The 132,511-nt window shown below is 41.0% G+C and overlaps 2 protein-coding genes and 1 long non-coding RNA gene across 9 annotated transcripts; 2 read left to right on the top strand and 1 right to left on the bottom strand.

Moving 5' to 3' along the window:
• Positions 1-6,198: 6,198 nt before the first annotated feature.
• Positions 6,199-116,168, bottom strand: Hibch (3-hydroxyisobutyryl-CoA hydrolase). 7 transcript variants are annotated; one of them, XM_027396837.2, is made up of 15 exons: positions 115,972-116,154; positions 108,719-108,793; positions 105,014-105,056; positions 101,439-101,576; positions 94,656-94,740; positions 92,812-92,892; positions 89,922-89,974; positions 65,723-65,801; positions 56,140-56,285; positions 55,709-55,795; positions 53,288-53,346; positions 52,512-52,593; positions 46,482-46,601; positions 43,673-43,706; positions 38,470-40,719 (listed from the first exon to the last, which is right to left on the bottom strand). In XM_027396837.2, the coding sequence occupies exons 2-15, from the start codon at positions 108,733-108,735 to the stop codon at positions 40,604-40,606; spliced, it is 1,140 nt and encodes a 379-aa protein (XP_027252638.1). In that variant the 5' UTR covers positions 108,736-108,793; positions 115,972-116,154; the 3' UTR covers positions 38,470-40,603. The 7 variants fall into 7 exon arrangements, with proteins under 7 accessions (XP_035296831.1, XP_027252638.1, XP_027252639.1 ...); XM_027396838.2 differs by lacking the exon at positions 108,719-108,793 and adding an exon at positions 110,887-111,065 and having other exon boundaries at positions 115,972-116,151; XM_035440940.1 differs by lacking the exons at positions 38,470-40,719; positions 108,719-108,793 and adding an exon at positions 6,199-6,844 and having other exon boundaries at positions 115,972-116,168.
• On the top strand, positions 35,534-35,836 carry CUNH2orf88 (chromosome unknown C2orf88 homolog). Its single transcript, XM_035439892.1, has one exon. It carries the CDS (start codon positions 35,534-35,536, stop codon positions 35,834-35,836), a length of 303 nt encoding a protein of 100 aa, XP_035295783.1.
• A 175-nt stretch (positions 116,169-116,343) lies between the features above and the next one.
• Positions 116,344-119,571, top strand: LOC118238419. The gene is made up of 3 exons (XR_004768658.1): positions 116,344-116,503; positions 117,141-117,303; positions 119,459-119,571. It is a non-coding gene; the product is annotated as an uncharacterized LOC118238419 (long non-coding RNA).
• The last annotated feature ends 12,940 nt before the right edge of the window (positions 119,572-132,511 follow it).

A 132,511-nucleotide genomic window follows, 5' to 3' on the forward strand; every position in this document is an offset into this window, starting at 1 on the left:
TAATCTGTCTCCATTCCATCATTCCATCCTAGTCCTTGGGCACCATTTACATTCAGCCTGAAAACAGTGAAGAGTGGAGGGAACATGGAGCTTCCAGGCTTTGACGAAGTACTTCAGGACCTAGATGGCAGAGATTTTCACCTTCCCATCCAGGAAAACAGCCTAGCACAATCCATCTTCCAGGGAACTCTTAGTCACTCTAGGCAATGGTTTACCAGTAACTTTTAATGAAATGGGAGCAGAAAAAAATGATTGAGAAGTGGTCTGTGTGTTATCATAATACTGCTCATTGGGTGAAAATTGCATTTGTGAGCAAATCTGGCACTGCCTAGCAACTGTCTCCAGGCAGAAGGGGCTGGGACCCAGCTGCCACTGCCTTTCCAGGAGCCAGCAGCCTGTTTGCTTGCGAACACTGACAGGGTATCTGTTTTGGGAAGCTGGAATTCCAGTGTTAAGGTACAGTCCTCAGCAACTCTTAATTCTAAATATTTTTGTTTGTTGAACAGTATTAACTACATTCTATCCGTCTCTGTATAAATATAAGATTTTGAAATAGAGCACAATGTCTGAAGGTAAGGTTGTAGTATTTTTTAAACATGGCAATTCCTTTTCAGCCTAAACTGTCACTTTCTTAAGAGGTCTAGGACTCTATTTCATTCACACATACTTTTGCTAGCACGGGGTGTGATATTAAATATGCCACCAGACTCCTCACAAAACTCCAAATAACCAGTCCCCAGCCTTCCTGAGTAACCACTACTTCCACTCTGGTGGTGACCTTCACTTCAGCTTTACCCTTGCTTCAGGACCTAGCTAAGTTGACAGCAGTGATTCAGAAGTTAGAAAGAAGACTGTGGGAGGAGTAGAATTCTCTCTATGGAGAATAGTACTTAGAAATTTAGAGGCATTTAGTCAATACTGTAGCCTCCAACTGGTTGGGTACTTTTGAGCAGTCAGCCTCTCTGGTGCTTTAAAAATGTTTTATTCTTTGAGAATTTCATACACATCTTCAATGTGTTTCTGGCATGTCATGTCAAATTCCCATTTCCCTGCCACCTCTCAGAATCTCCTCTACCGTATCTCCTTCCCAGCTTCAAGTCTCTCTCTCTCTCTCTCTCTCTCTCTCTCTCTCTATCTCTCTCTATCTCTCTCCTCTCCTCTCCTCTCCTCTCCTTCTCCTCTCCTCTCCTCTCCTCTCCTCTCCTCTCCTCTCCTCTCCTCTCCTCTCCTCTCTTCCTCTTTCTCTCCAAACCACTTTAAATAACTCCAGTATGCCTGTATGCACATGGGTGTAGGACATGGACAACCTACCAGGGGTCACTCCCCTGAAGAACACTACTCTACATCCCCAGCTGTCATCAACCACCAAGAGCTACTCAGCTAGGGGTGGAGCCAGGCGAGCCCCTACTCTACTCACATTGAAGTTTTGCTGACTCCAACTTGTACCACATTTATTTACTTAGTTAATTAAGTGATAGTCCATGTGACCTTGCTCCTCAATATTTGAATATCTGACACCTAAATCACACTCCTCTACCTCATACTCTTGCCACTACCCTTTGATCATCTCAGCCAACATTTCCGTGCCAGATTTCTGTTGTAATGTCCATAACTTCAGAGCCCATCTTTCTAGCTCCTCTTGACTGGCTCCTAAATTTTATCTCTTAATACTTTTAAAAATCTTTACTAAACTGTGTTGTTTCAGCTTGTACACAGAAGACAGGTTTGTTTTATGACAAAAGCATACATTGTGTCGTGTACATAAACACTAAAATCCTTTATGCTCTACTGGCCAAAACAGAGTTACATGGCTGAGTCTGGATACAAAGAGAGGAGAAGCATAATTCTTAGGGAGAAATTTTAAACTGCTCTGTCCATTGGGTGGGTGTCCTGCCAGCTCCCAAACAATGACACAGAGATTTCTTATTAATTATGAAAGCTCAGCCTATAGCTTATGCTTTTTTTCTAACTAGCTCTTATAACTTAAATTCCCCCATTTATATTAATCTGTGTTCTGCCATGTGACTAGTGTCTGTTACCTCTCCTCCTGCACATCCTGCTTGCTTTTCATCTCCCTGGAGTCTTTGCCTTTCTCCTCCAACTCTTTGTCCCCACAAGTCCTGCCTAACCTCTTCCTGCCTAGCTGTTGGCCACTCAGCGTTTTATTAAACCAATCAGAAGGCACCTTGGCAAAGACACATCTTCACAGAGTGCACAAATATCCCACAGCAGGTGAGACAGAATCTACTCCAAACACGGGGATCCCTGCCTGTGTAAGATCTAAAGAAACATGTCTGCAGGTATATCTTCCACTTAAGAGAAATACACTAAAGGGAGACTCTTCTCACCATTTCCAGGCTCACTTAAGAAGCACACATGAACTGAAAGAGAAATCCCTCATTGTGACGTATATTTCTGAGAACATGCATGGCTTTTCAGTGTTAACTACCACAGGGACAGCCAACACAAAGGGCAATACAAGGAAGCAGGCATTTTTCTACCCCAGTTTCTTATGATTTGCTCCCAATAAAGAAGAAGTAGAGAGTCAGAAAGTTCCTGGAAACTACTATGGCCATTCTTTCTCATTCTAAGCCACAGAGTTTTTCTTTTTTTTTATTTGAATTGGAAACAAGACTATTTTACATGCCAATCCCAGTTCCCTCTCCCTTCCCTCCTCCCTTACCACCCCTCCCACAACTAAAACCCTACCTAGCACATATCCTTAGAGCTCCCCAGGGAGGGTGAGGCCTTCCATAAAGGGTCATCAGACTCTATCATATCCTTTGGGATAGGGCCTAGGCCCACCCCTATGTGTCTTGGCTCAGGGAGTATCCCTCTATGTGGAATGGGCTCCCAAAGTACATACCTATGCTAGGGATAATACTGATCTACTACAAGAGGCCCCATAGTTTTCTGAGATCTCCTCACTGAAACCCATGTTCCTGGGGTCTGGATCAGTCCCATTGTGGTTTCCCAACTATCAGTCTGGGGACCAAGACCTCCCTGTTGTTCAGGTCAGCTGTTTCTATGGGTTTCACGAGCCTGGTCTGGACCCCTTTGCTCATCACTCATCCTTCTCTGCAACTGGATTCCAGTTCAGTGATTAGTTGTGGGTGTCTGCTTCTACTTCCACTAGCTTCTGGATGAAGGCTATAGGACGACATATAAGTTAGTCATCAATCTCATTATCAGGGGAGGGCATTCAAGGTAGCTTCTCCTCTGTTGCTTAGATTGTTAGTTGGTGTCATCTTTGTAGATCTCCAGACATTTCCCTAGTGCCTGATTTCTCTTTAAACCTAAAATGTCTCCCTCTATTATGGTATCTCCATTCTTGTTTTCTTCTATTCTTCTCTCGACTCAACCTTTCTGTTCCCTCATGTCCTCCTCACCCCTCCAGAGTTTTTCTTAAGGAAGAAAAAGTGAGGAACTAGTGGTTGGAATAACTGAATGGCTGTGAACTCTCTCCATGTTGTTAAAGAAGAATCTACAACACAAAGATTTAAGAGCAAGATGGAAGAAAGAAATAGAGGTGGGGAAGTCCAGCAGGGAGGGGGAAAGGTGACAATAGTGTATATCAAGTAGATTGGAATAAAGGGAGCATCCCTAGTATTAGTTGAAAGAGCTTGAGATGTCAGTAGAACCCGAATGCCAGAAGGGAAGGTTATCTAGAATAAGTATGGAAAGAGGTTGTATAGACAGGAACCTAGAAAGCTGATAATGGTGGGGCTTTTTTGGGGGAGGTATTTGTTATTTTCTTGTGGCTGTGACAAAGTATCTGACAAAAGCCACTTTTAAGGAAGGGTTTAATTGGTTTACAGTTTGAACATTCAGTCCATCATGGCAGGAAAGGCATGGCCAGGAGCATGAGGCAGCTGTTCACATTACATCTACACTCCGGAAGGAGACAGCCACCAATGCTAGTGCTTGGCTCACTTCCTCCTTTCTGTTCAATCCGGGACCCCAGCTCATAGAATGGTGCTGTCCACATTTCATGTGAATCTTCCTACTTCTGTTAACTCAGTTTGGAGATTCTTTCAGAGATATGCCTAGAGGTTTGTCTTATATATGATTTTATATCCTATCAAGCTGACAGAATTAGCCATCACAAGTCTACCCTTTTTTAATGTGCATCCACATGTATGCACCGCTGACCATCAAAAGTAAATAAGTAAACACAAGTTCCGTGCATCCAGCATGAAATGACACAGAATAAATACCGCCACGACAAAAGGAAGGATAGGGACACAGCAAGGAATGATGGGACCAACCAAGGAAAAATCAGAACCCAACAGGGTAGATACCAAGTCCTGTAGTTTCACAGCTAGCATCTGGGGCTCATTATAGGAATCATCCTGGCTCCAACAGTCTTGGGCTGTCCCACCCAGAAGGGAATAAATTACTGGGTTTGTACAAAAAAAAAAGATAATAAAAAAGATAGAAAAAAATTAAGGATTATCAGAAAAAATACTAAATGTTACAAAAGAAAATTAAGTAATAGGTTTTTAGATAAATGTAATGGAACAAAAATATGAATCATTTCTCAAGTGAGTAAATATAGAACAACTCAGTTTTAATTTGCAGTTTGAGAGAGGTTGGATAAAGTGATTTTTAAAGTTATGCAGAATGGCTCCCATGAGAGGAGACTGAGGAGTGGCCTCCTCCTTAGACTGCAGCATACCATGACCTCCTTATTGGCTTTGATTTGGGCTTAAATCAAAGAACAGAGAACTAGATTCTATTTCTGAGTTGCATGTAGGTATTTGATCTATAACAAAATGGTATTTTAGTAAAAAGGACATGATGGGCTATTTTTAAAATGCTACTGGTTCAATGTTCCAATAATTTGGAGAGAATATACTTTAAAATAATTTACACACTGATTAAAGAAAAGGAAAACAAAGAATTTGTTTATGTATAAACAATATTTTTCAACTGGACTAAGCTAGATAGCCCATGAATGCTATTAACTGAAGAAATAAATATTTTTAAACCCTGTATAACCAAGAATTAAGTATAAAAAATAAAAGGAAATGAATGTATTGACAGAAACTTAGCCTTAAAAGGGAGATGACAAATAGCAGGAATTTTCTGAACACATGATAGAGAAGAGCCCAAGGACACAGAAGTCCTTACAGGGGATGAGCCAGACATAACAACACAAGAAGGGGCAGTAAGGTTTGAAGAAAAGGCATATCCCAGTGGCTGGTAAGTATGAGAGCACACTCAACTTAGCTAGGAGTTAAGGACAGGCAAGAATCCAGAAGCAACCATCACTTCACTGACTTTCCATTGGGAAAAGCTCAATAGGAAACTCCGTGCTGCTGAAGAGCTTGGGGAGAAGGGTCCTTTCACACATGCGGACGTGTTTCAGCCTTTTGGAATTCACAGTTCTCCCTCGTGTATTAACAATTTCTTTCAGTGTGTGCACGTGTATGTGTGCCTATGTGTGAACAGGAGAGCACCAACCTTGTGTGTCATCCTCAGAAACTGTATGCACCACTTTTGACACAGGGTCTCTCCCTCACCTGGCATGCATCACCCAGGATAGATTGGCTGGCCAGTAATGAACCCCAAGATTCCACTGAATTTTGCCTCCCAGCAGTGGGGTTGCTGGTGTGCACACTATGCCTGGCATTTTTATGTGGGTTCTGGGGGGTCTATCTCCAGTCCTCATGCTTGCAAGGCAAGTGCCTTGCCTGCTATGTTACTCCCTCAGGCCTTTGCTTTCTCTACTAACTTATGTATGTTGAGTTCCTACTGAGTATCATACAATTATCTAGGAGTTAAGAATGCCTAATGACATCATCCTTCCATTTGCATGAGGACACATAAATACAAAATATTCATTACAATATAGTATTTATTACAGGCACATTTGTGAAATGTAAAGGAAGAATGAGAACAAATCTAAACCCGTTAGAGCATCAGGTTTTGGGCAATAACTGAATGACTCATTTTTGTATGTTTTTCCAGAAAGAATTTTCAAGATTAAAATAACTACATGAATTCAGTAATAACATTATATTCCACATATTCTTGCATTTTGTGATTATATAACTTTTTATGCTGCTACTTTTTAGGATTAGCATTGCAGCTATTTAAATCTTTTGCCAAATATTTTAATATATGTTAACGAAAAAACAGTCATATCATTTCCCCCTTCCCTTTCTTACCTTCAACTTCCCCCTGCCTCACTCAAATCCTCTGAAACTGGTGGCCTCTTTTCATATAGATGCAACCTGCTGAGTCTGCTTTTGTTGTTCACGTGTATATTGTCTCAGGGCTGAACACTTTGTGTTGGATAATTTTAAGGGGCTCATCCCGAGTAGAGGCTAATTTTTCTTCCTTCAGCAGTCATTAGTTGTCCATAGATTTTTGTCTAGAGGTGGACCCTATAAGATTTTCTCCAATCCACATTAGCACGACTATTGATATTGGAATTGTCCAGGTCTTGTTTAGGCAGCTATTTCTAGGAGACAATCTCACAGCAGACTTTCTGGTCCTCTGGCTCTTCCCATCTTCATGTTCCCTCTTCCATGATTTCCTGGAAGCTTACATGCAGGAGGTGTGTTATAGATGTATTTGGTGAGGCTGGGCTCCCCTGACCTATTGATCTCTGCATTGTATCCAGTTGTGGTGCAGCTGTTAGGTCCTTAAGGAGAAAGCATGGTTGGTATTGACGTGGACACAGAACCTTGGGTCTACTCTGTCTTCCCCTGGGAGGCTGGTGATGATGTGTTAAGTTGTTTTCTGTTGTAGTATGGAATATGTTACTTGCTGACTTGTAGGGCATTCACACTGAATTCATTTGTTTTAAAGACATATCCATTTGAGACACTTAGTTCTACAATACAATAGGAAAATAGACTTATCTAGAGGCAATAAGCATATACACATTTACACTAAAAGTTCTAATTTATGTCATCTTAAAATATTGATAGTTAAGTAAAATAACTTTTTAGTCATAAGCTCTAGCATGAATTTTTAACAACAGTTGAAGTAAGAGTCAATATTATTAATTATTTTAAGACAGGGTCTCATTATATACCCAACCTGGCCTGGCACTCATAGAGCCTCTGAAATCAAAATCACCCATGTTCCTATGGATTTCATCCATACTAAATCTGTACACCTAGGGACAGCCAATCATACCATATATTTATATTTAGCACTGTTTAGTTTAATAACAAACATTGACCAAAGTAAAGCTTTGGCATTTCCAAGGTTTCCTCACATGATAGTGCCAGTGTCTCTTCATTCTGATGTTTAGTCCTATTATAACTTGGTGATATAGGGGGATTTGATCTTAATTTGCACTTCTGGTGTGAGCACCTTTTCTCTTATTTATTGGACATTTATATGTACTATTTTGTAAAGCATTTATTAGAGTTTTATACATTCAGGAAGGCCTTTTCCAAGGTGATGTTTGAGTCAGGACATGAAAGATATGAAGAGGACAGCCAAGTGCAACAGTAGGAAATGGGGAGGAAATAAAGGTGTGAAGGCTTTTGGGGTAGAGCTAGTGTGAGGAGTTGGCTGTATGAAATGAGACTTGAGAGGTAGCCCTGGTGACAATTAGTGAGCCATACAGTGGGAAGAACTTGTGTAAGTAGGGAAATCCAAAAGTGACTCTTGAGTTTCTCACTTTTGCCACCAGTTACCATTTGAACTGGAGAAATCAGAAACAGAAGAATGCCTATAAATGATCACCAAAAGCTCTAGCTTTTTGTGAGTGTGGTGGGATTTGCCTGTATCCCCAAATCCTTAGAAGACTAAGGTGGAAATGTGAGCCTATGATGCAAGGCCAGTCATAGTGAGAATTTTTCTAAAAAAAAAAATAATAAAGCATGAGTTTGGTAGTTGTTAACACAAAGGTGATCAGAAAGCAATGCAAACAGATAAGCTTGCCTGAGAATCTGAAAAAAAAATTATAAATTTAAAAAGGCATGACCTTGGACCTGGTGGAATTAGCACAAGAGAGGGCACATCAAGGTGTAAGAAGTAGGCCAGAAGCTTCCATGTTCGTGTGAGCTAAGTGGGGAGCAGATGAAGAAAAAACAAGAAATAAACACAGACTGGGAGTGACAGCCTAAGACGTGCCAGGTGACACAGAAAGCACTGGTGGCTTCAGTGAGGATAAGCAAGCTAGAGTAGTAGGTGTGGAACCCAGAGGGGGTGCCAGAAAATAAGAAGGCAGCCTTTGTTTTTGCAAAATGTGGAGTGAACTAATACACACTTCGGTACTCTATAAATACTCAAGGAAGATGAATTTGAAGGATATTTTTTATAGTAGCCTCACAAGGAACAAACAAACATGGTTCTCTGCCTGCTTTCCAGACACATTTCTGCTTTGGAGATGAGGCTGAACCCAGACCAGAGGGAGAAATATGCAAACTGTTGCAGCTTTGGGGTCATCTTTCAGTGTCCTCTAAGGGACGTTTGCTGTCTGTTCATCCATGTCAGAGACATACAGTGGCTAGTTAGCTTCATCTTGTAAGAATCAGACCACTGATTATATTTTCTTAAATAAAACATATAAGACCACATATAATCTAACTCATTTCATAAAACTTATCAGAGCAGTAATCAAATACAGGAGAAGTGATTTAAAATTATAGGCCAATAGATAGCATTCATAAATGTAACTGAAAGGTACCATGAAAATAGATGCACAAACCAAATCAACCAGTGTTAACCAAGTTTTTTATTCTAAAAATGAACATAAAGTAATTTAATGTTTGAAAATCACAAAATAGATCAAAATGATGAAACTGATTATCTTAACAGATAGGAGGAAAGCATTTTTAAAAATGAATTGCTCATTTATATATAAAAATTCTTTAAAATGATGAATAAGAAGTTTCCTTAATTTAATTTAAAAATAAAAACTGGAGGGATATTTCAGTGGGTAAGTGTGCTTATGGTGTAATCATGAGGACCCGAGTTCAAATCCTGGAATAGCCCAGCATGGTTGCCAAATGTCTGGAATCCCAGTGCTGTGGACAACAGAGACAGGGTTGCTGAATATCTGGAACCCCAGTGCTGTGGAGAACAGAGACAGGGTTGTTGAGCTTGCTGACCTTCAGCCCAGCTTCAGCTGTCCTGACTTACCCTGTTTCAAGGGACTAAGGCAGAGCATGATAGAGCAGAACACGTGATGTTCCTCTGTGCTATGCACACACCTGTGCACTTGAAACATATACCACAGGTGGGGGGGGAGTGGTGGTGATACTGTAGTCTGGGGTGTGGCTCAGCTGGTAGCATGCTTGCCTAGCATGCCCAAGGCCCTGGGCTCTATTCCCTGAACGGCATAGTGCACATAGTAGTGCCTGTCTATAATCCAAGCACTCTGGAGGTGGGGGAAGGATGATCAGAACTTCAAGGCCAGCCTCAGCTACACAGAGAGTCTGAGGCCAGCCTGGGATATGTGACACTGTCAAAAAAAGGAAGGAAGGAAGGAAGGAAGGAAGGAAGGAAGGAAGGAAGGAAGGAAGGAAGGAAGGAAGGAAGGGAAAAAGAAAAAATACTATGCTAAAGCAAAACCAATCCTTTTCATATCAGGAAGAATGCCCCTATTGCTATTTCTGTTTAGTTACAGTGGACAAGAAAAAACAACATACCAAGTCATGGATAAGTTGTACTCTCTCTCAAACCTTTACAACATATGTGAGGTGGTTTGAATGTGAGGGGCTATCTCACCAGGAACAGGAAATGTTCTAATAACGGTGAGAAGATTAGGGCCTGACCTCACTTTCACTGGGAGCAGAGTGACTAATCAACACTTGCTGGGATTTACAGCTCAGGGAGAGGTCTGAGGTCTAAACATTGGAGACACGGAAAGCTAGCCTCCAATGAGCAGATACAGTACAAAATCTGAGTGGGATAACTTTCATTATCTGTCCTTGCCCATTGAGAGCACAAACGTACGGAATGTGGCCTGCTACTTGCTCTGTGAGGTCATACACATTTTCTTCTTGGGGCTGCTATTAACATGACTCCACCTGGCAACACTACTGAGACCTAGCTTGTTTGAGCCAAGATACAACATATTAGCTGGATGCTCTCAAAAGAGGGCAGATTTTTCCCTCCTCTATGGTAGGCTGCTATCACATGAGGCTCTATGGAAGAAATTTGGACAACCTTAAAATTGTATGGCTCGTTTTGAACTAAGCCAAGGCTCTCATGATATATTTTGTCTTTGAAGATGAGAAGACAAGACAGGAACTATTATAAGGTATTCACAAAAGTCTTTGTCTTGGTTAAGTTTACTATAACAACAGCAAAAACAGGATACCATAGACTCATGAATTAAATAACTAAGTGATTTCTCTCTCTTCTGGAGGGGTCTGATATAAGGTGGCGGCATGGTCAGGTTCTGGTGGGGACACTTTTTGAGTTGTGGGTTGCTGTCTTCTGTCCTCCAAAAGTGGGGAAAGAAAAGGCTGAACAAGCTTCCTAGTGCTTTTATAAGGACACTGTCTTAGTTTTGTTTCCTATGCTATGGTAAAATACCATGACAAAACTCAACTCAAGGGAGAAAGGGTACATTCAGCTCATAGTTCAAGATTACGGCCCATCACAACATGGAAGCCATGGTAGCAGGAGCTTGAAGCAACTGGTCACAGTCCTTTCACAGTTGGAAAAGAGTGATGAGTGTATACATTTATACCCAGCTTGCTTCCAGTTATACAGTCCAGGATCTCCTAAGGGATGATCCCACCCACAGTGGGCAGTTCTTCCTGCCTCAATTAAGGTAATTAAGGCAATCCCTATTGGGTACTTTCAGAGGCTAACCTTATCTAAACAATTCCCCACAGGTGTGTCTAGAGGCCTGCCTCCTAGGTATCTAACCCCCACAACTTTATCCCTTTTTATTCATTTGTTTGTTCTGAGAGTCAGGGTTTCTCTGTGTAGCCATGGCTGTCCTGGAACTTGCTCTGCAGACCAGGCTAGCCTCTAACTCAGGCTGCCTGTCTTCCAAGTGCTGGGGTTAAAGGTGTGAACCACCACCACCCAGCCGAACACATCACTTTTAACCCACAACCTTCTACCACTTGGCCCCATACGCTTATAACAGATTTATACCTTAAAAACATACGTATTACAACTTTAAAGTCCCCATAGCCCATCTTTAAATACTCCCATAGTCATTAGTAGTTCCAAAACTTTAAAAGTCCAAAGCCTCTTAACTATGAATGAACTCCTATACAATAAAAAAAAGTTACATATTTCCAACATATAATGTCACACAGTAAACATTCTTATTCCAAAACAGAAGACTAGGAGCATAGACAGAATTAAAAAAAACTCCAAAGCAAAACTAAACTCCAACAGGGCAAACATGAAAACCTACAGCTCTTTGCCCACCATCTGCAGCTTGTGACATAATCAGCTGAGTCCCAAGAGGATCTGGCAGCCTTCCTCTTCCATCCTTGCCACCCAGGGCACAGGCAGCTTTTGTCTTAGGTTTAGGTCCTCTCTGTTTCGTACTTGCAGCTCTCCTTGGCAGACATTCAGTGAACCTTGCATCTCCAATATTCTGGGGTCTCCACTGCCACTTAGACATCATTTTCACACAGTGTCAGGGCCTCTCCTTGGGGTTTACAGCTCTCTCACACAGTGCCTGGTCTCAGCTGGTCTCCATGACCCCCTTAATTTTGGATCTTTCATGCCCTCAAAACCAACACCTCATGATGACATTGCCAGTTTCTGCTGCCAGCTTGAAATCAGCCCGGCCCTTAGGTGGCAGCTGCATTAGCTCCCATGTTCTACCCAGGAAAACACCTTGCTGTTGTTCCAAGGACCAGCACCAGGCTCCTCCTGAATTTCTTAGTTATTGATGTTTGTAAATTCTTTGGTTTTTGCACCCTCCTTGTCTATAACTTTAACCTTTACCATCTGCCTTTCCTCCACCCAACAAATTAGTTCATCATCTTTAAATTTAACTTCTTTTACATTATTAGGACATGAACAGAATAAAGATAGATTCCTGGCCACAGTGTCACACAAACAGGCCGCTAGCCAAGTTCATCATGGAGTCCTGGTTACCCCTTTGAAACCTCGTGAGCCAGACCGCCACTGTCCACATTTCTCTGTGAGATGTTGTCTTCTGAGATGCTACAAGAGCATTCCGTTGAACCCTGTTTACAATATCCAGTGGCTTTCTATCCCAGACTCCTCTACATTCCTCCACAAAACAGTCACAAAGGCCCAAAAGCCACATGGTCTGGTGTGTCACACAGCAGCAACCACTCTCACTGCCAGTTTCTTTCTGTCTCGGCTTCTTTTCCTGTGCCTTGGATAAAAGACCCTGTCAAAGCCAACTTAGGGTAGAAAGGCTTTATTTATCTCATGGTTGCAGGTTACATTCCCCCATGGCATGGAAGTCATGTGTGGCAGGAGCTTGAAATAGCTGGTTACATCACATAAACAGTCATAAGAGAGTAACAAATGCATCTATGCATGCTAACTTGCTTTCACCATTCATACAGTCGAGGATCCCATGCCTAGGGAATGGCCCCATCCATAGTGGGAAGTCTTCCCACCTCAACATAATAAAGACAACCATTTATAGACCCTCAGAAACTAGCCTTAGTCTAGATAATCTCTTACAGGTATGCCCAGAGGTGTGGTGGTATCTTGCTTGTACAAATAAAACCTGTCTGAAGGTCAAGAGAATGGAGTTTGCCACTAGCTAATTAACTAGCTAATCATAGAGGTCTGGAGGTCTGTACAGACAGACAGGAAGTGACGTAGCTGGGCAAAAACAGGATATAAGCAGGGTAACGGGAACTCGCTCTCTTGTGTGCTGTGACTTGTTCCTTGCCCCTGATCTCTCAGCATTTCCCTCAATATCTGACTCAGGGTTTTTAATTGAGTAGACCAATTAGGAACTCTATTTACACACAGGTCTGTCAGGTTAACAATGTAACTATCATAACTATTAATTCTATCATGGAAGTTTTATTCTCACGACCTACTTTACCCTGCAAAGTCCTCATGTCCCAATGCCATACACTAATTTCAACACCCGAGCTTACAGGGTGAGTACAATCATTCAGGCCATGCAGTCCTACAAAGCTGAATCCTGGCTGGGGAATTTATTGGAATCACATTTCATGACTTTCTCTTCACAATTGTGCACTGCCAAGAGCTTTAGAACTGGACAAAGACATATTTAGGCCCTGTTTTCGAGAGTGCTTACATGTGTGCATGTGTGCACATATGTGTGTGTCTTATGCTAGTATTATTTCCACTCATTCTTGTGCCTTTTCACTCCCTTCTCTGTCTGCTCTCAGCCACAATGCCTAAATATTTGGGAAGACTGGTGGGGTTCATTTTTTTTCTTCGGAAATGTAATTAATAACGACTGAGACAGATCCATGTGTATTTTATAAAAAGAGCAATCTGGTTCCTCTGTCCATCGTGTCAGGAGGATGGTGAGATCGTAGTGGAGATGTTCCGGTGAACTCATTAGAGTCATTGCTTCCTGATTGCTTTACTTCAATTAGATGTCTGGTGGCCAGTCTCAAATCAGAGGTCAGGCTGGTTGGGAACCTAATATGTTGATAAGAAACTAAATTGAATTTCTTGTTCACAAAAGCACAGTGGTTCCACATCAGATAAAGCCGAAATTTGCTGGTAACTGAACTCTCTTTGGAATTCAGCCATTTTTTAGGGACGGAATTTTAGTCTAAATATCCATGCTCATCAGTGGCTGTCCTTAATTTTGAGACTGGTCCCTAAATTGAGATGGTGATTTAGTTCAGAACCAGAAAGGTTTTAGGAAGTTCTTAGGAATCGGGTCCTTAAGGAACTTCTGGGGGGCCAGGCCACAGAAGTGAAGCACTGTGTCCCCTTAATAGAGGTGAAGCAATGTGTCACCTTGTTAAGCACAAGATCACACATATGTCACCTCATACAGCAACTGTTCCAATAAGAATGCTGCAGAACCTTATACTACCTAAAATATTGTACAGAAGGTCAGATGAGAAAACCAGATGAGGAGACCAAAAGAGGGGAAAAGCAATGGCAGGGGCTTGCTCCCTCCCAAACCCTTCTTAATACAGCCCTGGCCTTTCAGAGGCAGTCCAAGGAAACACATTTAATTTATTCTGATTTAAAATATAATTAATGTTCACTGTAGCATGGTTTTTGTTTTAATTAGTGTGTGTGTGTGGTGTATATGTGTGTGTGAAAATGTGTGGGTGCACACATGTCCTCATGCATATGGAGGCTAGAGTTCACATTAGGTATCTTTTTGTTTCTAACATTCTCCACCTTATTTTTTGGGACAGGGTCTCACTGAATGTGGAGCTCACAATTTTGCAAGATGGGCTGGCCAGAGATCCCCATCACTGGTATTACGGGTGTGAGCTACCACCTGAGTCTTTTTTTTTTTTTTTTAAAGACAGCTGCTTGGCAGAAACAGGATATAAGCAGGGAGAAATAGGAACTCACTCTCTGGTCTGCTGAGACTCTAAGGAGGTGAGGTGTGGTGGTGGCTTGCTTCTCTCTGATCTCTCAGCATTTTCCTCTATATCTGATTCCAGGTTTTTATTATCTTGACCAATTAAGAACTCCATTTACAAGGAAAAGCATCACCATGCATTTTCTCCCAGGCCACAGTGCTTTGGGTGGGATTTCCATGGTATGATTGGTTTGGGCCACTAACCATATAATCATGCCCAGCACTGCCCTATTAACTATAAATCCATCTAGTCAAGAACAACTTTTTATTACACTGTTTTTGTAATGTAGGGTCTTTCTGGGAATGTCTGTTATCATCTTAACAAGTCACCTACCATGGTGCTCATGGCTTTGTAACTTAGATTCGCTTTCTTCTGATGAAGATGTGGTTCATACCTTGCCCGTCCCCAGCTCTTTAGCACAGGCTATATACACTTCTTCCCTTCTTCAACAACTGAGATATTTGTTCCATGGTCTGATCAGAGCTTTCTCACTTCTCACTGACCATGCATCATTATTTTTATTCCTGTTAGACATCTGACCATTAATTTCCTTAACTTGGCCAGGAGTTATTGCCCATGTGAGCGGAGGGACTAGTAGCTAGATGGGAGTGACTGTTGCTTAGACCCAAGGCCTGATTTAACAGGTCACTAAGAGGATAGCTGAGGCCTTGGAAAGCAACATAAAGCAAAAAAGAAGCATTGGCTTTGGTAATCCCAAAGATGGGAGGAGAAAGACCACCAACCAAAATCATCATGGCCAAATTAATTAAAGCATTTTGTTTTCATTCTTGTATATGGGCTTTCTCTCCCTAAGGCAGGGTTTGAGAGTTCCGCATTGAATGTGAGGAAGACAAGGTTTTTAAAGCTCAGGGGTAGGGGATTTTCAAATGGGAGATTTGATGGGCAAAATGGGCAGGGTTACAGGAGCAGGACATAAGCATGACAAGTTAGTCTCTCCTAAAACAATGGCATATTTATAGCAAGGTAGTCATAACAACAGGTAGTCATAACAAGGTAGTCATAGGTAGTCATAAAAACAAAGGTAGGGTTACAAGGTGGTTGTAAACATCTTTTTGAAACAAAGATACAATTGCCATTCCTGGAAGAGGCAGTACAGAACCATTTGTAGTTAGGCTTACAGGTGGGACATAGCCTAATCCTTGAGAAATAGAGGTTTAATCATAAACAGGGGTGAAACTAGTTTACCTTTACCCATGGCTTTTAAGCCCAAGATGGAAGCAAACTGGTTCTTCAGTTTTGGACTCACGCCAGGATTGAAATTTAAGTTCAACCACACATCAGAAGTTTCCTTGTGTTTCCCATTCTCTCCTATTTGAAACAAAACGATACACACTTCACAGGGCTATTATAAAGGTTAGATGAGATAGCTTATAGAAGGCTATTGTGGCTCCTGACTTATAGCTGCTCAGTGACTAGTAACTGTCATTAGTAAGGAACTACAAAAATGATCCCTGAAAGTATAGTCTTGACTAGTAACTATTCTCTCTGTTAAAGTAACTCATTTTCCATCAGAGGTTAGCAACTAAGTGACAAATCCTAAACCATAAGGTGTTTCTAAATATGCAAAGTTTCTTATGCTGAATTACCTGAAATTAACATACCAATTTATTAAATATTTGGCAGTTTATTTGATTTCTGAGGAGAAATCTTTAATAGAATGGAAATAGTTTTCTTAACCAATGGCCACAGTGAGACTCACCCTGTCTTCGCACAGGGCACAGACAAGAACAAAATTCCAAGGAGAGACTCAATTATTTTGATAACATCAGACAAATTGTTTTTTTGGTTTTTTTTTGTTTTTTTTTTTTTACCACTGCAGGCAGTGAGATAATGGAAATTGAATCATATTAAAAAACACATATGCCACAAGAAAAGCACAAAACATGTAACACAATGAGACATCTGGGTAATGTTTGGCAACAATGATCATTTTAATACTTGTTTGGTGTTAGTAATGTCTCATATCCATAGCACGAGCACGCACGCACACACACACACACACACAAACACACACACACACACACACACACACACACACACACACCCTTATTAAATATCGGGTAAAGTGATGTTTTGGTTTTTGATTCTGTGAACATGTTAGACAAGTCTCTCACAGCCATGTGATTAAGGCTGATGTTGAGATTTGAAGCCTCTCTGGGCACAGCGTCAATTGGGAGGACTGGGATGAATGTTAAAGTTTTCAGGAAGAAAGAATAGATGGCATCTTTACCCCCACAGCTAGTTCCTCATGGAGAAGCATTATTAGATGTCTTGGAGTGGAGAGAAAGCTCAGCAGCTGAGCGCACAGGCTGCTGTTGCAGAGACGAGTTCTATAGCCGCTCACAACTGTCTGCAACCCCAGTCTCAGGGGATCTGGTCTCCTCTTCTAGACACCAGGTATACTTGTGGTGCACAGGCATATATGCAGGCAAAACATCCATGTCATTAAAAATAAATATATTTAAAGGATCAGCACCATTTCTCCTTCTGAGCTGTAAAGTTTTGCATCACAAAACCCTGGTCTAGTACTAAACACAGTAGTGTTTAGTGTCTGTCACCTACTCACAGAAGGTATCTGGGTCTCTCCTCCAAATCTGAATAAAATCTTGGTGCAAATAAGAAGGGGAGAGGGGAGGAGAACAAGAGGACTGAGACAGGGGAGGAATAGAGGAGTGCAAGAAAGGAGATGCCTTGAGAGAGGGAGACAGTACCGGTATGCAGAGAGGTCTGGCACAGGGGAAATGTTAGGGGATTCACCGGGATGACCCCAACTAAGAATCCAGGCAGTGGTATAGAGGATGCCACTGATGCCCTTCCCCTATAATGAGATTGGTGTATACCTTGGTTACCATTCCTAGAACCTTCATCCAGTAGCTGTTCCAAGCAGAGACAGGTACCCACCGCTAAGCACTTGAACCATACTCCTGGAATCCAGTTGTGGAGATGGAGGAGGGATGAACAAAGGAGCCAAGACAGTGCTAGAGAAACCCACAGAAACAGTTGACCTGATCTACTGAGAGCATGGAGATCCTAGTCATAAAGCTGGGAAAATAGCATTGGACTGAACCAGGCCCTCTGATTGTGGGTGCCAGCTAGGAGGCCAAGGCAGTCTATGGGACTCTAACAGTGGAGCCAGCATTTATCCATAGAGTACAAATGGACTTTGGGAGCCCATTCCCTATGGAGGGATACTATTGCAGGCCAGATACAGGAAGGAGGGCCTAGGCCCTCCCCCAAATTATATGATGGTCTTTGAAGGTCCCCTGTGGAGGGCCTCACTATCCCTCCACAGGGTGGGGTTGGGGAGGTTAGGGGGAACATGGGAGGATGAGAGGGTGAGGGAATGGGGGGGATGGATATATAAATATGAGTAGTAATCAAAGAATTTAAATTAAAAAGAAAAGTTCACAGCTAGAGACCACTTTATCCTGACTATCCTCCAGTCTCAGCAGCAGAGGGCGCCATATTCTCCTCTGTTATCTGGGTCTTTTCCATTCATCATATTGACCAAAGACAATCAACAGGAGTTAGGTTCTTTCAGTCAAGACTGCCTTGGAATTGGGTTTCTGGATGTGAGGAAGGCAGAAAAAGAACAGGGTTGTGCCAAGAAGACTGGCTGTGTTAAACCCTGGGGAGCCTTGGGACTGTCTCCCAGGCACTGGCACAAGCCCTAAGACAAACTCTTTCTTGGTTGTCCCTACCTCATCTAACCTGGGCCGGTTCTTGCCAGATTGAATAGGCTCTGGATAGGGGAGGAAGATTTCTGAATCTCACACAGTGTGGTGACAGATCTTGCTCCTCCAGTTGTCAGCTTCATTCTTAGACCAGAGGTTAAGTGTGGATGACTCTTAATAAAGATGGGACTGGTAACATAGTGATGGGGAAAGTGCTTACTATGCAAGCATGAAACCTGAGTTGGGATCCTGAGCACCATGTAAAAATTCAGGTGTGGCAGTGTGCCTGCAACCTCAGTGCTGGGGGCTGAAGATAGAAGCAAGCCTAGGGCTTGCTGACAAGTCAGTCTAGCCAATTCCTCCAGCTCCAGATTCAGTGAAAGACCCTGTGTCAAAACAGATGATGGAGACAGCAGCGGTGACATGTGACACAGACCTTTGTTACTTATACGAAGTCATGGGTACACACACACACACACACACACACACACACACACACACACCAACTTGGTACACTCACACACATAAAAAGAAATCATTGTGAGTGTGTGTGTCTGGAGTTCCTTTGTAATGGAGGCTAGAGACCATCCTTATCCAGAACAAAAACAAACAAAAACAAACAAACAAACAAACAACAACAACAACAACAACAACAAAAACACCCCTGATTCACTTAAAGCTGAGCTAGACCTGGCAGGGTTTCCCAAACCCTCTGCTCTTAAGAGTTGATTCTTTATTGAACTGGACCTTCAAAGAGCCTGGCTAGTGTTAGCCTATAGGCTTCAGGCTTGTGTGTGTGTGTGTGTGTGTGGTAGGGAGGGGAGTGCTGGGGGGTTGGTGTGGGGTGCAGGAGTGTGCACATGCTGAGGCCAGAATAAGCCCTTGGGCGGTGTCTTCAACTGCTCTTGACCTTATTCCCTTGAGACAGGGTCTCTGAAGTACCCTTTGGATGGCTTGTGGACTCCTAGGAACCCACCTATTTCTGTATGCTCCCCGCTTCCTAAGGCAGGACTCAGCCTCACCATCTTCTGTCCCATCAAGGAGTCAGAGTTATCACTGAGGTTCTTTGGGGCATGAGTTTTGCATTGACAATCCATTGTAGAACTGGATGAAATAATGGTTCTTTTGTTATTCTCTTGGGGCTGTTAACATTCTCTCGGGAATCATGCAGACAGATGCAGGCATCACATGGAACGAGTGACAGCAAGGTCTAACTGAATAATGGCCCTGTTTGGAGGCCCCTGCTTCTTTAAAGAGTAAGAAAAAAATCCTTCGGGATGTTTTGTTTTGAGAAACAAGCGTCTCGATTGTTCTGTATGGGAGGGTAAAAAAGTGCAAGATGGGATGCATTATCAAATCCGTAAGTACTTCGGGGCACTTTTGCTCTGCATGCTCACAGTGCCAAGTACTTGGTCGGGCGGAGTCTGCCCGGTGGAGCTGCGAGGTGTGGCGCTTGGGGTCAAATCAGGTTTGTCTGCTAAGCCAGCACCAGAACAGCGGAGCCTTCTCCCGGAGAGCCAGGGCCAGGCTGCAGGAGGTCACCTGCGGAGTCCGGCGCCACGCTGCAGCACCGGCAGAGACGCGCCTGCTCCCACGCGCCCGGAGATCAGGTGATGTCGCAGCCCAGGTGGCTCCGGGGAGGTGGGGCAGGAGAATGGGGCGGCTAGCTCACTTAGCTTTCACACCCGGTGGTCTACATCTCTCTAGGGAGGTTGCGCCTGGTGGATAGCGTGCAGGGGATGGGTGTGCAAGCGGTGGCTCTATTCTTTAGATCTCTCTGGCTGTGCCTGGGATTCAACTGGGTGGAGAGCCCCTGGCGGTGCCAACGCTGAGGGCGTGCTCGGTAGCCGCGCCAAATCTTGCCTCCACCTTCCGGGGACCATTGACCCGGGCGCGAGCCACGAACCCGCGAGCAGGGTAGGGCGGGCGGGCTGCAGGAGGAGGAGCCGAGAGCACGGCCAAAGGACGCCGGCCCTCCGGGAGCCGCCACTAACTTGACCCAGCTGGTGTTCGCAAGACAGCGGAGACGCTGCCCCTGCAGCCCGGCCACGCTGCGCTCGCTCGTTCAGGCTGTGGCTCCCGCCCTGCCAGCGCCCTCCCCTAGCTGCGCCCTCCGGGAACAGCTCCCGCCCCGGGAGCTCCGGCTGCGGCTGTGGCCAGGGCCATGAGGCCCGCTCAGCACCCACACCGAGGCCATGCAGACTTGTGATGGCTGCGCAGCTGCCCCGCCACTGTGTAGGGTAAGTGAACATCTGGGAGGTGGGGGTCCTGCTCAGTTGCTGTAACCTTTTGACTTTCCAACCCAGAAAAGCTGGAGTTGCAGGAGTTAATTGTATCTAACATTTCACAGCCAGCTGTCCTGGATACAGTCTCATGTGCTAGGTCCCTTAATTGAACCATTACCTCCACCCTCCCGATCTTATTCCGAGCCCTCAAAGTATTCCATTGTGAGCCTTCCCACCTGAAGAGTGAATGAAGGCTTTCAGGTAAAGGACACTACATGCGCATGCCAACCTGTCAGGCTTGTGCTGAGTGGCACACGATGAGCAGAGTGTTGGTGTCTGTACTCTTGGAAGCCATGGGAGGCTGAATCTTGAAGGGAAATGATGCAAATGAGAAAGAAATGAAAGAGTAGACGGGTGGGATTCTCAGCCGCTAGAGAAGGCTCTGAGAAGCAGGTAGTTTCTCTCTGTCTCCGGTCTGACCCCTCCCCATCCTTTACTGGAGGTAATAAAACACTGTAAACTAGTGAATAGCCACACAAACTGCTGCCTGTATGTATCAGATGCAGATTTTTAGGTAAAACTTCAGGGGATTAAAGACTCTACTTCTATTATGGCAAATTGTCCAGCATCGAGTGGACAATCTGTTTATAGTTCCTGATATAGCTATCCCGTATGCATAGATGGAGAACGATGTTATTTAAGTATAGCAGAATGGTTCTGGAAAAAATAGTGACTTCAGATTTTACCTTCTTCTGTCTTTCTTAATAACTTTAAGAGCATAATTGGATAACAGAAGGGTACTTTAATTCCGTGGTCTGCCCTCCAGTCAATTTCAATGTACTGTCCTCATCCCACTTCTGGCAGAAGCCAGGTTTGATTGGTCACTTGAGTGTCAGGAAGTTCCCTGTGTTTGGAGGTAACATCCTGTGTCTGTCAGCAAGACCATGTTTACACTGAGCTGACAATGGCTTCTTGAGACCTGTGCCTCATTAGTCCTGCCCTAGCCAACAACCCTTCCAACTTCTGAGATCACATGCAAGAATTCTTTTTTGCAAAGGAAATCTAAAACTTTCATCTGGAGCCCATCCCACTCACTCGTCCTCCCCTAAATAAAGAAAAGAAAGAGAGAAAGAAAGAAGACAGTAAATAAATGAAAGGTTTGAAGGGAGTTTTCGTCTGTTTCCTGGCTGCTGGGAGGATGAAATCGTTAATCCCCGAAGAGCACATACAAGAACACATAGATGCTCAGAAGACACCGCATACTTTTCCTTAGTGAGTAACCAAAACCGAGACAAACACATCACTTGACTGAAAAGGTCACAGACACCCTTTATTTGTTGTCAGGCAGACTTTATTAATCTTTATTGTGCAGCTTCGTGCTTCGTGAGTGGAACTCTTTCTCTTTTGGTTTATATTACTTTAAACCTCTAATTTCCACTTCAATAGATATACTTCAACTTTGATTCTGACATTCATTGTGTTAATTCTTCACATTTGAGAATGCCCAGCACAGGTCCTTTTGTGCTGAAGGCTGCACTGTTGGTTAGGAGTCTGTGGCATGGCAGAAATGATGCATAGTTAGGAGCCCATGGCATGGTAGAAGTGGCTCTGGGAGGTTGAAGTTTGAAGCCTGGTACGTACTCCGTTATGGATCAGTAAAATAAGGTCAATGCCAGCCACTTTCAGGGTGACTGTTGAGCTTCAAAGTACTGAAAAAGCCAAGCACAATAGTGGCTGGAAATCTAGTTGGTCCCTCGTAGATATTAGTGAACCAGATGAATTTGGCCCTTGAATTGTAATTTGTTGGTCTTTTCTGTAAGATTTTAGGAAAGTTTACTCAAGTGCCTTGCTGGAAACAGACTGGTTCAATTCCTGAAGTGACCAGTCAGCTTCCAGCTCCTAGAAATATAGACCACGGCCCCTGCCAAGCCTTGCCCACTCACATGTTTAATTTTACCTGAGAATTACGTCAAACTGGTCTATAGGAGTTGGGATTCTAATTCACTTTCTCCCATATTTAGTATTAGAAATTAACACTGGGATAAAGTTGTGTGGGTGACTGTAGCTTTGAGACCTTCCCATAGGTTTTCGGGAGATTCTCGGGATATTCCAATGTTCACAACTGCAGGTTCTCTTGGATGCTCAAGTCTGAGTGATTGGAATGGGAAGGCATAGGCAGTTTACCCCTTCAGCTTCTCCTTTAGTTCTCTCTCATCTTTCCATCCTTTTCAACTTGATGCTCCTAAGGCAGGAAGACAGTTGCTTTCCTTCTCTAATTAATAACACACCATCTGCCTTTGGATTCTAGGAGTCTGTTAACTTGTGCCCCAGGTCCGTAGCAAATACACAATGAAGAATATGCACCAAATTGGTGTATCATACATAATGTTGATAAGTTCAAAGTTTTGGCAATAGTAAATAACGCTAGCTAGCATGTGGTATGGAAACACTATATTTTAAGAGTTCATTTCTTAAAATGAAGAGTGGAGAAATCACACATTTTCCACAAGGGGCTGAAAGTAAACAGATCTATGAAGCTAGATGGCAAAGACACAGGGATGCCATGGAGTCCTTTGAAGTAGAGGCATATGTCCTCTCTGGGGGTATCTTCATCAGAACATTGTAAATATTAATCTGGCCCAACTCTCCAACTCTCCAGCAGCCTTTGTATGCAAACAGACTGAACAAAGAGAATAATGTTAAACCTACTGCTTATGCCAGCATCTAACACACTGAAGACACACAGGTTTCTGGAGGGTGGTCACACTTTAATAAACATTTGTGACATGCTTTGACACAGGGAAATGTCCTGCGCCAAAGAAAAGAAAAATGACTGCTCCACGTGAGGAATGTTCTCAGCGGTCCTCACTTCATTAACAACATAGACAGATTCAATAGTCTAAACACCAGCACATGAGGATTCTAGAGAAGAGTCAGAGGAATTCTGGGAAGTCTGTAGAAAGGAGATGGGGCTTCCCCATCCTTGAAGATAGCCTTTGGTGTAAGTAGGGGAGAGGGTTGGGATGCAGATTAAGGAGTAGATATGGGGTGTTTCAAGTTAAGGAAGGACTAGAAGAAGGAGATGGACATGGCTGTTTAAAGCAGTCCAGCACTAAAGAGGAGATGCCCTGGCATGAGTGAGAAATCCAGAGCTTTTATGTAAGTCTCAGTGAACCTCCACCCCCACCCCGCCACCATGCAGCACTGTCCCACCAGCCACAGGCAGCAGATGTAATAACTCCTTAGGAAAGATGTAGAGAGTATGGCATCATGAAAGCATTCTTAAGCTTTAAATAGCAAAATTTTCTGAGTTCTTGGTCTCTGACCTAGAGTCCAAATGCATTTGAATTCTGAGTTCTCGGTGTCTCTGCATGAGAGTGGCGCTGTGCTCAGTGTTCAGATCTAGATATACTGCTGCTGGAAGTTCATTTAATGCTCAGCACTTAATCCCCTCCTATTATTTGCACCTCCTACTTGTTCTAAAGTATCTGAATTGGCTTCACTGTGTAACATAATGCCTAAATTGAATTTAGAGGAAAGAAAAGCAGTTCTTTGCCTGCCCTATGTCAGTGACTACAGAATCACTTGAGAATTCAACTGCTAAAAAGCATTGGGATTGAAAATGAACTTAATCACATGTATAAGCCACACATGGGATACAATGAGCCCTTAGAATTGGATCTGAGGTTCTAGATCATTCTTTCTTAACTAATTGATGTCTCACTTTGCTCCAGAACGTATTTATAATGCTGGAGGAACTAAGGCAGGCTGAAGTTCAGTATTTGTCCCCATCAGTAAGTGGCCAGGTAAAGCCTGCAAGGGCTAAGGCAGACAATGCTGCTTGAATGGCATGACACGTGAGAGAGGTTTCCAGCCAATGAAAGACACATCACAATTCTAACTTGCAACTCCAGAATTACAGCCTTGTATTATAAGTCTTTTCATAACTATAATCTTAATATGTAAATCACTTAAAATAACAAATAATTGGGTGTTTCTTGGTTTAGGAGACACTCCAGACAAAAAGGGAAAGAGAGTTACATAGAACAGCTCTGTTCCAAGAGTTCTAGATCCTTCACACAAAGGAAGTCACTTGATTTTCATCATGTCTGTGGTAGATCCTTGTTGGTTTACACATAAAACCAAACCACCTGGTTCCCAAGGATCAGGCTTCCAAGAATCTCAAGCGTCATCCTTGCACTTAGCGATGCCATCTTCTCTACCATGCATTGAGAAACTGGCGTCAAGTGTGAGTGTATAGGAGCTGGTTGGTGGATAGCCACATGCTGCATGCATCCCTGGAGCCAGATGAGGAAACTATGGAGTGTTCTGTTGGTGACCTTTAGATAGATCAAGATTGGATATGCACGTTATAGTTTTTGCTTTTTGGTGAGAAGGAACATTAAGTGGAGTCGGCTTGTTTAACCATGCCATTTGATTCTCTTGTAAATTCATAGTCCAAGTGAGTGATTCTCAATGTATTTCCAGAACGAAGACACCATTTAATACTCAGTTTTCATGGGTCCTTACCAAAAAAAGACAATGGAATTTTGGGGTACATTTTTAGAGGACAAATAATGACAAATACGCTATTACAAACTCAGTGACATATTTTTTTTTAAAAAAATAAAAGGTATTTTGCATTCCTCTGTCTTGGGGGGAAGAGTAGTGTGTGTGTGTGTGTGTGTGTGTGTGTGTGTGTGCGCGCGCGCGCGCGCGCGCATGCGTTCGTGTGCTAGAGATAGAAACTGTATCTCTTCTCCAGTCATTTCCCATCTTATTTTTTGAGACAGTTTCTCACTGAGCCAGGAGCTCACTGGTTCAACTAGACTGACTGCCCAGCAAGCCCCAGAAACTTTCCTGTCCCTGCCACCCCAGTGCCAGGGTTCTAGATGCACCTTTATCTTTCCCTCCTTTGTTAAGTATGTGGTACTGGGAGTTGAACTCAGATCCTTGGGCTTGCATGGCAAGCACTTTTCTGAGCTATCTCCATAAGTATGCTTTTTAATGAATTAGCATTTTATTAAGTATATCTACATTGAAACTGATACTGCATAAATACAGGTGTACAAGACCTGTGTGTGAGAGAGAGTGTGTGTAGATTTGCACTAATTCAAGGCAGAGCCCATTTTATAGTTTTGGTTGTGAGACTAGCCTTTAACGGCTGAGCCATCTCTCCAGCCTGGCAGAGCCCATTTTAAAGCCAGAATGTGAAGCAGATAACTTCATAGAAACCTGTGACTGTGTTGTGAAACAAGCCACTTAATAAACCCAAACTTGAGTTTAAGGTGGGCTTTCAGCTACTCTAGGCCTGTTTATCTACCTGACGCATTTGAGTTGTGGTTTCTTTTTTATTGTTTTTCAAGACAGAGTTTCTCTGTGTAACTGCCCTGACTGTTCTGGAACTTGCTTTGTAGACCAGGCTGGCCTTGAACTCACAGAGATTCGACTACCTCTGCCTCCCAAGTGCTGCAATTAAAGGCATGCACCACCACGCATGGCTGAGTTCTGTGTTGTTGTTTTTTTATAATTATTGTTTTTAAGATAACTTTTCCTTGAGTGTAGCCCATAACAGCTTCCAACTTCTGGATCCTGCTTTGTTTCCTGAGCCATGAATTTTAGGCACCTGTCACTGTGCTCGGTTTTATTATGTCACTTTAAACAAACAGCACGGTTGCTTTGGCTATTGATTTCTGCCCTTTTCTCTATCATTCTGTCCTTCTTGGAATTAATTTTTATTTTTTAATTTAAGGTGAAAATTGGATGACTAATTTAAACTTTGTTGTTACAGGATTCAAATCTACATAATTTCTTTTACATTTAAAGATTCATTTCAGAAAAAGCTGAAAATATATTTAATTCCTTTACAGTCTTAACTTGACTTAACAATGATTACATTCCAAATATTTGGGACTTTTCTGGATATTTTATTATTTTTAAAATGTTAATAGCAGGGCAACTGGCAAATATATTCTGTGGAATTTCAAGCCCTGAAATCTGTTAGACTCTCCCATACTCAGTCCTCTATGGTGAGTTTCCCTTCAGCTCATGACAGGAATGTCCTCATTGTTAAGTCTCAGTTCAGTGATGACTGACTCAGTCTGGACTGTGTTTAAAATGTAGATTCTTCATTTTGTCTCTTGATAATCCATTCCTTCTTAAGCAATATAAATCTCCCCACTGTAGCTTATTTCTCCTTCTAGTTCTTCCAAGTTTCCTGTATTTTCAAACTATCAGTCACATATGAATTTATGTTTAAACTGCACCTCTTATAGACAGGTTATAGTTAGTATTTTTTCTGAAAGACACTTCAGGATGAGTTTTAGGTTCACGGAATAATTAAGCAGGAGGTACAGAGTCCTCAGACATCATGACTACATTCATTTACTTCCCAAACTATGGGTGACATGGAGTGACACATGTGTTTCACAAGATGCAACTGTTTTGCTACATCAGGACCACCTAAAGTCCACACTTTATATTAGGGTTCACTCTTGCCTTTATATAATTCATGGTTTTTGACACGTGTATAATAATCACGTATACCAATCATTATAGCAACATATAAAATGCTTTCACTGCCTTGAATATCATGTGTTCACCTGTCCATCCTACTACCCACCTCCATAATTCCTGTAAGCCTGCCTTTTTATTTTCTCCATAGCTTTGCCTTTTCTAAGATGTCATAGAGTTGGAGTCATATAGTACATAGTCCTTTCAGGCTGACTTGATAACTCATTTCTTTTTAACGCTGAATACTATCCCATTACCTAGATGTGTATTCATTCATCAACTGGAAGCTGTCCTGGTTGTTTCCAAGTTGTAGAAGTTATGAAAAGGACACTGGACTGTAGAATTTTACATGGGCCTACATTTCCATTTGGGTGAATGCCAACCAGTGGGATTGCTGGATCGTGTTGAAAGAGTATGTTCAGTATGTGAGGAGGTGAGGGACTGTTGTCCAAAGGGACCACATCACTTTGTTTTATCACCTGCAAAGCACAGGATTCTGTTCCACAATGCTCTGCATTTGGTGCTGTTTGGACTGTTTACTATTCTATCGGGTTATGCTGTATCTCCATGCAGTTGTAACATGCAATTTCCTCGTGCCATACATTGATGGTGATTTCTTTAAATGCTTAGCTGCTTTCTGTGTCTTCCTCATTGAGGTGATATTCTGCACATTTTTAATCAGATTCTTCAGTTTTATTATTGAGTTTTTAGAGTTCTTTGTATATTTGGATTATAGTTTTTTTTAAAAAATTGTATTTTATGCATGAGTGTTCTGCATGTATACTTGCATCCCAGAAGACGTTAAAAGATCCTATTATAGATGATTGAGCCACCGTGTGGTTGCTGGGAATTGAACTCCGGACTACTGGAAGAGCAGTCAGTGCTCTTAACCTCTGAGCCATCTCTCCAGCCCCGGGCTTATAGTTTTTATCAAAGCTTTTATGGTGTTTTCTCCAAGTCAGTACTTGGTCTTCTCATTAAGAGCAGAGCTTTTAATTCTGTTGAGACCAAACCATCTTTTTATGGGTGATGCTTTTGGTGTTATACCTAAAATGGTCACCACCAAACCTGAAGTTATATATTGGTCTTTTTGTTGTTTGTTTAGTGTGTCTCTCTGTGTGTTGTGCTATAGAAGTGTTAGGTTGTGAGTCTATAAACTATGTGAGTTCGTCTTATTGTGTTTCTTTGCATGTGTACATTCACTTCTCAGACCAAAAGTGGGAGACTGCTTCCTCCACTTTCTGCCTTGACTTCAAATCAGTTGACTATATTTGCTTAATTTGTCATCCATTTATTTGGAGAATACTAGTTTTTCATTTGTGAGTGGTTATCAATTGGAGCTTCTGGGTCTGGGATGGGGTTTGTGTCCTCTTCTTTCAGTGCTGGGATCCCATGTGGTACAGATCTGTGTGGGCCTGTGCATGCTGCCTCAGTCTCTGAGAGTTCATATGTGTGTCACTCAGTCATGCAGTGTTCAGAAGGCCTTGTTTCCTTGAATTTTATTTTTGACTAACTCTCTAATTTGTAATTGTCTATTTTCTTCTTAGTGGTGTTTTTATATGGAAGGTTATCATCTCTCCTCTCTGTGTTCTAACTGTCCTTTTGAATTTGTGGTGCTGGAGGTTGAACTGCTCATATATTAGTCAAAACTACCACAGAGCTGTACCTCCAGCCCTTTTCATTTTATATGACCTTTTAAAGACAAGGTGTAAGCTTCCTAGGCAGGGGGAAAACCTAGCATCATCTTTGCACTGCCTCCTGAGTAGCTGAAAGTGCAAGGCCTGGCTCACTTTCATTTATAGTATTCTTTTTTTGTCTTCTATGCTCCCCCTTGCCTGCCTTCTGAGTCTAAGGCATGTCATTCTTCACAGCCTGGATATTGAATGATTTTTGATTTTTAAATTTTTCCCTCTTATTTTTTTAGATTTAAGTAACTCAATGAATAACTTATTTTAGATGTTAAACCACTTTGTTCCTGCATTTATATTTTCTTTTAACTGTACAATGTCAATTTTGCTGATGAGATTGTTTAATCGTCATAATCATTTTTCCTTTACATCCTTGAATATAATTATTTGTAAGTTTGAATAAGTTCTATTAAATTCTGTTAATTATCAAATACTGGGTAATTTGGGGGTCTAGCAGTGTGCTGGATAGTTGTATGTCAACTTGACACAACCTAAAGTCATTTTCAAGGAGGGGAACTTCAACAGAGAAAATCCTTCCATACGATCTGACTGTAGGTAATCCCATAGGGCATTTTCTAAATTAGTGATTGGTGGGGGAGGGGACAGGCTACTGTGGAAGGTGCCATCCCTGGGCTGGTGGCCATGGCTTCTGCATCAGCTCCTGCCTCCAGGTTCCTGCCCTGTTTGAGTTCCTGTCCAGACCTCAATGATGAACTACAATGTGGAAGTGTAAGCCCAATAAACCCTTTCCTCCCCAACTTAACTTTTGATCATGGTGTTTCATCATAGCAATAATGACCCTTACTAGGACAAATAGCTATCTTTTTGCTTGACTTAGGTCATTCTCATTTCTCTGCATGACTTGTAATCTTTTTTGTTTGTTTAAACAGGATGTTGCATATTGTGAATACTTTGGATTATATCATCTGTTTTTTTTTTTTGTTGTTGTTGTTGTTTTGTTTTGTTTTTTGGTTTGTCGAGACAGGGTTTCTCTGTGTAGCTTTGGAGCCTATCCTGGCACTCGCCCTGGAGACCAGGCTGGTCATGAACTCACAGAGATCCACCTGCCTCTGCCTCCCGAGTGCTGGGATTAAAGGCGTGCACCACCAACGCCCGGCTGTCATTTTTGTTTTAATGGCAAATTTTATTCTGTAAGTGAGAATACTTCTGTTTTGCCCATGCCCATGCTTGACTGCCTTTTTTTTTAGAATTGAATGTCTTCCTGGAATGTGACTTTCTCACTTATTTATGTGTTGTCTGCGGCTGTTTCTGTGCTATGATCACAGAAGTGAGTACTTGCAACATATGTTGTATGTGTGTTTCAGTCTGTTCAGACTGCTTCAATGAAATACCATGGGCTGGTTACAAACAACAGGAACACACTTCTTATGGTCATGTGCTGGAAAGTCCAGTTCAGCCCAGACACCAGCAGATTCAAAGTCTGGAATCAAAGAGCCCTGATCCATAGGTGATGCATCCTGACACTGAAGCGCAGGGATTTGGAGTTGTTTTTTTTTTTTTTTATAACGTCAGTATTACGCTAATACTATTTCCCAGAGTTCCCACTTTAAATACTGTCATGTGAGGATTAAATATCAATATGGTATTGGGGGAATGGGCAAAATTATTTAGAGTGATGGCTCAGAAGTCTAAGCCACATACCATCTAGTTCTTTAAGACCTTGGCCAAACCTCGTTCTTGTTATTTTTATTTTCTCTCTAGTTTCCTTTCCTTTCCCTTTCTTTCTTTCTTTCTTTCTTTCTTTCTTTCTTTCTTTCTTTCTTTCTTTCTTTCTTTCTTTCTTTCCAAGTCCCAGGCCCATTCTTTAAAATGGGTCACTTGTTCTTTCCTCTTCTATCTCTTCCTTCCTTCCTTCCTTCCTTCCTTCCTTCCTTCCTTCCTTCCTTCCTTCCTTCCTTCCTTTTACTTCTGTGTTCTGCTATTAACCCTGTCAGATGTGTAGCTGACAAAGATTTGCTCCTACTCTATGGCCTTCCTCTTCACTCGTCTGTTTCCTTAGCTGTGCAGAGCTCTTTAGTTTTATGAGGTCCTGCTTGTCAACTGATTACCTTAATTCCTGGGCAAATGGAGCCCTACTCAGAAAGTCCTTTTCTACACTTATATCTTGCATGATAATGCCTAGGTTTTCTTCTAACAGATTTTAGCATTTCAGGTTTCAAACTGGGATACTTGATCCACTTGAAGCTAATTTTTATGCGAGTGATAGATACTGGTCTTGTTTATTGATGCTTCTGCCTTTTCTCCAGTGTATGTTTTTGGCCTCTTTGTCAATGATCAGATGGCTATAGGTATATATACCCATATTTGGGTCTTCTATTTTCTACACTGATCTAAATGTATGTTTTTGTGCTAGTACCATGCTGGTTTTTGTTTTGTTTTATTGCTTTTTGAGACAGGGCTTCCCTGTGTAACTTTGGGGCCTGTCCTGGAACTAGCTCTTGTAGACTAGGCTGGTCTCAAACTCAGAGATCTGCCTACCTCTGCCTCCCAAGTGCAGGGATAAAAGGCATGTGCCACCACTGCCATGCTGTTTTTATTACTATAGCTCTATAATATATCTTGAAATCTGGAATGGTAAATCCCTCTAGCACTATTAGTTTTGGTCAGGATCGCTTTGGCTATCTGGGGTCTTCCCTGATTCTGTATAAATTTTTGGATGCTTTTTATTTCTGTGAAGACTGTTACATGTATTTTGACTGGGATTGCATTGAATCTATAGATGGTCATTTTCACATTAATCCTAATAATCCATGAATATGAGATCCTTCCATTTTCTAATGTCTTCAGTGATTTGAAGTTTTCATTGTAGAGGTACTTTACCTCCTTGGTTAGTTTTAACCAAAATACTTGTCTTTGAGGCTATTATAAATCAGAGTGTTCCCATGATCTCTTTCTTGGCGTATTTGTTGGAGGAGTAGATAAAGGTGTTACAGTTTTTTCTAAGTTGATTTTGTATCCTATCACTTCCATGAATTGTTGTTTCTAGAAAGTTTCTTTTTAAAATTTAAATAATGGCTGTAGATCTTTGAAAGTCAAAGTTGGAGAGATAGCTGTTTTTAATTCTTTTGGCCTATGCTTGTTTTTTGTTTTTGGTCAGAGGCTTATTATTACTGTCTCAGTCTACTCATTTGTTGTGTTTGGGTTATTAATCTCTTCTTGGTTTAACTTTGGTATTTCAATGCTTCTAGAATTCCAACTTGATGGAGTGCAGGTTTTAAAAGTATTCCCTTATAATATTCTGAATTTTTTAGTGTCTGTTGTCAATGTTTAATTGTTCATTTGTTAGTTTGGAGCCTCTCCTTCTTTCTTTTGGTAAGCTGGGCCAAGAATATGTCAATCTTGTTTATCATTTCAAAGAACCAGCTCTTAGACTCATCAATTCTTTATATTGTTATCTCATTAATTTTTGCTTTTTTATTTCCTGCTGTCTACTGGATTTGGGTTTGTCTTTTATTTTTCTAAATTCTTGAGTTGTATCATTGTCATTTATTTGTGCTCCTTCTGGTTTTGTCTTGTTTAGAATGTAGGTACATAGAGCTATGACGGTACCTTCAAGAACTGATGTTTTGATGCATCCCAAAGGTATTGTTGTGTTTTCATTTAATTATATAAACTTTGAAAAAATTATCTTGATTTCTTTTTTGGAAAGTTCATTGTCCACTAATGAGTTGTTTGATCTTCATGAATTTTGCACATAATAGAAATTTGCTTGCTCTCAGTTTTAAGTTTCATTGCATAACAGCCAAATAGAACACATCAAATTATCTCAATTTTTTTCTGAATTTAAGATTTGTTTTGCATCCTAGGATGTGGTCTATTTTAGAGAAGCTTCCATGGGCTGTTCAATAGAACATATATTCTTTGGTGTTTGGGTGGAATATTCTGTAGATATCTATTAGGTCCTTTTGATGTAAAATGTCCAAGGTTTCCTCATTTTTGTCCAGACATCTATTGGAGAAAGTGAATTATTGAAATTATCTACTGTTATTGTGTTGGTGGTATTAATCTATCTTTAATTTCAGTGGTATATTTTTTTATGAAATTGGGTGCACCAGAGTTTGGTACATGTATGTTAAGTATTGTAATATTATCTTGGTTAATTATTGCCTTGATTAGGAATGAAGTGCCCTTCTTTGTCTCTTCTATTTAACTTTAGTTTGAAGTTTAATTTTGTCAGATATTTAGTTGGCAACTCATGCTTCCTTTCAGTCCTATTTTCTTGGAATACTTTTTTCATCCTTTCAATTTAAAGTGGTGCCTAAAAGCAAGTTTCCTGTAGATAACAAAAAGAAGAATTTTGTTTCTCAATCCACTCACCTTGCCTATGTCTTTTGATTGGAGAATTTAGTCCATTAGTTTTTGAAGTTATTATTCAAAGGTGTGTATGCTGCAGTAATTTTGTCGGCTTTTTTGCTGTTTCTTAGTCATGCTTTGTGTTTAATTATAGCTTCATTTGTTCTCTTCTTAGAGGCTCTTGGCCATGTGTATTCCTCTCTTCAATCTGAAGTACTGCTTCCAGTATTCTATAGGATCATTTTGGTAGACATGAAAGTATTTTGACTGTTTATATCACGAAAAGTTATTTTTTTTCTCCTACCATTATGTTAAATAGCTTTCCTAGGTACAATGTTGAAGGTTGGCCATCATCGTCTTTTAGAACTTAGAATACATTGCTTCAGGCTCCCCTAGCTTACAAAGTTTCCAATGAGAAATTAGCTGTTATTCTGGGTGGTTTGTCTTTCTGTGACATGTGCTTTTTCTCTTGTAGCTTTCAGCACTTCTCCTTATGTATATTTTAGTGTTTTAAGTGTGATATCTCATGAGTAGTTTCTTTTCTGGTCTTGTCTCATTGATGTTCTGTATGCTTCTTGTATCTGCATATCTTTTCTTGGTTTGAGGAAGTCTGTTTTTATATTCTTGCTTAAGATTTGGTCTATGCCATGACTTAGGATTTTTTCTTTCTCATCTATGCCTTTAATTAGAAGATGCTGTCTTATCATGGTATCCCACAGTTCCTGCATGTTCTTTTCCTGTGTTTAATTTTTTTCATGTTCTTTGCTTCTGTGGTCTAATTCCTTTGCCTTCAAGACCTGATACTCTACCTTCTACTTAAACCATTCTGTCTTCATTTTAGTTTGGGTCTCTTCAATGCTTCTGTCTCTTTATTGAATGTCCTTTTCAAATCCTACAAACTATTAAGAGTGAGTAGACATACAGTAGCTTTTACTTCCAGGGATCAGTTGTCTCAGAAACAATATCCTTCATTTATGACATTTTAGGGTTCCTTCTAAGATCAAATCGGGTACTGTGGACAGGAATTGTTGACTTCATCTGTGCTGCCATGTGGCTGCATCTCCCTAATGTAGTCACTTATATAAACCCTAAAGTCCCATCTTAAGACAATGCATTCAACAACACTCATTTAAGATGCAAATGCATGCCACAGAGCACAGCCTACTTCACGTTTAAACACCAGTAAGAGTAGGATGGGGAAAATTTGATATAAGAAACATTTACTTTAAAATAATTTCATAGGGAGTATTTCATTCAGAAGAAAAAAACAAACCAGGTGGCTTCTGGATGTCTGTGCTATCCAGAGCACACACAGATATGAAGGGCATCATTCTCTTCCCACCCTAAGTTGTAAATATCTGGCCAGGGTACAAAGTCTTATTTGAACATCGGCCTCAGATGTGTGGACTCATGGGTTGGTGGCAGGAGCACACTTTGCTTCATCTTTCCTAATAGTGAGTATCAGAAATCAGCAAACACTTCCTGCCAAGGACCAAAAAGCATTCATTTTAGACTTTGTGGGCACCATCTGTCCTAACTATCCAGTCTCACTATTGTTAGCAAAAACCATCCCCACACTATACATAAACAAATGAGTCCTGTGCTGGAAAACTTTCATTATAGAAACACATTTTTCTTTTGTTTTGTTCTGTTTTTGTTTTTTGACCTTTTGGAAGCAGTAGTGATGGCCAAAGCCGGCACAGCTTTGGGCATGTGGCAGTGGGGGATGAAGAAATGGCAGACACGTGTACAGAAAAGCTGGGATTATGTGGGATATTTTCTGTGCACACTGCTAACATCCATACTCCAACCGGAGGAAGACCTTGCCATTTTCAAGTGTTTGAAGCACTGGGTTCCTAGACAGCAAGGCTCATGGCGGGAATGCTCATTTATACAGGGGTGCATTTGCTGCCCAAAGATGGCACTGCCAAGTAAAATGCTGATGAATAAAAGTGCCCAAATTTCAATTTTTTTAAAGGATTGACTTTAAAACTGCCAAATTAAATGCTATGGGACACCCACCCACCATGGAGGGAAACAGCAGAGGGAGAGAGGGAAGAATAGATAAACAGCAGCAGAAAACACAGAAAGAGGGTGACTTGGGGGGATCTTGTGGTTTGATGGTATGAGTGAGGAGTAAGCGGATAATAGGGAGACTATGAGCAAAGTATGCTATATATCTGTGTATGGAATTGTGAAGGAATAAAGAAAAACATGGTTGGAATTCAGTTCAAGAATGATCACTTGTTAGTATAAAGTTTTACTCCATTTACTTTTATAAAATTTTCAAGAGCTCAAAGCAGTGTTTGATGAATGTCCTGTCATCCCCACTGGGTGATTTCTCCAGCTTTGGCTGATATGGTTGTTTGTTGGGAACCCCACTTTTCTTTCAAGGAACCTAGGGCTTCCACATCACCACATCATCAAAATTTCACAGTGAAAACTCCCTTCTCTTGGCAGGTAAACATAAGACGTGAAGAATACTAAAAGGGACCAGTGGCTACCACAGTGGCCTGAGAGGAAGCCCGGTCAACATCGTGTGAACAATCCTGCATTGTTTTCCAAAGATGCTGTTGAAACCGTCTTAATTAACACAGCTTGCCTCCACTCTACCAAAGCTCTTCATCATGGGCTGCATGAAATCAAAGCAAACATTCCCTTTTCCTAACACATTAGACAAGCTACATGAGAGTGAAGAAACCTTTATGCCAGATGATAGCTGTCAACATAGGACCCCTTCTCCAGGTAAACCTGGAGACCAAGAGGAAGCGAAGAAACTCCCAGAGGCCAGTCCTGTGGTCCTTGAATTTGCAGAGCGTCTGGCCAAGGAAATCGTGCAGGATGCCTTGCAGCAGTGGGCATGCGAAAACATCAAGTACTACAACATCCCATACATCGAGAGTGAGGGCTCTGACACCACTATTGGATGATGCCACTTTGCTGTGCTCTGAATGTAGTTGGTGCTAGCTTAAATACATGAAATAAGTTTGAAAACTCCAACTGGATGTAAAACCATGTCTATGATAATATTAGTGTAGGACACTTATGATGGAATATAATTTTAAGCAGTCCTATGTTAACATCCATGCATATCTGCTTGATCTCAAATTTGGGTCACAGAATGGATAGGCAGAGGTCTTGTGGCACCCAGCAACCAGCTGTCTGTCATAGCATGCTCTTCCTCAAACAGTAATGGCATCACCAAAGAAAATGTTGAATCAAAAGTGCCCAAGTTCCAAATGGTTATTTTAAGGGACTGACTTTAAAATAACTATTTCTGTTATTCTACACCAAAAATAAGCCCAGAACATGAGTTTCCTTAAAATGCTTTGAAAAGGAATGGATCTCCAGCCATAGTGACCCACAGCCTGTCAGATTGTCAACACCATTTGAATCAGGGACTGCCCACTCACTTCCTGCTGCCTCTAACCTACAATTAGAAAACCATCAGGGAAGAGGGTCTCCTTGAAGGTTGTTGCTCTTTGGAGGAAGCTGAATTTGTAATTGAAAAGGATAACTATCACACTGAGCCTCAGGGTCATGTCACAGCTGTTACTGGATGATTTAAACTTTGCACATTACAGCCATCTGTAAAGGATAATTTATAGAAGTCATGACATTACTTTATGACATTGAAATAAGTTCTTCAGTACCTTTTATCCAGTAAGTCTTAAAAATGACAGAAGTCTAGTCTGCAGGGTGAAAATCTGAGCCTAGTGTCATGGCTAACCATGGGTAAAGCCTCCCTGCAGTGCTGGTACAGGGATGTAGGAACAGACATTCAGGGAGCTGTAATTTTCCTGCATTACAGAGCGCAATAGAACACTCCTCCCAAGGGGACAACCTATGTGGGATTTAGATGTCACTCGTGCTTATAGGGCACTTTTAGCCATTAGTCTCCTCCTGAATGGAGCACCTGTGTGAGATTTAGCAGTCCCAAGGTACTCTTAACCATATATTATAGAGAGTTTTCTATCGTAAGTACACACTTTTTTTTTTTTTATTTTTAAAGAACTCAACCATATAAAGCTCAACAGTAAGATAAGGCTTAGTACAAAGTCAGTAGCAGAATGGAGCTGAGTGTCTAGAACTGTCACCAAGCTGTGCTAAACACTGAGTTTAACTAGACAGGAAAACAGGCCCATCTGCACCAGCCCTTCAGTGACACTGTTTATCAACATACTTGAAATCCAAAACCATTGGAGAAAGGCTTTTGGTATTGCTAATGAGATAAACAGGTACTTGACTGTCAATAGTGAGAAACGCTGCCTCTAGTTTTAACATTAATATGTTGAAATACAAGCCAAATAGTGTGAATCCTCCAAGTTTCAGCATTAAAGGGGTCATTATAGTGAGTGACAGGCCATCTTTCAATTTGCTTTCAGACACCTGATCTACCATTCTGCTAATTTCACTAAGCCCTGGGAATCACAGCACTCCACTGCACTTGTAGTCCAACAGCTCACAGAGCTACAAGCAACCACTCTGATTCTACAGCACACTGCACATAAGTCCCAATGTAGAGCACTTTCCATAAGTACAACCTCTAGTTCATGAAGCAGCATAGTTTCCAATGTCTGTACTGATGATTCAGGCAAAAGTCTAGGTCATGAGTTTTTCACTCATTTGTTTTTCATATGAGGACAGCTATTGCAAGAATTTTTGTTATTTAAAATATATAATTAAATATATAAAATAGTATGTATGTTGTTCAGAACATGGCACAATCTACACAGGGATAATGGCAAGAGGGTTTGGTTATATGTGAGTATTTCAACTTCAGGTTTCTTCTTTGTCCCATGTTGATTCCCCAAGGGTAGAACAGGGGTGTCTGCCAGGTCCACATCTAGGTAGAGGTCTGCTGCCTGCTGATACACCCTTTCAGGAACTATAATGAAAGGGTTAACATGGAGCAAGCTCTGTGCTCTTACCCTGAGTCAGGCTTTGTATGTCAGCCCATGAACAAGGAACAAGAAAGAGTTGAACAAACGTAATACCACACTGGATAGTTATCAGGATATAGTTTGGACTTCATGAGACATCTCTGATAAAGAATCTGCCTTATTCATGCCTTTATACGAAAACATCTAATCCTCTTTGAGGTCTTTCATTGAGGAGGAGATGACTGAGGAGGATGAGGGACTCAGAAAGATGGATGACTCATTAGCTACTGGACAGGGACATGTGGGACATCAGTGCAAGGGCAGAGGGACTGCCACCAGCATGCGGCCTCCCAGTGGCAACTGCAGAAACACATCAGTGAGGGAAACAAATGTGCCAATTCTTTCCTTACTAAAACTCTCAAAATGCCACAGTATTTTTCACTACCCCCCTGTTGTCTCTTTGGTACTGTTGCCTTTGATCCTACAATTCTCCCATCTTAGTTGCCTTATCAGTTGTTTATTATCACTTAAAGCACAATTTTCAAGGGGAAAAACATGATTATCTTAAGCCCAAAGGAATTTGTACTAAACTGTCTCATAAGCACCAAAAATAAATGCACAGAAATAACATGATATGCACATACTATTAATTACCATTGGCATTTGGTGAGATGGGACAGTACGTTCTACATTTTATTATTTTAGAAATCAGAAGCTAGACATGTATAAATGATGTCAAGAAACAGTAATGCATATGTAATGTCTATACAAATATAGTATCTATGTGAAATGACCCAGCAAGCCATGTGTTTTTTCCTAGGAGCCACAAAAGCTAGCTCTAAAGAATTAGCTGCTACTTTACTCACAAACCCAAGTTTTGTTAGCAAATTCCCCTCACTGTAGGAGTTAACTCTGAAGTGATATATATTTCCCCAAATATTTTTGTGAAAATGTTTTCTTTGTAACTATAATAAAAGTCCAATTGCAATTAGCTGTCAGTACTTACTTAATTGAAGCAAATACTTGTTGATGTGGTCCACTGATGTTGCACATAAAGACTTCTATTCTATTCTGTATTGCTAACACGCACCAAGTGAATGAAAGTACATTACACAGGCAAGCTCTTGGGTTACTAAGGTCTAATTTAGGAGCTTTAAGAACATAAATGTAAAACATGGTCAATACCATGGTACTAGTTCAGACATGTTCTGTGTTCTGAACTGTCAGGATGGAAAGTCCTGCATGTTAAATAGATTAAGAGCTGAGAAAATGTAAAGCAATACCCTGTGGCTGGAGCCTCCTCCTCCGTGGGAACATGGCAGACATTGGGCCCAATGTGAGCCCAATGCAAGTCCAACTTGAGCCCAATGCTCTTGTCAGTTGTGTTGGTTTTGTTCTTACCTCACATTCTCCTAGTTTTTTCAGGAGCCTCGGATGGAGGAGAAATTATAACAAGATACAAAATAAATGATTAGCTGATTCTAATATAAAATTATTCTGACTTAAACCTGTCAGGGGTTAGAGAGCTGGCTCAGTAGTTTAGAGCACTGGCTGCTCTTCCAGAGGACCAGGGTTCAGTTCCCAGCACCCACATGGTAGCTCATAATTGTCTTTAACTCCAGATCCAGGGATCCAGCCATTTCTTATGGCTCTGCAGGCAAAATATGCATACACAAAAAATATTTGAAAAATTCTGCTGACTTCCAATTACTAAAGATGTTTCTATTTTAAATTGCTTCTAACTTTTCATATAAAGGTTTGATGTATCTTATAAAAAGCAAGGCCGTGTCTTTCTTAGAGATGAGTTTAATTCCTTATTTTTCCCAGGTTAGCAAATACTGCACATAACAAGAAAAATGCTTTCATTTCTGCTGGGGAGGTATGTTCTGATGACCCAGGGAAGGCTGAGTTAGTAGTGTTCTGGAGTTGGAACTTTATGCAATCTTTTTCTTTTCGAATAAAGTTTTTCCTGTTTACAAAGTAACTCTTCTGCTACAGTGTTCTTTTAAATTCACTCACATTTTTTAAAGAAATGTTTATAAAAAATTAACATACCCCCTCCAAATTTCAGTGTCTTTATTTTTGATAAACTATACATAATTTGATTAACATATAAACTGCCACTGGAAGCTAAAGTCACTATTTTAATGAGAGATAATAACTCAAGACTCTCTGGAGCTCTTGAGAATTTCCCATCTTTTGAACCAGGACCCAGCAAACCATTTCTGAAGATCACAGTAGACACTTAAGGCTTTGAAGGCCATACAGTATTCATCATGGTGTCTTAATGTTTCTATTCCTGTGAAGAGACACTTGGACTATAGCAACTCTTATAAAGGAAAACATTTAATTGGAGCTGGTTTACAGTTCAGAGGTTTAGTCCATTATCATAATGGTGGGAAGCAAGGCAGACATGGTGCTGGAGAAGGAGCTTAGAGTTCCACATCTTGATCCCAGGTAGCAGATGCAAATGTGTTTCACTGAGCTTAGCATGAGCCTAGGAGACCTCAAAGCCCACCCACACTTCCTCCAACAAGGCCACACCTCCTAATAGTGCCACTCCCTATGGGGGCCATTTTCTTTTAAACTATCCATGGCCACTTCCAATAGCCATAGATGACAACAAGTACGGCTATGGAGTAAAGTTCTATAAACATTAGTGTTTGAGCTAACTGTTGTCTCATGAAACACAAACACTGGTGTTTAAACTTCAGGTGACCATCGTATCATAAAATGTTAGTCTTTTCATTTCATTTTCAATAATTTAGAAGTCAGAAAACTATTTCCTGTTTGCAGGCTGGATGAATATGGGCCTCAGAATTTCAAATCACTGCTTCCCAGAGATTTAAAATAACTATTCAAATCTTCATCAGTAACTTCATTTAAATTGGCTGGTTTCCACTTTGGACTCTGGTCTTTGTCAACAAGAACTGTCAAAAGAAGGCAAAGACGTTAGCACATCTTTTTCTGTTAGTATCAGATTTAACTACTGAACTGGTAACTGTGTCTTACTAGGCACGGTTTTCTATAGCGCATTTTTCTGCAAGGTTTATGCATTTAGTAAAACCTAGTGAAATAATCTGACAGCTTAATCATATTAGAGACCGCTAAATCCAATATTGGTACAGATGGGAGGGGAGGCAATGGAGGGCAGAGGGCCCAGGCTTTGAGAGGAAAATTAGTACTTGAGGTAAAGGAAAGGAAACTATAAACATAATTAAATGTAGATGTCATTTTACCAAATCCTGTAGTATAGATAGCTTTGCATTAAAAAAAAAAAAGAATCAGACCACTATCAGATAATCACAACACCTTCTACTCCTATTTCATTACAGACATCACTCAAGGTAGCCACATAGGATTCTAAACACTTCAGAAAATAAATAGAGAATGCTTATTTTCTGGCGTTGGTGCACTCAGTTACACATATGCTATTCAGGGTCCTGGATGGAGGGAGCTCCATATTGTTTGTGACAAGCACATGACAATCTATAATTGCAAACAGTTAAAAAAGCATGGTTATGGTAGCAAATCTCAGCCATGCCTAACGTATATAACTTTAACAAAGAATGGAAGTGGGGGGGTGGGGGAAGATCCATGTTTGCTCTGTTGCGGCTGTTTGGTGGTGACAGTACAAGAAGTGAACCTTAGGCAAGCATTCTGTCATTAGCCTACATTCCTAGTCTTAAATATATAAGCTCTATAGAAAAACCCAAATTAAGTACAGTTGGAGCAACAGTCTGGGGACCAAGGAAGAAGGATGCCTTTTATTGCACGGATAAAGTTTTATGTACAATTAAATGTAGACACTGGAGATGTGTCTGTTTTTAATTTTGTTCTGAGATGGGAGTTTCAGGTAGCTGGGGACTATAGGCATGCAGTCAGCTTTGTACTGGAGGCATGCATCTGTCTACTGTGGGAAGCAGGTCAGAAATGTCTGTGATCCCTCCTGTCTGAAAGCTTCCATTTCCTAGTCAGTGAAAGACTAGTCCTGGGGCATCCTTTCCTCCCACAAGGCTCCCTCCATTAAGAGGCTGGCTGGTACTATCCACCTCCTTGGGTAGAAGGGCACAGGAATAAGCACTAATCAGATCTGGCTTCGTTCCTGCAAGACAGAAAGTCCTGCCCATTCAGGAGGCTAGGCTCGTGGGAAGGGGAGCTTCTAGCCCTTAGCTTTGCTGGCAGGGTTCACTTTTATCTTCTGTAACCAAAAGGGACTTCATCCTAGATGTTAAGATTAAGGATGTTTAACAATCATCTCCCTAATTTGCTGACACAGTGTTATAGTTGTAAATCGCAGCAAGAATACAAAACAGTCTTACTCCAGCAGATGCTACTAAGAGTCTAGGCTGAAACAGGAGGCAACTGTGCTGTCTCACTATGCAGCTAGGCCTGGTCATACCAACACTCAGGAAGCTGAGGCAGCAAGATGACAGGTTTCAGACTAGCCTGAACTACACAGTAGAAGGCCCTTTTTCAATTTTAGATACAAAAGTAGTTTGATAAGCAACTGCTTTGGTTTTGTTGTTATTGTTGATGGGTTTTATATTGTTTTGGAGACAGGGTCTCTCTATGGTTATGGCTGGTCTGGTAGATCAGGCTGGTCTGGAACTCACAGAGATCCGCCTGCCTCTGCCTCTGCCTCTGCCTCTGCCTCTGCCTCTGCCTCTGCCTCTGCCCTGGGATTAAAGGCGGCACCACCACACCTGCCAAGCACTTGCTTTGTGATTCAACATTCTGATGTTGACTAACTTCAACTCCATTTTCATAAAGTAACTGAAAATATTTATCTAAAACATCTAAAAATGTCTTGCATTTGCAAAGGGACCATGATAATATTTAACAAATACTTTGGTAACAACTCTAAAGCAGTATGCCCCAGAGTGGATTCTGATCTGTGTGCACGAAGAACTGCAATTAATAGGAAAGATGCACACTTGTTTTAATTACACAGCCACCCATGCAGACCCAAGCCCACGTGTCTCCCAAAATGGCCTACACCTTATGCTTAGTTATGATACGTCATACTACAAATGAGAATTCTACAACAACAGAAATTTACCAAGTCTCAGGGTGTAGAAAACATCACCTTGTACTCAGAGAAGTATTTCTGGGGTTGAAGAATATAGGTAAGTGGTAGAGCAGTAACACTACCACACACACACACACACACACACACACACACACACACACACACACACACACCCCACACACACACAGTGTTCGTGCTCTACTAAAATAATTAATAAAAACAAGAAAATTGGCTGGGTATGGTATGTTTGAGAGACAGAGGCAGGAAAAGACATGAAAAATTTATGCAGAAGGAAACAACTCATTTTATATATGGAACAACAGCTCTTTATGAACACAAGAACTACACATAAAAGGAATGGCTACAAGTTTGCTAGAGGAAAACAACATAAGCTTTTTCTAAATGTGCTGCCTTGAGATGAGTGAAAACATAACATACATGCTCTCCAGTGATGCTACCTGCTGAGACACCAGGAGGTGGGCAGTGGGTGCAGACACTACCCGTTCATAAGGGGACAGTACAGGGAAGGAGGAACAGCTGAGGGCTTCTAGTCAAGAATTGATACCCCTTTCAAAAGCAGCGGGGCATGTTGACAAGTTCATAGGGTAGGCCCTGTGAACAGAGGGGGCCTGGTCTGACACATGCATCAGAGAACAGTTCCCATGAGCACAGAGATGGGGTCTGACATACACATCAGAGAACAGTGCCAAGATGTGAATTCGAAACATTGGTTTTGGAGACACATTCCCATATGAGATACACACACACTAAAACAGCCACTGAAGGTAACTGAGAATCCACAAATCCTCTTCCTGAAAGTCAAGAAGGGAGTACAGATACCTGTCACTTACCTGCTCTAACGCCTTCATGAAAGTCATGACCTTCCTGAAAGAAAGTCAAGAATGAGTGGAGTAACTCTGGCACCCTTTTCCTATGTCCCTTGCTCTTCCACCTACCTCAGCCCTTCATTCCTATGGCTACAACCTTGACCATGGTACTCAGAGACTGCACCCCTCCAGGTAGCCCCCCTCAGACCACCTCCCAAATCCATTGGCTCAGGCAAGCCCACTGAGGCACATCTTAGCTCCTCCTCAGGTCAGTGCAGCCTATAGCTCACCCCACCTGTGCTGCCTTTCTGGTGCTCTTTCTCCAGACCAGTCTCATGAAGCCACTGATATGGCCACTTGGTCTGGAAAATGTTCTCAGCCCTCAAACCTTTATACTATTGCAACAAATTCCCTACACTAGCTGCATCCTCAGCTACCTACTGAAAAATCATAGGAATGTGAGGAATTTCATAATTCACGATTTATAATCATAAGTCTCACAGGCACAGAAAACAGCCCATGATCCATGACCTCTCCTCATTGTCAAGGTAATGTTCAAAACTATTTTTGCCTTCTCAACTTCTTCTAACTCACTCACTTTATCTCCTCCACTGACATGAGACCCCGCAACACACACACACACACACACACACACACACACACACACACACACACACACACACACACACACAGGTTCTCTGAGGCTGATACAGACTCCAGGCTTTTCTCTCCCTTTCAAACCAGGAGGGGGAGGGGATATCTCCCTTTGGAGGGCCAGTCATGCCTGCATTCCATTCCACATCTCTCCCCTGGCATCACTGCTGGAGGCCACAGGACTAAGTGGCTGAGGACATGCGGTTTAAGTGCCTGTGGCGACCAAACAGTGACTGTGTTGCCTTGAATGTAGTTCCCTTCATAAAGGTGGCTACATCAGTAGTTCACCATGGGACTATTTTAACCTGTCCTAACACAGGGGCACACTGAGTGTGCAGTGCTTGCAATGTGCTGCAATCTTGTGCCATTAGTACACCTGCAATCCCCTTTCTCTTTGGATAATTCCCAGTCCTTTATGATATCTAATATCATAAAGATATTATCTAATGATATCTAATATCTTCCATCTTACAAATAAACCTCATCATCCTAGATTCCATTGCAAGAAGAGAAGGCTGTATACATACATACTTCTCATTTCTTCACAGTCCATCTGTTGCATTTCCCCTCCAGTTTATGGCACTCTAACTCTCAAGTGGCTTACCAACTCACTGATTATAAATTTTCCTCTTACTATTGTCCTGTTTCACACAGATTTGGGTGTGTTATGTTTTTATTCTCAATTTTAGTAATTTATTTTATCTCCTCAGTGATCCATTTATTATTCAATAGTGTCTACCTTAACTTCTAAGACCTTGTATATTTTCTATCATTGTTGATATTTAGCTTTATTCCACTGTAGTCAGAAAAAAATACAAGGAGTTACTCCAATTTTCCTTTATTTGTTGAGACTTGTTTTGTATCATAATATGTAGCCTATTTTTGAGAAAATCCCATATGGAATTTGGGAAAGCTATGGAAAAGGAAGTATGTGGGTTCAGTGCTCTGCAGGTAACAGCCCCATCTGGTGTTTAGTCCCACTATTTTTAGATTATTTTTAGATGTTGTGTCCTTTAATGACAGTGGGATATTGAAGTCATTACTAATGTATTGGGGGTAATCATTGGCTTTATGTCTAGTAACATTTTCTTTATGAAATTAGATGTGCCAAGTTTGTTATATATGTTTAGAGCTATAATGACCTCTCAATGGATTGTTTCTGATAAGTATGATGTGACCTTCTTTGTGGCTTCAGATTAGTTTTAATTTGAAGTCTCTTTCGTCAGCTATTAGGACAATAATTCCTGTCTCCTCACTGTTGGCTTGGAATGGACACCTGTGGCCATTCTCTCACCCTGACCTTGTCTCTCTCTTTGGTAGTGACCTATGTTTCTTGGAAGAAGCAGAATGTGGGGTCCTGTTGTAAGTCCCACCAGCTAACCCATGTCTTTGACTAGGGAGCTGAAATCACTGACAGTTACTTCTGACAGGTGTGTCCTGATTGTCACATGTGTCAGACTGTTGGCTTTGTGGTGTTTGTTTTCTTAGTCCCCCTTGTGTAACCACCGACATAACATGAAATTTCCCCCACCACCTCTTATTATGCTTATCTTTCTCTTGGGTCTGAAGTGGCTTGGTGGTCACAGATTACTTTCACATGCTTTTGTTGCGGGGCATTTTCTTTTGTCTTCAATTATGAAAGACAGATTTGCTGGGTCAAGAGCCTGTGTTGGGATCTGTGGTCTTTCACTGGTCCAAGCCTGTCTGACTTTAAAGGTCTGCACTGCAAATTCTGCTGCTATTCTGATAACCCACCTTTCTTTGTGACTTGGTCTGTCTCTCTTGAAACATTCACTGTCCTTTCCACACTCTGTACCTTTAGTGTTTTGGTGGTATATGATGTGGGGATCTGTTCTGGCCACATTTGTATTCTGTATGTGTTGTTCACCTAAATGGCATCTCCCTAGATTTGAAAAAAATTTTTCCATGATTTTATTGAAAATATTTTCTATGCCTTTAAACTGCTTTCTTCTTCAATGCCTATAATACTGAGTTTGGCCCATAGAAACTGAATGTTCTCCATGATATTTTTAAAGACTCATCATTTTCTTGGACTTTGACCCAACTCCTTTAGGCCTTGATTATCTGTCTGCCACTTGTTTATTCTAGTCTGAATTTTACATGTTCTACAATGAATTTCCTAACAAGAAAATAATAATACTCAGTATAAAATTCTTACCATGCATGCTTGAGTTAGCCGGTATTCCATGGTCAGTACCTCTTGCAAGGTCTTTGAGGAGCCTTCCAGGAGCTGCCTCAGGGTGATTTTCAGAGATGTCGGAGACATTTTACTAATTACCTTTGGGGAAAAATATTCCTCATTACCCAACTGCTCCTTTGCTGTATGTAATATCCTGGTTAAATTCTATATAAGCCAGAGTGACACTGTGCTTTAGAACTTCTTCACATTCCAAAGACTCATTAAAAACTGTGCCTCAGCTTAGCCCTGCCAAAAACGTGAAATAACAACATTCTAGCCCACCACAACAATGACACAGACCACTCCACAAATGCAGTAAACTTAGAGTCTAATCAAATAAACCTTATTTAAGTTTGCCTGGCATAAGCTGAGATTACACAGAAGCAGAATACACATTATAGCAGGGACATCCCTCACAAATGTCAAAGCAGGAAAAGAGAGCTGAGCAACCAAGAAGGGAAGGAAGGAGTTACTGACCGCTCTGACCCCAGCTAGTGGGGAAAGTGCTAAAAGAAAATAGGAAAGGGAGGGAGTAGGGAGGTAGCAGCTGTGATCTGGATGTGTCTTAACTGAAGTGGGCTCTTCACTGAAAAACCTGGACATGGAAAACAGCTCATGACTAACCTTTAATATGAATTAAAAAATAAGAATGCCATACCTAATCCTCCAGCTACAATGCCATGCGACTTGTTCTAAATTTAAAGATCCTATTACTAGTGTTCCAAGTCACACATATGACTTCGACCACCTGGCTGATCCAAGAGGCCATCACATACCCAAAATCTCCTTTATAACTGCACATACATTTTTCTGGTTGATTATTGATTGAATGGCTCAAAGGTTTAAACTGGGTTCAAAGAATTCTCATCTCAAATTCTGTATTTTTTAAATTTGATTTTTTTAGTTTTGCATATGTGTATTACTTGATTATAGTCTACTTGGTTTCTTTTTATCCCCATTCCCCACTGAGCACTCTTCTTCCAACAAGCCACATGTCCCCTCTTCTTTATCTGAATGGACAAAGGCATTTAGTCAGGGCTGCCTGCATGCAGAGCATAACGGGTAGGGGTGGGGTGGGGGGAGGACTTGAGCACAGTAATTTACCAGTGGCTACAGTACTGAGGAATACTACTCCCCTTCCCTGGCAACTATTAACTACTGATAACTCCTCAAGGAGTGGTGGGGCCTCAGAAGCTCCTCCCCAACTGATGACAGAATGGTGATAGGTCCAGTCTTGTACAGGTCTTGTTCACGTAGAAGGTTCTGTGTCCTCTGTAACATCCTCAAGTCTGTCCATGCACACTCGAGGAACAGAGTGGAGAGGACAGGATCTCACTTAGCCCTTGCTGAAGCTTAGTGCTTGACTACTACACAGGAAAAAGTGTCAGCAGCCTACTCACAACCGCAGTGCTGGTGAAGAGAGGACATGATAGAACGCCTTTATGAGCTGCACCCTTGAGAGGGTAATACTTCTGAGTGAGGGCCTTCAGGACACTGGTCCACATTCTGGTGCCTATTAATAGGAGTTCTGTTCCATGGTCTTGTTTGATGGCTGCAAGCAATGAGGCTGAGGACAGCAGCACAGCAACATGTATGTACCATGTGCCACACTTGGCAGGCATACAAAGGGACCAGTTTGCTGGCATACATACCCCTTCTTTCCTCTAGTGAGAATGGACCTACATTATCTCAGGGAAGCACTTGAGAGCACGTCACTATGCTAAAAGGCATGTTTAAACACAGCCCCCTTCTGCTTTTCTAGTCTCCAGAGACAGTCACCTTCCTAACAGCCCCTGTGGTGGTCAAGCCAGCACTCGTTCCCCAGCACTTCACTACAGTTCACTGCTCAGTTTTATTTAAAAAAAAGGGGGGGGTGCTTCCCCTTTATGTATGCCCTCTGCTGGCTACCAGTTAATAAAAAAGGCCACTTAAAGTCCTATTTACTCCTGCTTGTTACATGCCTGGAAACAATGGAAGACACTTGCTGAACCTGCTGTTTCATGGCCTATGAACTACTGAATGGTACTTGCACACTTAGAGGAGGAGTATCAGTGTTGGGTATTGAACCTGGATCCTCTAAAAAAGCAAGGGTGCCCTTAACTGCTGCCATCCCTCCAGGCTATGAAGGGGAAATTTATGAAGCACATTTCCCTTAGAAGTTAGAGAAGTACTTTAACATGTTTAATCCCACTTTGTAAAGGGGGTAGTAAGATCATTTCATGGATGAGGAAGCTGGGCCTAATGCAAACTGGTCCAAGTGAAACCTGGAATCCAAATTCAAGGTTAAAAGCTCCAAAGCCCACTTCCTTCTTCTGTACAAAGTAACAGCCTTGACACCAAAGAGAAGTCCAAGGAAGATGACGGTGAGAGGGATACCATATTTTGGATTAAATAGATGTGACTAAAACCTGTCTGTAATTTTGATGGTAAAGAGAAACACAAAGGACTGTAGCTTAAGAAAGCCCAAGGAGAAAGCTTTAGATTTCTTCTTATTGTTTCCTAGCCTAATTCTATTTTTCTCCTTGCCCTGTAATGATGTTACTGGATGAGGATGCATAGAATCCATGAACTGAGCCAAGCAATGACTTCCCATTGTGGGGAAGAGCATCCACTCCATCAAGAATGGGTCTCTCTGCCTGAGTGCTTGGGCTCAGACACCAATACCCTCAGGCCTTCAAACCTGTCTTGGAATCTAATGACTCCATTTCTCTACAAGCAAGCATTTAATTTGTGATTCACAGTTACAAAGGATTAGCATCCATGAGCATTATGGTGGGGAGCATGGCAGTAGGCAGGCAGGCATTGTGCCAGAGCAGTGGCTGAGAGCTTACCCTTGATCCACAAGTATGACACAGAGAAAGTTAACTGGGAATGGCATGGACTTTTAAAACTTCAAAAGCCACTCCAAGGCTATCCTTTGTAATTCTTTCCAAACAGTTCTATAACTGGGGACCAAGCCTTCAGACACATGAGTCTATGTTCTCATTCAAACACAGAAAACAACTAAAATGCTTTTAGAAGAAAGAACAGGTAGGTATTTTTGCATATTGGGAGTAAATTAACATTTCTCAGAACACAGAGGAGAAACAGTTACAATATGCTTTGGTTCACTGGTAGAACCCCTGGCTAGTACACACAGGTCTAGGATTTAATCCCAAACACTAGGGTGGACAAAACTATTATAATCAAACATACTAACAGAGAAAATGTTAAAATCATATGATCATCCTAACAGATACAGAAAAATGATAAATTCTCATTTTATCTTAGAACAATAATTATAAAAAATCCTTGTAGGCAGCCGGGCGTTGGTGGCACACACCTTTAATCCCAGTACTCGGGAGGCAGAGGCAGGCGGATCTTTGTGAGTTCGAGGCCAGCCTGGTCTCCAGAGCGAGTGCCAGGATAGGCTCCAAAGCTACCCAGAGAAGCCCTGTCTCGAAAAACAAAAAAAAAAAAAAAAAAAAAAAAAAAAAAAAAAAAAAATCCTTGTAGGCAACAAGGCAAGACTGATAAAGAATGTCCTTAAGATATATAACAGCGGGCTGGAGAGATGGCTCAGAGGTTAAGAGCACTGACTGCTCTTCCAGAGGTCCTGAGTTCAATTCCCAGCAACCACATGGTGGCTCACAACCATCCATTATGAGATCTGGTGCCCTCTTCTGGTGTGTAGATATACATGGAAGCAGAATGTTGTATACATATTAAATAAATAAAATCTTAAAAAAAAAGATATATAACAGCAATAGCAACTTTGGTGTTCTTAAAAGCTTTCCCCAGGATAGGAAGACGATATAAGTAGCTCTTATCATTTCCATCAAATGATGCTGGTGGTATAAGCCAATGTAAGAAGATGGGCAGCAGGGTATGGTAGGATGGGGTTAATAGGAAAATGGAAAGGAGGCAGATGAAGAAGATAGAAGAAAAAGAGAAGGGAAGATAAAATTAAATCCACAAGAAATTCAAAGTAATCTATAAACTATAAATATTTCCATAATGAATTTAGCCAAGTTCTGGATATAAGGTACAAGGTATATATACAGCTTTCTGGTTCAATTTGACTTCTATATCTCAACAAACAAAAAATTAACTTTTAAATGATACCATTTTCAAAGGCATCAAAAACATCACAATCTAGTAATAAAGCCAATGAAAAATATACAAATGTAAGTCTCTATAAAGAAAACTGCAACATTACTGAAATGAATTTAGGACTAAATAAAGGAAAAAGCACATCATATGTGCAGAAGAATCACTGTGAGCTTTCCTTAAGGAGACTGGAATTCTGCTGTGCTAGGGGAGTGACTAGTCCCCACTGACAGTCTTGTTGCTGAGTCATGTCAGTGAATCATGTTTCACTGACGCGCTGAGGGAATAGGTAGACATTGTGAAATTCCACCTGGAAGTCTGGTTTTCTCCAGACCTCCATGTGCCTTCCCTTTGGTTTTTCTTTGCGTGTTTTCACTACATGCTGAGTCTTGAGTCCTGCTAGGGGTCATCAAACTCACAGGAGCTAGAACACTCTAGATGTAAAATGTAACATTGACTTTTCTCTTTGAAAGATATCAAGGGTCCTGATGCCTTCATATACAACATATTTTATTATCTGAAAGTTTTCAAGGGTAGCCAATAAGTCTATTAAAAGGGCCTAAGGAAGAAACAATAAAGGGGGAAAGGCAACTGGGATTACTATTAACTTTTTTGTTCTTCATGTAGAATCCAGAAAAGAAAGAGAAGGCAAATGATAAAGGAGAAAGATGTATTCAAAACATATGCCAACTGAAGGACTTATATCCAAAACAGATAAATTTTACAAATCAATAATATGATGAATATTTAAAAGATACTTCACATGAAAAGTTATCCATATGGTCCATAAATATATCAAATGACATTTGATGTCATTAGTTATCATGGAAATGCAAATTAAAACCACAATGCAATGTTATTTTATGTGCTCTTAAATGACCAAAATAAAAAAAGAAATGATATCATATATTGTTAAGATTGTGGATCCAACCAGTGCTCAAATACAATCAGAAACAACCTTATTGAAAGAGTATTTAGAATAATGAATATGTGTGTACACAAAGCAGGTAGGTTTTATAATACTACTTGTGGGTATATACCCAACAGATATATGAATCTGTATTATTATCATAAGACATATATACAAATGTTCAGGGCCACATCATCAATTCTTACAGTAAAAACCTGCAAGTAATCCCAGATGCATAACAGCAGAAAAAGTCAATGTGATATGTCATGCAACAGAATGTCATGCCAAAATGAAAATGAACATCCAACCTACTTCTGTGCAGCACAATGTGGATTAATCTACACAGATAAAAACAAGCTCAAACACATTTCAAGTATGAAGAAGCATACCTTTTCTTTCCTCTGCCTAGAATTCTGAAATACTTCAAGTTTCACAGTCAATCCCATGATAGGCCCAAGGGTATCAAGTCCCAGTGTATACAACACTACCCCGCAAATGGTTTTCCTTCCACTTTTACCAGTTATGTGTAGAGAGTCCAAAGTGCTGCTAACTCTGAGGAACACTACTACTTGAAACTAGCAGTGACAGAAAATGAAGGCATGCCAGCTTAAACAGTATCACTTCTTTATAAATTGCTTAAAGAAGACCATCTTACATATTAAACATTATTTATTGGCTAAATCACCACTGTCATATATTATCACCAGGTGACTATTCTTCAGTGACTCAACCCTTCTAATAAAAACATTTCTATGTGTGTCTCCCACAAGACAAAGGGACATTTAGAAATGCAATACTGCCACTAAAGTCCTTCTCTGTTATACTCAAAGGACATAAAACCAGCTTCGCTTGGTTCTCAAAAGCCAGCAGGTAGACATGAAATTTGGGTATAGCCAACGTTTAGAAGAACTGCTTTCAGAGTTTTCTTAGGACACTATCATAGAACACTGACAACCCTCAGACAGGCTCGCTCCCCTTCCCAAGATGTCCACAAAGGATTTGTGCATTACCTTCAGTTGTTCTATGGCAAATGGTGAACCATCCTGCCGTAAGTTTTCAATAATTTGTTCCACAGTATTGGCTGAAAAACATCTATATATATATAAAAGAAACACAATTTCACCACTGCACAAGTAATTTCCATTTCCAATACACCAATAAACCTGGGCACTGGCTTTCCCTAAGCCCCATGTCAACATGATTACTTTCAATGTGCTTTGCAAGGGAGGAAGTGCACTTCCCTGGGTAGGAGCATTTATAATCTATCATTGCTAGTGAGAAATAAAGCCTAATCTTGGCTTCTCATTTGCATTCATGCATTGCTGGTAATTACATTTGAATACGTGTCTAAACTACAAAAACCTGATGCTTCAAAACAGAGACAGCAGTACTATCTCCCAGTCGTCTTCCTCCTGTTCTTTCCTTGGGCCAATTAGCTAGGTTCTCAGATCACACACAAAGCCTTTTGCTGAGTAGTTTAATAATCCCTTCTGGGAAGATGACATTGTGAAAACAAAAAGTAAGGTAATTCCATTATCCTCTGACCTTTCTAACTTTTAAAAGAGGTATTTTGTATCAATGAGTGAGCATGGGAGAGGACAGCAATGAGTATTTCCTCTTGGAAGAGTAGGTGAGACCTTACTTTCAAAGGTAAATGAAAATGAAAGCAGGGAACTACCCACCTCAAACTATGGAGCACTATCAAACAATATAATGACAAGGGGAGCAGATCTGACTTAATAGAGCCTTCCAAAAGACAGTATGATCGGTATCTTGTGTTAAGTACCTGTTTATTTTGTCCACGTGTTCCTCAAATATGACAGATTTGTCTTGATCCATCTTGGACTGTTTGAAAAGAAGTACTCTGAAGTGACTCAAATCTTTTTAAAAAATTCTTTAAAAGTTCATCACATTTAATGATACACTTTATGACAGATTATCACTTTCATTCAAATTACATTTAACACTCTCATAAATAACTGCCACCATATGTTCAAAATTCAGACAATCTGCAGAACTCCAGATAAGCTCTTGAAATTGCCAAAGGCAAAAGAAAATCTTTATTTATTTCTTACCATCTAAATATTTCTATGAATCTAAGGATGAGAGTCTAGGACATAAGACCTGAGAACACCATGTCAATCTCCATCAGAGCTAGAAATGCCCAGTGCATGGCTCTACCTTCAGAGGGCAAAAGGGACCTCAGGAAGTCAACCACAAGTGCAAGCCAACTACAGTATTCAGTCCTCAGCCTTTATGGCTGTTCCCAATGGGAGCTCACCTGTGTATATTTCTAGTTAGTCTCTCTTTTATTAACCCATATCTCACATGACATAATTCAGGTACCTTCTTATAAAGAAATGCCAATTTACCAAAGTCATTCTTACAGTAGAGAACACATACTTTATTGGAAGGTAAGGCTGGATCACAGGAATGAGCAATTGAGCCTGCATTTTGGATGAGCTACTCTTACTGACACCACTGTACAGGCAGTCCTATTATACAGCTGTTCAACACTGAACCCCAATCAACCTATCGCTTTAAAGCCTGTATACCGTGTTTCTCCATTCCGATACTTAAGAAGGTCTGATACCCTGGAAGGTCCTGTTGACTTCAGTGAGTTGTATGACATGTCTACCACAGCTGGCAACTGAATGGTGCATTCCGAGGATCAGGCAGGGACCTGTATCAGGAGCTCCCTGAGTGCCAGTGCTTGGGAGAAGGATAGCAGACACTGGTTCTGCAATCCTGTCCCTCAAAGGTACTACAGGTCTTCCCACTTAGCATACTCCCTTTCCCTCCGCTATAGCACCCCACCCAGTCCTGCCCCTTGGCTAAACGTTCTGGACTTTTGGGGGTCTAACTGCACTTATTAAAACTTGCAAGACATTTTTTGATATTTTTCCTTCTCCACACCAGGATCCCTGCCTCTGTCCCACCTCTAGGTCTCTCTAACTGACTATACCACCTTGTCTTTTTCTCAGTTCTTCTTCTCTCCTACTCTAGTCCTTCTTTTTTTGCAGTGCTGAAGAAACAGCCTTGCCCATGCTGAGCAAGCACTCCACCACTGTGCTATGCCCCTGCCCACTGTGCAGGTCTTCAGAGGTTCATGGTTCCTTAAAGGACTCTCCACAGGATTCAGCTTGCTCCAGCTGCTTCCCACACTGGAGGATGATCTCATAATCTAACCTCTAAGTTAGTGCCTTCCTCTTTGAAGCGCCATTGTATTGCTATCTCACTTCTACTTTGTTTCCTTTCATTTTATTTGACTTCACCAATCTATGCTCTTTTTCTTCCTTTACTACAACAGCAGTTAAAATATTAGGAGATGCATGTATTCAATCATGATTATTAAGGATTCTTGGCTTTCTGTATTTGTGCATTCCTGCATGCATGACATTCCTCTTTTTTTTTTTTTTTTTGTTTTTTTGAGACAGTTTCTCTGTGTAGTCTTGGCTGAGACCAGGCTGGCCTCAGAGATCCGCCTGTGTCAGCCTCCCCAGTGCTGGGATTAAAGGCCTGTGCCACCACCACCTGGCAATGTCATTCCTCTTTAAATGCGATCTCATTAGCACTTAGAGCTCACCATTTAACCTAGGCCAGGCTGGCTGGTCAACAAACCTCAGGGGACATGCCTGTCTCCACCTTCCCAGAGTTGGGTTTACAAATGTGCCACATCTAGCTTTATAAAAAGCTCCCATTAGTGGGTGCTAAGGATCAAATTCAAGTCCTGATGTGCTTGTGCAGCACGCACTTTACTGACTGGGTAACTATCTCCCCACTTTCTATTCTTGGCCTTTATAAGAAAACCCAGGTGACACAAGTAAGAAATTGAACATTGCAGCATATTTTATTATTAGCATTTCACTTTAGCAGCTCCACAAATAGTCTGAACATTGAACCTCTGTCATAGAAATGCCACAGAGCATTGAAAAGCTTTTGTAAAAGCTCCCTCCAAGGCTGAGCATGTAAGTTAATAGATAAGCTGTGAAGTTGCACAGGAGGAGAGCAGGTATCAGATGGCTAGCCCAACACTGAGGCTCTGGTCCTCCCACCAAGCCTTAAAGTAAATGATCCTCAGTGCACTTTCTACAACCGTGACCCAACACTCACCATCCACTCACTGTATGAGTAGCATTGTCTACAGCCTTCAACCAGCACTCACTGTGTGAGTACTTTACCTTCCTGTGATGGAAAACCTACTTACCTCTGCATGGTAGCTTTCTAAGACACCTGCAATATCTTCTGCTGCTGGGGACTTCAAGGCCAACAACTCTTCCTCTAACTTGTGCAACTAAAAGGAAACAAGACATGAAACTTTACAGAGGCAGAAAGCTTTTAACCTCTTAGGATCCTTATCTTAAAATCTATGCTCCCTTCACATAACCCCTGAAAGAGACAGACTGCAGCTACATGCATATACACAGCAAATGCTGCCCCTCAAGGATGGATAAGACAGCAAACAAAGGAGCCTGAGCCCTTGTGATGTGGGACAGAATGGAGGAGGGAAGGGAAGGTGAAGGAGGAGGGGGGGCGCTTTAGTATTTCCTCCAAGGTCACACAGCTCTATGTAATAAATTCTCATACTCACCAAAGACGTGTTATCTCAACCACTCCAGCAAACACCCAAATAGTTACCTTCTCCGAATCTACAAAGTGTGTGGCGATCCCTGCTCTGTGCACATCTCTTCCTTTCAATCTGAACCCTGTCAGTGCAAGGAAGTAACCCAGCTTTCCTTGAAGTCTTGGCAAGAAATAACCTCCGCCCACATCAGGAAATAGCCCTGTAATTAATTAAGCACAACAAAAAGAGTAATTCAAACAGAAGGTGGAGTTAGGCTCTTATATCATACAGCCATTTTTATAGACTGCCAATCTGTACTACAATTATTGTGTGCTATACAGTCAACTCAAATCACAAGAAATGTTATAAACCATTAACTTATTTTGGACATTTTTCAAATTCTTTGTATCTCATTGCTACAGGAGTAAGTACAATATTTGACTGTACAATATCTTGTATATTAGGAGTATGCAGTATTGGGTGATAGATGGCTCAGTGAGGACTGGAGTTTGACACCTAGAACTCGTGTTTAAAATGCAATCCCAAAGCTGGACAAGGAAGACAGAGAGGTACCAGGGTCACATGACTAGCTTGAGCAAGGTCAGGTCAGTAAGGAGAACCTGTCTCAAAGACAAAAGGTGACAGTACCTAAAGAATGACAGCCAGGTGTGGGGGAAAAAAAAAAAAAAGAATGACAGCCAGTACAACTATCAAAATAGCTTCTTTCCAAGCAGAAAGCACAGTACATTTTTTCCTATTGTTAACTTGAGAGAGAGAGCCTTGAAGAGTAGCCCAAGTGGCATTGAACTCGTGGTCTCTTTCCTCAGCCTGCAGCCTCCCCAGCACTGGGATTACAGGTATGGATTACCATGTCCAGAAATTGTGATTTTTTTTAAACATAAATTCTGATCAGACTCTTGATTCACATTTCTTAAAAAAATTTTCAGTGGCTGTTTTCTATTAGATTAGAACACCACCCTAACCCATTCAAAAATGTCCACCCACATTTTTAGGTGAATCTCTTGAAATCATGCTCTGCCCTAGCCACTCCAGTGTCTTCTCATCTCACCTCCTGATCAGAGCCTCGATGGTGGCATTCTGAACACAGGAGACCCTCTTGTCCTGAAACATGCCCTTATCCCACATGGCATGGTCCAGCCTCTGACACACAATGAGTGCTTCTTTCCATCAGGTCTCTGTGTAGCTTGATCTCTGAGTGCTGCAGAAACTACACTTGCTGTCAGGATGCCCACCTGTGCTCTGTTCCCTTGACTCCTGTGGCTTTAAGTAACATCTGTATGCGATTACTTTGGCTATTAACATAATTGTATCCCAAAATATATATGTTGAAGCCTCAGCCCACAATGTAACTATTATTTAGAGATGGAGCTTTGGGTGTTGTGGAATAATCCTTTTGTAAACGGTAAAGATGTATCTTTGCCAAGGCACCTTCTTACTTAGGCTTACTCAGCCTGCTTTCTTATATAATTCAGAACGACCAGCCCAGGGATGGCACCACCCATAATGGGCTCAGCCCTCTCCCATCAATCACTAATTAGGAAAACGTCCTCCTACAGGCTTGCCTAAGGTCTTATTTTATGGAAGCATTTTCTTAATTGAGGTTCCCTCTTCTTGGATGACTTTAGCTTGTATCATGTTGACATAAACTATCCAACACACTAGTCATCTAGTAGTACATGCCTTCAGTCCTAGCACTTGGGAGGCAGAAGTAGGTGGATCTCTGAGTTCAAGGCCAGTCTAGCTTACATAGACCCTATCTCAAAGAGAAAAAATAAACTAGTAGACATCTAATATGGCAGGATACATAAATATAATGCACAGTGAGACTCAATCAATTGGAACTAACATAAATGTAAGAATTTGAGGACATAAGGAGCAGGAAGTTCATGTAGGGGGAAGAATAGAGGAGAGCAAAATAAGAGATACCATCAGAGAGGAAGCCAGTATAGGTTTAAAGAGAAATCAGGCGGTAGGGAAATGTCCAGAGATAAACAAGGATGACACCAACTAACCATCTAAGTGACAGTGGAGAGGCTACCTTAAATGCCCTCCCCTGATAATGAGATTGATGACTAACTTATATGCTATCCTAGAGCCTTCACCCAGCAGCTGATGGAAGTAGAAGCAGACACCCACAGCTAAACACTGAACTGAACTGGAATCCAGTTGCAGAGAAAGAGGAGTGATGAGCAAAGGGGTCAAGACCAGGCCAGAGAAACCCACAGAAACAGCTGACCTGAATGAGGGGGAGCTCTTGGCCCCCAGACTGATCACTGGGAAACCAGCATGGAACTGATCCAGACCCATGAATGTGGGTGTCAATGAGGAGGCCTCGGAAATCTATGGGGCCTCTTGTAGTAGATCAGTACTTATCCCTAGCATAGGAATGGACTTTGGAAGCCCATTTCACACAGAGGGATACTCCCTCAGCCTAGAAACACAGGGGAGGGCCTAGGCCCTATTCCAAAGGATATGACAGACTCTGAAGATGCCCCATGAAAGGCCTCACTCTCCCTGGGGAGCAGAAAAGGTATGGGACAGGTAGGGTGTTAGTGGGGGGCAGGGGAGGAGAAGGGGGAGAGGGAACTGGGATTGACATGTAAAACAATTTTGTTTCTAATTTAAATAAAAAAATGGAGAAAGTAAAGGTAATGGATCTATCAGTTACCCTGATCTGATCATTAAAAAAAATTGTTCATATGTTCAAAAAAATTAGACACAGAGAAGTTATATTTTACAACTCAAATCATATTTCCATAGATGAAAACTGAGATGAATGCACAGACTGAAAAATATTTACAAATGCTAAGGGCAGATTAGACTGCAGAAGAAGAAATTTAAATACAGAAATAGAAACTAAATGAAAATATAGAAGAGACAATAACTGAAAATGAACAAAGAACAGGGTTTAGCATATAGGTGTGTAATTATGGCTACAGATGCACAAGCAGAAACAGGCAGGTGTAGAAGGATCACAGGTTTAAGGCCTGTGTGGGCTACAGAATGAGCTACTGTCTTCCCTGAGTAACTTACAACATGTCTCAGTTTATGAAATAAAGGGCTGGACCTATTTCCTCAGTGGTAGAGCACTTGCCTAGCAATGTGAGGCCTTAAGTTTCAATCCCCAACACACACACACACACACACACACACACACACACACACACACACACACACTCAAATACACATGCTACAAACATAAACACACATACCACAAACATACACACAGCCACATGTACACACACACACACACACAAATACACATACCACAAACATACACACAGCCACATGTGCACACACACACACACACACACACACACACACACACACACACAGAGGACACACACACTCAGGCACTCATACACACACACATACACACACACACACACATACACACAAACAAAACATCTAACATTAAGTACAAAAGTTGTATCTGTTGGTGGTGTACGCCTTTAATCCCAGCACTCGGGAGGCAGAGGCAGGTGGATCTCTGTGAGTTCAAGACCAGCCTGGTCTACAAGAGCTCGTTCCAGGACAGGCTCCAAAGCCACAGGGAAACCCTGTCTTGAAAAACCAAAAAAAAAAAAAAAAAAAAAGTTTTATCTGAAATAGGAATGAGTGAGAAAAATATTTGAAGAAACAATTGTAAAAAAAAAAATTCAAATTTGAAAGAATCTAAGTAGCCAGATACACACATACACATGAAAGACGAAGAGAACTGTACCAATAAATATTGTGACCAAATAGCCTACGACAATTGGTCAAGAGAAAGTCTTAATGCCAAGAGAAGTACACATATTTATTAAGATTATTGAAACAAAAATAGGATGAAATGATTTTTTTCATAGGAAACATGTAACCTAGAAGATGGTGTAACAGCACATTTAAAGTGTAGGTGCCCCTTGGCTCACAGTGGAGCTGTAGACCAAATCTGCTGGAAAACATTGAAGTCAGTGCCACCATGTGAGTTGAAGTGCACGTCACACACAACCCACTGAGCAGCACAACACTCTGGAACTAGAGCATCAACTGTGCATTCTTATGATCATGGGGCCAACCAGGAGCAGCTGCCCAGGAATAGAGGAGAGTATCTCACCATACAGGACTAGCCTGGCAAGAGATCAGAGTGAAATATTTGAGGTACACTTTCTACTAAATGTGTACATAAAAGTGGTTTTTAAAAAAGCCAATTAACCTGCTTTTATCTGACAAGACTAGAAAAATAAAGCAGTGAATGAAAACTAAAGTAGTTGAAAATAATAAACATCTTAGCCAAAACCAATTAAGTAAAAGCCAAATTCTGATTTATGACCAATATAACTGATAAACTTCAAATTAGAATGATATGGGGAAAAACAGAATAGACAAAATTAATCAAGAATGAGAGGGACAGAAAACACTACAGAGTCTATACATATTATAATATCATGAGCAGCATTATACTAATAGATTGCAAAAATTCCTTTAAAGATTCAACCTACCGGGTTCTGGAGAGATGGCTCAGAGGTTAAGAGCATTGACTGCTCTTCCAAAGGTCCTGAGTTCAATTCCCAGCAACCACATGGTGGCTCACAACCATCCATTATGAGAGTTGGTGCCTTCTTCTGGTGTGAAGATATACATGGAAGCAGAATGTTGTGTACATAAATAAATAAATAAAATCTTTAAAAAAAAAAAAGATTCAACCTACCAATGCTTGTACAAGAAGATAGGCTGACTAGCCAAACATGTACCAGAGGCTTTGAATCTATGATTACAAACTTTCTCAAAAAAGAGAAAACTACCAGCCTAGGTGGCTTTACTGGTGTATTCTACATGAGATGATACCAATTCTACACAAGCTCTTCCAGAAAGAAAAAAAAAATTACCATACTCACACAAAGAAAAGTCATTGCAAATCACACTGCAAATGCCTCATAATCAGAGCTACAAAAGTTACAAATAAAGTTTCAGCAAATCAAAACAAATAACATATTAAAAGGTTTACAAATATCAGAGGAAGATGTATCATAGGGAAATTTGTACATAAAAAACAAACAAAATAATTTACTACTAACAAACTAAAAGAAAAAGAAAGAGCTAATGATCATCTCAATAGACACAGAAACAAATATCTGACAAAACCCAAAGTCCATTCTTCAGCATGTTCCTCACATTGACAAAAGAGTGGAGGATTCTCATATTAGTAACTTAACAACACACCTAAAAGCTCGAGAGAAACAAGAAGAAATAATATCCCAAAAGTAGATGGGAGGAAATAAACTCAGGGATGAAATAAAAACAACAATAACAACAAAATCAATACAAAGAATCAATGAAACAGAGTTGGTTCTTTGAGAATAACCAACAAGACTGACAAACCCATACCCAAATCAACTAAAAGAAGATCCAATAGAATAAAATTAGAGATGAAAAGGAAGACATAATAACAGACACCAAGGAAATTCATAGAACCACAAGAATAATTTTAAAAATTTGTATTCCACCCAACTGGAGAATATAAAAGAAATAGATGAATTTCTTGATATAAATGACCTACCAAAACTAAGTCAACATAAAATAAGTAATCTGTAATGACCCCATAACCCTAGTGAAATAAAAGCAATTAATTAAATTGCCCAACAACAGCAAAACCCAGGGAGCCAGATGGATTCAGCACAGAATTATACTCATCCCTCAAAGAAGAATCAATACAAATATTCTTCAAATTATTCCACAAAATAGAAACTGAAGGTTCATTTTCTAGTTCTTTTTATTAAGTCACTAATACCCCAATACCTAAATGACACAAAGATCTAACTAAAATGGACCAATACCCTTATGAATATAAATACAAAAATTCTCAGTAAAATACTCCCAAACCAAATCCAAGCAAATATCTATCATGATCAACTTGTCTTTATCCCAGAGATGCAGGATTGAGAGACTCGCAACACATGGACCATACCTACCAATAAAGGCAATTTACTGCAAGCCCACAGCCAACATCAACTTACCTAGGGAACATACCATTAAAATAAGGAAAAAGACAAGGTTGTCCACTCTCTCCATACCTACTCAATATAGAACTGGAATTCTTGACTAGAGTAACAAAACAACTCAAGGATCAAAGGGATACAAGTTGAAAAAGAAGTTAAAGTATCTTTATTTGCAGGTATTAAGATTGGCTACATAATGATGCTAAAAATTCCACCAGGATAACTTTCATAGCTGATTAAACACTTTAGCAAAGTAGCAGGATACAAAATTAACACACACAAATGAGTAGACTTCCTAGATACAAATGTCAAACATACTGAAAAAGAAAAAAATAAAGGAAACAGGACCTTTCACAATAGCCTCAAAACAAAAATATCTTGAGATAACTCTAACCAAAGAAGTGAAAAACTTATATAATAAAAACTTTAAGACACTGAAGAAAGAAGACATCAAAAGATAGAAAGATCTCCTAATACTCATGGATCAGTAGGCTTAATATAGTAAATATGGCCATCCTGCCAAAAACAATCTACAGATTCAATGCAATCCCCATGAAAATTCCATCAATTCTTTATAAAAATTAATAAAAAATTGTAACTTCATACAAACACACACACACACACACACACACACACACACACACAGGATTAGCTAAAACAATCCTGAATAATAAAAGAACTGTGAAGGTATTGCCACCCCAGATTTCAAGTTGTATCACAGAAAAGGCAGCATCTTCAACAAACAATTCTGGTCAAGCGTGGATGGCTGCATGTAAAAAAAAAAAATGTGAATTGATCCCTATCACTCTGCACAAAACTCAAATTCAAATAGATCCAGGACATCAACCTGATACCATATACCCAGAATCTGATACAAGAAAAAGTGGAGAATAGCATTGGCAAAGGAATTTCTGAACAGGACACCGAGAGCAGAGGCACTAAGATCAACAATAAATGGGAACCTCAGGAAATTGAAAAGCTTCTGTGTGGCAAAGGATACCATTACTCAGGCAAAGTATCAGCCTATAGAATGGGAAAAAACTTCATCAACTATATATTTGATAGAGGGTTAGTATCTAGAATATATAAAGAACTAAAAACAAAACACCAAAAGCAAAAAACAAACAAACAAAAAACTAAACATCGATAAAACAAACAACCCAGCTAAAAAAATAAGGTGCAAAACTAATAAGTATAGAGTTCTCAAAAGGTGAAACACAAAAGGCTGAGACACATTTAAGAGAAATGTTCAACATCCTTAGCCATTAGGAAAATGCAAATTAAAACTACTTTGAGATTCTATCTTTTACCAGTCAGAATGGCCAAGATCAATAAAACAAATGACAGTTCATGCTGGCGAGGGTGTTGGGTAAGGGAAACACTCATTGATGGTGGGAGTGCAACCTTGTACAGTCACTGTGAAAATCAGTGTGGTGATTCCTCAGGAAGGTGGGAATCGATCTACCTCAGGTTCTAAGGATATCACTCTTCAGCATATACCTAAAGGACTCTCCATCCTACCACAAGGACATTTGCTCAACCATGTTCATTGCTGCCAAGTTCATAATAGTCAGAAACTGGAATACCTAAATGCCCATCAACTGATGAACAGATCATGAAAATGTGGTACATTTACACACTAGAGCTAGAAAAAAAATCATTCTGAGCCAAAAAGACAAATACTATTTTCTCTTATATGTGGATGCTAGCTTTTAAGCTTTTGATATCTGGATTACAATCTGAATAATCACAGAGGTTAGGTACCTACTAAAGGACTAGGGAGGAGGAAAGGACTCCCAAGGAAGAAGACAAAAGTACAGAGTGAGAGAGACTTTGGAGCATTCAGTCCTAAATGGGATGTCTTTATCAAACCCTTCTCCCTCAATGCTCAGGGATCTGTAAGGAAGAAAGATCTGTAAGGTACAAAGACTGTTAAGGAGCAGAGGTGTGGATGACTCCAAGGAAAGACAGGCTTCCAGCCACAGCAGGACTGATGACACAGGCACACATCAACACGGAGAGACTATAGCAAGATGCAAAAGACTGGCGTAGGATCAGGACATACATGAACTCAGGGAGACTACAGCAACATGCACAAGACTGGCATAGGATTAAGCTGCATAGGGTCTCAGCACTGAGAGGGGCAAGTGAACACAACCAAAAGCCATCCACAACTGAGACCTGCTAGGAAAGCGAACAGCAGCTTTCTCCACAGGAGTGTCACTAGGAACATCATCCTCACTCCAGGGCAGACCGATGTGCAGGAGTGGCTGCCCATCACAGAATGAACTCTGGCATTTTTGTGAACTTTTGCTTCATTTTCCTTTGGTTTAGCTTTTTTTTTTTTTTCTTATTGGTCTTTAGTTGTTTGTTTTGCTTTTGGGTTTGGGGTTTTTGTATGGAGGGATGTTTTTTGTTTCGTTTTCAGTTTTGTCTCTTGTTTTTTTTGAATGGAAGAGAGAGACAGAGAGAGAGAGAGAGAGAGAGAGAGAGAGAGAGAGAGAGAGAGAGAGAGAGAACATAAAGTGAGGTGATAAGGATGCAGGGAGGGTTTGGGAGAGGAAAAACATGATCAAAATATATTGTCTGAAAATATTTTCAATTAAAAAATGAAAAACACTATCTACCATAGCAAGCAATAGGAAATGGACACAATTCTGGTAAAATATGTGTAAGACACTGAAAACTATCAACTTTGGATAATTAAAACTGTAACACTGACTTGTTCCAAAGACACCATTTTATTGCCTTTAGGGCTGAGGAGATGATTTACAAAGTAAAGTGTTTGCCATGGAAGCATGAGTACTAGAGTTTAGACACTGTATAGGGTTGGTTGTGGTGGCACATGCCTGCAATCCCAGAGCCAGCAAGGCAGACACAAGAGGAGCCATGAAGCTTGCTGGACCAACAATGTAGTTACATGGGCCAGCTTCAGAGTCAATGAATGACCATGACTCAAAAACTAAGGAGGAGAACAACAGAGAAAGACACCTACCATGCACAGGCACTTAGTACACGTGCCCACACACAAACACATACAACACAACCATGAAACAAGTTAACTTTGCCTAAATTGATCAGACTGCAAACTTGCCAAATACAACAACAGAAGGCATTTTTTGTTGGAACTTACAAACTAATTTTTTTTTTTTTTTACAGAAATACAAATGATCTTTATAACCCAAACCACTTGGAGGTGGGGGTAAAGTGGTTTGGCTATCAATACCTGGTTTCAAGAGCACCATGAGGCAACAGCAAACAAGATGGTATTATACTAACAGGAGAGCAGCATGGGCAACACCGACATGGGCCAGAGACAATGGTGAAGAAACAAGAGTCTTTTCAAGAAAAACCCTGCGGGAGTAGCTCTCTTTAACACAAACCAGGAATGCTGACCTATGAAACTCATAAAGTTTCGCAGATGGAAATGTGGGCATATTTTTCCTTACCAAGATTAACTACTGGTACTAATATCTTCAGATAAATATTCTTATATGTGATTAATTACTGAGCTAATATAAAGTTGTTTTTTTTTTTTTTTTGAGTTCTTTCATTGTATCTCACATGGAATCTTTTGGCTCCATATGTATAAAATATCTGAAATGTAGTAAAGGAATGTGATTCAAAAGTAATTACAAAAAGCTTTCGGCGTTTTTACCTATTCCTGTTTCTGGCATTGCAAAGAGGGACCTTTCAGTAGCCACTCGGAATCGTCCATGAACTGAAAGACCAACTCCCTAGAAAAGTAAGGGGAAAATGCCTTAGCATGTGGTTAAAAATTCAAAGTGCAACACACAAATATTACAAAGCAATTAAGTGTTACATTATCTTATATTCCACAACAATTTGTTTCAGCATGTGAGCTGGAAGGAAGCCCCAAGCCTCACAGTTTCAGACGAATTTGGTAGACAGAACTACACAGGCATCTCTGACAGGTGAGCTTGGCCTGCTATAGGCGGGCAGTTTCCATCAGCAATCCGTATTGTGCTTGGGCCTTCCCAGCATTACAGGACACCTACTCTCCCTGGAGGCTCAGCACTGCTTTATTGGCACTAATAATCATAAAATCATGATCAAGTTATTAGAACATTTCAGTAATTTTGAAACGAATATTTGACACATTTCTTAGCCTATTTCATTAAATAAAACTAGTTACATCATTATTTTCACGTGCAGCATTTAATGAGACCAATGAAACTCCAAAGTTGCTACCTAAAGATGTAGCTGAGGTCTTTCTCAGATTTGGTGAATGACACTGAAAAGAGCAAGCACTAAATACAGCAAATGCTAGAAATAGAGCATATGTGAAGACCCCCATTTCTGTTTATGCTGACTGCTCACTGTACCTCTGCTCTGTATGCTCCACATTGTCCACGTTATTCACAACTTTACATTGTTCCCATTCTCATTTTAACCAGTGAGATACAGAACTTAGAACAATGCCAGACTCTTTGTGCTGTGTGTTAGCTAAACAGGGTTCTGTATAGGATGCTCTTAATTTTCATTACAATTTTCTAAGTTTCTTCATAGGCTTTGCCACTTACTTCAGTCATTTGTAAATTATTAACCGTTTAAGGATTTCATTAAGAAAACACTTCAACATCCATGTATTTTCTTATGCTGTGCATTAAGCTTAAAATTTAATAATTATGGCCATAAACATGTCAACCAACAACGTCCTTTAATCAGTACCTATGTCCTTTGTGGTCAACACCTGTAAGTTACATTATATTTGCCCCGTGTAGGCAAATGTGCTTGTTCTGGGCACTGTGCTAGGACATGGTCAACTGACAACATTGCCCAAATCAGAACATCAATACACTTCAAGACTACAAGGAAATTTTACAATTCTGATAAAGATAAAACATGCTATATTGATAATTTCCTTTGTGGTTTTAAGAGTCTTTCACTTATATTCTATTCTCTACTTCTAGCTTGTCACATTGTAACTGAGAACTTGGAACTGCTCAGGAATGTGTTGCTATGAATTTAAAAGAAAATGTCAGGCAGAATTAGTAACTAATTAACACAGGGATTGTTGAGCCCAGGCCACAGATGTCTCCAGTTCTCAACTCGTAGACTCTACCTCAGCTCTCATCTATCTAATTATTGCCCTTCCTCTTTTAACTATGGAAATTCCTCAAACAGCACATAAGTATAACCATTATTATTTATATATCAAGCTAAAACCTGACTACAATTATCAATCTAAGTCCTATCATTTTCTTCCTAAAGACACAGTGATTGTCAAAACCTTCAAGTTTCCCCATGTATCACATATATGAAATATATAAACACATATATGACATATAGGAGTATATATTTTTAAAACTCCATTCCATGGTCTGCAAAGAGCTAGGTACTCCAGCCAAGCCTACCCAGTGGCCTTTAGCTTCTTCTATTCTTCCTGTACTCATCCACCAGCCACAGCTTCAGGCCATTCCTCTAAAGGTGTAACCTTTTACGTCTTCAACTGACAGTGTAATTTTTAAAAATTAGTTTACATTACTAAATAATGGGTTTCGTTATGACATTTCATACAAAGATCATTATTTTAATCATATTTACTTCATTCTACCTCTGTACTGGCTAGTCTTAAAACCTGACACACAAACTAGAGTTATCTGAAAGGGCAGAACCTCAATGAGAAAATGCCTCCATAAGATCCAACTATAAGACATTTTCTTAATTAGTGATTGATGGGGAAGGCCCAGCCCCAATGCATGTGGTTCCATCCCTAGGTTGGCAGCCCTGGGTTCCATAAGAAAGCAGATGGAGGAAGCCATGGGAGCAAGCCAGTAAGCAGCACCCCTCCATGGCCTCTTATTAGCTCCTAACTCCAGGTTCCTGTCCTGTTAAGGTTCCTGCCCTGACTTCCTTCAATGATGAACAGCAATGTGGAGTATAAGCCAAATATACCCTTTCCTCCCCAACTTGCTTTTTGGTCATGGTGTTTCATCATAGCAACAGAAACCCCAAACAAGACAACCTCTATCCACCACCCTATTTGTCGGTCCCTTTTCTTCTCCCTAAATAATCCCCCTTCCACTTTCATGTCATACAGTGAAGTGTGTGTAAGTATGCATACGCAACACACACACACACACACACACACACACACACACACACACACACACACACACACACTCAAGTAAACATGTAATTTTAATATGAAGAGCTAAAAGAAAAGGCTTCTGCCTTCTATACTGCATCTGCTTTACCCAGGGAATTTCCTCCCCTGCCAGCAGTGGCTGAATAGTGGACCCAGGAACAACCAACTGAGACTGATCTGAGGAGGAAAGGGAGTGATGGATTAGACAAAGTTAGTATTGAGGTATTTAAACTAAAACACAGTAGTCAGCTGTGGAGTGATGGCAGGCAAGGAAGTTTAAAGGTCATCTGAAATTTGAGTTGAAGATCACATGGCAGCTAAGTAAAGGCTGAAGTTAGGGGTAGGGAGCAGAACCTGAGAAGGTCGCAGTCAGTACATCCCAGAGAACAAAGCAAACACTTGGAAAGAAGCAGATGATGGAAGGGATAAAAAGTAGGTAGGAGTCAGAGGACCAGGGAGTTTTCGGTGAGATTGTCTCCTAGTAACATCAGAAGCTACACCCATAAAGCCTAACCCACATGACTGTCCAAACAAGGACAACACCAATGGACATGCCAAAGTGGATATGGAAAAGCCCATGAGATCTTAACCCTACACAAATAACTACAGTCAACTAAGGAACACTAAGAGTGGGAGAAATAGTCTTCCACAGAGAAGAGCACACCAACTGGTTATCCAATACTAAATGGTCAGCCTTGAAAACATGCATAAAAATAACATACAGAGTGGACAGATTATATTTAGGGGTGTGTGTGTGTGTGTGTGTGTGTGTGTGTGTGTGTGTGTATGCACACACACGCGCATGCATGTGCAGGCATGCAATAAGAAAAGACCATTTGAAGGAGAGCAGGGAGGTGTCTATGGGAGAAACTTGTAATGTTAGCACTTGGGAGGCAAAGGCGGGAGGCTCAGAAACGCAAGGTCATCCACAGCTCCACAGAGCTGGAGGCTTGCCAGACTCTGTCTCATAAACAAAAAAATTATAAAGCTTACATTTTATTTAACCATTAATTTGGGGGGTGCTTCTCTGCTATACAAGAAAGGTAGCTGTGGAGCCTGTCCTGGAACTCGCTCTGTAGACCAGGCTGGACTCGAACTCACAGAGATCTATCTGCCTTTGCCTCCCAAGTGCTGAGATTAAAGGCATGTGCCACCACTGCCCGGCAAAGCTTTCCTTTTTTACTGCATTAACCAATCAATTTTTAACCCCCTGTATCTACCCTGCACCCTGCCAAAGTAGTTGCTGACCTCTTCATCTGAGAGGTCAGCTCTGTGGGAGTGGCCTTGGGATACCTCTATCTTCTGAACTTTCTCCCCCTCTCCTGGTTGTTTACATTAAAGTGTTGATCTAAGACCATCCCTCTATTCCACTTATCCACACTCATCCCCTAGTCAATCTACAGCCTCATGGCATCCAGAGCTCTGTAACATCAATGACTTGTTATTTTCCCATTCATAATCTCTCTGGACTCCACCACCATTTGAACATCTTTTTTTTTTTTTTTTTTTTTTGGATGCCTAGTAAGTAGCTGAGCCTTCACACAGCTCTTAAACTGGGGAGCAGGTCAGTAGTAGGGGCCCTGGGTTCAGTATCCATTGTACTACACCTTCTCTCCATTATACCCATAGCAATAAGCAGTATTGCACTCACCATCTACTCAGGCAAACACCTAGTGCTACATACTTTCTGACCCAGAAATCCATCTTTACAGCTCTAATTCCTAAATGTATCTAACATTGGCCCCTTTCATTCTGCCATGAGCCTACTTGAATATTCCATCATATTTGTGTGGGCTCCTGTCTCTGGCCTCTGTTCCTGCCACAGTTCATTCTTTACACAGCAAAAGCGGCTTATCAAGATATAAAACAGTATGTCATTCTCTTCCCCTAAATTTTCCAGGGATTTCCCACCCTATGATAGTCTCAAAACTCTCCACCATGGCAGATCTGAACCTATGTGGCCTGGTCCTTATCTAGTTTCTTAATCTTCTGATGTATTTTTCTCAATTTTCACTCTAATCAGACATCTTTATTGTTTCAACACAACATAAATATGGAGATACTAAAACTATAACAGCAGTTAGTAGGCTTATAGTTTCAGCAAATCTCAAAATGGGTATTTTCATATGATTAAAATGTAGTGAAAATGGTCATAAATTCTTCTTTCAGTACTGTCAGTTTCCAGTCCCTCTATCCACACAACTATTACTCTAACATCCACCTAACACACGTGAAGGTCAAGGGACAACTTGTGGCAGTTGGTTCCTTCCAACCCCTATGTGTGGGCTCTGTGGATTGAACTCAGGCCATCAGATGAGAGGTAAAAATCTTTGTTTACTCAATTTTCTTATTGGCCCTGTCTTGGGTTATTTCCTGTTGCTATAACAACATGCTTGAGGCCAAGTAACTTACAAAGAACAGAAGTGTCCTTGGCTCTGATTCTGGATGCAGGGAAGTCCAGAGATGTGGTGTGATACCTGTTAACATCTGGTGAGCAAGCACACTAGCTCAGTCCTACATGGCAAGCCTGCAAGCACACCAACTAGCTCAATCCTCCTACAAGGAAAGACCACAAGCACACTAGCTCAGTCCTTCTTAGAGAGCCACTGATGTCACCATGGGGATCTCATCCTCATGATCTTATCTAAAACTAATTATTTTCCCAAAGGACCAAATCCCCAAAGAACTAACACATATGGATTTGGATATGAAATGTGTAACATAAATTTTAGAAACACAAACCATAGCTCCTGCGTATGTGTCACCAGACGAAGGTATTTAGACAGCTTGTATTTAATGGTTTAAGGGTTGTCAGGATAGAAGGCCTGGTCTGTGGTTTACCAAGGATCTCCACTGACTCACTGATATGGGTTACTCAGCATCCACAGCATGCAGAAGCCAGACTCTGCACACTTCTCTGACCTACCACCAAATGTTAGTCATTTATTTTTAATCTGTTTATGACAGTTGTTACTGGAATATTATACATATCAAATATATATCAATGGATATGATTATAAAAATAAGGTCTTTTGTGAAAACCAGATTAAATATTTTGGAAATATATGTAAAAACTGTCAATATAACTTAAGATAGGGCAAATACAGCCACTATTTCAAATGATTTCAGTTTTAGTAATAATACTGACTCGTGTCATTGCTCTGAAAGTAAAAGGACAAAGAGGGTTTGCCACAGTGTCAAATCAGGGTTAGGTAGCTCTGTAATTCCATCTCCAAGGGATCTGATGTTTTCTGGCCTCTACAAGCACATGCGTGCGTGTGTGCACACACACACACACACACACACACACACACACACTTAAAAATAATTTTTTATAAATGTCAATTAATTTTTATTTTTAATTATTTTTGTTATTTTATTTTTTTCTGCAGTGTTTGTTTGATACACCCGGTGTTCTCTATTAGAGAAAACTGATTTTTTTTCCCTCTCCTAGCAGGTATAACTGACAGTCCAGTTGTTAACCTTTACCCTAGTAACTAGATTTGCACCCATTCATTCCATTCATTTCCTTAAAATAGCAAAATTAAATATAATAAAACAAAAACTATCATAATGAAGTTGGACAAAGCAACAGAAGGAAAAGAGTCCAAGAGAAGGCAGAGATCAGAAACCTACTCATTCACACACTCAGGAATCTCATAAAAACACTAAACTGGAAGTCATAATATATCCACAGAGGACCTGCTGAGACCCCTGCAGGCCCTGTGCATGTTGCTTCAGTTTCTGAGTTCAGATGAACTTTGCTCATGTTGATTTAGAAGGACTTATTCTCTTGGTGTCCTCCATTCCCTCTGGATCTAACACCCTTTCTGCCTCCTCTTGCACAGAGTCCCCTGAGCTTGGAGGGGAGGGATTTGATGGAGACATTGAATTTACGGCTGACTATTCTGAGGTCTCTCACTCTCTGTATTTGTTCTGATCTGCTACAAGAGGAAACTTCTCTGATGGTGGCTGAACAAAGCGCTGATCTATGAGTATAGAAGAATGTCATTAGGAGACATTTTATCTCTACAATAGAGCAGAAGTGTTTGGTTTTACCCTAGGTCCCTGGGTTATCAAGTCTCAGGTTCAGGGTCATCCAAGCAGTGTTGGGTACGGATTTCATGTCGGAGCTTAAAGAAAATCCCAAGCTTTGTGTCAACACTGCCCTAGCATATCTTGCAGGCAGTACACCATTGTAGATAAAAGGATTTGAGGCTGGCTTGGTGTTTACATTTCCATTTTGAGAACATGCAGAGTTCATCCCTTTACTAAAGACACTGCAATGTAGGGGTGAAGGCTCTGTGTGGGTATTGTCTTCAACAATTGGGTCTTGCTGTCAGTCTGTGGAGAGTAACCTATAGCATTGGCAACAGCCTGGGTTGTTTGGAGATTTCCTTTGGCATACAACTCAATTAGATATAACCCAATTCCAGTACTGGAAGCTTCACTTTATGACAAGAGATGTTCAGTTGGGACTCTGGCAATTTCATCTAGATCACCTTCATACACATATATATTTTAGGAAGTTTCTACTGTGTTAGGTTTCCATACTACCCCGCAAATGCTCCTTAATTTTAGCTGTTTCTCCCTGTATTCCTTCCCACAACCTCCTCTCCACTCCCCCTTCCCACTTTATCCTCCTAATCAAACCCCCAAACCCATTCATAACTATCTATTCTATTTCCCTTTCCTAAAAAGATCTATCTGATCCCTCTAGTCCCTTACTGTATACTTACCCTCTCTCATTCTATGGATTATAGTTTGGTTACTATTGACTTCACAGCTAATACTCATATATAAGTGAATACATACCATATTCATCTTCAAGTCTGAGACACTTCACTCAGAATAATTTTTTCTACTTCCATCCAGTTGCCTACCATTTCATGTTGTCTTTTTTAAAATAGCTGAATAATACTCAATTGTTGAAATGTACCACAGTTTCATCATATATTCTTCTGTTGAGAGACATCCAGATTGCTTCCAATTTCTGGCTATTATGAATATAGCAGCAATGAACATGATTGAGCAAGTGTCTCTGAGTAGTATAAAATATCCTTTGGGTATATGCCCAAGCATGACATATAGCTGGGTCTTGAGGTACATTGACTCCCAATTTTGTGAGGAACCATCATACTGATTTCCATAGTGGCTGTACAAGTTTGCACTCCCACCAGCAATGGAAGAGTGTTCCTCTTGCTCTACACCTTTGCCAGCTTGAGCTGTCTGTCACTTAAGGTATTGGTCTTAGCCATTCTGACAGATATAAGATGGGATCTCAAAGTAGTTTGATTTGCATTTCCCTGGTGGCTAAGAAGTTGAATATTTCTTTAGGTATTTTTCAGACAGTTGAGATTCCTTTACTGGGAATTCTGTTTAGATCTGTACACGATTTTTAAATTTTTTGTCTTATTGATGAATCTAGCTTCCAAAGTTCTTTACATATTTTGGACATTAGCCTCTATCTGATATCTACTTTGCAAAAAAAAAAAGTTCCCATTCTGTAGGTACCTACTTTGTTCGAATGATAATGTCCTTTGCTTCTCAGAAGTGTCTCAACTTCATGAGATTACATTTACTGTCAAATAAGGCATGTCATGAAGGGGTGCTGTATTTTGCCAAAGGCCTGCCTGCCTGCTTGCCTCCTTCCTTCCTTCCTTCCTTCCTTCCTTCCTTCCTTCCTTCCTTCCTTCCTCCCTCCCTCCCTCCCTTTCTTTTCTTCCTTCCTTTCGCCCTTCTTGTTTTTGTTTTTTGAGACAGGGTTTCTATGTCGCCCTGGTTGTCCTGGAACTCTCTTTGCAGAGCCCCCGTTGAGGGCCCTACCCTGCCTGGGGAGTGGAGGGTGGATGGAGTGGGGGGTAGGTTGGGAGTGGGGGAGGAGGGATAGGGGTGAGGGGAGGGAGAGGGAGAGGGAGAGGGAGAGGGAGAAGGGACTTACATGTGAAACAAGCTTGTGCCCTAACTTGAACTAATAAAAAGAATAAAAAAAACAAAAAAACAACAACAACAAAAAAAAACACAAGAACCATCTGTAGGCCACATACTTATATTTTTCCCCTCTAAAACTTGAAATTTCACTTAGCACCACTGTCTTTCATGTTCCTACTAGGATGGCCCATTAAGTCCCACTTAAAGTGTCCAATTCCCTTCTAGTCCAAATTCCCAAAGTGTTCCATATTCCTCCAAACAAAAGCATGAGTCCCAGAACAGTAATACCCAGTCCCTAGTACCAACTTGTCTTAGTCAAAGTTCTATTCCTGTAAAGAGACACCATGACCACTGGACTTTTATAAATAAAAGCATTTAATTGGGGCTGGCTTACAGATTCAGAGGTTTATGGTGGTATGCAGGCAGACATGGTGCTGGAGAGAAGCTGAAAATTCTACATCTGGATTTACAAGCAGTAGTAAAAGAGAGGGCAATTGGGCTTGGCTTGACCCTTGAAACCTCAATGCTCACCTCCAGTGATACTTCTTCCAACAAGGCCATACCTCCTAATCCCTGTCAAGTAGTGCCATTCCCTAATGATCAAGCTTTCAAATACACGAGTCTATGTGAGCATTCCTCCTCAAACCACCAAAGTGGATTACATCTATCAATTTATGTATGTTGAATCATCTCTGCACCTCTGGGATGAAGCCTACTTGGTCACAGTGGATGACCTTTTAGACATGCTCTTGGATTTGTTTGCAAGTATTTCAAGTATTTTGCTGATATTTTTGCACCTATGTTCATAATGGAAATTGGTCTGTAAATAATTCTTTCTTTGTTGGGCAATGTCCCTTCTGTTTCTATTATGTGAAATAATTTGAGGAATATTGGCATTAACTCTTCTTTGAACACATGGTAGAATTCTGTACTAAAACCATCTAGTCCTGAGCTTTTTTGTTTGCAAGACTTTTAATGACTGCTTCTATTTCATTAGGAGCTATGAATCTTTTAAATTACTTGCCTGATCTTGGTTTAACTTTTGTAAGTGGTATGTATAAAGAAAATTATCAATTTCTTTTGATTTTTCCATTTTAGTGGTGTAAAGGTTTTAAAAGTATGTCCTTATGATTCCCTGGGTTTCCTTGCTATCTCATTATGTCCCCTTTTCCATTTTTAATTTTGTTAATTTGAATATTCCCTCCCAGCTTTTAGATAATTTGGATACAGATTAGTCAATTTATTGATTTCTTCTAAAAACAAACTCTTTTTTTCATTGATTCTTTGTACTGTATTATGTTTGTTTGTTTCTACATTAATGATTTCAGTCCTGAGTTTATTTCTTGCTGTCTACACCTTTTCCTCTTTTTGCTATAGAGCTTTCAAGTGTGCTGTTAAGTTGCTAGTATAATATCTCTCAATTTTTTTTTATGTAGACATATAGTGCTATGAGCTCCTCTCTACGAACAGCCTTGGTTATGTCCCATACGTTTGGGTATGTTGTGTATTCATTTTTGTTCAATTCTAGAAAGTCTTTATTTCCTAATTTCTGTCTTGACCCATTTTTCATTGAGAGCTGTTCAGTTTCATGAGTTTGTAAGCTTTCTGTTATTTCTGTTGTTGACCTTCCAGCTTTAATCTATGGTGGTCAGATAGAATGCAGATTGTTGTGATTTTCTTACATCTGTTGATACTTGCTGTGTTTCTGAATATGTGATCAATTGTAAAGAAAGTTCAATGAGATGCTAAGAAGGTATAGTCTTTTGTGTCCTGGTGAAATGTGTAAATATGTATCTGTTACATCCATTTGGTTGATAACTTCAGTTAGCTTCAACATTTGTTTAGTTGTTGTCTGGATGACCTATTGGCAAGAGTAGGATACTGAAGTTTTCCACTACTATTGTGTGAGGGTAAATATGTGATTTAAGCTGTAGTAGTATTTCTTTGTCTATCCTGGATGTTGAGATGTGTTTCTTCAATCAAGCCGAAGAATGGATCCTGTTTTTGAATCCATTCTGTTAGTCTTTATAAGAGCATCGATGTTGAGAGCTATCAATGACAATGATTATTGATTCTTGTTATTATTATGTTATTGTTGTTATTGGGGTATTTGTGAGAGAGATTCCCTTCTTTTGACTTTGCTGGTCTGTGATTATTCTCTGTGTTTTCTTGGTTGTAGATAACCTCTTTAGGTTGGAGTTTACTTTCTAGAACCTTCTGTAGGGTTGGGTTTGCAGACAGATACTGCTTAAATTGAATTTTTATCATGGAATACCTTATTTTCTCCACCTATGGTAATTGAAAGTTTGCTGAGTGTATTAGTGTGGGCTGATATCCATGGTCTCTTATAGTCTACTGCACATTTTTCCAGGCACTTCTGCCTTTTAGAGTCTCCATTGAGATGTCAGGTGTAATTCAAATAGGTCTACCTTTATATGTTACTTGGTTTTTATCCCTCATAGATTTTAATATTCTTTCTTTTTTCTGTATGTTTAGTGTTTTGATTATTATGTGCTGAGGGGACTTTCTTTTCTGGTCCAGTCTATTTGATGTTCTGTATGCTTCTTGTACTTTGATAGGCATCTCCTTTAGGTTAGTTAAATTTACTTGTGTGATTTAGTTGAAAATATTTTCTGTGCCTTTGATCTGTATTTCTTCTCCTTCTTCTATTCCTATTATTCTTAGGTCTGGTCTTTTCATAGTGTCCCAGATATCCTGGATGTTTTGGGCCAGGAATTTTTTCAATGAAAAAAAATTTTTTTTCTTTGACAGAAGTATCCATTCCTTTAATGCCTCACATTCTCTCTTCCATCTCTTATATTCTGGTGGTAAAGCTTGCTTCTCTAGATCCTGTCAAGTTGATAATTTTTTTATTTCTATATTTCCCACAGTTTGGGTTTTCTTTATTGATTCTATTTCCACTTTCAAGTCTTAAACAGTTTTATTCATTTCCTTTCATTATTTGCTTGTGTTCCCACAGATATCTTTAAGGGATTTATTCATTTCCTCTTTAAGGACCTCTCTTATATGCATAAAGGCTGTTTTAAGGTCTTTTACTAGAGTTTCAGCTATATTCAAGCACTCAGTGCCTGCTGTGGTAGCACTGTTTGACTCTAGGGGAGACATACTTTCTTTACTGTTATTGACTGTGGTTTAACGCTGTCAGAGAAGCATCTGTGTTTGCAAAGAGTGTAACTTTAAGTGCTAATATCTGGTCTTGTCTTTGTTGTGTGTGTGTGTGGGGGGGGTGTTGCTCCTGGGTTTCTGTTTCTTCTCTGGTTCTTAGGAGACTGTGGAAGTTGTATGCTGCCCTTAGGAAAATCATCTGGGGTCCTGATAGGTGTAGGTACTGGGGATTCCAGGTAAAATGTGTTTATGGGTACTGGGACCTGAGACTTATGGAGCGACTTCACAAGTGGGGGGAAGGCAGAGTGTTCCACCAGGATTAGCTAAGTTAATACCCTGGGAATGAGGGCAGAGAGTAAGGAGAGATCACAGAAGGTTGGCTACAGAGCTGGGGATGAGACTGGGAGACTAGACTTGAAAGAGTGGAGGGAAAAGTGAAGATTTACAATTAGCCTACTTGCTTTCCTGGTCAGAGAGGTCTGTGGCTTCCCAGGGAGTGCCTGCTGCAATTGGAGGGTGGGACTAAGCAGTGAGCTTGCAGAAGAGGATCTGTGTGATCCTCTTGGAGGGGGAGGTGCTGCAGCAGGTGATTGGTTACAGAGGTGAAGATAAGACTTGGGGGTGGTAGATTTGGAGGAGGTGAGGGAGAGGTGAAGATCTGCAGTTAGCCTACCTGCTTTCCTGGCAGGGGTGGCTTGTTCATATCATTTTTAATCAGACTTCCAAGATAAAAAAGATTTCAAGCATTAAATAAGTATAAGCACTGAGCCAAACTCCTGGAATCCAGTTGTAGAGAGAGAGGAGTGATGAGCAAAGAGATCAAGACCATGCTTGGAAACCCACAGAAACAGTTGACTTGAGCTCAAGGACCCCAGTCTGACAGCTGGGGAACCAGCATAGGACTGAACCAAGCCACCTGAATGTGGGTGTCAGTTGGGAGGCTTGAGCAGCCTATGGGGCCTCTGGCAGTGGAGCCACTATTTATACCTAGTACACGAATGGGCTGTGGGAGCCCATTCCCTATGGAGGGAAACTCTCTCATCCTAGATACACTGGGGAGGGACTAGGCCCTGCCCCAAATGATGCGACAGACTTTGATGATCCCTCGTAGGAGGCCCCACTCTCCCTGGGGAGTAGATGGGGGGTGGGATGGGAGTTTGGTGGGGGGCATGGGAAGACACAAGGGAGAGGGAACTGGGATTAGTATGTAAAATAAGATTGTTTTAACTTAAATAAAAATTTATTTTAAAAAGCCTCAATTTTGATAGGAAACATTGAACTGATGGCCTATTTTATCTTAAACAAAATATATTCATAGTTTTACTGAAAGTCCCAGAAACAATTAGCAACGTACCCAGTATATGTAACCACTCACCACCATTCTCTAATCAAAGTAGCCAGCACTGCCTTAGAGAGCAAGGGGATTTGAAGTCTGGGAACAAAGTGTATAGGAGGTGCCTGGAAAACATTCCTCATGGCAATGTAAAGAACTGTCAAAGATGTCTGGAGCACAAAAGCCAACAAGAATGTTTCAAGACAAGTCCACTCTCCTGGCTTATTTCTGTCTTCCAGTCACCACCCACTCTTTCCCCAGTGTCTTCTGTAGGTTTCTTGTTCTGCCTCTGGTTAATGACACTGGTGGGCTTAAGCACACCATCCTGGACTTATCTTTGTCTTCACCACACTGTACATTTCTATACGAAATCCTTTCTATTTACAGTTTTCAATACAAGGTTTCTCAACTGTAAAACAATGAATCCCTAAAATAAACCAAGTTTTTCAAAAGGCCCTCATACTTTATTAAACTGTATAGAGTGTACAGGAAAAAGGGTTGGAGCAATCTGCTCAGAACCTAAGCAATGTTGAAATCTTAGTGCCAATGAAAACTATAAACGATCCTGTGGTCACAGTTTAGAGCCCCCAGTCAGGTTGCCCCACACAAACATGGTCACTGCAGGTCATTAATGTGCACAGAAGTAAAGCACAAAGGGCACTGCTTTAATCTGGGCAGAAGCATAACCCATGGAGCCAAGATATCAGAGGGTCTGGCTATGAGCCAAGATGCAAAGATAGAACAGTGGGAGTTCTCATTATAAGCCAGGGAGGCACCATGAAACACCCCAGCTGTGGGGACTGGGGACTGGCCAGCAGGGGAAGATGCCCCTAGAAAAAAACCATTTGCTTTCAATTTTCTTAAAAACAGACAAAGCAATTCCTGTTGATAGTACAAACAAAACAACAATTCCTGTTAGCTGACAGTCTCAATGCTCTACCTTCCCTTTGTATGGCAAAATCAGCAAGAGCAAAAGCCTGCATAGAAGCCAAGTGGGTTTCTGCATTCTCCTAATACCATCTCTCCATTTACCAGCCACTTGTGAGCTAATTCACACTACACAAGCATACACTATACCTGTCAAAATTACACTACCTGTCTATGCAGCAACCCAAATTTCAGACCTGGATATTCAATAAGACACTTTAGTTCAGGCTAAGTAGCCCCCAGTGGATAGTTCGCAGGCATCTCTCAATGAAACTCCAGATTCAAATGGGTTCCCTTTACCCTCCCTGCCACTCCACACCCACTCTTCCTCCCACCTGAGCAGACAGTGCTATCATCCCACCATGGCCCTGACTAGAAACCTAGATGCCATCCTTGCCCCATTCCCTTTCACATACATCTCATGTCAAATTTCATCACATCTCCTCCTAAACTATTCTCTTAAATCTACCCCATTGTCTGCTCTCTATTAATTACCTGTACCTTCCCTCATATCATTTCACCTGGATCCCTAAAATAGCTTCCTAAGTAATCTCTTTGCCTTCAACCCCACTCCCCTCCAATCTGTTCTTCTCCTGAGAGCTCTCTCTAAAATGTAAATATGTTCCAGTCAAGCCCCTGCAGAGCACTTAAGTGGCTCTCCAGATTGACACCAGGATAAATTATTCAGCACATCTTCATGCAAGAGGATGATCTGGCTTCTTACCTCTCTGGCTTCAGAATTTAACCCCTACCTGCTTCACATTCCAAATGTAGGCCCACTGAAGTTTCCTCTGGTATTCTCCCTCTCTCACCCTTTTCATATATATTACTTTCTTTTTACTCACACACTGTCCTTCAACATTGCAGCAAAGATCAATACAGTTGCACCAAACATTGCATTCTTCTCTCCCAACTAGGTCTTTTCAGGCAAATCTATCCATCTTTGAATCTCGGTTCAAAAATGACTTCCTCCATATGCATCCCCACTGTATCCCATCATTACACTACCTGCCCATGAGTACTGTAGAGGTGGTACTCTCAGTACCCCTGCACTCGCCTGATTCAACAGAAAACTCTGTATGGAAAAAACCGTGTCTGCCTTGTCCATGATTTTATCCTCAGTATCTAACCAGTCTCTAGCACTAATAGACATCAATATATTTTGCTGCTTGGGAAATAGTTGAGAGCAATCTTGAATATGGCTAAGGCCATATTGGGGGTCTCATTAGTTTCAAAGCTCCTATGATCACATAACTTTAGAAGAAGTTTATTTTGTAGACAAAGGGAACTACCTCCCCCAGTTTGGTCTGCAAAAGTTCTATGATTCTAAAACAAAAGAACTATTTAGATCACAAGTCATAAAGCCAACATGGTGGGGTGGGAATATAGCAAGGAAAGCATAGCCTAGGAGGACAGGTGGCTCCCACTTGGCCTTGAATCCAGTGTGCTTTCACAAAATTACAAACAGAATGAGCCAAAAATCTAACCAGTGCAACCATAGGAGCCAGCCAAAGGAAAAAGAAAGTAACTCATGGAGCTGAGACTCTGCAAGTGTCTGACAGCTTCCAGAAATGCTCATACTCAAAGCCAAAACTCTATCTCCCACTGCCTTAAACTAAAGTGGGGGAGGTGGGAAAAGGGAAAGCCAAGTTCTTGGTAAGGAAATAGAAACTTAAACTTTGGACTTAGATATCCTTGGGGTATGTTAGAGAAAGGCAAAGACAAAGGGCTCTAACAAGACAGACAGGCAAGCATGAGCAGACTACCTATGGTGAGATGTGTGTGTGTGTGTGTGTGTGTGTGTGTGTGTGTGTGTGTGTGTGTGTGTGTGTGTGTGTGTGTAAGAATATGCATTACATCCTGAAAATTAACATGGATATATGTAATGTGTGTGAAAGAATTTGCACTACATCCTAAAAATTAACTCATGCTTACTTATGAATAATGAGGCTGAGGGCACAGTTTAGAAGACTACTCCAACAGCACACATGAGATTCTGGGTTTGATCAGCACAAATGCATGGGGGCAGGGGTGAGGACAGAAAGTTAATGACCTGAAAACTTTCTAAGAGAACTTATGCAACTAAGGACAACCCTAACTCTAAGACAGAGAATCTTAAAATAGACAGAGTCCCCAAGTGGGGGACTTTATCAAGGAAAAGAAGTTATTCATCCACACGGGGATAAACAATCCAGTAGTGAGCATGAATAAAAATTAGTGCAAAATTAGAAATCCAAGTTTTCCTGTTCCTGCTGCTACTATTCCAGTACACACACACACACACACACACACACACACACACACACACACACACACACTTCCATATAGAATTATATATAAATATATAATTTTCAATGCATAAAAAAAAGACATCATTGCTCACAGAGTGGCATTTCCAAGACTGAGGAGCCTCATCTGGTCCTTCTTGCTGGGTCATCACATGGCAGAGAACACCACAGTGAGCTAGTGCACACAAGACTAAGATTTTAGTCTTAAAGGGGACTTGATTCTTTTCTTAAAGTTTTAAAATGATTTTAAAAAAACTGGTGACTTAAAAATTCAGAGTGGGAAGAATTGTAGCAAATAAGGGGCAGAATTCAAAAGTTTCTCAAAAAAATCTTCAATTTAGTTAATAAAATCATTTCACTTTTTGTTTTCCAGGTTCCATTAAGCCCTCAGTTTCTACTAAATGATGTTAAGAAAAACTTAGTTTTTTATTATAATAAAAAAGGGATTCTTAACATGTCACTTCTCAATTGTCAGTAACAGTAGCAAAAAGAGAATACCTTTTTGAACTGAAAAAGGCTTGCTATTACAGCTAGCAGACCTTTATAACCTATTAATGTAATTTCAGACTGTTTGTTCTCTTCATATCACAGGACAAGTCTCAGGTGACCTCAATAGCTTACCCCTAACTGAGCAGAATCAAGAGTCCCCATCCTGGGTCCTATCCTAACACAATGTCCTAAGGTCACAGAGACACTCACTGCTCACGCTCAGTGTTTCTACTGCAGTTCCCACTGCTCGGTTAATCAGAACACACGGACAACTCTGTCACTGGCCTAGCAAAAACATTCTGCACACTCCAGCTCTATTCTACTTTTTTCCTCCAAGAAAGGGTTTCTCTATGTTCCACTGGTTATCCTAGAACTCGCTCTACAGACCAGGCTGGTCTCAAACCTATTCACAGAAAACAACTGCATCTGCCACCCCAGTGCTAGAATTACAGGCGTGTGCCACCACCACCCAGCACTTCTTCCTCCTGAGTTAGTCTCTCCTAGTTGCCTAGATTCCAAAGACAGGACAGAATGATACAGGGACCAGAACTCTGACAAATGCAGCACCGGGCCTGGCAGATCAAATATCCTACAATGTGGTAAACTCCAAGTGGCAGCAGTTACACCATGTTGGAAACAAAGACTGGACCCAAGAACAAAACCACTGATCTTGTGGGATCCAGAGCACCCCTCAGGGAATGACAGTCATAGTAACTTACCCAGAACACCCTGGAGAATCAGAACTGAGTTCATAATCAACCAGACTTCTGGCCCCACCAAGATACCTGCTCTGTCAGCTGTGCAAAACCCAACCATACAACCTCCAGCTTCTGCCTTTCATGCCCTCTCCTGGCTAGTGTCAACATTCCTGTCAGCCCCTGGAGACTGTTCTGGGGTCACTGACCATCTTTGATGTTCCTGATGGGTCACATGACTAAATCTCCCTTTCCTGCCCATCTCCCTCTCCCCCCGCCCTCTCTCTCTCTCTCTCTCTCTTTCTTTCTCTCTCTCTCTCTCTCTCTCTCTCTCTCTCTCTCTCTCTCTCTCTCTCTCTCTCTCACACACACACACACACACATACACACACTGGGGCCCATTCTTTTGTCCTAAAACTCAGTAATTAAACCTTCCTGAAATAGGTTTGGAAACTTGATTTTCTATTTTTGATCATATAGTAACCCTTCTAAGTTCTAAGCTGGGATTTCTATAACAAAAGACGAACAGACACAAGAAAAGAGAAAATGTGTGCAATGAGAGCTACCCCAGGTAAAGTAAGAAATCTCCACGATGTGGCTCACCTAGCCTCTTTGATTAAAAGATGTAGTGGAGGCAACCATGGACAGCTAACCAGAACATGGCAACAAGAGTGAAGTTTGCTTTACAGGTTAAAGTTGGCATCTTCTCCTTAGTCAGATTCTGGTAACTGACTCATCCTCTCCTTCATCCTGGTATTCAATGGACATCTTGCTTTTCTTAGAAGGGATTTTTCAGGTTTCTGCTGTTTCTAACAATAAACCCTATGATAGAGTGGCCCTCATGAGCAAGCACATCTGGTCTTCTCCAACCACAGAGCCTCCAATCTTAAAGACACCTAAACATATACAGAATAATGCCATATTGCACCAGTAATTTAAACTTGCTTGAAGGAGTCAATATTCCTATCATAAATACAAGAAGGTTGGAAAGTCAAGTTCAGTTGAAAAGGGAAATAGGGGTGGTACCTCATACATGGAACTCATATTTTTTTTTTTTTGAGACAGTGTTTCCCTGTATAACAGTCCTGACTGTCCTGGAACTCACTTTGTAGACCAGTCTGGCCTTGAACTCACAGAGATATCTGTCTGCCTCTGCCTCCTGAGTGCTGGGATTAAAGGCATGTGCCACCACCACCTGGACTTTTAAGGATTTCCCTCTTTTCATATCTGCTTGAATTTTAATTCCTAAGCAAATCTCCTTCCTGTTAATACTACTTGAGAAAAATGTGATGTCAGAAGTTGAAATAGCAAAACAAAGATTTTAAATGTTCTCAGAAAAAGTATGAACTTTTATTTCATAAATGTTTCTTTTCATGAATACCAGAAGAAAACAATACTTTTACATTATTTGGTCAATTGTATGAAGAACTTTTTAGTAATATTAATTTTTACTTTATTTTATACTAAAATATTAAATGATAGAATTTCAGAAATGTAAAACATAATGGAATTTAGCCATTTCTTCTACAATAGGCCATGTTACTCTTTGTGGTACATAACAAGACAGTGAAATTGTCATTTTTCATACTGGGAAAAAATACTTCCTACAGCAAAGAGTGAAAGAGAGAAAGAGGAGAGAGGGAGAGAGGGAGACAGAGAGGAAGAGGAAGGAGAGAGAGAGAGAGAGAGAGAGAGAGAGAGAGAGAGAGAGAGAGAGAGAGAGAGAGAGAGCACGCACACGCTTAGATCAAGCTCTACAGCACCACCCTGTGGACTGTCCAAATTCTTAACAAACTGAAGTTCATTAGAGCTGTGCAGGATTCCCAGGATTTCCCTATAAGTATTTCCCATGAAATGTTGCAGCAAAGCAAAAATTTGAAAGCTTTCAAAAACAATTTGGTCAAGAAATTCTTAGAACTATTGGATGAACTGGAAGAAGATAAAGAGAACTACAAAAAGTTTTATAAGCAGTTCTCAAAAAATATGAAGCTTGGAGTTCATGAAGACTCTCAAAACAGGAAGCAGCTATAAGAGCTGCTGAGATGCTACACATCTTCTGGGAATGAGGTGGTGTCACTCAAGGACTACTGCACCAGAATGACAGAAACTAGATGCACATCTATGTCATGACAGCTGAGACCAAGGACCAAGTTGCTAACTCAGCCTTAGTGGGGCGTCTCTGACAGCAAGGCTTGGAAGTGATCTATATGATAGAACCTACTGATGAGGATAGTTTGCCACAGTTAGGGAATCGGACACCAGTGTCAGTTACCAAAGTCAGACTGAGATGTCAGAAGGTGTCAAACTAATTGGGGACATGGTCATGCTGTATCGTTACAAGAATATATGGGTGGACAGCAAACATGGTGAGAATCAAGAGAGCGCAAGTCCTCAGAGACAATTCAACGATGGTTACATGGCAGCAAAGAAACAGCTTCTCAAATTTGACCTTCACAACTTCAGTAGCCTTTGTATGCATGTTTTCATACATCAGTATAGACACGTTCATGCTGTGGCCTCCATGTAACATCAGAGGACAACCGTGGGTATTGGTCCTATCTTTCACCTTGTGTTAAGCAGTCTCTTTGCTATTTACCACTGCAGAGGTCAGGCTACTTAGCCTGGAACTGTTGTCTTACTCTCTCAGATTACAGGTGGCAACTATTTGTTGGTTTTACCTGGGTTTTGAACTCAGGTCCCCAGGCTTGTACAGCAAGCACCTTTAACCAATGAGTCACCCACCCCCACTCTCAATTCGTATTGCCTTCAGAACAGAATATCATTTCTACTGCAGTATATTTTGAGTTCCTAATCATCCTTCCTTAAAGTTGTCAGCCCTTTTCAACCTTCCATCTGAACCTGCTGCCTGCCTGCCTGCATCCTGATGGGTTTCCCTCCTGTATGCTTTGGGCATGCCTGATGCTTTTGTTTTCTGGTTTTCCCCAGTTCCTTTTACATCACAGGGCAGTTCTTGACATAATTGTTAAATTTTTGTTTGTTTGTTTGTTTTTAAATAACAGGACCACACTATATAGCCCAGTTCAGTCTGGCCTCCTATTCATGATTCCCCTATCTCAGTCTTTTGAGTGCTGGAATTACAAGCCTGTGCTTTTAAGTTTCCAAGTTGTTACTGCCTTGGCAGAGTACAGCCAAACATGATAAGATACTGATATCTGCCAGAAAAAAGTAGAATATAGACTGCCTTTTAAAAATTATTTTATGCATGTGTTTGGCCTGCATGCATGCATGCATATGTACCACATGTGTGCCTGGTGCCTATGGAAGTCAGAAGGGATTGGATCCCCTGGAGCTGGAGTTATAGATGCTTATGATCCACCATATGGGTTTGGGGAACTGAACCTGGGTCCTCTGGAAGAGCAACAAGTGCTCTTAATGCTGCGCCATCTCTCCAGCCAGTCAGTTGTTTTTGATGCTGCTTGTAACTACAAAAAGCTACTGGTGGACTACCTTCCCAAGTGATGTGAGAACTAAGCAATTACTGGTACACAAAATTCTACATTATAGAGATTCTACAAGAATAAGAGTGAATGGCTCCTTGTTTTCCAAATTACTAAATCTTTCAAGTACTGAACACATGCAGTTTTTTAAATGTTGGAGTTTATTGTTGGGAATTACAGCATGCCAGGTTTCTGCTGGGTCATATTTGGAGGTCATTCTCTAACTTTCCCTCACCCTCCTGAAGGAGAGCTAATGTGGTGGTTTGAATGAAAATGGCCCCCACAGGCCCATAGGGAGTGGCATTATTAGCAGGGGTGGCCTTGTTGGAGTAGGTGTGGCCTTGTTGGAGAAAGTTTGTCACTGAGGGCTCAGTGTCTCTCTCTTCCTACTGCCTGCCAATCCAGATGCAGAACTCTCAGCTACCTCTCCAGCACCCGTGTCTGTCTGCATGCCACCATGCTTTCTGCCATGATGATAATGGCCTAACTCTCTTAATCTCTGTTCCTTATAAGAGTTGCTGTGCTTATATTTAAATTTAGAAGTGAAAGCATTTTTAAAATATGTAAGTTGGATTAATGTAGCAGCACCTACAATCAAATGTATTGTAGCAGCTGTAGCTCTTTCATCAGTAATCAAACAATTTAAAGACAACAATATAGCATATAGTATCCACACTCTGTGTGCATTTTCCATCTTTACGTGGCTTTTTCATTACTCTATTTCTTTTACTTTTATGTTTTCTTTTTATGAGACAGGATTTCTCTGTGTAACTTTGGCTGCCCTTGAATTCACTCTGTAGACCAGGCTGGCCTTGAACTCACAGAGATCTGCCTACCTCTGCCTCCCAAGTGCTGGGATTAAAGGTGTGTGCCACCAAACCTAGCTACTTTTTTTTAAAAAAACACTTTATCTTGTTTCCTTTTCTTTCACAAGACTATGTATATTTTTTTTATTAGTTCAAATTAGGAACAAGCTTGCTTCACATGTCAATCCCTTCTCCCTTTCTCTCCCCCCGCAGTGCCCCACCAGTGCTCTTCCCCTCCCCCCTCTGCTGCCCAAGGAGGGTAAGGCCCTCCATGGGTGCTCCCCAAGGTGCACCACATCATCCTGGGCAGGGCCTAGGCTCTGCCCAATGTGTCCAAGCAAAGAGAGCAAACTTGGGAAAGGAGTTTTGGCTTGCGTTTCCACAGAAAATGGAAAGCTATGGATTCCTTCCAGACTAATATGGTTTGATGAAGCAAGACCCTCTGAAGGAGTGGCCCAACTGATCCTACATCCAAAAGAGCCAAGATGATGCAGTTATAGACCACTACAGCCAGGATTTCTGTATTTTATCATGATTCCCATGGTATGGACATCGCTCCCGACCAACAGGAAGCAGTTAGGAATGAAAGATGCCCAAATTCCTAAATATTGTTTATAAATGTTTATTTTCATTTAAATGGGATTGGTTATAAATGGTAATGATCACAGTCAATCTCCTTTTAAAGGAAAAAAGGGGAATAGGATATAGAAATAAATACTTTGCATTGGTATGAATTTTCATTTATTGATACAACTTTAAGGTCAATTTTGTGATATGTATATGTCTCCTTTTGTTTAGGTATTGTGTTTATACAGATTTTTTAAATGTAATACATAATTAAATACAGATTATATAGTCACCTATAATAGTCAGAACTTACAATTAGGTTAGTTATGTTTTCTAGATATACAGAGATGTATTTGAGATGGATAGTTATTCTTCAAACCTTTCAAAGACCTCAGAATACATGGCGTTTAAATGGTTTAGGGTTTTTCATGACAATGAGACACAACTGCTTCTGGCACATCAATTACGTCAGAAAGGAGGATGGGCATCGAAGAAACTCAATATGGAGTTTGCCTTCAATATGGCAAGATTATCCATTTGGGCAAGAAACTTCTCTTGCCTGGAATGTTTGATAAACTGGACATGCAGGACCCACAAGAAAGTGACTGCTGAACTTGCAAAACAGGATAGTCCTGAAGGGTTCCTGCTTCATGGAGAAGTCTGCCAGACACACTGTGGCCTATAGGCTGAAGATGGATGCCCCAATGTTACAGAGGAACTTTGGGTGACTGTCCAGGTAGGGAGATGTCTCTGTTAGTTCTAGAGTTATATATTATCCTTCTGTGGTCTTCTCTGCCCTGCAGGTCCTTTCTGATCCCTCATTCTGTGAAGACTAAAATTTGTTACAGTCAGCACCAGACCATGTGTCTCTTGTTCTGTAATTACCTCCTGTTTCCTCCAGTTTCATAGCAAGTTGTTCAAAGCACATCTTAGTGTTCTTCTAATAGCACAGACACAAAGTAACACATTTGTCAGCTGAAAGGAACACAGTTTTAAGGAAACACTAAACTGGGTCTGGCAGCATAAACCTGCAATGTCAGCAGAAGCAATTGGACTGAGAAACCAAGATGACCTAAGCTACAGAGCAAGACTCTGTCTCAAAGGAGAAAAAAAAACTACAGCATTTCCATGAATGTGAAATGTTGTAGGGAAGAAACAATTCAGTCACCTGCCTCCCCACTACTGAAGGACTAATGTTAGGTTTTTCTCCCAACACTACTGGAAGCACTTGGTTAATGTATAAGTAGGAAAGGGGGCTATAGAAGGAATAACGGTGTACACCTGTAAACCCAGCCAGCACCTGGGATGCAGAGGCAGGAAGGAACATTTTGAGCTTCAGGCTATCCTAGGCCACATGACAAGTTCAGAGCTGGCCTGGGCTATATACAAAAGTCCTACCTCAAAATACAAGGGCTAAGGATGAAGTTCAGTGGTAGAACATTTGCTTGGTATGCGTACAACCCTGAGTTCACTGCACAAGACGGGGACACTTTTCACATGTAAATAAAACAGTGCAACCAGAGCTAGGAAGAAAGCTCACTTAATGTAAGGCATGAGAATCTGTGTATGAATCCCCAGAACCTACACAAAGCTGATGTCTACAAGCCGTGCTCCTAATAGGAGATGGGAGCAAAACCAGGAAATCGCTGAAGCTTGCAGGCCAAGCAGCCTGACATACACAGCAGAAAAGTAACAAGAGGCCTGACTCGAAGACGAGAAGGTGAAGGCTGACAGACAAGGCTGTCCTCTGACCTCTACCCCTGCACCATGACACATGAATGCCTGCATATTCTCATATTTTACTGCCCTACACCTCCCACACACACACACACATGCATGGAAATAAGATTTTTAAAGCACAATCAGTTTCTGTGGCCTAAGAGAGCTTAATAACAACAAAGGTTAAAATAGATTATGGCATATTATGGCATAATTAAGAACATAAAATATTCTTGTAGCACCAATATATTTTATATCCCAAATCTTCCAGGATCTGAAACTGAAATAAACATATGTTCCAATGAGCTGTATTGTATTACATTCACTTTCTCATTTTAATGAAATATCATTACCTTATTTTAATACAACTCATTCATACAATGAAAATAACAAAAAGTCCACTTACCCCACCCATTGTGATCCCATCAATAAGGGCAACATATGGTTTCTGACAGGAAGCTAAAAGAGAAAGAGCTAGTTAGAGTATCTAAAATACATCCACTTTCCAAAAAGTCCCATATGTGTACTCTAGTCTCCTAGGAAATGTTTAAAGAAATACCAAGGAAGACTATTACATGGTTTGCAATGTATATTTAAATGTCAATTCTCTCACAATCATGATAAAATAATCATTACTGCTTAACAACTCAGTCTTAAGTCACAAACAAATAAAACTTTTGTAATATTTGTCAAGTAAGAAAAATAATTAACATCTGCATTATAAGCCACATACCCAGCTGTGCATTAAGAGCATAATTGCTTTCTATACAATGACAGCATCAGGACACATGCAGAGAAGTACACTGTACAGGAACAGTCACAGAGTGGGGGGGTGACAAGACCCAGATTCCAGTCTCAGCTTTATTATTAAATGAACAGCCACTGAGTAACAAAAAACGTGAGTTATATATGACATATACACATATCAGATAAGGGTGTTTCATGTACATCATCCATAAATAAGTGTCTTTATCTATAAAATAACACCTAACACATGTCCTCAAATATCCCTCCCTGTTTGTAAATTCCATTAATCACATAAACTTTTACTGTTTCTATTTCCCCTTTTAGGTTTTCTTCTCAGAGAGTTTGCAGAACATAATGACATAACTTATGGGTCTTTTGTCACATCTTACTATCAACACTACCCCTGATAAAGGCCAAGGTAAAACTGCATTCTGATACATTCTGGAAATTTCCAATGTATTCACAAACAAAACACAACTCAGACGTCACACTCAAGAAGTTCCTTACAAACTATACAAGTTATTGATTGTGTTAGAAATACATACACAGACCCCACACCAACTACTATAGAAGTGCATATTTCAAATATAAACTATTAGGTAAAACTAATGCAGGACATAAAACCAGAATCTGCCAAATCTCTTTACTGACTATAATATCACTACATACAGAAATTTTACCTTATGACTTTCTCTGTATATTATTACCAGACATTATCTTTACACTGCCTAAACACTTTCTATTTCCTTTTTATTTCATGAAAAAAAAATGAGTAGTCATTGTCCACATGGAACCATTCATATTAAAATATAAACAACATTTAAAATTCAGTTTCTTGATTGCAGCACATTTGTAGCCACATACCTTGTTAATTTTCTAACACCAGAGGATGTTTATGGTATTACACTGTGAACTATAACTCCACAAAGATTCATGGGAAGAGGACTCCTACAAAGAGCTCATTTCTGGATGTGTCAGGGCGGAACAAGTCACTGTTTTTCCAGCCCAAGCTTCTGCAGGTGCCAAATGGCTGTACTCCTGTGCTAACTTGCATTCCCAGTCACTCATTCGCCTATATTCTCTCTCTCTCTCTTTCTCTCTCTCTCTTTCTCTATCTCTGTCTGTCTCTCTCTCTCTCCTTTCCTACATGTGTCTGTCTGTCTGCCTGTTGTCTCAAGGCTAGGGAATAAACCTCAGGCTTCTGAGTTACATATTTCCAGGCTTCTACAGAAATGTTTTATAAGGAGACAAAACTATTATTAAGTTAAAAGAGAAGATCCAAACATCCAAGTCAAAACAAAGATGTGCACAAAAGTTTTCTATTTCTGGGAAATTTTGGAGACAATGTGAAGCTGTATAGCATATTCATTCCATATATTATTTCTAAATAAACTTTAGCAATTGGTCAATAGAGCAGCATATAGGGCATCTCTATCAGTAAAAACTAGAAATTACCTCCTATGCATAAATGTAGTCTAGATAGTGTTAGGTGCACTGACAACACTGAGGAGAACAAAAGTACCAGGGTTAGTGGCCAGCACTCAACAGTGAACTGTGCCTTTTACAGGTCGGATGCATTGAATGTCTTGCTGTGTTTTCAATTTAATTACAGCTTATTTGGACACACTCCCATCATTAGTCAGGGCACGTCTGTATACTGCTCTGTAAATTGGTTTTAACCACAAAGTGTTGTTAATCTTCTAAAGTCCACTGAACATTCATGGTATTACAATATAAATTCTAACTCCACAGATTCATGGAGGAAAGACTCATATCGAAGAGGACAGTTCTCCCCAAGTTAGTGCAGAACAAGCCCTGTGCTGTTAAAATCAATTTAAAATATGTATAAAAGAATACGCTACAGATTAATGTGAAAAGGGCTAGGGTTCCTTCTGGTTAGAGAAAGGAATGGCAGTAAGGAAAAGCACAAAAGAGGTTGAATTGTAAACTTAAAATGTATTTTTTTTTCTTTCTTTTTTTTTTTTTTTTTTTTTTTTTTTGGTTTTTCGAGACAGGGTTTCTCTGTGTAGCTTTGGAGTCTATCCTGGCACTCACTCTGAAGACCAGGCTGGCCTCGAACTCACAGAGATCCGCCTGCCTCTGCCTCTGGAGTGCTGGGATTAAAGGCGTGCACCACCAATTCTTATAACATCATGTAAAATCAGAATACTGCTATGTGTAGACTTATGGATATAAATGCTGTATTAATTGATCTTTTCAAAACACGCTTGACTTCCACAGAAACCTATAACTCTGATTTTAAAGAAATTTCTACTCCAGAGTTCCTAGAGAAACAGATAATGGTACTTTATTTAGAAACCTAGAATGCAGGTTTTCTTGTCTTCTGAGAAAGCTAGCTAAATTATCAACAGCCCATATTTTCACATTGATTTTAGACAAACACAGAATAAATAGTTTTACCAGTTTGACCAAAAAGTAATAATGAATGTTTCCATAAAGAGTACTTATTAGTTGCATTCTAACAAATTACAGTGCCAGCCCAGGTCTCAAATTTCATGTTCAAAGTGCAGAGTGGACCACACACATACCAATGGCATTGTTCAGTATATATTCTTCTCTGAAAAAATCTCGTGTCAAATTCTGCCTTGTGTTTTTAGCTTCTGAGATTGCTAAAGAAGGAAAGAGAAAAAAAAAAAGGAAGGAAGGAACAATTACAAATTATAAAGATGGCTTCCAGTCAATACAGTCAAAATATTCAAAGTCCTGTAATTATTAAGTGACGTAGGGAGGGGAACTTACCCACAGTCTGACATCAATGCTTCAAAGCAAAAATACTTCTTTTACTTATTGTACTGTGAATATGTGAATATACACACATGAACACAAGCATCCATGCACATGCACATGGACAAATGCACACACACACACACACACACACACACACACACAGAGACAGATTTTCATTCACAGTTCCTGGCACCTTAAGTCCCTCTGCAAGGTAGGCCACAGACAAAAGAACTTCTCTACCTAAAGCAGGTGACAGTCCCTATTCTTTTCCCTCCCACTACTTGGAGCTGGCCAGAGACATTCTGATCTGGATCACCAGAACCCCATTTGAAGAGTCCTGTTCCAGACCTCAGAGGAAGGAATGGGTAGAGAAAGCAACAAGGATTTGGACACACAGGGCTTGCTGGGATTCCCATTGGTCTATCTGCATTAAATCACACTTCTGCATGCTCCTCCATGCTTCTACAATGAAACCCTCAGGGAAGTCCAAAGGCTGAAGAACAATTACAGATACTATATTGAGAAGAATATATCCTCTACAACGCCATTGGTGTAAGTGTGTTCACTGCTCTGAGCTTTGAAATTGAACAAGATTCCTGATAGATCAACAGGAGGAGGTTCCACACCAGCAAAAAGGACATGGAAACTCCTTACCCATTTTCCACACCTTGTCCCATCCCTGTACCCTTTATGAGAAAACAGGACATGTAAGATGACTGAGGCACACCATCCTAAGCAATGTAAGTCACCTACCTCTAGGTGACCTAAAACATCCAATGTAAATTGTTGCCACAGGGTGTTGAGAGAATAATAAGAAGGAAAAAGTACCTTTTTTGGTACAAATATAATATTTTCCAAACTATTTCCTATTTACAGTGAGTTGAACCCTTAAGGCAGAAACATCAGTCACCAGGGGCCAACAATACTTTCCCAAGAAAGATCTGCTGGGACTATGCCATTACAATGTAGTTACCTGAAGAAAAATAAAGCCCTTATCTGTTGTCCTTTGTTGAGCTAAAGCCCCAATTACCAACTCCAAGAGTAACTTTCCCCCAAGCCATCTCAGAGTTCCTTCTAATTTTATTTTAAGCTAATTTTATTCAAATCAACTAGTTATATATTGTGGTGGTTTGAATGAAAATGGCCCCCATAGGCTCAGAGAAGGAATGGCACCATTAAGAGGAGGTGTGGCCTTCTTGGAGTAGGTGTGGTCTTATTGGAGGAGCTATGTCATTGCGGGCAGGCTTTGAGGTTTTAGAAGCTCAAGCCAGGCCCAGCATCACACTCTCTCTGCTGTCTGTGGATCCAGATGTAGAAGTCTCAGCTACTTCTCCAGCCCATATCTGGCTGCATGCCACCATGCTTCCTGCCATTATGAATATGCACTAAATCTCTGAACTGTAAGCCAGTCTCAGTTAAATGTTTTCCTTTAAAAGAATTGCTATGCACACCAAAAGAAACCCTAAGATAGATACAGATAAAGATATAAATGACATACACCTTTAAATATTTTCTGAGTGTCTACTTGTAGAATTTTCTAGAATTTACATTTACTGTTTTTCAGTCATTCAAATAAAATTTATATCACACAATTTCCAATACTTACTAGTTCCAGTGGGGTACTGGCTTACAGTGGGCACTTTACCTTTGATGTCACCTCCAGCACAGAAGGCCTTTCCTCCAGCTCCCTTTATGATAATCAGGAATGTCTCAGGGTCCTGTTCCCACTTCTACACAAACATAAAAGATGATGGTGACTTTTGAGGGCACAGTAAATACAATCTCATTTAAGATACACTCACATACATATGTGTGCACATGTGTGACCTTTCCTAAAACACATCTAGAGGAATGGATCCAATCCATTTCACTTCTTTTTCTTTCTAAGTGCAATCTGTGTTCCAGGAATATCTGTCAAAGCTTTAAGATTAAGATGAATAAGTATGTGCCTAACAGCACTGTGTTATTTACATTTATGAGTCTAGTGAAAAAATCCACCCAAAGATTGCTGGCATGTAGTGCAGCAATAACCTTTCCCCCATGGCAAGATAGGACTGTTATACCAAAACAATTATTACACAGTCAACCTACTTACAAAGTTCTTTAAATATGTGGGTGGGTGATGAGGGTTTGTTGAGGTCAGAAAATAAAATGAGCAGGAGTGTGGGGTGCAGATCGATGGCAGAATGCTCACTTTATAGCCATACTACGAAAGATCATCATTCTCATTTCCTCATAGCCGAGGAAAGCAGGGTACAGAGATTAATATGACTAGCCTACAGAGGCGAGTATTCAGAAATCTAAGCTTCAAGTACATGCCTGACTTTCAGCCTTATACTTTCTAATGTCTCATCCATACCACTTTAAAACCTATGACCTTCTTAAGGATGGCTAAGAAATATAAAGGTTGTGAGGGCTGGGGTATAGCTCAGTAGAATACTTGATTAGCAGGCACTGGGAGGAGGGAAGAGGGGAAGAATGGGGGTCAAGCAGCAAGATGAAGGAGGAGCTACCCAAGCAATTTAAAAGAGCTGCCTCACAGGGCACAGAGGTGCAAACCTTCAACTCCAGCAAGAGGATAGGCAGGAAGACTAAGTCTGAGGCCAGCCTGGGCTACCTAGCTAGACTCTGGCTCAAAAACTGAATGACAAAGTGTCTTCAATGTAAAAGGTCAGGTAGAAGCATATTAGACTGGTACAGGTTAGGTCTCAGAGTTGGACAAATGGCTAACTAAGGTGTCTGTTTTGCATAGCAGAGTGGACCTGGCTACCCCACCCCCTTAAACTTCTCCAGCCCAGAAGCTGAGCTGCCCTTCATCCAGCTACCCTTCCCTATATAATCCAGCCATTTTGGTTACCAACTCCCCTTCTTTTTTTTCCTACTCTTCTCTCCTGGTCTCCTGGCTTTTCACCTATGTGGAGGGGCCCCAGAGGGCTTAACAGGGAGATGCCCACATGGTGATCAGACCAGAGGGCACAGCAGGAAAATGCCCATATGGTGTAGCATGCTTCAGGAGCCAGGAAGGTATCCTTCCATGTCTCCTCACATGGCCTGATGCAAGGTCATGTTCACTCTGGACTCTCCCAGATGTCCCTGTCTCTGCCTATGCTCTCCCTTCTATCCACAACAAACCTTCTCCACCAAGCTGAGGAGCAGTCATGTCCTTCCTTTTTATTTCTTTTTTTCATTTATTTGGTACCAAAGCCTGGGGCTGACATATATGAGTTCCTTTCTAAGGGATGCAGCCTCTCCAGCCAAGCTGATTTGACTCTCCTAAGGTGTGTCTGGATCATTTGTTTCTGCTGGCTTCTGCCACCTGCCATATTAGCCTCCAAATGCTAGAGTCCAAATTTTCAGCTGCTTCTTCCCTCCACGACCCTAACCATCCATCTCTTGCCTACTCAGTAAGTGTCCCCTCTCTAACTCCTAGAGCCTGCAACACCCTCTGGAATGCCCACCATATGGCCATTTTCCTGCTAGTCCCTCTGGGATGCCCACCACACAGACATTTTCCTGCAACACCCTCTGGAATGCCCACACATGGGCATTTTTCTGCTATGTCCTCTGGGACCCCACTTCCTCCTCTCTCTCTATTGGAACCCTCTCTTTCCCCAAGAGCCTCTCAGTCCACCTCTTCAGCTGTGCTCTCTACCTGCTCCACTCATCTCTCCTCCTCTTCTAGGCATGTGTCACCATGAGCTACCTGCTTTGTCTACTTTGATTACAGAAGCTACACAGGCCCCTATTCATGTCGAAAGGGACACCTCTCCTCTATGATTTATGACATTTCTCAGATATGTCTCTCAGTCTGTTTGGGGCAACCCCAGGTTAAAATTCTTGTCACCATGACACTTGAGGCCCCTGCTGTCTTATGGCCTCTCGCAGCTCCTTCCTGGAACTTCCTCACCTCCCCTGAGAACTGCATTCTAAGTTCCACAGCTTCTCTACTCTCCTCCGACTACAGCCCTTTCCTTGCTTCCCGCACAAAGCTATCTTCTTTGTCTCTCCGGGTGCCTTCCTGGCCTGTACACTGCAAGTTCCTTGCTTCCCCCTAGGAAATGCCTGCTAAGTCCCACAACTTTCCTGGGCCCTTCTGGGTCTCTGCCAACTGTGGTGGTTTGAAAGACAATGGCCCCACAGACTCATAGGGAACGGCATGATTAGGAAGTGTGGCCTTGTTGGAGTAGGTGTGGCTTTGTTGGAGATTATGCACTAGGGGGCAGGCTTTGAGGTCTCAAATGCTCAAGCCAGGTCTAATGTGACAGCCACTTCCTGCTGCCCGAGGATCCAGAATAGAATTCTCAGCTCCTCCAGCACCATGTCTGCCTGTATGCCACATGCTCCCACCATGACAATAATGGACCAAGCCACTAAACTGTAAGCCAGCCTCACTTAAAAGCTTTTCTTTATAAGAGTTACTGGGGTCAAGTGTTTGTTCACAGCAATAAAACCCTAAGGAAGACCTTGCCCTCCTGAAGTCTTGCAGCTTCTCTACACCCTCCTGGCCTCTACAACATTGGAACCCTCCCTTCTTGTCCCTCACAGCTACAGCATTCTGTGTCTCAGCTCCCTCTTGGAGCTGACTGGAACCCTCCCTATGGCAGAATTCCTTGTGGACCCTTCCTCCTCCTTTCCTCCTGAGACTCAGAGACTCTATTAAAACCTCACGTCTTACTGCAAATGGCTTGGCCTGGGTGCAGCTCCATGACTAAATATGGCACACTTGAGTTCCAAATTCTCACAGATTGTAACAACTTCTGCCAGCACAAGCAAATGATCCTAAAGTATCTCATCTATAAGGTTTTTAAACTTTCCACTCTTAAGTCTTTTATCTGTACAATTTCTCTGTGCTTTGCTCTCAGGAAATCTTTTAAGACTATTGTAACTTCAATGGGTGTGGTTAGAGAATCCATCCAAAAATCTGTATCAAAAATTGGCTTAAAGCCCATAACAAATGTAGATAGTTTAAAAATCTATACATAGGTAATCTTAATTTGCTACAACGTATTATATGTGAATCAACTCTTGTTTAGAAAAATAGATGCTTTTAAATAGCAACCATGCAGCTCTCCTCCATCTTGGCTGATGATTTCATCAAGATTTGAAAGCAATGTGACTGTCAGCCAACTTTAATAAGCTTAAAGAGTGTATGACATGTAACTTCATCATCTTAAGATGACAACGTGGCATAAAGCAGCAATTATCAAACTTCTTATTCCTAATAAGCTCTCTATCATAATATCTCCTTTCCAGACTAAGGAGAAAACAGCAGGTTTCCAAAATATTTTGGATTGGTATGGATCTTGGAATGATGATAAATGTTATGGTTATAAAAGTCTACTTATATTAACAAAGGTTGATTTAGAGAGTTACATCTAACTGCTTGTATTTTTGCTAACTGTTCAACACCAGGCTTCTGGAAAATTTAGATAAGTAACAATATGTTTGGTAAATAGGGTATATTTGATGATCATGGTTTATAAATTCCTAACGTCCACTTGGGTTCACAGTAACATCTGTCTAGATTCTTTGTGTTTGACCACTTTGTTAAGCTTTAGCTATATGGATAAACTAAGCCATACAAAAAACTGTGGTAGTCTATAATGGTGCTCCTATGGACTGTATTTATGGTTTAAAGTTTTATTTTGATGCTAAAGGATCTTCAATTAAATCTTCTACTCTAATTTGTAAAGTTCAAATTATAAAAAGATTTATAAAAGCTACCAACTTAAACTGTTAAAGATAATTGAGACATACAAGTTAATGTATTTTCAAAGTAAAGCCTAAACTCAGGTACAGTTAATAGATAGATGATCTCCAAACTCTTTAGACATCTGTTGAATATATCATTTAAAATGTTTAATGAAAAGGCTTCCCCTAATAGACAAAATGCTCCTAGTAGCAACTCTAAGATCTCCAAAGAATATAGATGGGGCACAATGACATTACCTAAATTATGGTAACACTAACCACTGGACAAAGTTGCTCCATGCCTCACTTGCCGCCAGGGTTCTACACAAGCTGTGGACACTGTTAGCTAATTGCCCTGCTCTGCCTGGTCAGGGTAAGGTCAGTCCCCCAAGTCCCTTCTCCACAGGAACACCTCTCAGACATGGGTCTGGCAGCTCAAGGCCAATGCTGCTCTGTATGACAGCCTAAGACCCAGGACCTTTCCCCCAATGAAGTTATCAAAACCACAAGAGCCTAGGACAACTGTCTGGGTAGTAGGTCTCTGTCATTTTAATTGACAGATAGGCAATTTGGGTTATACCTCTTGCTATAATTTATCCTTTTCAGATCTCTGATGATGCTAACAGTTGCTTTAACAGCAACAAGCATCCAGCTCTTCCCCCAAGGCTTTAACTGTCTTCTCAGTTCTACTTATGTAGAAGGGAGGGAGGGAGGGAAGGAGGGAGGGAGGGAGAGAGGGAGGGAGGAAGGGAGGGGAGGGAGGGAGGGGAGGGAGGGAGGGAGGGAGGGAGGGAGGGAGGGAGGGAGGGATCAGGACTCAGGCTCCACTTTCCTAGAGCTACTAGGTCTCCAGCTGAGAAAGACAGTTTACCTTGTTCCCAGACTCTGAAAGGAGATAAACTCACAAAACAGGTTCAATGTAACTTTTTACTATTCCTTTATTTAAAGGAACTTGCTTTACAATGACTGCTCTCAGAATCAACCACTCATGTCTCCTGGCTAGAAAAAGCTTAAATTTTATGTAAGTTCTGAGGGTCTAAGAAAGTGTTTTAAAAATGTGTAAACACAGGTTATAAAGGTCTAAGAAGCTGTTTAAAGGTATGTAAATGCAACTTGTATAGGTTTAAGAAAGTGATTTGTGGTATATGGAAAATAAAAAATTTCATATTTCTCTCCTCACTATGCTATTACATTAAAACTTCTAAAGGCCAAAATTTCAACATCAATCAAAGAAGTTCTGATGACCTGGTAAAGCCGTGACTGCTATTATCAATCACAAGCTCAAGATTTTAAACTTACTCTGGTTGTCTTCTAAGAAAAGACTTAAAAGTGCTTCTCAATAGTGCTAAAAACATCTCTGCCCAATCTATATATCCAGCCCTTTGGAAACAGTGTTCATGCTTTTAACTCAGAATCATTTTGGGTCCTCAGGCTTCTATTGTGACTCAAAGGCATGAGTCTACTGCCTTTTCTACACTGTGGATTTCAGTACACAGTATAAACAGTAGGAATCCTAGCATATCTAAAATTTACCTTTTTTTGTAAACTTAAAAAATTCTTATAAGCTTCAGGGAATCAACTTGGATCCACCTCCCCCAGATAAATACTCCTAAATTTTCCCTACCGGCCTATTCTTGAGGGCCTTTCCCTGGTCTTGGGACTCCCTTCCCCCAAGTATCAGGACCATGGGCCTGGAAGTTTCAAATATAGACCCTGGATAGAAAATTTCCCCTAAACTCCTTAACTATACCTTCTGTTACTAGTCTAAATGTCCCAGCAGATTTCAAATCAACAGCATACTGCCAGTCCTAGGTGTTCTCTTAGAGTCTGCACCCTAGCCTGCTCAGCTCCAAAGCTGGTAGCCCAGGTGGTCCAGACTCACAAACTGCTCCAATGCAGCCTGCACTTCCCCAGCCCCAGTTGGTCCTGCAGAGCCAGGACAGAAACTGAAAACAGCCTTCATTCCCCTCTCTCTCTTTCCAGCCTTGGACAACATTCTCACTTTCTTCAGTCCCCAACAATGACTGCACCAATGTCAACAGGAAGAAGTCATAGAAAAGATTACATCTTCCCTTACCATTTATTATCAACAAAAGGATGGGATGTTATGACTCAAACCCAGGCCTATTTAAAAACATATCAAAGTGAACCAAGCCACCAGGTCTCCTAGCACCCCTCAGTCGCTACCTGTTACAGAGTATGGCTGGCATACCCACCCCTTACCCTAAACTTCTTCATCCCAGAAACTAAGCTGCCCTTTCCTATATAATCCAGACATTTTGGTTATCAGGCCCTTTTTTGTCTACTCTTTACTCTCCTAGTCTCCTGGCTTTCCCCTCCCTCCCCTCCTCACATGGCCAGGCTCAGTGTCATGTCCACTCTGGACTCTCCTAGATGCCCCTGACTCTGGCTATGCTCTCCCTTTTATCTACCACAACCCTTCTTCTCCACTATATCTAGGAGCAGTCATGTCCTTCCTTTCTGTTTCTGAGCAGTCCGCATCATTGTCTAAAAGGTCAGTGACACCAAGAGGGGCAGAACACAGAAAGAAACATGAAAAGTAAGAGCTATGTGAAGTAGAAGGTATGTCTCCTAAGACAGTGAGAGGAGTGGGCAAGGTTCCACAGGAAAGCATCAATGCTGCTGATGCAAGGGAGTGCCAGGATAAAATACCAGGAATATTCTCCTACAGCGTACGTGAGAAGGATCTCCACAGGGTTTTCACACTGTAACAGACCTTTAGCTGTGGATAGATCTGCCGGATCATGTTCAGAGACAGAGCGTTGAGGAACTTGGGTCTGTTCAGTGTTATGACTCCCGCACAGCCTCTCCTCTCCAGCAGCACTTCCGAAGCTTCTGTATGCATGGACATTCTCTGAGCCAACAAAGAATAACTTCATGAAGTTTTACCATACGCCCACAGCCAAGCACACCAAGTACACATCTTTCAAGCAATAACCAAAGGAGTGGCTACCTAGGGACATCTAACATTCTCAGACTGTACAGATGGAGCAGTTGCAAAGCAACCATGCACATCTCCTGAATCTTCAGTATTTTATTTCTAAGTGGATTGAATCAGCTAATCTAAATACAGCCTTTTCCTAGAGCACCATGGACTATGAGATACTCTTAAATCTTGTAGTTTGTTACTACATTTAAATTCTGTTAGGTGCTTAGAAAATGGGAAGAGCAAATAATTCTTACTACAGCAGCTGTGAGAAACTTGAGACAGGCAGAATCTGGGCAGGGCTGTGATGCACATAAAAGTGGAGGTGAGAATCCTAGATAGAACAATGGCATGTGCTAGCCATCAACAATGACCATCTGGACATGCTAAGATGCTAAACATGAGTACAACAAAGGCTGGACAAGAAAATGAGCATGGAAGTATAGACAGAAGAGCAGCAAGGCCAGATCACAGCTTCAGACTCGCCTGGTCTACACTGGAAAGATGTGGTGTAAACACTGGCAGTGTCACCACTTATGTAACTACAACACCGACAAAGTTCAGAGTTCAGGGTAGAGGACAGGATATACCACCAGACCCTGTAACAGGTAGGGACTAAGGAATGCCGGTAGAACCTGGTGGTCAGGTCCATTTTGATATGTTAAACAAGCACCTCAGCATTTGTCCTGGGTTTGAAACTTAACATGAAGTAATTACAAAACCTGTCAGAAACAGGAGTTTAACTACACAGCAACTTTATAGGATTTGGATGGTCACACACACACACACACACACACACACACACACACACACACACACAGAGAGAGAGAGAGAGAGAGAGAGCTTTCAGGGTTTACAGCGCCACTATTCCTAACACCTCCCTTTATCCACAGACAGCAATTTAAACCTCACAGGGGTGTTGGAACACAGTCCATGAATGAAGCTGTGTGAAATTTCTGACACCCTGAGAGAAAACTCCAAATAAACAAGACAAGAATCTTGTAACCTCTGTTTTGCCTTACCTAGGCTGTTCTTGGAATGTGCTTCCGTGCCTCTCCCTGGTGTAGAGACAGGAGCAGTTACTTTAGATTACCTGTCATCTTACCCATTGTTATTCAGAATAATGTTACAAGCAAGAGCTGTCCTCGCCAATGCATACAGCTTGAACTAATGTCAACTTTGCTCATAGGACCTTGCTTAACCCTCAGAATGTAAATTGTCTAATAGATGAATAAACTTGGCTATTGCATGAGACTTTAGTCCACCTCGTTTCCAGGCTTCACTCTCCCAGGTTCACTCCACCAAACAGAGTGACAACACATGGGAACTGTGTATAGTATAAAACTGGAAGTCAGTGGGGCCAGGGAGACAACTCAGTGGTCAAGAGTGTGTAAAGCTCTTATACAGGTCCTTAGTTCAGTTCCCAGCACCCACAACAGGCTGTTCATAACTGCCTATTAACTCCAACTGCAGGGGAATCTGCTGCCCCTGGCTTCCATGGACATCACACACATACCCATGCAAAAATACTCACAAATAGGCATAATTTAAAACAGTAAAAATGAATCTTAAGCATATACTAAAGTTGGAAATTGGTTTAAATTTTAAAATTGTAGCATAGTGGTACAGTGCTTGACTTCATGTACAAATTCCTCAATTCAATCTTCAAGATCACAATATTTGGGGAGGGGAGGGGGCTGGTAGGGAGTTGGAAGGAGGGGGGAGAGGGAGAAGGGATTGACATGTGAAATTATAATTTTGTAAAAATAAAAAAATAAATAAAAAGATCACACTATTTTAAAAAGAAATGAATTTAAATTTTTACCTGGAATATGTCAAAAACCATATAGCACACATATAACTAATATCTGGTAAAATCCAAATGACATTTTGACAGCATTAAACATGTTTTCATTTTCCTTTGTAAATTCATGTTGCATATTTCTTATGACAACTCATTACTAGATATTAACCAAAAATGATACGTACTTAGAAGAGCTTTAAGCTCTGGGCAGTGACGGTGCACACCTTTAATCCCAGCACTCAGAGGCAGAAGCAGGCAGATATCTGAGTTCAAGGCCAGTCTGGTCTACAGGACAGCCAGAGCTACACAGAGAAACCCTGACTTAAAACAAAAACAAAACAAAACAAAAAACAAACCAAATAAAAAAAGAAGAAAATAATGAAAGCCTATTGAACAATAGGAAATGATTTGTCCTTTTAATTTGAATTTCTCAGCAGAAAAACCCAGTTAACACAATTTTCCCTGTAGTAAGTTATCCCTCTTAAGCAACTTGACACAGATCAGAAATTCTGATCTTGCTATGTCAGGTATAAGTAAACATACACTGTGGAAGCATTAACTATGACAGAGCCAAGGAAAACAATCAGATACTTTTCTAAGACAGGTTCTTAGTATGCTGCCCTCCAGACCACATCTATGTGTCCTGAAGTGCATTTGCCACAAATTAACAACATAAGCTGTATTGATGAGGCTGTAGAGCTACACATAAGAGCTACAGGCTCTACTTCAAACAAGCTGATACACATATGAAGAACTTAGTGTAGCTCCTGCATATAGTGCTATAGCAGGTGTTTATTCATACTAAGGTAGTCAGCAGATTCCACAAGAGATATCAAACAATAAACATTATTTTCCTGTTATCTAGTAAAAAGAAAGTTAAGCTTTACAAGGTACAATTAGCATAATTGTTATGGTATTGGCATTTATTATTAGCAATAACTGCCAAAGTATAAAGTTATTATTTATACATTATATACTGTTTTTAAGGGGTTTTTTGAATTTTATGTGTATGGGTATTTTGTCATCATGTCTGTCCATGCACCAAATGCTTACAGTGCCTACAGATGCCAGAAGAGGACTTAAGATACCCTGGAACTGGAGTTATATACTGACAGCCACCATACAGGTACTGGGAACTGAAGCCAGTCCTCTGTAAGAACAGCCAGTCTCTTAAGCACTGCTGAGCCATTTCTCTAGTCTACATGCTAAATTGTTAAAACTTAATTAACTTTTTAATATTTTGAATCACTGTGTGGTAAATACTATCCTTATTATTTATACACACACACACACACACACACACACACACACACACACACACGGAAGCTACAATAAACTAAGCATTTATTGGAATGCTACAATATGGAAGCTACAATAAACTAAGCATTTGTCAAAGATTGAGTTGTTTAAACCCGGACAGTCAGCTTTACAACACAGCATGAAGGAAGTGGCAAGTCTTACCATGGGAATCTAAGGGCCATGGTAGGGAGTCAAGGAAACATCTACTTCACTAACAGTGACACCTTTAAGTTGTATCATAAACAGCAAAGTCCATACTTACCAGATGCTGCAATATAACATTGGCTCTTTTGAGTGAGTTGAACCTGAAACAGATGTAGACTGCAATGAGAACAGTAACACTGGCAATCGTATACTAATGTACAAACACCATAAAGCCTTAAACCTCTTCTAAATGCTATTGGGTCAAAACCGTGAAAACAGATTTAACAGCAATGAAATGATGTGCTATCTCAAAGGATGTTAGCAGCACTCTCTTCCCATGTGTTTCGGGAACTTTCTTGTGGTGAAAACAAATGTCAATCCCCTACTAATAGGTCACCAAAGAGGAACCGAAGTAACTTCACTAAAGTGCAACCTGGGGAACCAATGACTTTACTGGGGTTACTTCCAGAGCACGTATGAGGAGGGATGTGGTAACTGTAAAGCAGCCATACCACCAGAATATCTTGTCCCAACATGGATGTCAGCTATCTCATAGCTACATTGCTGGAGTCCCTGCTTCTGTTAACCTTCCATGATCTATAGATCACAGCACCTTCCAAGGCCATGAGATCATGTGTAAATATGACACACTACATACAAAAGGCTGGGAGGTGCAGGAAGGAAAGACTGGGATCTCAGTGAGGGTCTACTAAGCCTCCCAGACTCTCTACGGAAGACTGCAAACCATCAACAAGTTTGGGCTCAGCTTGTGTGCATGTAAATGTGTTTGCGTGTGCTGGGTGTATGTGGTATGTGTGGGGGAGAGGTGTGATATACATGTATGGTGTATATGTATGTGTGTGTGTATGCGTGTGTGTGTGTGTGTGTGTGTGTGTGTGTGTGTTTAGTGTGTGTCTGTGTGTATATCTGTGTGGTGTGTATATATGTGTGATGTAGATGAGTATGTGTGTGGTGTGCATGTGGTATGTGTGTATGTGAAATGTTGGTGCACATGTGTGTAATGTGTGGTGTGTGTGTGTGTGTATGTGTGTATATACGTGAGTATGTGTGTGGTGTTTGTATGTGGTGTGTGAGGTGTGTGTGTGTGGAGGTGCTGCACAAAAAATAAAAGACCCAAAGACAGATATTGGGGTTCAAGCTTCAAGCTAAAGATCAAAGAAGCAAAGCAGTCAAGCCAGTAGATCTTAACCTCTACCAAGCTGAAATGGCAATCCTGCCCCACAAATCCTCAGAAGCAAAAGCTCTCAGTTCCTGTCTCCTTCTCCTTTTACTCCTTTCTCTGCTCAGCCACATCCTTCCTAGCTCTGGGATTAAAGGCGTGTGATCCCAGGTGCTGAGATCACCTTTGTGTGAGCTGTTTCTTTTAGGACTAGCTCAATTTTGTGTAGTCAGTGCTACCTTGAACTAACAGAGATCTGTCTACCTCTTAACCCAGAGTCCTGGGATTAAAGATGTGTGCTACCACTTCTCAGCTTCTATAACTAGCTAGTATGGCTGCTGCCTGACCTCTACAGCTGTGTGTGTGTGTGTGTGTGTGTGGGTGTGTGTGTCTGTGTGTGGTATATGTGTGGTGTGTCTCTGTGTGTGTGTGTGTGGTATATGTGTGGTGTGTCTCTCTCTGTGTGTGTGTGTGTGTGTGTGTGTGTGTGTGTGTGTGTGTGTGTGTGTGTGGTGTGTATCTCTATGTGTTTGTGTGTGTGTCTGTGTGTGGTGTATGGGTGTATATGTACATCTTTTGCAAGCAGTCACAGCTGTTGTGATGAATATGGCCGTTATGCTTAAGGACAGCTCTCTACAACACCATATGATCTTGCAATCCTAATCTTTGAGTTTGACTAAATGAGCCAGAAGCTTACATCCACAAGAAAACCTGCAAACCTGCACATGCATTGTATACTAGTTCCACTGGTAAATGTAAAACGCAGGCAGAATCAAGATGTCCTTAAGTAAATCCATACAGGAACAGAAGCCATAAAAAGAAATGAGCTACCGACCCAAACATCCCACACATAGAATGAAACTTAAATAGTGTGTGCTAAGAAGTAAATCTGAGAAGAAAATACTCTGAGATTTCAAGTGTAGGATATTTTGAAAGTGGCAGAGTTCTGGAATGCACAGAAAAATAAACAGAGATTTGGGAGAGGAGAGAAATGATTAGTGGAGACACATTTAAACTAATCTGTAAAACATTGTATATGCCATTAGATAATAATAAAAATTTTTGAACAAAATTTCAATTTAATTATCTGTAAATCTAAAATATTCCATAAACAAAAGTCTGCATAAGGATAAGGAATCTGTAATTTTTTGTTAAATCTGGTAAGGATGAAATACAATACCACTCTAGATACCACTGGAAGAGGTCTAAGGTATGACCTTCTAAATAGGCAATCTGAATATACCCACAGCTAAACACTGAACTGAACTCTGGAATCCAGTTGCAGAGAGGGAGGAGTGATGAGCAAAGGGGTCAAGACCAGGCTGCAGAAACCCACAGAAACAGCTGACCTGAACAAGGTCAGCTCATGAACCCCAGACAGCGGTGAAACCAGCGTAGGACTGTTCCAGACCCCCTGAACAGGAGGTCAGTTTGGATGTCTGGACAATCTATGGGGCCACTGGTAGTGGATCAGTTTTTATCCCTAGTATAGGAATGGACTTTGGGAGCCTTGTCCACATAGAGGGATACTCCCTCAGCCTAGACACACGGGGGAGGGTACCCTACTCCAAATCATGATAGACTTTGAAGATCCTCCCCATGGAAGGCTTCTCCTCCCTGGGGAGCAGAAAGGGGTTGGGACAGGAGGTCAATGGAGGGCAGTGGAGGATGGGAGGGAGAGGGAACTGAGATTGACATGTAAAGAAGCTTGTTTCTAATTTAAATAAAAAACTAAATAGAAAAAAAAATCAGTTTGCTTTCTTGAATACCCCAGAAACCACATGCCCAGGGGTAGCATAGCCCACATAGGCTGGGCCCTCCTACACCAAACAAGAAAACACCTCACAAGTTAGCCTACTGGTCAGTCTAATAGAGGCATTTCCTCAATTGAGGTTCCCTCTTCTCAGATGATTGTAGATTAGTAGAGTATTGGTAGCATGGACACATAGTTCCTAGGAAGATGAGGCAGGAGATCAATTGAGCCTAGGAATTCAAAATCAGACTGGACAACAAAGTGAGATGAGACCCTACCACCAAAGAAAACAAACAAACTTAATTTGTCCTTCTACTTTCCAGCTAGTCATTCCTCAAGCATTTGCAAAGTATGACCTATATAATCATTCACAGTTATCAGTAGGAAGGGAAAACTGAAAACTCACAGTGCATTATTTTTAAAACTGTGCCATCACTATGTAATTATAATACAACCATTAAGCACACTTGAAGATATGTAAGTAATATGACATGTAAAAAGTTATGATATAATTTAAAAAGCAATCTACAAATAATAGACACATTATACTTCCAATGTTGTTGTTTCAAAAGTATTAGGCTAGGGAAACAGCTAACATACAGCTTGGTAAAAGTGACCAATAACAACTGATATCAGAATGGCAGATGCTGGATAAGCTGAGAGGGGACATGAAGAAAACGGGGTTGAAAATCACCTGAAGATAGCAGGCACGGTGGTGCACAACTGTGATCCTAGGACTGTGAGGGGAGGCAGGAGAATAGTGAGTTAGAGGCCCACCTAAGCAACACAACAGCCCCTCTCCCCAACCCAAAAACATGTATCTAATCAATGGCTCCAGGATAGCGTGTAAGTTTCACTAAGCTGTAAAGTTTAGAAGAGTGCGTTTGTACCTTATGTAACCTTTCATTTAGCAAGTGTCTTAATAGGGCTTTTATTCTGAAGAGACACCATGACCACGGCAACTCCTATAAAAGAAAGCATTTAATTTAGGTGCCTTGCTTACAGTTCGGAGGTTTAGTTCATTATCCTCATGGTGGAACATGGCAGTGTGCAGGCAGATGTGCTGCTGGCGAAGTAGCTGAGAGTCCTACATCTTACAGGCAACAGGAAGTGGTCTGAGACATTGGGAGTAGCTTACATATGAGAACTCCAAGCCCACCCCCACAGTGACACACTTCCTCCAACAAGGCCATACCCATTTCACACATCCTAATAGTGCCACCCCTTTGGGGAACATTTTCCTTTAAACCATCACCACAATGAGAAAATGAGAAACTCAAGATTAGGGAAGGTAGTGGCTGGAAAGCACATAAGGAGGGCTTCCAAAATGCAGGTGTTAGCCTGTTTCTTGATCCACCTGACACTCAGAGGAATGCTTGGTTTGTGAGCATTGATCAAACTGCATCTTTGCTTTGGACTGTTTTCAACAAATTCCCCAAGGACAGCATCTCTTGCTTCTGGAAAACTCACAAGGTAGTGACTGAACATCAAAAAATGCTCTCACTAGAATACACTGGGATATATCCTTCTTCTTAAAGACATCAAACTTAAGATACAGAGAAAAACCAAAGGAATCAGTAGGCACAGCCTTACCGAGAACCATGCCATCTATAGATATGCACACTATCTCACAGAACTAATAAACTGCCAGGTGTTAATGTTTTTCAGTGTTACAGAGAGCACATAGGATGAATAACTGAGCAAAAGAAAAAAGGGAAATAAAGAAAAACTAGAAACATCACTATTACCACTTATAAATATGTTGAATGGTTGTATATAAACAACTGAAATCCAAATGACTTCCAGAAGTTATATTGTTTTCCTTTTAAATTATGCTCAAATTGAGAATATGACCAAAAGAAAGAAATCAAATATTTGTTTAGATAATTCACAATTTTCATTTCTGACCTAGAGTATTTTGAATTTGGTTTTCCTCAATTGAAGCCTCTTCTGCCCTAGTCCAGTGTTCCACCTTGTATCTGTACCGTAGTCTTCTGAAGACCCCTGCCAGTATTCCAAACCTCTGGGCATGACAGCCCAGTTAAAAACTATGCAGGTGAGGCATAGGCATGGGTATTTTGTTTGACAAAATGACTACTACAAAGTGCAAGCAAGTTGTCATTAAAATAAAAAACGTTATAAAAATTAGCCTGAAGTGACAGGTGACAGATAATTTAGGACGATTTTCTAGAAAAGGTTTTCACACAGACTTTGTGCACACACTGAGACCAGAGATCAAGGCTGAGTGTCACTACTTCAAGGCCAAATTTCAAGTTCAAACTTATTTCTTAGAACAGTCTTTCCCTGAACCTGTTGGACTAGACTTTCCAGCAAGCCCAGAGCTCTACCTTCTGGCATTGGATTTTAAGTGGGTGAAGCACTTGGGCAAGCACTTCACCAACTCATCTATCCCCCAACCCCTCATACAGACTTTTAAATCTGTACCACCTTACTTAAATACCCCAACACCCAATTTTTAAATAAATAAAATCTATTTTACTCACTTTTGGAAACTTTTCAGTATTGGAAAGCTTACATGCTACAAACTACACATGTACATGACCGTTGACTTATTCCCCAGCACAGCAAAAGAAAAAAAAAAAAAAAAGGTTTTCTTTCAACCCACAGTGGCTCCTTAATGAGTCCAGTGCCTAAACAGCAGCTCAAGGTTACAGAGCGTTCTGCAGTCTGGCAAATCCAAGCCACGAATAACAAGAGGACATGAGAAACACATGATAACACAGGCCTAACTTCAAGTCCCAGTTTAATTTATGAGATACAATTCTGCCAGGATCAAAGAAGTTAACCCACACTGACCACACCCATCTGCAAAGCACTGGGCAACGCACTTGCAGGTCACAAAGATCAGGAACCAATGACAAGGGAAGTAAAGAAAAGTTAAGCGTAACTAAATTCTCCACCATTTTCTATGTAATCATATTGTTTCCATTTAGTGCCATTCATACTAAACTATTATTTAAAATCTGATACTGGGGGTGGGGATGTAGCTCATGGTATGGTATTTAGTTAAATCTCTAAAAAAAAAACCATAAAATACCATTATTTGAGAATTCATTCTCCAAATGTATTTCACATATATCTCTTTTCTATTGTCTCCAAGACTGCCATCTGGTGGACAGGAGGGGGTATACACATCTCAGTTAGTGTTGAAGTCCTTGTTCAGTTATCATCAAGATCATTTAGTCCTTGCAGATGATGTAAAATACTGGGAACCTGCTGGAAAGGCAAATTTTTTGCTCTATCAGAGACCATAGAAGAAAATGAAGGACACAGAAATTCTCCAGATGATTACAATACATAAGAAGGTGTAAAAACAACTATGGTAGCCCATGCCTTTAGTCCCAGCACTGGGGAGGCAGAGTAGGCAAATCTTTAATTTCTGGCTAGCCTGGTTTACAGAGTGACTTACAGACCAGCTAGAACAAACAAAGAAACAATAAAATACTACCATCTTAGAATGATGCAAGTTTCAGAAACTTTGTTGCAATTATCCAATAACGTAATTACAAGCTTACAAAATCACACACCTCTACAAGGAACTGTTGAAGCCAGATAAAGGGATAAAAGAAGGGCTGAGAGACAGCCCTGGCAGCTTCCAGGATGTGGGGTAGACAGTCAATTGAGTAATCGGGTGAACTGATAGAAAACAGTGACACGATATACTAAGTTGTGAAGTGAAAACTCCAGAAAAGAGGGCTTCCAGCAAGACTAGGAAGGAAAGAAAGCACACATAAAAGGACACCAGCTGCTCACAAGATGAAATATAAATTGGATTTTTAGGTTGCATTTTCTGTGACATAAAGCAGAAACATCCAACAACAAATGAAGAAGACCCTGAAGCCTAAAAGTTAGGACTGAGGATAGATCAATGGGTGACTCAAAGAGACAACTACAGAGGCACTAGACCCTCAACCTGTCTGTAAGAAATAACCCTAGTTTGTGAGTGTTTTGTTATAGTTTTGTTCCTATTTAGTCAAATTATTTTTAAACCACAAACATTTTTAAAATCAAGAGATGTTGCCTAAGCTGCAGTTTTCCAGCTTTTCTAGAAAATAAAATAAAATGTTTAAAAGCCACCTGCTAGTTGTTGGAATAGTGGATCTATCTACATTTTACTAATCACATCAATCCACAGCTGAAGCTGCCTCTGTATCGAAGAGCCTTCTCCCTCACCCAACAGTTCCCTGCTGGTCCCCACTGCTGTCATGTAGTGACCACCCTGAATGCTTATGCTGTTTCGGTTTGTGTCTCCTGGCACACAAAACAAAAGTATAGCACAGCCTCAAAGAGGGCACCTTTGTCCAACTAGCAGTGAAGGATGGAGGCAGCAAACAACAGGAACCAAACAAAGTAGTTAGGCAGAGAACAGCAGCAATCTTTTGACAGTTAACATCCTACTTATACTTTTTTCTTGAAAACACCAAGGTCAGTAAATAAATATGACTTTGTCTTAAGTATTTATTACTTAAGGATTGGTAAGGATGCCTGGTCCATGCTGCCTACAGGATAACCAGTGCCCAGAACAATGCCTCCAAGCACTACACGAGAGTCTTTTAGTCAGAGAATAAACTGGGATTCAAATCCTTGAGATCCAGACTAGCAAAGTTCTCTTTTATTTAATACCACTACCAGGAAGATTCTTATGAGAGCTTCTAAGCAGATGAGCTGCTGGCACTAAGGTAAAATTCATTAAGGTTAATCCAGCAGTCACACCCAGAACTTACTCAAGCTAGACGCAGTAAGCCCATCAAGTTTCTCCAAAATGAACAAGTGCTAAACTGAGGGTGTTGTATAAATTTGAGTCTGAAAGAAGAAATAGGTTTGGGGGTGTTGGAGAATATGGATGACCTTAGGACTCTAAGACCTACCAAAAAGATGCATATATATATATATATATATATATATATATATATATATATATGTTTACTGCTGCATCACTCACAAAAGCAAAAATATATAAATAAATAAATAAAATCAGAAGTAGCCTAGAGAGCCATCAACAGCTCAGATAAAGAAAATTGGAAATTGCAGCACACGGACACAATAGAATTTTATAGCAAGAAATAAAACCATGACATTTGTGGGGGAAATGGGAACTGGGAGTTACTATGTGTCTTAGGGTTTCTATTGCTGTGTTGAAACACCATAACTAAAAGCAACTTGGGGAAGAGAAGGTTTGTTTGGCTTACACTTCCGTATCAGTGTTCATCTCTAAAGGAAATCAGGGTAGGAACTCAAACTGTGCAAGAAACTGGAGGCAAGAGCTGATGCAGGGGCATAAAAGAGTGCTGTCTACTGGCTTGTTCCTCATGGCTTATTCAGCCTGCTTTCTTGTAACACCCAAGACCATTGGCCCAGAAATGGCACTACCCACAATGAGCCAGGCCCTCCCATATAGATCACTAATTAAGAAAAGCCCTACAGGATTACCTACCCTATTTTTTGGAGGCATTTCTCAATTGGTGATCCCCACTCCCCTGAGATGATTATAGCTAGTATCAGGTTGACATAAAAACTAGCCAGCACACTGTGTTAAGCAAAGCATCCCAGATTCCGACAAATCCAACATGTTTTCTCTCATATGTGGATGCTACATATATAGATATAAATCATAATGATGGAACCTACAGAGACAGCTGACCTGAGTTCTTAGGAGCTCATGGGTTCTGGTCCAACAGGTAGGAAGCCGCATGGGGCCAACCTGGGCCCTTTGCATGCGTGTGACAATTGTGTAGTTTGGTCTCTGTTCCTGGGGCTCCTAGAAGAAGGATCAGGACCTGTCCCTGGCACTTAAGCTGGCTTTTGGGGACCTATTCCCCATGCTGGGATGCCTTACCCAGCCTTAATGCATGGGGAGGAGCTTGGTCCTGCCTCTAATTGGTGTGCCATGCTTTGTTGATGCCCATGGGAGGCCTGCCCCTTTCTGAAAGGAAACAGAGGAATGGATGGGGAGGGGGTAGATTAGAGGTGGGGGAAGGAGGAAAATAAGAGGAGAGGAGGGAGGGGAAACTGTGGTGGGTATATAAAATAAATGAAAAAAATTAATTAAAAAGAGTAGGTTATAAAACCAAAAACAGGACCATGAGGGCAGAAGAGAAGACTGCAAGAGGGTAAGGAGGGCTGACAGTAAAAGAACAAAGTGACCTGAAAGCAGGAGAGATAAAGGGAGTGGAAGAAGAGGACTTATGGGCAGGAGGGTGACAGGAGCCAGGGGAGGAGAAAGGGAAGAGATGAGAATCAACAACAAAACAGTATTACAGAATGGCCATAATGAATCTCATTACTTAGTATGCTGACACAGTGTGTGTGTGTGTGTGTGTGTGTGTGTGTGTGTGTGTGTGTGTATGCATGCAGTGGCAAAGATCATTTAGAAATCTAGTGTACAAATAATTGCTCATATTTGAAGTGCAATTGAAGCATTCAGCCCAGGGCTCAGCATAAATCAGGTTATACAATACATTTGAGAGTTGTCTTCAAAGAAATGGTGTGGGGATAAAGAAAACTGCCTAAAAGCTATTGGCACTGCAGTGGAAAAGTGGTGGTAGGGACATACAACAACAGCACCTTTGTAACCAAGTGAGGAGGCCAAAGTTCAAGGGCATTGTTCAGTAAAGTAAAGCAAGGCACACAAGCTCTTTTCCCTCCAGAAACACTCTCAGATCCCCTCACACATTTGCAGAGTATGCTTCTCTTTGACTGCATGACCTTGGCTCCAATCCCTTTTGCTAGGGTAATACCATTCCAGGACTGGATCTAGAAAGGGAACCTGGAATCAATACTGCCCAGTTTGGTCCTGGCTTGATCTAATCAGTTTACATGTAGAAATTCGGAGTGAAATAGGGGCAAGCTCAACTAGGTAATGACAGAATCTTTCAACCTGAAGTTAACTTTGTTAACATCCATGTCTTTGCAACATGGTTCCCAAATAATTTGGAATTTGCTGTCATCAAAAAAGCAACAACAATGAGTATATGGGCATATGTTAGTACTTACCACAAAGAGAGAGAGAGAGAGAGAGAGAGAGAGAGAGAGAGAGAGAGAGAGAGAGAGAGAGAGAGAGGCAAGCAAGGCAACTCTTCAATGTGTAACAAATATTTGATAATTACATCCTTGGATACAATGTTAGGTGCTCTCCTCCTAAACAGCACTATCCTTAAGATTTGTTTTTAATTATGTGTATATACGTTCATGCCCATGTGAGTACAGGTATCGTGTGAGTCCAAAAGAGACTGTCAGATTCCTTAGAGCTGGAGTTACAGGTAGTTGCGAGCAACACAGGGAACCCCAATCCTCTAAGCTTGTCTTTAAGAGCAGTACAGGCTCTTAAACTGCTGAGCTGTCTCTCTAGCTCCAACAGTGGATATTCATTTAGACCAAAGAAACATTCCCATGCCTTTGCAGGAACCTTCCAAAACAAACAGTGAGGCATAAGGAACCTGGAGCGGAACAAAGGTGAGTTCCACTCTTGATGTGCTCCTAGACCACACATATGTCTAACAGTAAACATCTCAGCACCAAAAAAGACTTCTGTGAAGCGTTTCACCGGGACAATTAAAGTTTTTGTGTATGGCAATGGGGACAAAGCACTGCACAAGCCAAAGCTCCTGGAATGAGGGCTACCACATTCCCTCTGCAGACATGGGGTGGCAGTGAGAAGCACTTTTTAAAAGTTGGTACTTAGATTTGTGCTCCCGCCAAGCAAGTTAAATGGCTACGATTTTGTTCTGCAAACACCTGCGCTGCTAGTGCAGTTGGCTGAAAAGCTAACCAAGTTCCTCTACCCGGAGCCCAGGTGCACAACCGTCAGACCTGTGTGACCAGACAAAATATCCCACGGTAAATTAGGTGACACGTCCCCAAACTGCACCCAGCTCCAAGAAAGAAAATAAATAGAAGCCAAAAGGGAAGAAATATCGGGCTAGGTCAAGGCTAAATACAAGACAGAGAGCAGAAAATGAAGATGTTTTTACAAAGAAGGTGCTAGAGAGCAAACTCGGGTCAGAGGGCTGCCCTCCAAGGGCGACCAACCTGCGAGGCCTGCGGTGGACACTCGCGAGCCTTCTCTCCGGGCGAGAGCAGACGGCGAGCCGGCCCTCAGCCACTGGTTCGCTCAATAACTCACCTCGACAGGAGCCGCCACACATCCTGCTGTCCCATGGTCTAATAACCCAGAGCTACAGCAGAGCGGTACGACGCCGCAGACTGCACACGTCAGACCCGCCCACCGCCGACCAGAGGCGAGGAGAGCCGCGAAGGGCCTCGGGCAACGACTACGAGTCCTCCGGAGGGCCAGAGCGGCCCACAACCTGCACTTCCGCTGTGCTCCGCTTCGGGCGGGGCAAAACAAGAGGAAATAAAAAGAGTGAAGGGCCGGGCCAGGGCGGGGGCGAGGCGGGGCCAGGAACCGGGTACCGGTGGGACGGGCCCAGTCCTAAAGGGCGGGGACTAGGGCGGGGTAGGGGAAGCAGGGGAGGAGCCAATGCGAAGGCGGAGAGAGCTGAAGTAGGTAGCCGAAGCACAGAGAAAAGGATGAAAAGAGTTTGCTCCCTAGAGGCCGTCTTGGGAAATGCCCAGCCGGTCATCTAGGTTTGGCCTTCAAGTTTGGCCAAAAGGAAATGATTGATCTGAACGAGTTTTCATTTTTAAATGAAAAGGTAAGTTTAAACCAGACCTGATGATGTACTCCTATAATCCCAGCACTCAGAAAGCTGAGGCAGGAGATGAACGGTCACCAGTTGCAGGCCACCCTGGACTATATAGCAAGACCGTACCTCAGAAAAATAAGTAAATTTAGTGTTCTTCGAGAATCGGATGAAATACATTTCATGTCGAGGAGAGCTCGGCGTCGTTTAGTACTCACTCTACGAAGCTGAACTTGCTTTGAAATATTTCTAATTGTCTTGGGAAAGTTAGCGATCCCTCAGTCTTCCTCTGACAGACGAACATATCTGATTAAGAGACTGTGCTCACCAACTAAACTAGAAATCGCTCTTATCAGAGAAAGCATACCTACACCAGAAAGCAGCCCGTTAAATAAAACCCTTACTTATCTGCCTGCCACTGTTGAGTCGCCTCTAGACCCACCAAAGATGGCCAGCTGTAAGCATTGCATCACCAAGTATTGACATTTTAATACGAACTGAGAGAAATTAAAGGCGTGTATGTGTGCATGTGTGTGTGTGCGCGCGCGCGCGCGTGTGTGTGCGCGTGTGCGTGTGCGTGTGTATGTGTGTGTGTTGGGATGAACAGCGAGCATTCCATAAGCACTCATCCACTATATCTTATTCTTAGTCTTTGGCATTTAGGAGACATACTAATGATATTTGACCAGAAATTATCTTTCTGGCCTGGGTTAAATATAGTAATACCCAGAGAACAGAGGAAGCCAGCAGGCACTGTAAAAGCAGAAGACAGAAGACACAAGGAATTCCTGACCTGCAATTAGTCCTCAAAGGTACGAGGGTCAACATTTGACTTCACCACCAAAGGTATCATGTACCATTGTTTGGAAAAGAATGAATGTGTTAGCCTATCCAGGGAGTGTTAGTGGAAAGACAAGCGTTCCTTCTCTAACCAGTGCCAAGTCATCCTTTTCCTGACTCCATGTGAATGGGGCCTGTGCTTCACAGTCTTCATGTTTAGAAGACCCTGTTTTGACTTAATACCCTGCTATTAAATGTTTTCATTTTGTTTATTAATTTATTTGTTGTGTGTACCTATGCACATCCAAGCTCAATGGCGTATATACAGAAGTCAAAGGGCAACTTGCAGAAATTGGTTCTCTCCTTCCACTATGTGGGTCTCAGGGACAGAACTCAATTTGTCAGGCTTGGAGGCAAGTGCCTTTACCCACATGCAGAAGCTGCCTCCTGCCAAAGCAAGGGGTCCTAGAGAGACAAGAACTAACACAGAAGCCACAGTGATCTTACAACCTAATCTTAGAAGCGAGTCACTATGGCTTATTCTATTGGCCACACAAGGCAGCCCTGAGCCTGTTTGGAAACTGGTTATTACACTTGTTTCTTTTTTGTTTTGTTTCTTTTCTACTTGCCAATCAACCATTAAAACATCTCAATCATTTCATTGAAAGATCTCCCAAATTCCCTTGCTCTACACCCCACACTGCTGTGCTAATCACCCCCTGTAATTCATTCCAAGTCATACCTCCCACCCCCAACCCACCCCTGCTTCAGGCACCACTCAGTCCACACAACCAGTTAAGATATCAAGTTTTGTTTATTATTCAGATACTAAATAATCTCACAGTTGTGTGTACCTATTTTGCTAAGACTAGACACATGGGGATATTAAGCCATTGAAATGCAGCTAATTCCACTGAGGAAACAAAATTCTTAAATTTTGAATTCAAACTGAAAGCTGTATGAAAAATATACTTAGTTCAAGCTAACATGACAGTATTTTAGATAACCTGACAGTATTTTAGATATGCTGAATTAAGGAAAATCTGTCATGAAAATTAACTTCACATGTCTCTTTTCATTCTTCAGAACATTTTAAATCATACATGTGACTTAAATTCTATCTGTATTAGCCAACAGTGGTCTATTCAATTCCATCTGACTGGCTTAGGGCCAAAAGAACCCAGGTTCCACCTCATTGTTATCTGTCCTTGTTTCCCATTTACTCTTCTTATTCTTGTGGCTCATATTCCTCCTGAGAAGTCCCTGCTCCCAGGTTACCTTTCTGTCCATCTGCCTTAGCTCACGTGTATCTTATATCACAAACGCTGCTCTGCTTTTACCTTCCTAGAGGTTATCCTGAAGTCTAGACCAGATCTTCCTGAATATCTTTATCCTAGCCTGCATTGAGCTTCCCTTTTCTGAATTTGAATTACACTTCTAATAAGTGTAGCCAACTGCTCCTTGACTATTGTTGGATGCTAATTCTCTCTGTGTGTGTGTTCATGCATGTGCAGGTGTATGTGTATTGATGAGTACAAAGCCACAGGTAAACCATAAATGTCATTCCTCAGCAGCTTTCCATCTTGGGACTTGCTGGGGTAGGCTGGTGAGTCTACCAGCCCCAGGATCTGTTTGTTCCTGACTCCCAAATCCTGGATTATAAACCTGCTATTTTCCCTATTGTCTTACATGGGTATTGGAGAGCACACTCAGGTCTGCAGGCTCAAATGGCAAACACCTTACCAACCAAGCTCTCTCTTCCAAGTCCCACTAATTTTCCTCCCCAAACTACAAATTTCAAGTGTCATTTAGCTGATTTACAAGATAATTGTACAGCGGAAAGGATTTGCATACCTGGTCTTCATCCCGAAGGCTGGGGATGGTATGTTAATAACCTGGTGATCTTTGCTACTCTGGAGAGCCAGACTTCACCCTAACTGCCTGATGCTGGGCATTGTTTCTCCATCAATTGAACCCCTTCTTATGGAAGAGGCCACGGGTACTTTGCAAATGAGTTTTGATGTAGCCATGCCTTTTGTTGTGTCACAGGGAAACTTCCCAAAGTTGTAATGTGTTCAAATATGTCAAAAATTGCCCGGAGTTGGAAGTTTGAACCAGCACAGTTAACTAGGCCGTGCTGATCTGGGTTTCCTTCTTGTCTCTCATAGTTCATTTCTCTGCCTGCAGGGACCCCCACAGCCAACCACAGCATTCACAGACTGTAGCCCCTGTGCATGAAGTCCACGAGAACGGGTAACAGTGATGGAGGCCTCTCCCTCTCCTTGTCTATCACAGGTATGTTTGGAAAACAGGCCTTGATTTAGTGGCTACCAATGACGACACTGAGCTCAATTTATTCTTTCCCAGAAAACATGCATACCATTCTTTTATGTCATAAGGTGAGAGGTATTGTAGTGTGACTCAACAGCACTCTCTTAAGAGGGTTGCCATTTTCTTATTCTACGTGTGTAGAGGAGCAACCTGATGGAGCCCAAGGTTCAGAGGTGCATGGGGCTGAGTAATGAAGTCTTCAGGTTCTTGCTCCTTCTTGCTTAGTATCTATGCAAGAAGGTACTAAGTATGTTAAATGAACCCTTCTATAATCAAAATGGTTAATATGTTGAAACACTTTTCTCTTTTTAATTGAAACTATTTTTCATGCAATATATTTGATCATGATTTCCTCTCCTCTAACTCCCCCCAGATCCTCTCCACCTCCCTACCAACCCAACTCCATGCCTTCTCTCTCTCTGTCTCTCTTTAGAAAACAAACAGGCAAACAAACAAAAAACAAATAAATCAGAATAAATAATAAACAAGCACACAAACAAAACCCATTAAAAACACAAAATCAAAACCCATAATATATAAGCAAAAGACCAATGAGACAAAAATTTTCCAAAGTAAGCAATATGAGACAAAAAGTCTACAAAAACACCATTGAGGTTGTTTTGTGTTGGCTATCTACTACTGGGGATGGGATCTGCCTTTAAGTGTGGTTTATATACTCAGTGAGGCTCCACTGAAGAAAACTAATTTTTCATTTGCAAGTAGATGTCAATTGGAGATAATGTCTCCTGTAGGCATGTGAGTTCATGTCCACTTCCCCCTCTTAATACTGGGACCCTGTCTGCTTTGAACCTATGCAGGCTCTGTGCATGCTGCCCTAGTCGTTGTGAGTTCATATATACTTCAGTCCTGTTGTGTTTAGAGGACACTGTTTCCTTGGTGGCATCCAACCACTCTGGCTCTTACACAGTCTTTCTACCTCCTCTTCTGCATACCTTCCTGAACCCCAAGGGGAAGGGTTTGATGACAACATCCCATTTAGGATTGAGTGTTCCAAAGTCTTGCACTTTCTTCACATTGTCCAGCTGTGGGTGTGTTAGTTCCCATCTACTGCAAGATGGAGCTTCTTTAATTATGATTGGGTGAGGCACTCATCCATGGGTATAAAGAATGCCCTTGGAGTCATTTTATTGCTGTGTTCCTTTTGCAGAACAATAGTATTTGGTTTTCCCCTAGGCCAATTGTCTATCTAGTCTCAGGTTCTTGGCCACCCAAATAGTGTCAGGTATAGGTTCCATCTCATGGAGTGGGCCTTAAATCCAGTCAGAGTGTGACTGGTTAATCCCATGACATTTGTGTCACTGTTGCACCATGCAGGCATGTCATCATTGATGACCACAGGGTTTATAGCTGGCTTGGCAGTTTCTTTTCTCTTCTGGCAGTGTGCAGAGTACCTTCTAGTACTGTGAAAACTAGTCAGGAGAGGCAAAGGCTCTAGTTAGGCACCAGTTCAACTTCTCTGTATTCAATGAGATAGGAAAGTGTGATGGGGAATGTCCTTCTGTGTATGTTTATCCTATTGGCTGTTAATAAAGTACTGTTGGCCAATGATGAAGCAGGTTAGGCAGGACTAGGAGTCAAGGAGGATTCTGGGAAATGTGGAAGGAAGTCTTGTGATACAGGCTGGAAGTGGCATAGCAGGCAGACTCAGATATAAGCAAGGGCAGTCACTTTTTCTCTTCCTCCTGCTCTCTGCTCTGGAGCTGCCATGTGATCCCAGCAAGAGAAGTTGCCTGCAGCTGGTGTCCAATAAGAAAAGTCTTTATGGTTGATAATTAAGACTGAGCTAGCAGATGAGAAACCTAGTCATTGGCCAAGCAGCATTTGTACCTAATATAAGTCTCTGTGTGTTACTTGGGACATTAATGTGATGGTGGGCGGAACTCAGGTGGCCTGGCAGAAAGCTCCCACATGGTGGCAGAACTCGGGCAGATGGAGTAAAGACTTATCATTACAAAAGTGGGTTGTTTTGTTTTGTTTTGTTGTTTTTCTGCAATAGGGCCTTGGCATCAATCTGTAGAGAGCAACCAGTAGCCTTGACAATACTTGGGGGGAGGGAGGGTGTTGGACACCAACTCAACTAGATATAACCCATTCCTGACAGTGGATGTTTCACTTGGTGGCAAGAAATGTCTACTTGGGGCATTATTTCCCCCATTCTTTGGTGACTTTAGATTTCTTTATTATATGTATACATTTTGAAGAAGCTCCTACAATAGTAGGTTTCCATATAGTCCTTCCAAGAGCCCTTAATGTTACTTGTTCCTTCCCATACTCCCTCCCCTTCCCTCTCCTTTCCCCTCTCCTTCCTTACCTTCCCCTTATTCCTTTCCCTCCTCACAGCCCCTCCTTATCCTCTTCTTCCCTCCCCATATCCCGTTCCTTACCCTTACCCTTCCTTTCCCTCCCCTTCCCCATTTAATCCACACTCCTTCTATCTCTTCATAACTGTATATTCTATTTCCCTTCTTTGAGAGATTACCAAAGGCCTGAGAAGCCACCTTACAGGTATTTAAGTGGAAATATGACATAATCAGACTTGGATCCACTGTGAAGCACATTCAGTGTATCAGAGGAAATACATCTGGCTTCCTACACTCTTCCTTGTATCTTTCTGTACCTTCATTCCAACTTGACATGTAAGAGATTTTTACTTCCCTGGTTGGACTAAAATCAACTATATTTTATAACATCATCCCATGAGAACATTTTAGCATAGTTATTTCTTGTTATTTTCTGTTGTTATACTAACTGGCCAATTTCTCATTTTATGACCTCAGTAAAGAAATTTGATTAGTTCTATAGGAGTTTGTTTCTTCCTTCCTACGTTCCTTCGTTCCTTCATTCCTTCCTTCCTTCTTTCTTTCTTTCTTTCTTTCTTTCTTTCTTTCTTTCTTTCTTTTCTTTCTTTCAGTTTTGTTTTTGTTTTTCAAGACAGGGTTTCTCTGTGTAACAATCCTGGTTGTCCTGGAACTCACTTTGTAGACCAGACTGGCGTTAAACTCACTGAGATCTGCCTGTCTCTGTCTTCCAAGTGCTGGGATTACAGGAGTGTGCCACAACCACCTGGCATTGTTGTATCTTTTAAGAGTTAGTTTTTGTTTGCCTGAACACATGTCTGTGTACCACATGGTGACCTCGTCCCTCTAAAGGTCATCAGATGGCCAAGAACTGCAATTGCAGACAGTTGTGGGCTACTCTGTGGTTCTGGGAACTGAATGAGAGTCCTGTGTAAGAGCAGCAAGTCTACTTAACTGCAGAGCCATTTTTTCAGGGCCATAAGTTGTTTTGAACTATGAATGGGCCACTGTGGATCAACAGTCCATGAGGTTTAATCATGTTTGGCCCCTGGGGCTGTTCATAGGTTCCAAAGTTACAGCATCTGTCAGGCAAGGATGACTTAGTTTTCAGGTCATCAACCAGTCCCCTTGCTCTCAGAATCACATTAAACAGCAGAAAATACAATAGAAATGTTAAAAAAGTAGGGGAAACTTAAATGGTTTCAGTTAAAGAAATGTATATATGTCCAGAAACATTCAAGAGAAGTGAGACCCAAAATATCAACAGTGTACATCTGTGGAAATGTGTGACATATTTCTTATTTACACTTACATGCCTTATTGTTCTACTTAAGAATGTACAGTTGGAGACCAGCCTGGTATACAAGAGCTAGTTCCAGGACAACCTTCAAAGCCACAGAGAAACCAAAATAAGAAAAAACAAAACAAAACAAAACAAAACAAAAAAAGGAATGTGCAGTTGTAGGCAGGCGGTGGTGGTGAATGCCTTTAATTCCAGCACTCAGGAGGCAGAAGCAGGCGGATCTCTGTGAGTTCTAGGCCAGCCTGGTCTACAAAGCTACACAGAGAAACCCTGTCTCGAAAAATCAAACAGAGAGGGAGGGGTGATTACAGTTGTAATAAAAGCAAACATGAACTTAGATTTTATTTACTTATTTTTATGTGTTTTGTTTTCATGTATGTCTATATACCATATATGCCCCATTGCCCACAGAGAACATCAGATCCCCTGGGACTGGAGTTATAAACTGTTGTGAGCTGCCATGTGGGTCCTGGCAATCAAACCCTGCTACTCTGAGAGAGCAGTCAGTGATCTTAATAATGGAATAATTTCTCCAGCTTTCGAACATGCATTTAAAGACAATGAGGGCTCTTAACATGTTATAAGCCATAATTCCACAAGCCCCTTGTGAACAAGTTTTCTTCCTCCTAGTAAGTTGCCATTCACCATGTATGGTGAATATAGCCCATCCAAGAAATTGAAAGACAGGTTTGTCTGATAGTCTCTCTGAAACAGATTCACTAGAGAAAAAAAATTAATGCATTGCTTGATTTACTATATGACTTGTCATATTCTCCAGTAATTAAAATTAAAATACACTACACATTTAAAACATAAAATGACACTGACATTTCAAAGACTACACTGTTTCCAATACCAGCCTTAGTACAACAATACAATGTCCACATTCATTATAGAAGGTCAACTTCATTTACTATAAAGAATATTCATGTTATGTAGACAGTTTGCTAAGTTTATGAAGCCTGTGATGTTCGCAAGTCCCTTACAGAACTGGGTAAGCAAAAGGGCCTCTGCAAGTTATCACACTAAATGCTTCAGGATTTTTCCAGGCTTATTTGCATAGCAATATTATATACAAAGTATATAATACATATGTATAGGTACAATATCAATTTTAGATCATATGAATGTTTCTTTCTGGTGACATTTCATGTCTAAATATGTGTATTTCTTTGGGGGACAAAAAATAAAATTGTGTGTTGAGATGGTATGCTTTTTCCACGCACAAGAAAAAGCTTGAATGAGTTTCTAAATCTTTTCTTTGTTCAAGTATTTGATATTGAGCATCTTTCTGTTAGTCATTCACCATTCATGCTCTTCCCCTATGGAAGATAAAGAGGTAAGGAAAGAGAAAACTATAATTATTGATATAAATATTCTTACATTAATAATATGCTCAGAAATCCTCCACTGAAACTCTTTGCTCAAAAACCCAAGTCAACAAAAGAAAACAGAGACTCATCTCACAATACAGGTGGCAAACTGATTTAGATATGAACAATCTCTGCTGATATTTAAGGACAAAATGTCAGTGGAAGGTGTGGCAGTGATGTTGTATTTTTAAGGTTCCAAGTAGATGAAGGAGGAAACAATTTGCAGTGCACAAAAGATTTGCGGGAAATGACATCATCAATGACCTGTTTTCCCAAGTTTTGACTTTGATATCACCAATGATAGAAATTCGAGATAGATGCAGTGGTGCAGAGACCTTCTCTTAGATTGCATAACATGTTGTAGTCTAATCTCCACACTTCTTTGTAAGAACAGACCGTCTAAAAGAATAGAGAATGGAAAATCAGAGATGTGCACTACAAGCAAGGGCTGAGAACACATTCTCTTCTCATCTTGATGTCAAACAGTAGTCTACAATCCTCCCTTAACTGATCAGACCTGCAGAAATATCCAACGGCTGCATTGTTATTTTTCAAAATAATATTTAACTGTATAGCTCAATTAGATAATTAACTGTTCTTCACAGTCTTTTGGAGGGTAGAAAAAAGAAAACAAAAAGCAGAAAGTAGGGAAAATGACTATGAAGAAAAAAACTAGTTTTTTGTTCGTTTGTTTGTTTTTGGTTGTTTTTTGTTTTGGTTTTTCAAGACAGGGTTGCTCTGTATTGCTTTGGAGCCTGGCCTGGAACTCGCTCTGTAGACCAGGCTGGCCTCAAACTCACAGAGATCCGCCTGCCTCTGCCTCCTGAGTGCTGGGATTAAAGGCGTGTGCCACCAACGCCCAACTGAAGTTTGTTTGTTTTTTTTTTTAAATGACCAGTGAGGGGGTTCCTGCAGGTTTCATACAAGGAATCAAGCCCTGCCAAGAGAAGACTGAAAACCTCACGCAGATTGACTTTGTCAACCTGGATCAGACATCGAGCAGTCTTGTAATAGGCAGTTTATTCCCAATGTATTTAAGCTCAATATAGTTTGGAAAATATTACCTGGTGTAACAGAGTCCCCATTGCACAAGGAAGTGTAATTACATTGAAACTCAGCTCTGGGTACAAGTCATTTCTTCCAAGAAGACAGGCTCTAGAAATAGGCTACCTGTACTAGCTTAACGGCCTAAGGTCTTGTCCTGGTCTAGGTCATACAGATATTGTAGAGGTCATTTGGGCTGTTAGCCACCTCTGGTCCTGGTGTGGGAGCTTGGGGGAGCCTCTGGCTATCAGAGTCATTTAGATGACTAGCCACCTGGGTCCTGGTTGTAAACGCTTGGTATGGCCTGGCCCAAGAGATAACACAGATCACCAGGCTGCTAATCATTTCCAATTCTCAGATTTCTGTATGGAAGAACAGGTTTTTCATCTTTCCCTTTGGAAAGACAATTCTGTGAGCTTAACAGTCCTGGTTTCTTTGAAGATCTGTGGGCTCAAAGTGTTTGTTATGCTCCCAACAGACCAAAATCAATTGTATGATTTCTCTGATTTTCCAGTATCGTCCCCACCCCCGACTCACAGGAGTTAGAGGAAACACTAGGTAAATCACACTAAGCAAACATTTCACTACCAGTACATTCAACAAGAAGACTTCAAAAAGCACACAAGATCAAGTATTTTATACATAAAATCTTTCTGAAAAGTAACATTACTTTAAGCTCTGGGGGATTGGGGTAATGATGATGCCCAGATATGCTTTACTGTGGACTTAGCAGCACTGTCTTATTAAGTTGGGTACTTAGAGCCCAACTTCTTAAACTGTAGGTCCCAGTCCCAGATGGGGGTCACAAAAGAAATTGGCAACAATAAAATTTTTAGAATGCACAAAGACCAAAAATTAATTCACAATGAAATCCATGATGTATCCAAGGTGTTCCTGCTAGCACTCACCTGTGTGAAAGCTCTTGATGTCACAGCACCTCAGCTCAGACTTGTGACTATTGAATGTTGTAATACAATAAAAGTGTTCTCACTGTACCTACAAATGTCTCTGCTCTTAGAGAATATAATAGTTTAATTACAGAAGAAAAAAAAAACATCTTGACTAACAGCTTTCTGTCATTATTTCTTAGGGGATGAGTAACAACTTAGTAGCTCTTCGGGCTGCTTGGAATGTTTGATTTTTAAAAATCATTGTTTGAGTTGCTGACTTGAGTTTCATTAAACAAACAAATTTCGACCTGTAATTATAACAAGATTTCAAAATATACTTCTATCATTTGATTTTCTATGTATGGAAAGCAGCATTCTCAGCTTTGCTGGTTCTAAAATCAGAATACTGATCAGCTCTGAAAAATATCAAAGATGCTCAGTGTCCTGTGGTATCAAAAATTCAGCCAAGATTTAATTTTTATATAGAAATAAGCAACCACATTCATCTGGTTAGTATGCAAATTTGCATTCATTGCTTAAAATGGTAACATTTATGCCAAAGATTTTTTATATTTATGTTTTGTTTCTTCAAATAATTATTTTATGATTTTTTTTCTGACTTACTGTCAGTAAATGTGTGTGGTTAATAGGCCTGGTTTATATATACTCAAAGTCACATAAAAATTTCTCAGGCAAAAAGGATTGACAGTAGAAAAAGCTTAAGAAACTGCTTGGTATTACAAAAGGAAGGGTGTTGGTAAATTTCAAAGTCAGAAGAACCGGCATTGGAGAGACCCTCTTGTCTGCTCTTGCCCTTCCAGGCTCATCCTTGGCTTCAGTTTTTACCAGAATGATCTGGTGACATGCGTTCTAGAGACACCAGGGGTGTGGTTTAGGAAAATAATTTGATTCCATGAATAGATAATTTTAAAAAGCCCTTCAATGTTTTATTTTTAATTCTTGGGAAATAAATGCATTATTTTCTATGAAATTAATTTTATGCTGATACCACAAAATACCAAAACACAAATTGTATGCAGTTCTGAAAATAAAACTAAGGAAATTCATTTCAAAGCAAAATAAATAAAACATATGACTAATTAGGGTAAATATTCAAGGTAACAAACTATGCATTGAAATAATGTTACAACGTAAAGTGAACAGAGGCAACCCCCCATAAGTTCCTGTTAGAACTGTGTGTGGAAAGCTAAACTAAGCAAGAAAATGCCCAGAAGTTTAAGAAGGCGGGGGATGACTCATCTATAACACTCTGTCTGCAGAGAGGTTTTCCTAGGCAGGCATTCAAAGGGGGGCATTCACATAGCACTCGGTGGAGGGAAAGAAGGCATCCAACACCCAGTCGGGAATTTTCACTCTCAGATTCCAGAGAAGAGCTGGAGTCCTGGGATCCATGTACTTCACAGTCCTGGCCTTTACTGTGCTGATGTGAGGAGCTGAGTGAGCACCCCTGCTGTGGACCCACAAGTGGAAAACTGTGATTCCCGCTAAACCAGGTTGACATGTACCCAAGGCCCAGGGAGACCTGGGAAAGAAAACACATATTTCCAAGCATAGGGATGTGACTGTAAATGCATCTATCACGATTTGTCCATCCTCTGCTTTGACCTTTAACTCTTAGCTGAAGTACCTCATTTGATCCCCTCTAGTTTATATGGTTTAATAACACTGCGCTAAAACTTCAGTTTTACATATTCCATCTGTCAGAAATGTTAAGGGGTCCTCTCTAAAAGTTTCTTTATTATAGCTCAAATGAATTTGACTGTCACGAGATACAATCTTTTCTAAGACTAAAGGAAGCACAAAAGTAACATCATACAGCCAGCATGTCATAATAATAAAAGCACGCTGATACTGAGCTGAGAAACTATGAAGATATCGATTAAAACTCAGTCCAGGCTGTGAGTTTCGTGCAATGATGCATTACCAAGCCTCCTATGGTAGAGTTACCTTTACATCTGCCTAACAGGAGACATACAGGTTGCAAGTGCTACAGTACTCACCTGGTTAGCCACAGCAATGTCACTTGTCACTTCCAGCTGTCCAACAGCGACAAGCACACTATGATGGTCTGTATGACAACTGCCAGTTTGATACCAGTCTGGAGCAACAAGTATAATTTTTTCGAAATGTTTGTGTATATTGGGGGGGGGTACGGGTGAGTGTTGGTGCTGTGGAGATCAGGGGTAACAGATCCCTTGGAGCTGGAGTCACAGTCAGTGGTGAGCTACTACCATGTGAGTATGCTGAACAAAACGCAAGTCCCTTGCAAGAGCAGCATAAGCTATTAACTGTGGTGCCAACTCTGAGTCCATTAGATAGAATTATATATAAAGAATATGACTGAACCAAGAGAGCCTGAGAGTACTGGAACTGTGGCTATTGACCCTTAAAACAAGTTGGCTAATAAGTCATTGAAAACTCAAAGGAATATTTGATGGCTTGAAAAAAACGGTCTTCCATAATGGCTAAAGGGCACTTTAAAAAACAATATATAGTGATTTTCATCCATATATGCACACAAAAGGCTAAAATCTATATCCAAAATGCCAACACTTATAGTTTCTATTTCCTTTTCTATATTTTTCACGTTTCAAAGTCTCCATAAACCTTTCTTAACAATGCAATAATTATATAATCAGAAAAGATCACTGGAGATACCAAATAAGTTTCATCTGAAAGTATAAATGTTAAGACTATTTCCAAAAAGGTGAATTTTTTAGCATTGAGTTGTCTTTGGAGTATTGCCATCTATGGCCCAGCATCTTTGAAAGGGATAATGGAAACAAATAAAGGAAGGATGGATAAGTGTGGCCCCGTCAGTCTGGGCTACACCATCTCAAAAAACTTTTATATAAAATTGGAAGGCAAACTAAGGAAACATCTGTAACATGTGGAGCTGGGCTTCCACGTTTGCTATATTGCTAGTGGAATTTCACAAAATCAATGAGTATGCCTTGTTGCTTCTATGATCTCTCAGTATCTCAGACTTCTTGACTATTCACAAATATTAAAACAATACCAGATCATTCTCTAAGGAACTTATATGTTTAATGAATAGAGAATGATCAAATGTGAAAAAGGCAACTAAAACCAAAGAGGAAGAGGGAAAATAGATATGGTTTCTCATTAATAATAAAAGCACACTGATGCTGAGCAGAGAAACTAGGAGAATGTTCTTGGTGTTGTATATTTAATGACAAATGCAGCAAAGAAAAGAGATGGTCAATATCAATCACCACGAGGAGTGTTTTGAGGAGCAATTGGCAAAATCCTATCATTGACCATGTAATTCTAGTAATCTAATCTAATAGAATATAGTAGGCTCTTCTCTTTTTGGAGAGTGTATCTTCTAGAGTGAGACTCTCCAAATTTGTGTTTCAGTTTGTGTTCAAAGCCATCCCAACATCTGCTTCAGAGATAAATTTCCTCCAGCTTTCTCTCAGTTAGTCATCTCAGTATTTGTACAGTCTCCATGTTTGACACACATAAGAAAGTTTCACTGAAAAGTCTACTACGGCCGGGGATAGAGGTGTGTGCTTATAGCTTCTGTGATCAGGGCTGAGGTAGGAGGCCATCCTAGACAACACATAAAGACCACAAATACACAAGCACACACATGTACACAATGCATGCATGCACATGTGAATACAAATACATACACACACACACACACACACACACACACACACACACACACGCGCGCGCACACACACACACACACACACACACACCTACTGATATCTGAACACCAATACACTGTAGTACATAATTGCCTAATAAAATGCAGGAATGTTACTTTTCAAACACTGCTTTCCAGCAGTTAGGAATAATGTCAAGAGTATTACATTCCCACACAGGGACCTCACAATACTAATTCAAATTCATACCCACAATGCATGTAAATCATTACCTCAGATAAAAAAATGTTCCTGGCCTGTTGCAATGAGGAATAAAAGTCCGTGATGACCAAGTGTCCCTTAATATACACAAGTCTGTCATAACAAGAACCAACTGTATGCTGATATTGAAACTGCAGATATATTTATTAAAGAGACTACAGATGTTAGGGTTAAATTCAGACCAAGGAAGAGGAGTGGGCAGAGGGACAAAGAGGAAGGGAGGCAAGGAGAGAGCTCACACCAGACCCAGAGCTGTGCTGTTGCTCTTCCTCTCTAAGCTAGACCCCGCATCCAGAAAGTTCCAAAACCTCCCTAATCAGTGCTCCCAGCTGGGGATTGAGTGCTTGAATACAGGAGTTCATTTTATATTTAAACCACAGTATTTCATTCCCACCATAGGCTTATCGCCACTTCATAGTGAAAAATGGACTCTGTCCAACTGCAAAGGTCCACATTGTCATATAGCTTCAACACTGTTCAGAAGCTGAAAGTCCACAGTCTAAGACTGCAGGCAATCTCTTAACTATGAAAGCTAAGGGAAAACAAAACAAAACAAAACAAACAAACAAACAAAAAACAAGTCACCTATTTTCAATATACAAAGACACAGAGAAATTCCGTTCAGAAAGGGGTAACAGACCATAGCAAGGAAAGACTGAACCAAGACAAAACCCAAACCCCTCTATGCCAAACCCTGCAGCCTTATGTTTGGTGGCACCTTCAGGAATCTAAAGGACTTGGGTTACTCTCCCTGTAGCTCTGTTGCCTGTAGCACATGTGGTCTTTCTTGGGCCAACTCCAGTCTCTGGCTGCAGCTTCCCTTGGCAAATATCTCATGTTCTGGTCTCTCTACCATCTTTAAATCCATTGCAACTTAGGCTTCACCTTCAAAGATTCTTGAACTGCCCCCTGAGATACTGTTCCATGCATGGAGTCCAGTCCCACTCCATATTACCAGCCCACAGTGGCTGTCTAGAACCTTCCACAATACTGTAGCTCTGGAATCTTACATGCTTGCAAAATCAGTAGTAAATTCTGCTGCTGGCTCAAGCTGTAGCCTGGCTCCCTCTCACATCAGCTGTGGCAGCCTCCGGGTACCAAGATGGCTGAACCTAATTAAGCAGCTCCCTGGCTGGTTGAGTTGGTGTAGGTTGCCTAGCAGCTTTCCAATCATGGAGTCTTGTACTCAGAGAGCCATTCCTATTGCAGTGGAGAGCTGGAAAGTTCTCTCTAGGTTGTGCTATTCACTTTAACAGTCAGCAGCATTTCTAGCTGTGACTTTGTCCATGACTATAAAATTTACTCCCCCTCCCTTCCTGGCCCCAAATGCATATTTTTCACATCTTTCTGTTATACTTTCTGCCCAGAGTTCTCACTGCAAATCTAGATACAAGCAGCAAGAACAAATCCTATGCTGCTTCAAATTTCCTCCACAAAATTCCTTACATTTGACTTTAGCTTTGCTTGCCTTTAGAGAAAATGTGGCCGGAGTCTTTGTGAGAATGTAACACAATTGGCCTCCAGGCCAGTTCCCTCACCTAGAGCCCTCCTTCCCCTCTGAAACCTCTTGAGAAGTTGCTTTCTGGTCTGTCTTCCAATTGGCATTCTGCTCTTCTATATTGCCACTAGAATGGCCTATTAAGCTCTGCATATAGCATTCTAAGGCTCCTTTAGTCTGCAGCGCCAACTTCTTCCACATTCTTTCCTTCCAGAGAGAGAGACAGAGACAGAGGAAAAAACCAACAAAAACAAACAAGCACAACAAAAACCAACCCCAAATAGAGGCAGAGAAGCTGGTAACTGACCAGGCTGTAATATCAGTATTCACTCCTCAGCCACTCACTTCTTCCAGTGAGGCCACCCACCATTCCCCCATGCCCACCCCTGGCCCAAACTGTTCTGCAACTCTCAAAAGAGCACCACAAGCTAGGAACAAAATATACAAATGTGTGAGCTTGTGGGTACCACTTTACAGTTAAACCAAGTCTGAGAAACTTATTAAAATGATGAATGGGTAAGTACTAAAGCCAAATTTCCAGGTTCAAACTTAGCCTCACCAAA

Source organism: Cricetulus griseus, chromosome 2 (genome assembly GCF_003668045.3).
Source record: "Cricetulus griseus strain 17A/GY chromosome 2, alternate assembly CriGri-PICRH-1.0, whole genome shotgun sequence".
NCBI lineage: Eukaryota > Metazoa > Chordata > Mammalia > Rodentia > Cricetidae > Cricetulus > Cricetulus griseus.

Coding starts and splice junctions, on each gene's coding strand:
- CUNH2orf88 (XM_035439892.1), top strand. CDS start 35,534: ATGGGCTGCATGAAATCAAAGCAAACATTCCCTTTTCCTAACACATTA.
- Hibch (XM_027396836.2), bottom strand. CDS start 116,006: ATGGGACAGCAGGATGTGTGGCGGCTCCTGTCGAG. Junction 56,286..65,722: donor AATGCCAGAAACAGGAATAG/GTAAAAACGCCG, acceptor AATTAATTACAG/GGCTATTTCCTGATGTGGGC. Junction 52,594..53,287: donor CACGTGGACAAAATAAACAG/GTACTTAACACA, acceptor ATATATATATAG/ATGTTTTTCAGCCAATACTG.